At 50.0% G+C, this 115,779-nt stretch overlaps 5 protein-coding genes and 1 non-coding gene across 14 annotated transcripts; all 6 read left to right on the top strand.

Annotated features, from left to right (window-relative positions):
- The first annotated feature begins 6,374 nt into the window (after positions 1-6,374).
- On the top strand, positions 6,375-74,353 carry PHACTR4 (phosphatase and actin regulator 4). Of its 5 annotated transcripts, XM_086765035.1 has the most exons (15): positions 30,514-30,548; positions 32,289-32,359; positions 32,674-32,774; positions 58,906-59,082; positions 59,508-59,588; positions 62,753-62,905; positions 63,036-63,395; positions 66,836-67,418; positions 68,117-68,340; positions 68,815-68,965; positions 69,587-69,642; positions 70,508-70,569; positions 71,396-71,533; positions 72,220-72,296; positions 72,892-74,353. In XM_086765035.1, the coding sequence occupies exons 3-15, from the start codon at positions 32,684-32,686 to the stop codon at positions 72,905-72,907; spliced, it is 2,169 nt and encodes a 722-aa protein (XP_086621161.1). In that variant the 5' UTR covers positions 30,514-30,548; positions 32,289-32,359; positions 32,674-32,683; the 3' UTR covers positions 72,908-74,353. The 5 variants fall into 5 exon arrangements, with proteins under 5 accessions (XP_086621166.1, XP_086621164.1, XP_086621161.1 ...); XM_086765038.1 differs by lacking the exons at positions 32,289-32,359; positions 32,674-32,774 and adding an exon at positions 6,377-6,419 and having other exon boundaries at positions 30,502-30,548; XM_086765040.1 differs by lacking the exons at positions 30,514-30,548; positions 32,289-32,359; positions 32,674-32,774 and adding an exon at positions 6,375-6,419.
- A 334-nt stretch (positions 74,354-74,687) lies between these two features.
- Positions 74,688-83,806, top strand: RCC1 (regulator of chromosome condensation 1). 4 transcript variants are annotated; one of them, XM_086764869.1, is made up of 12 exons: positions 74,688-74,916; positions 75,316-75,361; positions 76,022-76,068; positions 79,571-79,655; positions 79,756-79,943; positions 80,220-80,399; positions 80,485-80,581; positions 81,181-81,303; positions 81,512-81,667; positions 82,021-82,140; positions 82,578-82,730; positions 83,314-83,806. In XM_086764869.1, exons 4-12 carry the CDS (start codon positions 79,583-79,585, stop codon positions 83,487-83,489), a joined length of 1,266 nt encoding a protein of 421 aa, XP_086620995.1. In that variant the 5' UTR covers positions 74,688-74,916; positions 75,316-75,361; positions 76,022-76,068; positions 79,571-79,582; the 3' UTR covers positions 83,490-83,806. The 4 variants fall into 4 exon arrangements, 3 of the variants coding, with proteins under 3 accessions (XP_086620995.1, XP_086620994.1, XP_086620996.1); XM_086764868.1 differs by having other exon boundaries at positions 76,013-76,068; XM_086764870.1 differs by lacking the exons at positions 74,688-74,916; positions 75,316-75,361; positions 76,022-76,068 and adding an exon at positions 78,078-78,244.
- LOC147598089 (small nucleolar RNA SNORA73 family) lies at positions 74,981-75,185 on the top strand. The gene has a single exon (XR_015260949.1). It is a non-coding gene; the product is annotated as a small nucleolar RNA SNORA73 family (small nucleolar RNA).
- A 146-nt stretch (positions 83,807-83,952) lies between the features above and the next one.
- Positions 83,953-93,285, top strand: GJA9 (gap junction protein alpha 9). Its single transcript, XM_086764867.1, has 3 exons — positions 83,953-84,560; positions 86,784-88,708; positions 89,381-93,285. The coding sequence occupies exon 3, from the start codon at positions 89,936-89,938 to the stop codon at positions 91,487-91,489; it is 1,554 nt and encodes a 517-aa protein (XP_086620993.1). The 5' UTR covers positions 83,953-84,560; positions 86,784-88,708; positions 89,381-89,935; the 3' UTR covers positions 91,490-93,285.
- A 912-nt stretch (positions 93,286-94,197) lies between these two features.
- On the top strand, positions 94,198-99,679 carry MYCBP (MYC binding protein). 2 transcript variants are annotated; one of them, XM_086764956.1, is made up of 6 exons: positions 94,198-94,340; positions 94,572-94,644; positions 96,395-96,443; positions 97,094-97,223; positions 97,955-98,142; positions 99,581-99,679. In XM_086764956.1, exons 1-6 carry the CDS (start codon positions 94,326-94,328, stop codon positions 99,648-99,650), a joined length of 525 nt encoding a protein of 174 aa, XP_086621082.1. In that variant the 5' UTR covers positions 94,198-94,325; the 3' UTR covers positions 99,651-99,679. The 2 variants fall into 2 exon arrangements, with proteins under 2 accessions (XP_086621082.1, XP_086621083.1); XM_086764957.1 differs by lacking the exon at positions 97,955-98,142 and having other exon boundaries at positions 94,201-94,340.
- A 1,578-nt stretch (positions 99,680-101,257) lies between these two features.
- Positions 101,258-114,801, top strand: RRAGC (Ras related GTP binding C). The gene is made up of 7 exons (XM_010126922.2): positions 101,258-101,515; positions 106,910-107,113; positions 107,790-107,989; positions 108,833-108,947; positions 110,343-110,485; positions 111,528-111,676; positions 112,725-114,801. The coding sequence occupies exons 1-7, from the start codon at positions 101,258-101,260 to the stop codon at positions 112,874-112,876; spliced, it is 1,221 nt and encodes a 406-aa protein (XP_010125224.2). The 3' UTR covers positions 112,877-114,801.
- The last annotated feature ends 978 nt before the right edge of the window (positions 114,802-115,779 follow it).

Here is a 115,779-nt window from a genome sequence, read left to right as displayed (position 1 = left end):
CCAAAATGTTTTGTTCGAATGGAAGAAATCCTCCGAAGAAATCCTCCGAGGAAAGGCGCCGCTCCTGGTCACAAAGCCGCGCTGGGAGGGGCTGAGCTTTTTAAAAAAAAAAAAGAAAGAAAGAAAAAAAAAAAACCCCTTATTTGCTGCAGTTTCACCCTATTGCATCTGGAAAAGTCAGCCCCAGCAGCTGGCGGGGTCACTGCTCGGCATCCCTGCTCCCTCTCGCTTCTCCCAGAAATACGGAAGAAGCAGGATGAGGCCGAGTCCGGGGGGGTCCCTGGGCACCCAGGGAGCAGCGATGCCACCCCAGCACCCAGAGCAGGCTGGCGCCGAGACCCCCGTGCCCGCGGGGACGCGTCAGCAATTGCCGCTGCGCAATTTTAAAATAAATAGATACGGACACAGCTCCTTGCGTTGCTCATCCCACAGCAAGGAAGGGAAAACATCTTTTTCTTTTTCCTTTTTTTTTAAATTTTTTTTAAATTTCTTTCTATTGTTTCTGCCGGGCCCCCTGCAAGAAGACGTGGGGTGACCCGGCGGGGGTGGGACGGCTGCTCCCTGCCCCTCGCTCACCCCATTTTTCACCGCTCCTCTGCCCCTCTCCTCCCTGTCCAGCCCCCCAGGAGTGGGTGGGTGGGTGGGTGGGTGGGTGTTCCATCCTCGTGGTAAAGCAGAGAAAAGGGTGCTCGTGGACCCCGGGGGCTGCCTGGGACCCAGCAGCTCCCCCCCCCCAGCCTCCAGCATCGCTGGGGCAGCTGCAAAGCACAAAGGCTCTCAAAAGCGTTATTTTTATCCCTTTTTCTCTTTTTTTTTTTCCCTCCCCTACGCTCTGATACACCCTCAGCCTTAGCAGCAAGCCTGGAGTTGCGCCCCAAATTTTCCTCCCTGGTTGTCGCAGATTTATTTGAAATCCACGAGGGATTTACCACGGGCACCGAGCACCTCCCGCGCTTCCCCACCGCCACCGAGGACACCCGGGAGGGACCGGTCCCCTGCTTTATTATTTCTTTTTCCCCCCATTTTTCTCCTACAGCATCATCCTCAAGGATGGGCCTCCCTTACCCCGTCGCCTGGGTCACGGTACCGGTTTAACCCCTTTCCTTTTTCCAGCCGGGCACAGTTACCAACCGACAAATTCCTCACCCTGCGTTGAACCGAGGCCTGCAATTTCGATCCGTGCTTTATAATTTCTCCGGCCTGGGGGCAGGTGTGTTAATAACCTCCCTGCCTGCAGCTCATCGTCACCATCCCAATGTACGCACGGGGGTTTTTTTTGCACTTCTTGCCCTCAATTTAAAAAGTTTAACGTGTTAGCGGTGGTTAAAAATGCAGCAGGGGATGCATTCGGGCGGGAAGGGGATGAATTCAGGCTGGAAGTGGAGAAATTTGGGCTGGAAATGGATGAATTTGGGCCAGAAGTCAATAAATTCAGGCTGGAAGGGGATGGACTTGGGCTGGAAGGGGATAAATTCAGGCTGGAAGTGGATAAATTTGGGCTGGATGTGGATAAATTCAGACTGGAAGGGGATAAATTTGGGCTGGATGTGGATAAATTCAGACTGGAAGGGGATAAATTCAGGCTGGAAGTGGATAAATTTGGGCTGGATGTGGATAAATTCAGACTGGAAGGAGATAAATTTGGGCTGGATGTGGATAAATTCAGACTGGAAGGGGATAAACTTGGGCTGGAAGGGGATAAATTCAGACTGGAAGTGGATTAATTTGGGCTGGAAATGGATGAATTCAGGCTGGACATGGATAAATTCAGACTGGAAATGGATGAATTCAGGCTGGACATGGATAAATTCAGACTGGAAGGGGATAAATTTGGGCTGGATGTGGATAAATTCAGACTGGAAGTGGATAAATTCAGGCTGGAAATGGATGACTTCAGGCTGGAAGGGGATAAATTTGGGCTGGATGTGGATAAATTCAGACTGGAAGTGGATAAATTCAGGCTGGAAATGGATGAATTCAGACTGGAAGTGGATAAATTCAGACTGTAAGGGGATAAATTTGGGCTGGAAGGGGATAAATTCAGACTGGAAGTGGATAAATTCAGACTGGAAGGGGATAAACTTGGGCTGGAAGGGGATAAATTCAGACTGGAAATGGATTAATTTGGGCTGGAAATGGATGAATTCAGGCTGGACATGGATAAATTCAGACTGGAAATGGATGAATTCAGACTGGACGGGGATAAATTCAGACTGGAAATGGATGAATTCAGACTGGACGTGGATAAATTCAGACTGGAAATGGATGAATTCAGGCTGGACGTGGATAAATTCAGACTGGAAATGGATGAATTCAGACTGGACGTGGATAAATTCAGGCTGGAAATGGATTAATTCAGACTGGAAATGGATGAATTCAGACTGGACGTGGATAAATTCAGGCTGGAAATGTATGAATTCAGGCTGGATGTGGATAAATTCAGACTGGAAATGGATGAATTCAGGCTGGAAATGGATGAATTCAGGCTGGACATGGATAAATTCAGGCTGGAAATGGATTAATTCAGACTGGAAATGGATGAATTCAGACTGGACATGGATAAATTCAGACTGGAAATGGATGAATTCAGACTGGACATGGATAAATTCAGGCTGGAAATGGATTAATTCAGACTGGAAATGGATGAATTCAGACTGGACATGGATAAATTCAGACTGGAAATGGATGAATTCAGACTGGACATGGATAAATTCAGGCTGGAAATGGATTAATTCAGACTGGAAATGGATGAATTCAGGCTGGACATGGATAAATTCAGACTGGAAGGGGATAAATTTGGGCTGGAAGGGGATAAATTCAGACTGGAAGGGGATGAATTCAGGCTGGAGACAAAGCGGCTTCTCAAGGGTGAGGAGGACGTGGAGGCTCGGCTAAGGCCGGGGTGGGATCACGCAATTCCCAGCAGTGAGGAGCCGCCGCCGTCATCGCCCCAAACCGCGACGGAGCCGAGCCCCGCAGCCCCAGTGCTCCCAGCCCCTTTCCAGCGCTGGGCCGCGGGTGAGTGTTTCACGGGGCGCTGGGCGGGAGGGCAGGGACCGGGCCCCGCTCGCTGCCTTAGCTCATGGGAACAGAATGTGTCCTGGCCGCCGAGCCCAAAATATCCCCTGGCACCATCTGCGCCCGACACCGGCCCCCCTCGCTCGTGTCACCCGCGCCGTGCCTGCGGCCGGGTCGCTGCTGTCGGGACGGACGCCGTCACTGGGGGACACGCGTGGCCTCGCAGATTCGGGATGCCGAGCGCCGTTTTTACAGCCGGGTTTTTACCCAGAAATGCGGCTTCGCACCGAGGTGGGCACCTTTGGGTGCCCGGGGTGCCAGCAGCCATGGTGCCGGTGTCCGTCCACAACCCCTCCAAAATCCGCCCCATCCGTGCGGGGCAGGGCGGGGGCGGACGAGAAGGCAGGCCTCTGCGCCTTTGCGGCAGGCGATAAACCGCTGGCTTCGGATTTTGGGGGGACGGTTCGGCTGTCGCCGGGAAGCCGGCTCGCTGTCCTCGCTGGGGAAAAGTCGGGTTTATTCCGGCGTAAATCCCAGCCGGCTGCTGGAGCCTTGCAGTCCTGGAAAAGCAGGAGGGATGGCAGCCGTAATTCATCGTGTGTGTGTTCCCCCTCGAATCCCTCATGTGTCCCCCCCCCAATTCATGGTGTGTCCCCTCCCGATTCCTGATGTGTGTCCCCCCCAATTCATGGTGTGTCCCCCCCAATTCCTGATGTGTGCCCCCCAATTCCTAACGTGTGTCGCCTCAATTCATTATGTGCGTCCCCAGTGTGCCCCGCAATGTGTGTTCCCCCTGAAATTCCTGGTGCCCCCCCAATTCCTAATGAGTGTGTCCCCCGCAATTTATCATGTGTCCCTCCCTCAATTCCTCAATTCCTGATGCATCCTCCCAGTTCCTGATGTGTGTGTGTGTCCCAGTTCCTGACGTGTGTGTGCCCCCCCCCAATTCACACTGAGCCCCCAGCTGCTGTCACCCCCCTGCCCCGGGCTCTGCGGTGCCATCCCGCAAAGCGCTGCCCGTGCCCCAGAGGGGAGCAAGCGGCTCCCCGGGCTGGGGGGACCCTGCCGGGACCGGGGGGGTCGGGGGAGACGGGGTCGCTGCCCCCGCCGCTCCGGATGCTCCACCCGCGGCTGCGGCTTTGCTGGACCGGCAGCGCCGCTCGCTGGGGACCGGCAGCAGCGGCGAACCCGCCCCACGGGGAACCCGCCCCACGGCGAACCTGACTGCAGCCCCACGGGGAACCCGCCCCATGGCGAACCCGCCCCATGGCCAACCCGCCCCACGGCGAACCCTCCCCACGGCGAACCTGACTGCAACCCCACGGGGAACCCGCCCCACGGGGAACCCGCCCCACGGGGAACCCGCCCCACGGCGAACCTGGCTGCAGCCCCACGGGGAACCCGCCCCACGGGGAACCCGCCCCACGGGGAACCTGGCTGCAGCCCCACGGGGAACCTGCCCCATGGGGAACCCGCCCCACGGCGAACCCGCCCCACGGGGAACCTGGCTGCAGCCCCAAAGGGAAGCTGCCCCACGGGGAAGCTGCCCCATGGCGAACCTGCCCCACGGGGAACCTGCCCCATGGCCAACCTGGCTGCAGCCCCATGGCCAACCTGCCCCACGGGGAACCTGGCTGCTGCCCCACTGCGAACCTGCCCCACGGCGAATCTGACTGCAGCCCCACTGCAAACTTTCCCCACATCCCCGCAGCCCCACGGCCGGCCCCGCTCTCAGCCCTCCCCGCGGCCCTGCCGCCAGCCCCACTGCCGCTCCTGCCCTGGCTGCCGCCTGCTCCGCCGGGAAAGGCCTCGCTCCTCCCGATTTCTTGCCGAACGGCTGGTCCGCAGGACGGCGGCGGATGAGGGCTCACCCCAGGGAACAGAAAATAGGACTTGCACTTTCCCTGGAATTTTTTTCCCTGGCATTTTTTCCGTCACGCACGGGATTTGGAGCATCCTCCCTCCCAAGCAGGGGCCGGTTGCCCCCCAGCGAGGCCCGCGGCGCACGGCGCTCGGCGGGAGCAAAGCCTTCTCCTCTCCCCGTTTTCCCAGCGCTCCGTGGGAACGGTGGAGCTCCGGGATCCAGGAGCTTTCCCGGGGTGGGGGGGTTGTGCCCTGACCCCCCCCACCCCCCCAGCAGGACGGCTTCTCCCGCAGCGAAAAATCCCGTTTCCCGTCAGACGTACGGCGCGACGGCTGTTCCCGCGGGGGGGACATTCGGGGAGAGGCCACCCGAAACGGGGGAGCGGGGTGCTGCCGGCGTCCCGCGGCGGCCAGGAGTACGAGGAATGGAATCGGCGTCGCCGGCGCTGGAAAAGCGCCCGGGAGCGGGCGTCCACAGCGGGCGCCTTGGAATCGCAGGATGGTTTGGGTGGGAAGGGGCCCGGCCGCCCAGTCCGGCCCCACCGGGACGCCGGGGTTTCAGGGGCGAGCTTCCCCTCGCCGGGGAGCGAAGGGCGAAATCCGGGCGAGGCGGGGAAGGCCGTCGCAGGTTTCTACGGGGAAACCCCATCCCTGTTCCCGGGATGGCGAATTCGACGCTGGCCGAGGCCGGGACGGGAGTTTTGGGGCGATTTTGCAACGATTTGGGGACGGCGGCCGGGCGAGGGGGGCCAACCCCAGGAGGGGTCGGAACGGGAACACGGATTGCTCAAGGCCTCTCCCTTCCGCAGGGCGCCCCCCCCGCCCCCTTGTCACCCCAAATCCATCTGCAGTGACCCCCCTCCAGACCCCAGCTGACCCCAAATCCCCACCCTGCAGCACCCCAGCGCCCTTTGGCCCCCAGACCCCTCAGCCCCGGCGGGGGGGGCTGGCTGTGGACCCCTAATCCTCCGAACCCCAAATCCTGCCTGTCCCCAAATGCCCCCCCCCGGGTTACCCCATCACCCCCTGGCCCCAAAGCCTCACCCCCCCCCCCAGTACCCCCCACCGCAAACCCCCACAACCCCCGTCACCCTTTGACCCCAATGCATCACCCTCCCCAGCCCCCAGCACCCCTTGCCCCAAACCCTCATGACCCCTGTCACCCCCTGACCCCAAAGCCTCACCCCACCCCTCCAGCCCCCTATCACCCCCCGCCCCAAATTCCCACGCCCTCCCTCACCCCAACCCCCCCCCCCGCCCCCATCTTCCCCGCCCCCAAATCCCCCCCCGCCCCGTTCCGCGGGAGGGGCGAGTCCTACGGTACGGGGCGTGGCCTACAGCGTGGGGGCGTGGCCTGCCCTATTGGGGCGCGGCCTGCTGCGAGGGGCGTGTCCTACGCCCGGAGGCGTGGCCTGGCACGAGGGGGCGTGCCCCCCCACACGGGCGGACTACAACTCCCGGCATCCTCCGCGCGTCCCCCCTCCCCAGGCTTCCGGCGGGGCCGGCCCGGGAGCGGCGGAGGGAGCCGGCGGCAGCGGGTGAGGGCGGGCGGCTCGGGGGGGGGGGATCCCAGTGAGGCGGGGGGGGGGCTGGGGCGGCGAGAGGGGCCTGTGTGGGGCGAGGGAACGCGGGGGGTCCCGTGGGCAGGACCCCCGCTGCTCCCCGGAGGCTGGGGCTGTGGGGCTGGCTCCCTGGGCCGGGCCGGCTGTGCGGGCCGGGGGCTCCTGCGGGGGCCGGCTCGGGGTTCCAGCTCGCCCCTGTGACCCCCGCGGCGGGGTGCGGGGCCTGGGCTGCGGCTGAGGGTCAGCCCTGGCTGTTCACCTGTGCCTCCCCCCCTCCCCGGAGCCCCCCCGAAGCACCCCCCCCCCGGTATTTCTTTGTTTGATCTCTCCTGTCTTCGTCTTGGCTGAAATCTGAAACGTCCCGGCTGTGCTTTCTGGTTTAATGGTTCTTTTCCCCCCCCTCTTTGCGCGCAGATGAATTATTTACCGGTGTTTGTCCAGGTGAAGGTGGGTGAGGGCTGGGTGCCCCTCTCTGGGGCTGAAAATACGGAAAAAATCACAAAAAAGACGGGTGCGATGGGAGAAGGTGCTTAACCGAGGCTGAAATGAAGTGAAAAGCTCCTCTTCTCAAACGTTAGGACGTTTAAACTTTCCTTCCACCAGCCTAGAAAGAGAAACGGGAATGCTTGTGACCGCTCCTCTAATGCGTAGCAAAACCTTAACTTGTGTAGGAGTGAATTTTAAACTTGAAACTCGGTTTTTAAAAATCCGAACCACCGGCGAGCGCTGTGCAGAGTCAGGTTTGCTGGCCGTGGAAGGGGAACGATGGAGTTTTCCGTCGTGCGTTCTCGGCGGGCGAAGGATCGGTTCGGCTGCGTTCCCTTGACGTGCCGGTGTTGCAGACGTCGCACAGGAGCGTAATTAAATTCCTCTGCCTGCTATGGCTTCGGTAGAAATGCCTGTTGCTCTTCAAACACGCTATTTAATCCAAATTACTTGTGAGAGTAGACAAGACCTAAGACTGTAACTTTACATCGTTTAAATTCCTTCTCTAATGAGAGTGTGAAAAAGGGGGAAGTAAAGCCAAAACGAGGCCACTTATGGGGGCACCCGGTGGGCACACAGTTTTGCCAGTTGACGTTAATACCTTGGACGGTGACGGTAACGAACCCCTTTTCCCATTCGGAGTAGGTTTAAACTTGTTCTTCCCAGCGCTGCTGGCAGTGACCGTGCTGATCTGGCCTAAATTAGCGCGGTTTCAAGTGTGGCAGCTTGTACTTTTCGCAGGACAGGCGTTGTTATCAGATAACGTCTCAAAGGGTGGTTTTCTAAGGAATGTTTCCTTTCTGGACTACCAAGAAATAGCTGGATGAGCCGCATCCGAGGCACAGAGCATCCTCCAGCCCTGGAAGACAGGGAGGGGGAGTCCCCTTGGGAGTATGGGGCAGCACAGGGAGGCTGCCGCGAACAAGGGGAATGCGATCGCGACCTTGCTTTCGTGCCGCCGGGTCAGTAATCTGTGATTATACAGCCTTCTGCTTCATTCAATCACTGGTTAATTTGATTTCCAGTTTAATTTGATGACAGTTTTGAGAGCCAAATCGCTTGTATTTAAACAAATGGCTTCTATTTTGATCAAATTTCATTGTGTTTGGCGTGTGTTGGGGCATTATATGTATTAAAAATCGCTGACACGGTAGTTTCTGCAGGTCTGTCAGTCGGTGATGAATATTCAGTTGCGAGCTGTACAAAACCTGTGTCTGGCCGGCAGCGGGAGAAGGGGGGCTTCGAGCAAAACCCACTCAAGGGTGGAAATCACGCTGATACTAGTTTTGTGGTCGCTGCTCTAAGTGGTGCCATGCACGAAGCAAGCTGCGGATATCCTTGAGGTCGTCTGGCTCACCTCAGAACACGCTTATTTTTCCGGCAAAACCAGAACTTTGGGCTACAGGGTGTGCAAGGAGACTGGTACGGCTGTTGGTGGGCAAAGATGTCATCTTGTTCCTGCTTCCATTAAAGGTGGGAGTGAAGCGTGTGTGGTGAAGAGATGCTCCATGGCATTCAGAATTGCTTCCCTAATTTTGGTTAGTTGAGCTTTTCTGCATACAAGTGCCGTGTGGGTTTCTAGTGAGCGTGAGAGCTTTTTTTTTTTTTTTTTTCTTCCCTGATGGGTTTGGAGCCTGTGGAAAACGAATGGATGCGCGACTGCGGCAGCATTAGGCCTGGGCTTTGTGTCGAGGGGAAGAAAAAAGCCCTTTCAGAGATCTATTTTTATCATTTAATTAGTAGCTCTTGTGACTTGTCAGTGCTGCGGTGATAACTATTTCCAGTTCTTTTCCGCGCAGTGGGGTCACGCGTTAGTCAGGCAGAGAACGCGCCAGCCCGCCGTCGTACCCGTGGCGGGGGGTTTTAACTCCTTCCGAGCTGTGCCCCCAGGTCCAAGGACGGATTGCAGGTGAGGAGTCAGTCTTCAAAGTGCTTTCCAAATGGTGACTGTCCTTAATTTTTCTCTGCCCTGGAGGACTTTCTGTATCTTGTAAAAAACAAAAAAAAAAACCAAACAAACAACAAAAAAAAACCAACAAGGGTGCGGAGGTTGGTGTGGTTCGGTGATGGGTGAGCGGCAGTCTGGGGATCGCAGGTAAAAGACCGCAGATTGCCCGATTCTGGCTCTTACCTGCTGGTTTTAAATGACTCGGGTCGATCTTTCGGGGTTGGACAAGAGTGACCATGCGAAACCTCTAGCGATGACTAATTTCGCGTGGGTATTTATGCTCCTTGCAAACGAGGAATGGCCGTTTTCCTGACTTCTAAATGACGAAGCCCTTAAGCTGTAGATCCTGTTCTTGTGTCGCTGGTTCTGTTGCTTGCGGTGTCGCCTTGTTTTGGATGACCAGCCGTGCTGAGATAGGGAGGCGAGAGGCAGCTTTGGTCCCCAGCCGCAGCCTGCTTGTCCCACTGTTGGAATTTCTTTGTTTACTGATGACTACGCTCTTTCCACCTTGCACCGGGGAAGGGATGGGGGAGGGAGTTCTAATTATCTCCAGAGAGGCTTTTAACGCTATTAGTCAAAGGAACAGGCTTCATCTTGTAACTGAATGAATTGTGTGAAATCACACGAAGCACCCGTGGCAAAGATAGGAAAATTGAGAGCAGTCCAAATGATTTCTCTTTGCTGAATCCTGGAAATAGATTCCCCCCCACCGCCGCCCCCAAGCCGTTGGCTAGCAGCAGCAATCAGAGAAAGCGGGGGAAATGGGCAAACAGATTGTTAACTTTATTCTTTTCTGTTTGTGCTGCTGGCAGGCTGATTACAAAACACGGTTCAGAATTGCTTACCTGCCAGCTGCACGGCGGAGTTCAGAAGTCGTGATGGGCAGTGCGTTATCGTCAACTAATTAACCGTGTCTGCTGAATGTCATGGGGCAAAACAAGGTGCATACTGATGAGGTGGGTTTGTGCGAGGCTGGCACTTCTCTCGCTGCTGCACTGAGCTCCCAGTCTCCTCTAACCTCTTTTGAAACAGATTTGGTAAAGATCATTCGACTTTGGTAATGGGTAACGGCACTTGAACGAGAGGATTTGAACCTTTTCACTTTGCCGGCTCCAGAAAACGTCTGCTGCAGGTAGGAACCTCTGTGCAGACAAGTCAGGTGCTGGCAGCCCCGTTTTCCACAAAAGTGAACCCCTTAATTAGAGATGTGTTGCCGGAGATTTAGTTCCCTAAAATCAATCCCCACCATTGATTTTAAGCTGGAGGCAGCCCCTTTTGTGGGCTTGTGTCGTTGCCTTATGCTTGTCTACGGGAGGTGAATCGCTCTGAACGTGCCTACTTTTCTCCCCGTAAGACAGCTGGGTTTTAAGGGTGCAAGCAAGAAAAATTTGGCCCGAGTCCTGCTGAGAAACCTTGATTTGTAAACGCGGATCAAAGTCTGAGAGGCACTGTCCTGTTGGGTGTCTGCACAGTGTTTAGCGCCGGGGCTCGCCCGGTGCTCTGGGTGTTACAAAGAGCGTGGTGTGGAGGGTGTCTTGGCAAAAAAAAAAAAAAGGTCACTGCTAGACACGGCCTTCAGGTAGGAGGTTTGGAGCACCAGCCCCGCGTCTCAGTGGGTTCGCTCACGGAGGTGAAGTTTGCAGAGGTGCTTGTGGATGGGGGAAAAGCCAAAGGTCATCTCCTTCAGAGGGTTTGAGGTTTGGACAAAGCCTGTCACCGTCTGAGCCAATTTTAAGGGGACTTTGGCATTTGCTGTACTCGCATGCCTTTGTGAAGGTTGTGTTCTCTTCTCTAATTCTTCTCTCCCGCTTAAAGTCGCATCAGTAATTTTTGTGTCATGGACTGAATTTGCTGCTGCGGGCCTGGGGTAATCGGCTGTTGCGGCAGCGCCCGCTGGAAGCGTGGTTTCTGTCGATATTATCTCTGCCTCGGGAAAAGCTCCTCTGCAGAGGCATAAAAGTGCTGCTGGTGGGATGTGATTGATTACGCTCATCTCCAGAGCTGCTGAAAAGTTTTCGCAGGTTTGGCGTACTCTTCAAGATCTGCAGGAAGCAGGTTTGCGGGCACAGCTACCACCAGCAAGCCTTCGTGTCCCAGTGCAGAAGAGACATCAGCAAGTTTACGCAGGATTGGAAAAAGAGTGAAGAGGGTTTGGACCCGTCTTTGGCTGAACAGGCTGCCTCGGTTTCTCCGGAAATGCCTTTTTTCCTTTTCTCTCTTTTTTTTTTTTTTTAAAAAAAAAGCTGCTCTGCTGTGATATCGACAGTGGAAATTGGGATGGACCCGCAGCATTTTGGTTACGGACCCGTTCTCCTGCGTGGAGCGACCTTGTGCTGCCTAGGTTATCTTTATCAGCTAGAACCTAGAAGGAGGAGGATAATAATTACTGAAATAAGTGACAGGCTGCCTGATTTGTGCTGGCAGGGCTAGCCTTTTATTGTTGGGGATATTAAGTCTAGCCTGTCTGTTGTAAACCAGGTGTACTTTACTGCTAGGTGGAAATGGCAGAAGTAGGAAAAGGGCTGTTAAGTCCATTAGGGTTTGTTCCCCTGTGAAGGATGTTTGTGTGATGCCAAAGAGAGAACCAATAATTAGAAGCAAAGTCTTTTTCACATGCATTTTTGGATTAGTAGCAGGTGAGAAGTGGCTTGTTCCCTTGTAGGGTCACTGAAGCTTCATTTACCTTGTGCTGAGAGGGAAATTAGTGCTTGTATCCTGCTCCTGACTTGTATCCTGTTCCTCCTGGCTGCGGATCAGGGCCAGAGGTGAGCAAGGTCGTGGAATTTTTCATCTTGTACTTCCAAATCAATTTTTAACATACAGTCCCACAGTTATCGACGGGGGGGAAAAAAAACCTGAGCTTGCCGGCGTGTTTCAACACGATTTCTCTTGGCTCAGCTGCGCCTTTTCAGAGTAATATCAACCTTGGGGTGGAATTGTCAAATGAGTGCTGTCAGGCTCTCTTGGCTTGTGCTGCTTTACAGCAGTTTTGAAATTAGCTGTGGCTTTAGGCCACCTGGCTTTTCTCCCACCCGTTCAGCACAGAGTGAAAACCGTTAACAGGGGGCCAGCACTGGCAGAGCGGGGAGACTTCAGGAAAATAGGTACCTGCTAACTCAACCTGACGCCTAGCGCTGTGAGAAGTCGTTTTTGCTGTTGTTATTGTTCTGTTTCACTTGTCTTATAAATTCAGGGTTTTTTTTTTTCTGAATATGAAGATGCAGGGAGGGACATCCCTGGAAGACTTTGCTCGTGCATGGGCTGATACTGAGTTCAAGCTGGCTTCTTCTGTACCTCGCCCAGCAAGGCTGTTATTTGGGAGCATTAAGAAAGTATCCAGCTTCTCTGGGAGGGGCTGGTGGGCTACGCAGAATGCATCTGGTGGAAAGAAATCGGGGAATTTTCCTGAGTCATGTGTTGAGAAGGCTTTCTGAGGTGTCTGGGACATGTGGTACGTGCAGCCTGGTCACTGGCACGAGGCGTGCAGAAACCTGTGTGGACACATTGGGCTTGGAAAGTGGAACGAGAGAGTCCTGTGAGGCTGCTGCATCTCCAAAATCAATTTGAGGCTAGTGATGACATTAATCAGTGCTGTTTCTCATCTGCTGTTAGCTTCCAACGAAGCCTTCAATCTATTCTAATGACTGGGTTCTACCTATCAACTAGACGGAGGACGGGGAAGATGGGGATGCGTGGCTGGGCAGGAGGCCTGATTCAGCTCCCAGCCGCGTTGCTGCCATGCTGTTTGATGTCAGGCAAGTCATTTTTTTTTTTTTTTCCCCTGTACCTGTTTCATCCTCCTGTCTGCCCTCTCTAAGATGACGCGTGCTTCGCGAGGGCCTCGTCATGCTGGCGCTCACAGCTAGAGGGACGTATTAACGCACCTCAGCCTTAAGGGCCGTAATTAGCAGCCGGGTTATACTGGTCCGGGTCCATCCTACGTGTCGTACGGTGTGTAGCCGGGACCTTCAGTAAACAGGAGATGAAGAACAGGAGGAAGCGTTTGTCTGAGTAGCAGGTATGTGTTGGGTAAATCGGGCGATGCGATGGGGATTGCGGCCATGCTCTGGTTGAATCAGCAGCGTTCAAGTGGCTCCTTCTTAATTTGCACCGTGTCCTATATTTTGTTGAACGTGTATTTGAAGTTTTAGCTCTGCGTTTTTTAATTGGACTGTTTTCCAGGTTTCACACTGGACTTTTCTGCCTGTGGGTCTTGTTTTCTCCATTAAGTTCCTTTGCAGGGGAGGATTTTCCAGAGCTTTCCTAGTGTAATAGGAACAAGTTTGCCTTGATTCTTCAGTAAATTACTCTGTTCTTGGAAAGTGGTATTTATAAAGGTGCTGTGCCGTGTTTCAGTGCGGAAAGGGAGGCGGGGGGAGAAATTAGCAGAAATCTTTTCTCCTTTGATATGAAATTGTACAGGTGATGCTCTTGCGTGGAGAGAGCAGCAGTCCTTGCATAAACACTGGATATATTAACATTTCTAACTAGTAAATTTATGGATAATCTCTTCTTTTGGAGGATTTGTTCTGATTTGAGAGCATTAGTCTCTGGGAAAATTAAACCTCTTTTAAATCCACTTTCTTCAGACTCTAGACTGGGGAACTGCTGGTAAGCCCTGCCATCTTCCTCCAGCTTTGCTGCGGGCTTGATGAGAAACGCCGTGCGGAGAGCTGCGGCTGGTCCAGAGGCATCTGGGGGTTGGTTTTAGGTGCTTTTAGCCAGTTGTGTCAAAATGGGTTTGGAAACTGTCCGCTCCGTGCCTTTAAACATGCATGTGCAGCTTTGAGCGCTGCCGAAACAAAAAAAAGGTAAGCCACTAAACCAAACAATCCAAAAGGTAAAGAGTAAATGTTTGTGGGGGCTGTGGAGTGTCTGAAAGCTGCTTGTTGGCACCGTGCTGCCATTTTGGGATGTCTTCGGTGGCCGAAACGTCGTTCTGCCTGCTAGCGCTGGGCACTGCCGTGATTGCCGAGGTGCACCTTGGTTTCAGGTCGCTGATTCACGGCCCTGTGTGTTTAATCACGGGTTTCTATAGCGGTTAAATCTTTAACAAGAGGGTGGAGTTCACTTTCAGGTTGCTGTGAGTATGACGGCCGATTCATTAATGCGTTCTGCTGACCAGAGTCACTTTTAGAGGGGACTAATGCTGAAGGATGTTCTGCGCTTGTGGTGCGTGTCATGAGTGCTGAAACCACTCTAGCTTTTTTACAAAGCAGCGTGAGTTTTTTCTTCAGGTTTGTTTCTGCTGCGTGGCTGCATTGCGAAGTCAACGCAGGAGCAGGATTCCTTATGCTGGTGTGAGATGTTTGGCTGGCTCCCTTCCGATTATCAGCTGAGATAGCAGAACGACCCGATCGTATGCAGGGCGGATGATGATGTGTCCTCCTGCGCTCTCTACAAATCATTCCCTCGGGGTTTGACATTATCTGTTGGCTCATAAGTTATTGGGACATGCTTTACAACTGCAGTTTAGTCCTGTCTTGCTGAAAGCTCAAATTCTTGGGTATTTCCAAGGTGACTTTGCTGCAGGAAGCTATTCGAGCCTTCATTCTTTATGCTGGTAGCAAGGGGTTTGATTTGCATAATGAAGATAATGCGCTGGATAGCGTTTCTTTGTGTATTTAAAGCCACACGTCGTCTTACTTGTGCGTCCCGTAAAATTACGGTGCATTCCTGAACTCGGGCCACAGCGTTGATCCTGGAGAAGTGCGTCCGCTGAATGTGGGCAGTGCTTCTGGGATGGCCGACTGTGCTGCTGCTGAGTTGGGCTTCAACAAAGCCTCGTCTGAAGTTGGTGTCAGTGGTTGTTCTCGGGAAAGCGTGGTGGCTCGTACTGTCGTTTGCCTGCATCGGTCATCCACTGTGTTCGTCTGCGCAAGCCCTTTTGAGCATGAGCGCTTTAAAAATAAACAAAGCTTTCTCATCCAAAATTCTGGTTCTGATACGCCGTGTGACTTGCTTGTGGCAACGAGGGCGGTTGAAACAGGAATCTGCTGGGAATGGATTTGTGTCTGCGTTAAACAGAAGGGGAGTTTGTCCATTGCCAACAGCCTGTCAGGAGAGGGGCTGGCTAACAATCGTGTTTAACGTGCGGTGTGAGGGAGTGCACCACCAGCAGACTGGCTTTTGCGTGTTTCCCCAAGACGCATCACATCTGGGGTTCAGATACAGCCGGTAACGCAGTTGGGAACGGGGCGCAGGAGGAGCTGGGGCGGTGCCTGTCGGCGTGCGGCTCGGCCCCGTCGCTGATGTTAGTGTCACCCTCCACGGTGACCGGCTCCTGTGTTACTGCAGGTGTCCCTCCCGTGCCTGTCCCTTGCGGTCAGAGATCAGAGAAGCTTTGCCTGGTACACAGAGACTTTGCAGGTGAAGTGGAAGCCCTGGATTATTTGCCTTTTCTGGAACAGCACTGAAGGCTGAAACAGTTTGTTCCTTGCTTTCTGACTGCAGTAGTTGGGACTTGAGATCTTCTTAAACCTGCGTTGGTGGAGCTTTCTCGCAGTTACAGGCTTGAGTCTTAAATCCGATGTCCTCACGGTCTCTGTCTTCAAAAAGAATTACTTGCTAGCGAGCTGTGGTTTCGATGGCTGATGCTAACCCAGCTGAGCTGCCTGGCAGTTGCTGTTTGACCAGGTTTGAAGTAGCCATTGTGGGGCGAAATGTTTGCTGTTTTTTAGCAGAGTGCTTGTCAAATAGTTTCATTCAGTGCACTCAGCTCTTTCACAGATGGGCTGGAATTTTGTGAGCCTGGGCAACCACAGCAATTGTTTTGCAAGGTGAGATGCTTCTGTTTTGACGGGCGGGAGAAATAATAACGTTGTGTGATTCGTAAGAGTGGTCAGTCTTTGTTTTTGGATTGGCGAACTTCTTTTTTTTTTTTTTAAGGCTTTTTAGGATTTGTCTTCAAAGAAATCTGAGTTGCAAGCCAAAAGTGAACAGAAACAGTTCCTGAGCAGAGCTGGTAGGATGGGTCCTGTGGATGGAGCTCTCGGAATGCTTGAGGGGCCAGAAGAATCGGTGCTTAGGCCGCGTCAGCCACGCAGCACCACGCTCACAAATCCTTCCCCTTGTGCTCGGGGTGCGGAGGAGGAGGGTGGCATGGGCGCTGTGGGTGGATGAGGGCTTCTCGAGGGGCCTGGGAGCTGCAGCCTGGCATGGCTTCAGGTCTGCTGGGGCATGGTGAACCACGCCGGGAATCGGCGCTGTCGATAGCCGCTGCTTCAGATGGAGCTGTGCTGCCGATGGCCAGGTCTGCTACGCAGGGGAGAAGGGAAGGAGATTTCCATCTCTGTTTGCATTGCAAAGCACTACAAGAACAGCTTCTCACACTGATTTTCTGTCTTGGCAGAGGCGGTGGCGAGTATCTGAGTAACCGGCAGTCTCTGGTGGCCAGGCGTTCCATTTGCATAGCGCAGCCCCGTTCCTACCGGGAATCCAGGTCTAGCCTAAAAACCAGCGGACCTGAGGGATTACGATGTTGGGGGCAGATCCTGCGGGAGCGAGCAAGGCAGAAGATGGGCTCCCGTGTCAAGGTTTTATTGCCTGCTCTCAAGGCTATGGCTTCCTTTGCAGAGGGGTTATTTCCTTCCTGTAACATGGTATTGAATGGGAGGAGAAAGTGAAAATCCGTAGTTGTGGTGATGACTGACATCTTAAATTTAGTCACGCTAATCTGGGGACATCTGGGACAGGTAATATCTGCTAGATTGCAGGACTCGACGTGCCGGGTGAGAGACCTGGTCCCCAGAAGTCAGAGAGAGCACGTGTGTGTTTTAGCAGATTGCCAGTTTAATTGGCCTGCGTGTGAGTCTGAGCTGTTTTTGTGGCCGGAGGATTGCTGATTTATGTTGTGATCCCTTAACAAAACAAGTTCTTGTGGAGGCAGAGCCTGCCATTAGGCTTTGTGTCGCGGGCCGCTGCAGCACAAAGGCTTTCCTGGAAGCGGAGCGGGCTTTCTGTGCCCTGCCTGCCTGTCCATCTGTCCATGCTTGCTGAGGGAGAGCTGGAATTTGGGAATGCTTTTAATTGTGCAGGGGAGCAGGTGGCTTTCCATTGCAGGGGTTTACAATGCCTTGTTTATTCCTGTTGTTTCAAGAAGATGGGAGAAATGAGGGGTGGAACTGGTTGAACTGGAATTTCTGGGTCATGCCCGGCCTGGGGTTATGAACAGCAAGGTTCTGCTCATTTCAAAACCCCAGGCTGGCAAATCCCGGTGCGCTGGGATCTGTTGGCATTTCAGGTCTTTGCTCCTCAGTGGATAGAGGAGTTTGATAATAGTTTTATAGCAGAAAGCTCAAATAATTTTATCAATAGGAGTCAACAAGTCCTGTTTTGTCACAAAATGAGATTCTCTGAGGGTGTCTAGCACAGATCCTCGCGGCTTGGTGATCCACCTGGCTCAAGCAGCCTGGGGAGATCAGGATGGCACCTTTCCTTCGGCGTTTGCTGGGGAAAAAGGAATGGAGGAGCGGGCAGGATCTGGTGATTCATGCCAGATCTTTCAAGCCTGTTTGCAGTGCTGGCAAGTCCGGCTCGATGCCTTCCTAACCCAGCCTCATCCCTTCTCTGTGACAGCAAACTGCTCTCCAGCGCGAGACCCCTGTTTTGGGTTGCAGCTGTGTGAACACCCAAAACCCCTCTAGCTGCTGAAGAAGAGGTCCTCTGTGTTCGCTCCCTTGCTGTACACTCAAACAACTGTTGGTGGGCCGTGTGACAAACAAATTGAGGAACTGAATTGGATTAAAACCAGCTGCTTCTGCACCGGGCCGGTTTTGACTGAGGTCAGCTGCTCGACGAGATTCCCACTGCCACAGGCAGAGCCGCTCCGTGCGCTGCCAGGCGCCCGTGAAACGCCGGCTGTCGCTGCCTTCTGCGCCGGAGGTGTTTTGGGGTTCGGGTGCAGTTGCTCCGCTCTGTGTTTGGTGGTTGTGTGCCCTGCATGCCCTCACCTGGGGCTGGCCACTGAATTGCTTCCTCGAGGAAGCTTTCAGGGTCAGTTGTGTCTCCGGTTTTGTTTTCAGTTCAACCTAAGCCGAAAGAGCCGTGACGCTGCAGGCGTGGAAGAGCTATGCTGAGCTTTACAGGGTTTGTTACTGTTCCTCAGGCATGTTAATTTTTGTGGGAAGCCTGTTCTTTCCTTTGGCTCACACAGATGAATGCTTTATGCTGACAAAAAGCTTATTTTATCCCAAGTGCACTGCCATGTTCTGTTTTAGCAAGACGTGGGGGAAATCAGGGTGCTTTGGTTCTTTTTGTGGTGCGATCTCCTTGCTGCAAATACAGGCGTGGGGCATGGAGACCTCGTTAGTTTGTGCTATGGTAAAAGCTACTCAAACTTGGCTCTGCAGCAGGATAGTTAATCCCCAGACCCAACCCAAGACGGAAAGGATGGGGAGGCAGTTGGAGAAACCGGTCACTTCATTCCCTTTGGCTGCTGAAACCGTGATGGAGGTAGGAAAGTGTTAGGGTTGAGTGATCCGAGCTTGTCCCCGCCGCAGAGCCGCTCTGGCTCGGTCCATGGGCTGCCTCTCCCCGGAGCTCCCTCACCCATCTGGGAGGGACAGGAGAGGTTGCAGAGAAGGGGCAGTTACAGGCTCCAGCAAATAAATTTGCAGCAAAGCAAACTGACTGATAGTTGGCAGAGCTCCCGCGGCTTTCTGCGTGCTCGTTCCTCGCTGTTGGGATGCGAGAGCACGAACCTGTCAGCTGAAGTCCCCATGAAAGCTGCTGTAGGTTTGTGTTTGACGGGGTGTGGGCGTTTCGCAGCTCGCTGTATTCTGGGGTAGCTGTTCATTGCTGTTAGGCAGCTGTTGTGTGTTAAACAGTGGGGTTTGTGGACACCTCTGTGAATTGAAGTGTTCCTCGGATGAAGTCATTTGGGAAATCTCCGTTTATAGGCAAACCCCAAAGCTGGCTGACAGGTACCCTCTGTGGCCTTCGAATGAATTACATCATCTGTCCACCTTTGACTTACGTCAGAGGGGAAGGAATCCCTACCAATTCTGAAGATTGCTGTAAGCATCATTAATTTTCAGAGTGAAGCTAGGTCAGATTGCATCAAGCTTCAGTGCCTTTTTACAACAAACCAGCTATTCCTCAACACCTTTTCACTGCGGAGCTGAGTTCCCCTTTAATAAACCTGTTGCCGTAGGTCAGTGCCATCTGCACAAACGCTTCCTTTGGCCGTCTGACTACGAGGTGTCCTCCTGGAACAGCTCGGCTTGAGAAGTGATGGTGTGCTGGGCGTTACACGCAGCGATGCGATCCCTCCGCGCAGGGACCGAGCCGCTTATCTCGCGTGGCAGATAAGATGTAGAGTCTTCTATGAGAACTGAACCGAGCTGTGTTTCACGTGAGTGATGTCAGCTTCCATTTAAAGCGAGTTAAGTTTTCCAGCTGTGGGTAAGGATACCATCCTGACATGACTTCAGCACATTTCTACGTTTCCAGAAGTGCTGTCTGCTTATACCCGTGGCTGCCTGATACGCATGCAGATTTCTAACTCCTGGGGCTTACTCAGAGCTACCTGTGAAGTCTTAAAAGCATTGCAAAGTGCTTTTTGTTTATTTCCAGTTTATACGGCTCAGGATGGATATAGGCCCTGCTAGTGTTAACATTTTTTTTTTCTTAATATGCCTTTTCCATATTACATTTTTTAAGTGATCCCTTTCTCCTTCAATTTCACTCCTTTTGATTTATTTTCTTGCTCTGATACAGTTAAGTCCTCTCCCAGAACCCTTGTTTAAAATTTGCTGGGAGGGCCGGTGTAGGCGGAGGGAACGGAGGGCACTTTTGTAACCATTCCTCATGCCGGCACCTATGGAAAGCTCTTGTTTGCTGAGCAAAGCAGCCATTTCTGGCTTGCTGATAGCTGGGCCTGGGAGCGTGGGGGGGTCAGGGAGCGTGTTAGCGAACCTGCTCTGATGGCCAAGGGCGCAGCAGTTGAACAGAACAGAAAGGCTGAGCCTGGTGCGGAGGAGAGGTCAGCAGAAAGTCACAGCTTACAAAGCTGCTCGTTTCTACAGGATTTTTTTCCTTATTGGATTTTAATTCTCTTCTGAACCTCCTAGCAGGCTCTTTCTGGTGTTGGACTTCTAATCACCTTGCGAGGTGCATGTAATTCTCGCTTAGCTCTTGGATGGATTTACTCAAGGTGATGCAGAGTCAAGTGATCTGACAAACCTCCCAGGTGCGCTGGTTCCCGAGGCCGGGCTCTGAGCTGCGGAACGTCCCCCGATGCACGTCTCGTGTGTGGGACCCTCCGCCACTGAACCGGGCGCTCACCGCGCCAGGTATGCGGAGCAGGGAGCTGGCTCCCCTGGGGTTACTGTTAATACACCCCACCTGAAGGCATTTCCTCAGCTGGCAGCTTCTGTGCCTTGGAAATGTGTTTGAGACACTTGATGCTTTGTCCTTCCACGTCCTAGCTGTTCACTGATCTGCCGGGTTGCTGGTGAAACGGATTCCTCTGGTTTAATTCTGCAGGGTTGGTAGCAGAGCAGTTTTCACTGCGTTGACTTTCTCCGAATGGATCAACTTGCTCAGCTGCAGGGTGTGATGTGAGGTTTGCTTATTCAGTCGGGTGTTATTTTAGCCATTGTTATGGTAGAAGGTCCTTTTGCGGCTGAAAAGAAGCTGGGATAGTTTGCTGAGCTCTTAATGCAGCTAAATGTGTTGCCTGGAAATGGTCATCTCTAAACTGAGAGAGGCATGAGAGGAGAGCAGGCTTAAACATCCCCGTTCCTGGCAGAGTTTCGGATCACCGCTGCCTCTTTTTTAAGACTATCCTCCCTGAAGTTTGGGAAATTGTATCCATCTGAAACCCCCAGCAGGCCTGACAGAAGAATGGCCATGTGTGAGTTGGCGATGGTATCGCTCCCTGTCCCTCTGGAAGAGGGAGGAGTGAAATTGAGATTAAGAGTCAGCTTAGGACACGCTAGGTCGGATTGCTGTAGTAAGCACAATCCTCATGCAAACACTGTTGCTGCTTCATAAACTTTGTGCACAGCAATAAGAACTAAATTTTTTTTTTTAAGGAAATGTTCTTGTTCGGAAACTTTATAGACTTTTTTTTTTTCCCCCACAGTGGGATGCCATGCTGCCTGTACTTGAGCTATAAAGGGTTTGCCAGACCAGCAATGGGAATTAATTTCTCTATTTTCCTAGTTATGGCTGGGGCACCTTTTTCTTAAAGCTGGAGCTGCGGAACGCAAGAAGAATAAACTGCCTGGGGAGGATTTTTTTTAAGGAAATTTGCTCTCTTAATCAAAAGTAATTAGGGATTACTGTAGTGAGACTGTGAAGGAGAAAATAAGGCTACAACTGAATTACAAACTCCACCTGAACTGCTGTTTGGTAAAATCTGAATCAAAAGGTGAAATTTAAGGCTCCTGTAGGCGCAGTGACATGATTCCCGAGTGTCCGTTCAGAAGAGATTTAATTTGAAATAGCCGAGCTGTGCCCAGTTAATGAGTGACTCAGACTCCAGACACCTAACAGCACAGGTTTCCCACATCTCGCCTTTTTCCAGGCGAGAACCCTGCCTTGTCTTTCAGTACGGAATTGGATTAGGGGTGCCCGTTTCACGTACTGGGTGAAAGCGCAGAGTTTAATCAGACCGCGCGTACCCTGTGGTTTGTTTTATCTCGGGAAGTGCTCGGGTGCGAGGTGCCTTGCAAAAGACTCGTATGGCAGGACTGCAAACTCAGCGTCTGCCTCAGCTGGAGTTCAGGTGAGCTTTCCCACAAATTCATGTCAGTGCTTTGACATTGCCTCGGCTCATTCCCATAGCTTCTTAAAAAGAAGCAAAAAGCACCACTTTGCAGGCTGGCTTTGCAGTGGCTGGGACGAAGAGCGGCCTCATTTGGGTGAGGAAATGGTGGTTGCAAATGAAATCGTCGAGCGAGTCATAATTACAGGGGCATTACCGCAGCATTGCAGCCTGCACCCAGCTGCTCTGTTTTCATTGAAAGTTTGACGAAAATGGAAACCACAAAACTAAGGCAAAGGTGGTTTGTATTTTACCCCAGAAGCCAGAAGTAAGTAATCCTATTATTACGCGTGTTCTAACGCGATGCAGGCGCAGATGATATATAGCCCACGTGATACGTGCAACCCACCGCCCTCAACTGCACGCCTTACTGGTAGCTGGAGGAGGGAGGTTTTTGTTGCTGATACATCCAGACAAGCCCACTCTTATCCTTCATGGCAACTGTAAGCTGAGTTCACGTTTTCGGTAGCGTTAGGTTAAAATGGATTTTGTTCGACAGATGTGGTTTTTCTTGGGAGGTCCTGTTGGGTTGTCAGAGCAGCTCTTGCTGCTTCAGAAGCCAGAGGCTTCCTCGGGAGCGGGGCAGCCTTTTTGGTGAATCAGTGCTGTCTGCTGTGCCGAGACCACTGAACATGGTGATTATCCTCATTGGTGTCCGTACGAATTCAAAATGGCTGGAAAATAATTGTTAAAATTGGGGGAACAAATGTAACTTCCTATGTACGGTTGAGCGCAAGTTGGCGGGTGCATTTATTTCTAGTGTGAAGTTGCTGTCGTGAGTCTGCTTGCTTTGCGGTGTCAGATCTTGGCCCCGGACAAGCTGTCCCGTGCTTTCGGGCTGCTGCAGTTTCTTCACCCTGGAGTCAGTAAACCTCTCCTTTTTAACCGTGTCCGTGGTTCTGTATGGATAGAGTTGGAGGATTCTTGAGTAAATTGAAATTCCCTGTGAGGTGTGGTACAGGAACAAACTGTTGTAGGAGCAGGTATGTACTGATCGCAAAGGAATTTTAATTTCTGACAAGGCCTATTGTGCTGAAATCGGTTGTGCAGAAAGACACGATGGAAACCTGCCAGTTCCAGGGCTGAAACAAGCGTGGTGCTGCTGGGGCCGGCGTGCCGCAGGAGCTGCGAGCTGGCCTGTCGTTGCTTTTGGAAGGGAGACCTCCCGCAGTCCTGTGTCTGCCGTGTTTTCTGCCTCGAGAAAAGCTGGGGGTTCGGTGTTTTTGTGGCAATGCAACAAGTTGGAAAAGATCTGGGTGAAAATGAATCCTTTCATCGGTGGCCTGTGTGTAGGGTCGCTGGATCTTAGATGCTCAATGTTTAATATGTTGTGTGTTGGTTTATAGCCTTTAGGAAAAATAAAGGCATCTCAAGACTTTCTGTTCTTAATATTCACAGATCTGAGGAACAGGAACCACACTCCTGAATGCTTTCCCTTCACACTAGTGTAGCCCTCTCTGAAAGGTGAAGTAGACTCCAGGCATTTCCCGGTCTCCTCTGTGCTTCCTATTACCACGCTCATCAATTTATACAGAGCTTGCTCTGGTGTAGAGCCTGGGCTGCGGTCTAGGCTTGCAGAGGCTCAGCTGGTATTTTTGTAGCTGGCTAGGGCTGCTCTAGTGCTGCGGGGGCTCGAGTTATCCCTGGTATGGGACTCAGTTTGTCATCTCATGCATTTTGGAAAGAGGGAGAAGTAGAAAGTAGAGCTTAGATTTTGGGCAAATGAGCTCTGCACTTCAAATATTCATTGTTTTTTTTTTTTTTGCTTGCAGTGTGCTGAAGCAAGTGCTGGTGGAGCTGGTTCATTTTCTTAAGTCCCACTGTGAAAATGAGTTGGGTACTTGGATAACTGGGATCCTCTGTGGAAACTGCTCTACAAATACCTCAGCTCTTGTCCTTCTCTCCTTTTGCTGTGCCTGGACTTTTCTGGGTTGTAGCAAAATGCGTGAACGGCATTCTTCAGTATAAGAATTTATGAGCAGTCACGTTTTGAGGGTTTGTATATGTGTGAAGATTAAGTAGCGTGTTTTGGTCTTGTGTGGATATCTAGAACATCTTTAACATCCTGGTTTTAATTAAATCAATCGGTCTTTTGGCTTTTTTAAAATTTCAACCCTGAGTTGCTTTTAGGTCTTGTCTCTGATGTCTGCAAACGGGCTATTTTGTTCATACTCTGTTATAATTAAATGTCCATCTTCCTCTATTGAGATTTCTGCAGCAGAACTGATTTGCAGCTGTGGTGGGGAGTTTGGAGTGTTGTGGTTCAAGTGTTAGGTGTTGAGCCTTCTTGCTGAGCCAAGCTGAAATCTTGTCTTTTAAAACTTTTCCAAGCTGAAAGCTGCGTTGCTGAATGTTGGGCAGACAGCTGATGGAACGGAGCTTTGAGAGGATGGGGCACTGAACACCAGCTGTACGCAGACGTGTGGTAACCCGCAGGTGATGAGTACATCTGTCAGGCCTTCTAGGGAAAAACTTCCGCATCTACTCAACAACAGAGGCAAATCTGAAGTTTTACAGTCTAGCTATCAGGCAGGAATCCCGCGGGTAAATAGTGTCTTGTTCTTGGGGACTTAGGGCTTCCATCTTTTGGGAGGTCGATCAAGGAATAGCTGTGCCTTACTACCTCCCTTTGGGTGCTCGTAGTCCTGTGTCAGCTTCTGTGAGAATAAGAACCAGAGCATCTGTCCTCTGCACAGATTGGCCGTCCTGTTTTAATTTTACTCTCTGCTTTTATCGGGAAGATAATTTTGGTAGAGGCAAGCCCTTCAGCTGCTTCAAGGACAGTGAGTAGGGAAGTTGGTTTGCTGTATTCATACTGCAGGGTTGTGTTGTTTTGTGGGTTTTTTTTTATTATTTTTTTTATTTTCCCTTTCATACATCCACACCTCCAGCATTGTTGATCAGCTGCCAAAAGGTCTGGAGGCGAATTGTAAGTATTTACTGTACTGATAGCTAAATAGAAATAGCGTTTGTCACTGGGAGGTGCCGGAGAAGTTGTGCTGTGTTCGTCTCCTTGCCATGGTTTCCCGTAGGCTGCTGGTTTGCTGTTTAAGGTTTGGCAAACATGGCTCACTCAGTGAACTGAAACACCTGGGAGAGGCTATGGTGGCTTTTTGAGGCTTTGTGTGATCTGTTTCAAGTAGAAATATGTAAAAAAAAAAAAATAAATTGCTGTGTTTGGTGTGATAGCTGAGTAAGGTGTCCAGGTCCTGCTCTGGGAGTCCTTCAGAAGGCAGCAGCTTCTAGGAAATCGAGTATGCAAGTTTTTGTTTTGGTTTTGAATTGCTTTACAAAAGAAGTTAATCCCCTCAAAGAGGGGGAAGCTGAGGCACAGAGAGACAAAGGGCCTTGTCTGGGGTCCGACGTGCTGGTCGGTAGCAGAGCTGCGAATGAAGGTGGGTCTGGAGTCCCGCTGCGATGTTCTGCGTGGCGTGTCGACGCGTATTTTTAAGGTTTACTTTGCACAAGTGATTAAAAAACACCCGCCCACCACTTCTTGCACCACAGAGGATGCAGCTCTCTTCCCTTTCCTCCTCCTCTCTGGTAATGTTATATTACTGTGCCACCCACAGGCAGCTGCCATGCTGCTGAAAAATATTTGCTGTTTGCATGGGGAGCCGGTTGTCGAATGTTAAATCTGTAACAAAAAGCCGCTGGTTTCATTTCCTGTAATATCTACTGTACTTAGATTTCTAGTATTCCATTTAAATTGTGTTTATAGTCATTAGACTGTTTTCTGGTTTTTCCACTGTTTCCCACTCCTTCCACAAAACCCTTTCCTTGTGCTAAACAGCTGCTCGAAGCGATTGCTTTCCAACAAGTGAAGAAACGCAAGCCGTGTCCCAGCCCGAAGCGTTGGAATCCTTGTGGAGAGAGAGAAACCGCAGGGCTGTTGGTTATCCGTGCACCCCATCCATCGACGTGTTGCCAGATCAGGCTGTGAGAACAACTTGGTTTAATCTGTGTCATTTTACTGGGGAGAGAATATTCTGATTTGCCTCCGGGATGCACAGGAGTTGACCTCTCCATCGCTCTGTGCGTGATTAGCACAGGACAAACTGGGTCAGCAGAGGCTGCTGGGAGGATTTTGAAACCAGTATACCCATTTGTAGCAAATGATGTCCAAACCATGGAACTGAAGGACGTGAGCAAACCGAGATTTCTAGGTGGAGTTGATTTGTTATTAGATGAAGTCAGAAAAACAGACCAACTTTTTGGCGTCCGCTGACCTGAAGCTTGTGCATCTCTCCCTTCCCCTCTGTACTGCTCGGTCCAACAAGAGGTTAACTTCGCCTTTACGCCTTCTCTTGTAATTTATAGTAGTGCACTTGGCATGGTTGATGGGTTTAGGGTTTTTAAGAATTTCCCTTGTGTTATTCAAACTCTCATCTGTGCACCCGTGCCGTAAGCTGCCCCTTGGGAGAACTGTTCTGTCCTGTTGAGTTATTCTGCTTTGTAGAACAGAATTTTAATATTGTTTACCATGCTCTTAATCTTACGGCTGGCAGATAAATTGAGTCACTTTAGCCCTTCCCCTGGGGACTTCATGCACAGCATACCCGTAGCATTAGGTGGAGTTATCAGCTTTGCAAAAATCCGTTCATCTGTCTTCCCGGAATGAGTAATTGATTGGTGAGAGGAAAAAAAAGTTGATTATTATTATTTTTTTTTTAATTGCATTTATAAAAAGGAATGGACAATCAGCTCTGGTGAGCCATGAGAAGCTTTTGCTGTGGGTCTAGCCTTTCAGAAACATCTGTGGCTGGGTTTGATGCACTGAGAAGAGTCCTTCTGATGGCTTGGTTCAACCAGTGGAGTAAAATTTGGCAAAGCAGAGGTGAAGGCTCAGAACCTCCCTGGATAAGCTGTGTGATGAAGAGCAGGCTGCTCAGCGCCTGGCCTTGGTCTCTCAGCAAGCCTTATTCTTGTTGTCCACTTTTTCTTGTTACAGTGGTGAGCTTTTGCGGGCAGGAGCAGTCCCTCAAAGGCTCGTCTGCTCCAGCGGGGACCTGCTCGGGATTTGACCTTCTGGGTGCTGCTGTAGTAATATTTGTCATTTGTAGTAATATAAATGGGATAAAGCAAAGGACTGAACTAGCCTAGTGAATTATAGTATTATATTTGTTTATTGGCTGTTGCTAGCACCATATGAGGTCAAAATAAAATATCTTCTGGGAGATTGCGGAGTGAGTTTGGTTTCATTTCATGGGTATGTCCTTGAGTGTAAGGGTCTGTGTTAATGCAGGACCTCATTCCTCGGGCTGCGGGGCGTTTGTTAACACTTCCCTCTCCCCCCACCTGACGAGTATAGTTCAAGACTGTTATAAGAACATCCTTTCTGCCCCTCATATGCCTTTTTTTTTTTTTTTTTTTTTTTTTTTTTTCTCCAAGACAGCCTCCGGTTTTGTCTCTCATTACAGTAAAAGCCCTGTAGTAGCTGCCCAGCTGCTGTCACGTCCCTCTCTGGAATGGTGATTTAGAGCTGAGCCAGCATGGAAACTGGCTTTCCACGCCTCAGGCAAGCCTGTTAGCAGGCGCTACGGAGAGGTAATGTGCCACTTCTGTTGGGAAGAGTTGTCAGTTTTCTTGTTTAGTTGGGAAAAACAACCAACATTGGCTTGGTTTTTAGCTGGACTTTTGGAAACATGCCTTAGTCTTTGGAAGGAAGCTGTTTGGAGTTACTGGAGGAGATGCGCAGCCCTAGATCAGAAGGGCTGTGAGGATGGAGCGGTACAGCTAATGAGCTTCGCTGGGGAGGAAGCTGAAGGCGTAATGTTCCAGAGGTCTGGGTGAGGGCTGCTGAAAATGAGACCATGAGTGGGTAAGCTGGTAATCAGTAAAGCTTATAGCTGAACTATGTGGATTGCCTGAGGCTGGAAAAAAAAACAGTGGCACCTTCGTGTTCAGCTTTGCAGCGAGTTAGGGTTGGAGCTGGGGCTGTCACAGTCCTGTCCTTCCCAACCCACTGTGTGCTCCTCTGAAAGTGCTCAGTCTGCATCTGGGTCAGCTTTCTGGCTGCTCCGCAGGCGGCTGGAGCAGTGCTGGTGCGAGGAAGGGGTGGGAAGGCGCGGGAGGAGATCCAGAGTCTGGACTTTGGTCCGTTTGTGTTGCTGCAGGGCCGCACCCTCAGGAGGATGCAACGGGGCTGAGCACGTGGGCGGAGCTGGGAGAGATGAAATTCCCTGCTTCGGCAGAGAGCGTGTTGAGATTGAAGAAACGGGGTAGGAAACAGCGTACAAAATACTACAGCACGGCTGCGGAGCAGTCATTTTCTATTGTGTGTGGATTAGCTGCCTAGCTGGAAAAAAGCCATCACCTTGCTGCTGAGAGTTCAGAGACGGGTCAACGGAACAAGAATATATTCTTAGATTGGTCGAATAGCTGGGGAAAAAAAAAACCAAAGTGTTTGAACTAACAAGTCAGACAAAGGCTGTGCTTCTGCTTGCTGCGGTGCTGAGCAGCAGGACTGCGAAGCGGTGTGTCCTGGAGTGGCGGCTCTCCCATGGCAGAGGAATTTCACACAACTGTCAGGCTCAGGGAATGCCTGAGCACTTTGAGGACATGAATATTCAGAGGAGTTGGAGCATGTGTCACACTAAAGGAAATGCAAAATCCAAATTTTCTCAGGCTTACGTACCTGGGAAGTGTCTGACAGTGGATAAAAGTAATTTTCTGTTCTTCAGGGCAGGTTATCTCAAACTGTCCGTTGCAGAATACAGCTTCCCAATTAGCCAGTCCTAGTTAGCGCTGGCGGCAGCATCTGCACGACTTAATCCATTGCTTCAGTGAGATAGTGCCTGTTCTCAGTGCGGGCAGGGGCGTGCGCTTCTGCTTTGACAGCAATGCTGGGAGTCCTGACTTTGCTCCCGCTTGCTCTCACCTGGCATCACTTTTTCTCCTCTAATGTGCTTTCAATTCTTGTTCTATTAACAATCCAACGATGGTGGATTTAGTGTTTTCCTCAGAAGGATCCCTACCCGTGCAGGCTGAGGTGCTCCCAGCTGTGCCGTCAGGCGATGACAGATGTCCTTGGTGCATAAAGCGTGCGCCCAGCAGCGAGGGGCTGCCGGGATTAAATATTGAAGGCACAAATGTGCCCCTTGCAATATGCAGAGCTCAGCACAGCCTGTGCAGGAACGCCCTTGAAAGGCAAATTAAACCCAGCTCCCGGTGGCTCTTGGGGAGTGGGAGGGTTGCTGTCATCTATGCTGAGGTTCCGGTTGGTTTTGAGGTGTCTGCTTTTGTTTCTCTTCTGCTTTCCCTTCCCAAAAGGGCTTAGTGAAAGAGCAGGCAGGGACACCTCACCTGCAAGCGCCCTGCATGGTAGAGTTGCTACTCACTGCGGGTTTGGGTTTGTGTGAAGATGCTGACTTGATAATGGTACTCGTAGAAATCATTATGGGTCTTCTGCCTTCAGCGGGGAGCGTTCGTGCTAGTTTTGGCAAACGGTGTCCTCGATACAGCCTTTAGAACAGGCTCATCAAGTGGGCGTACCACGTTGCACATCCAAAGTGCACGTGAAATTTAGTTGTGTTTTAAGCGTTAATGGAGTCAGCTGGAGGGGTTCTGAGGGCGTTTCCCAAGTAACCTCCTGTAATCTGCCTCCGAAATAAAGACCATCTGATATTCTTGGGCAACTGACTCGCTGCCCAGAAATCCACACGGGTAGCGCTTCTCTTTGCAAAGCTGTTTAAATGCTGCGATTGCTGACGACGTGTTGAGAGTTTGATGGCTTTGTCAAGGTGTTCTCCCCATCTAAGAACGCTGCTGCACTGCTGTTCTAGCTGCAACAGAGGGAAGTAGCCCGGAGCGTGGTTGTCTGATCGAAAGAAGTGTTTCACCCACGTGGTTTGGTGAAGCAAAGCTTAGAAACCCTGCTGGCGAAGGCTCGTTCGGGCACGCTTGCAGCGATGGTGTGCTAGGGTTGTCTCCTCTGACACCGCAGCCCTGCAATGCTCCGATGCTGCCGTGCGAGCTGAGCGCGTGCTGTAAACTCGGAGCGTTATCAGAGGGAGATGATCCATCTGATCCGGTGTTGCGTTACAGCCAGCAAACTGCACTTTGCTGAGGGCTGGGGTGATGAGCTGTCCTCGACTTGGGGATGAAGGGTTAGGCTGAAGTGGGCTACCCGTAAAAGCTAGCTTTGACTTCTCAGGACTGGACACAAGCGTACTCTGTAGCTGTTTCCCAGTCACCCCATGCTGTGCCTGTTGACATTTCCCATTGTGGTTGTCTTAGTTTGAACTGCAAACTCTTTGGGACAGCAGCTCTCTTTTTCTAAAATGCTGAGTGTGTTTTTACCGTGCTACGTAATGTATTGGAATCAAGATGTCCCCTGATTTCCCCAAACTTAGTTCCTCTTGCGCCTCATTTTGGAGAAAAGCTAGGTTTGCTGCTAAAATCCTAGTTCCTCCTTTTTGTCTCTTTTCCCCAGTATGTTCAAAATTGTCTTGATGTTATGACATCTAAAACACTTCCCGTGCGCGTGCTATTCCACCTTTGCTAGACAAGCATTAGCCGTTCCCTTTTCCCGCAGGCATGTGCCCTCTTGAAGAGGCAGGCGTGGGATGATTTCCCTGGGAACAAACATTTGATGCTTTGTAATCACTACACGTTAATTACTATTCCCTTTTCTTTCCAACACAGTGTGTGTGTGTGTGATTAAGGGTTAGTGATATCTTCAGAAGGGTGAAGGTGCCACACGCTCTCGTTCCTGGCTTGCTGGGGCAGGATTTCTGCTCTAGGTTCCCTCCGCGCTGGTTATGTGTAGACAGAGAAGTGAAACTAAACCTGAGCTTTGGTCACACTTGGAATTTTAATTTGTGTGTTGATTTTGTTTCCTGTTTTTGTAGGAATTGCTCAGAAAGCTAGTGTGCAAGAGGAATGGAAGAGAACACTGGTGAGTACGCTCTTAGCTATCTTACCACAGGCTGTGGACATGTTCTTTCCTCCTTGGTTAAGCATCATAAAGAACAGGATCACCTTTGTGTCTTCCGACGTAGAAGGCGATTAGAAAATCAGCTAGTCTGGCAAGTGCATCAGTTGCAACTGTACTGCACTAACGGCGTGGGCCAGATTAGAGCTGTGTTGTATGTCTGGAAGATCTTTTTTGAAATCTCCCATCTGTGAAACCCAGAATACGACTCTATTGGCTATCCTGAGCTCTTGGAAACAAGTAACGTCCCCTTTCTTACTAGGGAGGAGGCTAGAAGCGTTGAGCTGCTATGGGATTTGCACGTGGCAGGCCATAAAGAAAGATCAGCTCATGGTAGCTCCTGGTAGCTCCTGGCTTCTCTTTCTCTGTTTCTTTAGGTGCTCTGTCTTGCAGAACATACAGGATTTTTTTTTTTATTCAACAAAATCTGGTTCTAAAGCTCTTGCTTTAGACACTGTGTGCTGCTTGCCCTGAGGCAAGCAAATTCTATCACTGTGAGGTTTCACTGATGCAAGGATATGGTTGCAACTGTAACTCATGGATTTTTGGCTCAGAGATTGCCTTGAATAGCTTTTCGAGCCATTTGCCTAAAATGGCTACGGAAGTCATGAGTTAAATGGCCATTTTCCCCTCACCATTGAAATGAGATTTGCATGAAAGCTCTTGCCTGCACGGCGGGAAGGCAGTCTCCATTGACCTTCTGTCTTGTAGACCATGATGTTGCAGTTGGTGACTTCTAGCTCATAGTGGAGGGCAACTCTATGACCATAAATATTATTTCTGGGTTCTTCCTACGCAGCTAGGCGATGCCATCCTTAAAACTTGAGAATCGATGTCCTTGTCAGCAGTGCGGTGTGCTTGGCGTGGCAGATGTACCAGGCCAGTGTTCGACTTCACGCAAAGCTGGTCTGTTGGAGCCCCGTGGCCTGGTTGGAACGGCTACGAGCCAAGCGTACCTGCCTACCAACATGTCACGCCTAGAATCCTGGTGGCAAGAGTTGCTGCTGTGCCCTCTAATTGTTAGCCTGTAAGGTGCACATATAATTTGTGGTGATTGCTTTCCCTTATGATTTGCTCACGGCCAACGAATCCCAAATGATGACTTTTGAAGGGGGAGGATGAGCAGAGCGAGTGTGGCGCTGGCAGCTGAGGTCGAAGCAAGGGCTGTGGAGATGACAGCTCCCCACTCAACCCCAGGACAAAGCTCAGACAGCAGCAGGGTGAGATTTTCCATCTCTGCAGCCTGCATTAATGGGATGGCTTTGAGCAACACTGTGAGCTCTGCTTATTCACCAGGACTCGGCCTCTGCTGGGACTGCCAGCAGCGTTCACGTCACACAGCTTTTTGTCCCTTTTGAGGTGCAATTGAACTCCATTTTTTGGGTAGGTCAGTGAGCCGTGGGGTTGGAGCCTGTTGAAGTTACCGAGAGCTTTGATTCCTGATTTGAGAAGCACCGGTGGCCTGGGATGTGAAAGGCCTTATGTTCTTTTTGCATTTTGACAACTTAAGTAAAATTACTTCTCCTTTCCCTCTGAAGATGGAGTGTCTGTACTTGATCTTTGCATGCATGGACACCCACGCAACTGGTTGTGAAGCTTGACGTGTTGCCTTCTTAGTGCTGGGAGCTAAGAGCCCCATATTAAAGGCAGAATAAGCAGATGGGTCTTTTATTATTATTTCCTTAAAATTACTTTGCTTTTAAGGACGCTCATTCTCCAAGTGCTGCTAAGCTCAGGACTCCTGGGTTGTTCCTGGCACTGAGACTGGAGATGAGGTAAGGCGGAGCTGCGTGCAGGAGCCGGGCTGAAGTCGATGCCCTTTGTTCCCTCAAAGCCTGGTGCTTTTTGATGTATTGCTGTCCTTAACTGGTTGTATATTAACTGCATTCACAATGCTGCATGGCTGGCTTTTTTTTTAACTGCATTGGCGCGTGTTCAGAGTCGGTGTGCTTCGAATGGCCACTGGGACTGCGCAGTGAAGCAGAAATCCTTTTTAGCTGTCAGGCTTCACTAGCCATGGGTGGGTGGGGGAGCCCTCCTTGGCTGGCTGCCCTGGCTAATTAAAAATGAAATTTGCTGTTGTCTTCAGATTTTAATTCATGCTGATCCCTGAAGACGAGTGGAAGCACGGTCTCCAGGCAGCTGCAGTGAAGTTTCAGAGCTTTTCTATACACAGTTATTTTAGAACAGGTATGCAACTTCACATTTGCTCTCAACCCTACCCGGGGTTGGTTTTTAAGTGTAGAGAAGAATATACAGAAACTTCTTGCAAGCCTTGGGACGCATCCCTTAGCAAGTGACTCTAAGGAACCACCTGTCAGTTATCTGCAGTAATTTGGACGTGCATGTGTTGGAGGTAGGACAGAATCAGATGGCTTTATTTTTCACTCTAGTGCTGGACTCCAGCAAAACCAAACTACTTTGCTTATAAGCTGTGCCTGTGGGACTGGCGTTGGCCAAACGAATGCGTAAACTGCTCAAGTCGCAGCAACTTCTGTAGCTCGTCAGCCTGAGCTGCTGTCCACGCTGGAGATGGAAGAAGTTTTGAAGTGGTGGGAACCTGCGAGGTTCTGTGTAGGAGCTGAGAGGTGGTGGCAGGGATGGATCGTGCTTTGGTGTGAGAGGCCGAGGCACAGCCACGCGTAACCTGTGCTGGAGGGAGAGTGCTGCCCCTGAGTCGTCAGCGGAGCAGTGAGGCGAGCGGGAGGATGGAGGTTAGTGAGAGGAATAAATGAGTTCTAAATATACACACGTTCCCGGGCTGAGTTTCCCTGCTTTCCAAGGTCCCGCCTGTACAAGTGATCTGTTGAAGGGAAATGTCACTGGAATACCTTTCCCCTCTTCAGATCCTTCCTGTCCTGTGGGTGAAGGATCACACTTTATTTTTGGAGCCTATTTCCACTGTTCCATCTACTGCCCACGCTGTTGCTGCCCCAGACCTCCTCCCAAAGACCACTCACTTGTCATAGCATGATATGAGCTAGGCTTGGACCTTTTTCTTAGTCAAGGAATTGTTGTCTTATCTAGCATTTCATCTGCCTGGAAGTCTGTGAGATCTTACAAAGCAAAATGTTGAAGAAATGGGAGCTTTGTGCTTGGCAGGGCAGCTCTCGCCTTGTGCCTGTGGTTCCTTGAAAGCTCTGCTGTTGGATTGGCCTCACGTGGAAGCAGGCCTGCAGTTGTCTGAGTTAATCATTCCTGAGTAGCTGTGGAGGGAGCACGAGAGCCTTTCTTCACAGGATGTGTTTGCACTTGGGTCCTTTGACCTCCTGTACGTGAGTGCTCTGTTTACAGTTTCTGCTTCTCGCTACATGCTTCCTCTGCAGGTATTGGGATGTGAACGTTCAGCAGCTTCCCTAAAAGGTCTGGGGAATTACTGCAGTAGCCTTTGCGCACACACAGTCTCTTACCCAAACCTGCTTTTTTAGAATAGCACTTGAAATACTAAGTTTATGGAGGCTTTAAGAATCTTCTGCAGTTATTTCTTTATTCAGGGCTGACTTTCATCCCTTTTGACTTTCATCCCCTGTATCTCCTGCTGTGCTACTTTTTTCCAATTCTTTTCCTACTAAAAATAGGGAATATTCTTTGAGTCCTTAACCTTTGTGCAAACAAAGAAGTAATTTGTTTTAGCATCTATGCTGACTTCTGGGCTACATGCCTCATAAGGAAACCAGTGTGATATGAATCTACTGCTTTTGGAGCCTTAGGCTCCAAATATAGTCTGAGTAGAGGAAACAGCTAGAAATGTGAGTACTTGCTTCTTATGCCACCAGCATACTTGTTCATACTTGATGCATGGCTGGCTACCCGATTCCCGTTTTTTTAATCTTTAAAAATGAGAGCAATGCCTTCAGAGGCTGAGGTTCAAGACCATGATGGAAATGAGGGCACGATCATCACGTGTGCATAGGTAACAGGATTTTTAGATCACTTCTTGTTCAGAGCGTGTCTGTAGAAACAACACTGTTTAGTATACATCCGTTGCCCAAAACTTCCTAGCAGCTCTGCTGTCTGATGCGAAGTTTGAGATCAGAAAGACATAGCAAGCTGTTCCAGGGCTCGATGGTCTGAGCAGGTTCTGCCTTGCTGCCTTTTAAAAGACTAACGCTCAGAAGGGAGACGGGCGCAATGGTAAAGGTGCGGTGAGCATGACCTGTCCCAGAGACGCTTTAATCACTGGCTTCCATCAGCCAGTAGCAACCTTGGGATCTGAAAATAATGCTTTGTTTTCATGTGGCTGATGCATGGAATGTGCATGGGATCCCTCTTGTTCTCTGCCAGGACCTCCCATTGCTGCTCTTTACCAAGGCCCACCAAGCCTGGCATCTCCTCCGGCTAGGCACTGCGTACAAGTAGAAGAGATGCGTACAAGACTACAGATGTACAAAGTCTGGTAGGAGAAAAAACCTGCTCAGGAAAACCAGTTTTCTGCTGCAAAGGTGTCTGCCAAGTGACTTTCTTGTCACTATTGCTTTGTTTATGAAGCCTTTTGTGTTTAGCAGCAGTGAAAGCTGAGGGAGCGGCTGCTAGGATGTAAAATGTTTGGCTTGCAGGTTGTTCGTTTGAACCTAAGGAGAGAGATCCTGAGTATGAGTTTCCACCTTGTGCCTCTGGAGTGGGTCGGCGGCAGAGACAAGGACTGTGCAGGGACCACAGCTGGCGGATGGAGCTGCCTCCACCTGCACCTCCCTCTGACGGTGACTGCCACAGGGTGTCAGGGTTGAGGAGGAAATATGTGCTGCTCTCAACATCTTCTGTTCCTCACAAACCTAACGAGGCTTTAGATGTCTAGGACAGTCATCCTGGTACTTTGGGTACTGCTTTGAAAAGGGAAGGGCCCAAGCAGGGGCAGGAAGGGAGCAAGTGAGGTGGAGGGCACTTTCTTTTATTCTTTGCGTTTGCTGAAGAACTTAGATGAAAGGTCAGCCTCTGATTCAGGGGTTCTTCAGCTTGCTGCCGGGACGGGCTGGGTGGGAATCCCCTTTTGATGACTCAGTTTCAACTGGAAATCAGCTGCTTTGAGGCTGCTGCCAGGACAGGCATTTCACCATTCAGCAGCATTTAGGGAAAACTTGTCAGATATGCACTTCTGTATTGAACTGAAGTGTTTTGACGGCGTGGTTCTTAGTTTAAACTAGCGTGCTGGAGATGGCATTTGTTGTTTCCTGGTTTTGATCTGCAGAGTCAAACATAGAGCCTTGCAGTGTTAAGAGCGCTTCACTATCACACGGCTCTGAAGTCTGCCAGAGAAGAACGGTTAATGGTAACTAGCAAGTGGAAATCTCTTTATAATGTCTGTTCCAGAACAAAAGAACAGGTTTTTCTTCCAGGAAGACACAGAAGCTGCGAGTCCCTTAGGAGTTCCTGTATATTATGTTTATAGCAATGTAGCTGCTTTGTGCCGTACAAAGGAAAGATCCGCAGTGGTCAAAGTGCCTGAGATTAAACATTTAATTACAGTTGAAGTATGCTAATTCGCGAGCGTGCAGAAACGCGAAATCCTACTGTTCCTTAGTCAGATTTACCAGAGAGCCAAGCTGATCTCAGAGGAGACCGTTTGACTTTTAAACAAGGTGCAGGACAGAACGCTTGCTTACCTGTGTGAAAGCATTACTCTAAATGAGGCAAGTGCTCTCGGCAGGTTAGCAAAATACTTCAGGACATTATCCTGACAGCTTTTTGTTCTTAAATTTGTGATGAATGTTCTTGTTCTTAGTGTAATTAACGTTCTGGGTGCTGTCAGGGTGCTTGGGGCAGTTAGTGGGATGCTAGTGCTGCTGTTCTGCCCGCTGTCTTTGCAAGTGATGCAGATCAGCTGTCCATCTACTAGTTGGTGTGGCGTTTAAGAAAATAAATATCCAATAATTCCCTCGCGAACAAGCCCCTTATGATTTGAGTAGGTGTCTGAACTCTTGCTGCCTTTCCCTCCTGATCTGCAAGCCAAGTGTTTTACAGAGATTATTTGCTGACCTGCCAGAGACCTTGTAATTCTGTGGGTCCCCATTTCAAGTGACTTTTAAAGCTGTTGTAGCAAATGGCCGTGCGGTTTCTACAGATAGCTCTGCCCAGAGGAAAGTGGAGGTTAATTTTGCTGGTTTTGTGGTTTAGTGGCTAAGCTGTGGATGTGCTGGGAATGAGATGTTTTGGCTTCCAGGCTGGCTGGAGCAAGATAGTAGCAAAGGCTGATGTTGAGTGAGAAGTGTTGTATCTGCTGAAGTGCTTCGTGATTGAATTGAACAATCTTATTCCTTGTACTAAGAGATAAGACCTTGTAGGACATGTAATCAATCCTCTGGGTAATTCAGGCCGACTCACTCTCAAATAGTGAGTGTGGAGTTATTGTGGTTCAGTAAGTAGGGCACGAAGCAGAAGGGTCAGATTCTAAGAGTTTCTAGTTTTCACTTTAAACTTGTTGGACCTTAAATTCACCTTGCTCTCTGGAACATTGCTGCCTGTAAATTCTGTCAAAGGATTTCAGTAGCTGATTTTATTGTGGCTGGGGGTAAAGAGGAGCCTGCCTGGAACCAGTGGTAAGTGGGTTTAGCATAAATGAAGTGATTTTTGTTATTACTGTTTTTCTTAGTTCACACAGCAGCAATGTGTCCGGGCTGAATGGCAAACCTGGCTTTTTAAAAACAAAATGTTGAATGTTCTCATTGAAGTTGCTGCCCCTGCAAGCTGTAAATAGCGTTAGCTGAGCCGCCGGCTGAACAAAGCTGCCCCTCAGGCCCGGGGCTGCCAGGCTGGCGCTGGGCTGCAGTCCGGTTGCTGACACTTGTGTGTTGTCACTTTTGACGTCACCGCTTTTTATCCATTTCTTTCTCATTTGTCTTGAAAAGGAGCCCGGCTCTGATTCCTGAAGGTGTCTTTTGTCTCCTAAAACACTTGAGTGCAGCAAGAAAACAGATCTGGTGTGGCTTTTTTACAGGTTGGACTGATCCAGCTGCGATGGGCCGAGCGATAACCACAGCTTGGTTAGGAAGAGTATTGCTCTTCAACCCAGCCGGGTTTTGCCTTGCTTAGATTTTAAGATTTCTGAAGGACTTATCAACTTGGGTATGATAAATTTGTATTCCGGTGTACACTAAAAATAATATTTATAGGCGTTACTAAATTCCACTTACAGATCTGTGTAGCTTGTTGGTACTCGAGCTGTTCTGTTTCTGAGCAGAGCTTTGCAGACACAGGATCTGCCATGGGTCCCGGTGCCTGTTAGAGCTGGTCTGAGGGCTGCGTAAGACAAAGCTTTGTGTGTCGGCGTAACTCAGCTGTGCCATTTGCTTGCAACGTCTCAGTCCTTTGGCCGGTATCTTCCATTTTTGCCTGGAAAGCTGCTTTCATCTCAGGAGCACGAGGTGTCACTGCTGCTAACCCGGGAGGTCGCAGAGCGGTTGCTGGAGAGATCTGGAGGTGGAAATAGAAACAAATTGTGCTCAAGTCGGCCAGAATTGGTGCGGAGAACTGTGTCTGAGACAGCACTTCGCCTGTGAGACTTCTCTGGTGGGAGAGGCACGGAAACTGGAAGAGGGTGGGTTTAGATTGGATGTAAGGATGAAATTATTTATTGTGAGGGTGCCCCAGGCCAGGTTCCAGGCCTTGAGCGGCCTGGTCTGGTGGCAGGTGTCCCTGCCCGGGGCAGGGGGTGGAACTCGATGATTTTTAAGGCCCCTTCCACCCCAAACCGTTCTGTGACTCTGTGCTGGCTGCAGGGCAGGCCAATTCCTCTCCTTGCCTGGTTTGGGGGGGGTGGGGGGGTGTGGGGGGGCGCTGCGGCCGCCAGGGGGCGGGCGGCACCGGGCCGGGCGCGGGGGCTCGGCGGGGAGCGGGGAGCGGCCTGCCACGGCTTCACCCCCGGGCGCTGCCTGCCCGCCGCCCCTGCCAGTCCGCTTCCCTGTAAAAGCTGCGTTTCTGTAAAGCACCACCCCCCCCCCCCCCCCCCCCCCGGCAAGAGCAGGGCCTGGGGTTCCCCCTCCTTTTTGGGGGGGAGGAGAAGGAAACTGAGCCATGAAGGTGCGGCCGAGGAGTGGGCTTTGACGGGCGGTGAGCCAGCAGGTTAGGGGCAAAATAATAAGGTTGGCCTAATTGGTGTGGGGCAGCCAAACAGCAGCCTCCCCCTGCGCTGGAAAAGCAGCGATTTAATAACTTTCCGTGCTCCGTAGAAGAATCCCGTAGGAAAACACAGCCCGGCTCCTGTGGCTCTCCCAAGCTCTCTCCTGCGGGCTAGGAAACGGCTCTGTGTGCTGTTTGCTTTGCGTGTTTTCCCTTTGCTTCCCCAGCACGGCTGCAGTGAGGCAGTGTTTCCAAGGCTAGGCGAGCAGCGAGTCATGGCTTGGCAAGGAAAGTAGCTCCTGGAGGCTCGGCGGTGATCCTTGCTGGATGGATCATAGAATCGTAGAATCATTACGGTTGGAAAAGACCTCTAAGATCATCAAGTCCAACTGTCAACCCAACACCACCACGCCTACTAAACCGTGTCCTGCAGTGCCACATCTACACGTTTTTTGAACACCTGCAGAGATGGCGACTCCACCACTTCCCTGGACAGCCGGTTGCAGTGCCTGACCACTCTGTCAGTACAGAAGTGTTTCCTAATATCCACTCTAAACCTCCTCTGACACAACTTGAGACCATTTCCTCTTGTCCTATCACTGGTTATTTGGGAGAAGACCAACACCCACCTCCCTACAACCAGGTAGTTGTAGAGAGCAATGAGGTCTCCCCTCAGCCTCCTCTTCTCCAGACTGAACAACCCCAGTTCCCTCAGCCGCTCCTCGTAAGACTTGTTCTCCAGACCCCTCACCAGCTTCGTTGCCCTTCTCTGGATGCCCTCCAGCACCTCAACGTCCTTCTTGTGCTGAGGGGCCCAAAACTGCACACAGCATTCGAGGGGCGGCCTCACCAGTGCCAAGTCCAGCGGCACAGTCACTGCCCTACTGCTGGCCACGCTGCTCCTGACACAAGCCAGGATGCTGTTGGCCACCTTGGCCACCTGGGCACATGGCTGGTAGCTCTGTTCTCGAAGGTAGATCAACACTCTCTCCCCTCCGAGTTAGGCAGATGTCTGAGGCTGACCCTGGATCACTGAGAGGAGTAAGACTTTGTGATGATTTTTCTTGACATTCAACCAAAATGTTGAAAAAGCTGCTTCCCCCTAACCCAGCCCTTTGATCCTAACATCAAATCTTGGAGATGTTAGTAGTGATTAGGAAAGTAAACATCGTCCCTTCCTGGAGGGAAGGCAGAAGTTTGTTCTACTCAAGCATTGTGCGTTGCAGGGGTTAAGTTACATTTTGCTTTGAGGAGGAAAGGAAAAAAAATCTCTCAAAGTAATTAACTTAAGATGCTGACGCTAATGAAAGGGCTTTCAAAGCTGGGGCTGGTGGGAGGGTTGATGGGAATCCCCTGTTGAATCAGTGACATTAGGGCCGTAGGAGCCATTCTGCAATTATGAGGCTGAAGTCATGTTGAACATGAAGTTAATCCTGTTATCTCTCAAATATTGAGCAAACTGCTTGCTCTGGATAACTCTATAATGGGATTATACCAGTCAGTCTGACACCCTCGACGCTCCCTCTCTGTTCAGGGCTTTTTCTTATTTTCCTCCTAAATTATTGATCAGCCTTCCTAGAGTTAATTTTGGGAGGTGGTGTCTGGGGCACTGTTTTCCAATGGTGCTGGTTTATTATTTTTTTACAAATTAGTGAGGCAATGAGCACCCTGTTGCCTTACGAAGCCATTCACAGCAAAGATCCCTTGAGCCCATCCCTAAATAAATGTTTAGGAAAAGAACTGAAGAACAAGGACAAGCATAAAAGGAGACTTCCCTTCGTCATGCCTTCCTGGCATCAAGAATCTGCAGTTTAGTGAGTTCCTGTGCCGGAGACCGTTCCCAGACCATCGTATTTGCAGAGTATAATCAGTTCTGGTTTGAAAGCCTAATTTTGCATCCCTGATAGCCTGTAGCAATTGTTCTAAACAAAAGTAAGTGGTGGGGTTTTTAAAAGGATTATCTTGTTTGTTTTTAAGCAGTCTGATAAATTGCGAGGTAACCAATGTCAGGGAAACACAAGAACCAAAATGATCGTGTAAGGAGGAGAGAAAAAAGCCCTAATGCATGTTCAGTCACTGGCCAGTGTTCATTATAGGTGGGATTGCTTTCCTGTTGGGCCCGTAGACCTCCGCGTTTTAGCGGCCTGACTTTGATGCAGGGTTTGTCATGAGCTGGAACAATGCCTTTGTCCCTGCCAGGTCAAGTTATGTCCCTGGTTGCAGCAGGGCAAAACGTAGCGATTGACGGTTCTGCAGTTCTGGACAGAAATCAGACTACCGCGTGTCGTGCGCGAGGTGAAGACCCTGGTGAGAATTAGAGTTTGAGCTTCAAAGTCAGGGAAAAGACTTTTTTCTCTACACTGTAGCCAGAGGCTCAATTAACAATAAAACAGACCTCTTTATTTCAGCGTCACTAGAGTAAAGAAGTGATTTCTACATCACCCACTAAATGAGCAGATGTTTTTGTGCCAAACCAGAAATTTCCATAAATATGGGAAAGTTCCATTAAAGGGTCAGCCAGCTTCTAGTTTCCAAGCTTTGATTATTATTTTTTTTTTTTTTTAAGGCTGGTCTGAATCTTATTAAGAACTGCAGATTTTTTGCGAGTTTTTTTTGTTTGTTTGTTTTGTTGTTGTTTCTTTTTTTTTTTTTTTTTTTCTTTTCCTACTCCCTTGATGAAGGTGAGAATTGCTTTGGGAGCTCCCTTGCAACAGAAATGGGCTTCAGTGCTGCTAATGCCTCGTGCGCCCAGGCCGCCTGAAAGGAGGCGGCGAGAAGACAGGGGCTGGTGTAGCCAAGGGTTTTGGACCAGCTGGGGTTCCGATTTAAGTGCCCAGGGGCCAGCTAGCTCTGCTGTTGATAAGGTAATGGATTTATGAATGTAATTTCAGGGACCTTGAAGGAAGCCCTGGATCGCATTCTTACAGCAAGGGACCTAGCGCTTTCTGCAGGCTTTTTTAGATGTGAATCCAGCACAAGAACACCCCCCGTATTTCAAACCTAAAGTGCATGGAGAAATGGTTTAATGGTTACATTTACACTCTCTAAATTTCATGCACCAAGTCAAATGCTTGCTCTAATGTATCCTTGCTGTAACTCCTACTCGAAGAGTACACTTACTGGAGCCATGGTTTTCAACTCCACATTTGTGCACCTTTGAACATCATCTAGTAGGAGGCACGGATCCCTGTGAAGTTAGTTAATCCAAATCTCCCTGGTTTTCTCAGTGGCTTTTCTTTGGACCCCTTAGAGATAGTTCTTGCTTAGTCTTCCTGCAAGCTGAAAACCCTTGAGCTTGCGTTTTGGTGCTGCTCAGCCTTGCACGCTGTGGATCTTGAGGCGAGAACTCTTTGGTGGTGAGTTTGTACTGCTGCTTCCCTGTAAGATCTTTCTCCCTCATCAGCGGCATTGCCCTCTTTGGGTGCTGGGCAACCCCGCAGAGCCATGGGATGCAGCGTGGGGTTCTGCGGCTGCCTCGTCTCTGCCATGTGATTCTTTGATGCCAGCCCCTCTCTCAAGGTGTTTACCGTCGGTGTGAGGCTCCGAAGGCTGCCCTGTGCAGGAGCAGGGTGACTCGCGCTGCTCGGTCTAGCCCACTGACTTGGGGGCTATCTGCATTGCGAGTGGAGGTGGGATTGCAGCTCACACAAGCCTTCCTGGGTTGGCTGTAAGCTTCTTAGCTTCCATCCTTGAAATAGTCGTGTGCTGTAACTCTTACGCTGCAAAATTCGTCTGAGAAGGTGAGTAAATATTTGAGTAGCTCGCCCTTGCAGAGCTAACGGCTGTTACAAGCATGTGGCTGTTGGCATTCGAGCTGGCTCCTTCAGAGCCAGTCCTGATGGACTGCAGTGGTCGTGCTGGGCTGCAGTCAAACCTCTTACTGGCAGAAACCGTCCTGTTTCAATCTAACCACATTTCCTCTCGGCAGCGGTGCTCAGGGACTGTCTGCAGTCCCAGATACAACCACGCCAAGTGTGAGTGGACAGGAGTGTCATTTGGTATCTCAGACACGGGCTTGGTATGGTGCTCCTTGCTCCTGAACAAGGATGCTGCTGGCACTCTACAAATGCAGGAGCAAGGGAATGATGTGAACTGAGGGTTCTGGGAATGTGTGAAGGGTCACATCTGCAAGAGGGGGAGCAACTGTGGGAGAGAAATCTTCTTACAAGGTTACGATTAGCTGTACCTCCTGAACTGTTGGTGTTATCTCATCTCTTGACATTTCCTTTAATTATATGGAATGGCCTTGACGCTGTAAACAATTGCCGTGGCATTGTCTCTGCAGCTTGTGTGAGTCAATGCGATGCGTAAACAGCGTTTGGTTTGGGGGACCTGTTCCGTGTGCATCTTGGGGCCCGTTCCATGTACGTCTTGGGACGCAAGCTACCTGTTTGCAACTGTCCCGTCTGCTTTTCGTTCCTTGTTCTGGGGCGGCTCTTAGCACTTGTGTTTTCTTTTCGCAAGAGCAGAAAACGGGAGCATCAGGGCAGGGGCTGGGATGTCAAGAGGAGCCTGAGGAGGTCAGGTAGAGCGCTCACGTTTTGCTTCCAGCTCCTTTGGGCCTCCATCATTCTCTCCCCGGCGAGCCAGTTCAGAAGGGGTGAGGAAGGGGGATGATTCACAGCACAGAACCAAGCGTTGCTTTAATCACGCCAGCAGCAATCTTTTGCTCGGCGTGTTTCAATCTGGAGACACCTGGGTGGTTGAGCAATAGGAAATATTTGGAGGGTTGACGTTCACTCGCTGTCTTGCTGATGGCTCTCGGCTGGGTGTGACCCATGGTCTGGATGTGCCACCGTTTAGGGTGGTCCACGGTAGATCTGTGGAGCGTATTTGGCTAGATGAACTTCCTAAGTGTTATCTCGTTCCTTAAATAGAGAATAAAGCTTGTATCAACATGAATCACAAAGTTGATAAACTGGAATGGTTCCTCTTGGAGCTGTCTTCTGGTATTGGGCAAATATTTATCCGCATTGTTTCAAAAGGCAGATTTGTGCAATCGACGGAGGTCAAACCTGTAATTACCTGTTAGCTTCACTATGGTAGAAGTGGCTTGTAAAAACACAGTACGCTGGAGAGGAAGCTTTTAAATCCAATGTTTGTGTGTAAATCTAAAGTTGTGGTTAAAAACTTCAAATTTTATGAAAGTTTTCACTTTCACAGGTGCAAAAAGGTTTTTTTTTCTTACTGAATTTAAGTCCCTTAAGCCAAATCTATCTGCCGTTTCTTTTAATTTCTGAAATGTGGCAGGGAATTTGGGTTTCTCTTCCAAAAGTATCTGCTCGAGATGATCAGAAGCTGGGACTGTGTGCCAAACTCGCCTTGCATTTTAATAAGGAGTTTCTAGCCTAGTCAATAATTAAAGCAGAGCAGGTGCGGTGGGGAAGTTGGGTATTCCCCAAAATCGAAACCAAGGCGCTTTTGTAAGTCTCCCCGGGCAGAGCCAAGTGAGTGAAGGATGGTAGGATGCCCCGGCACTGGCAGGCCTCGTGCAGTAATTTGGAAAAAACGGAATGTCAGACTGAGGAGCTCTGGGTGTTGAAGGACGATTTCGCTTTTTGGTGCGGTGTGCCTGCAAGGAGCCCTTTGGGGTGGCAGAGGAAATACTAAAATGTTTTGCTGCGGTTTCATCTTCGGGTATGAAGAGCAAGTGCACTTGCAGAGATTTTTATGAAATGTTAAAAAGGGGAAACGAGACTTTTACAGAGAGATCTTGCTGCCTTTCTTTTCAGCTGGCATGTGGGCAGAGAGGCTTTCGGCTTAAGAGATAGTTTGTCATCTTGAAGCATTAGGGGTGTAGGAAGGGAAATTTGGGATCATGAGTCTTTTAATGATTCGGAGCAGGGATGCTAGCCTGTGGACCTTGACCTATGCATTGCAGATGAGCTTCTAGAGTTAAACACCGTGCTACCTCCGAGGGTTAATTTCAATTTAATCTTATTTTAGAGGTTTAATATTTACTACTATTCTTGCTGTTAATTTGCAGTCTCCACTGTAGTGCTTGACAAAGCTTGTCCCATCCGTTTTATAGGTGGCGTGGATGGACTTCTCTTTTTGCCAAAGGACTCTGTTATTTTTGAATAACGTCCGTATAAGGCTGTGAAGCCTTGTTTGAGTTAGGTTTGTCCAGTCACGCAGTTAACACAGAGGGTGTGACTGTCCAGCACGTCTGTACCTCAGCTGCTCGCTCAGGAAGAGCACTGCATGCTTCTGCCGTGCCAGTCCTAAAAGCACCTGCTGGGTAGTGGTTTGGAAGGAGAGGAAGAGGAATATATTCTTTTATTTGTGCTGAAGCTCTGTTAGTTTTGTCATTTTTTTTTCTCTAGTGTTTTGCACTGGGAAGCCTTAGGCGATGCCAGTTTATAGGTTCTTCTCTGAGTATCTTCGTTTTTGCTGTGGGAGAGGGTTAAAGGAGAGTTAAGCGAAATGCTAGACCTGTTTCTTCCCTAAACAATGGAATAATTAATGTAATTTTCTTCTCCCATGTTCTTGCTTAATGTGTTCCTAATAATGTAGCTGGAAGTGGCAGATGGGTATCCTGCCTCCGCGTGTTTCGCTGTTGGGAATATGCTCATGCTTTGCTGATGCCTGATGCTTTGCTGGAATGTGCCCTGTATCTGTGCTTCCTTTGGCTTCTGACCAGTGTTTCTTTTAATGCTGCTTCAAGGTGCTCCAAAAAGGAGTTTGTCAGCTTTGGAGGTTCCCTTGCCTCAAGATGGCATAGCCATGAATCACCGCGGCGGTCGAGTTAGCCAAGATGTGACCGAATCTTTAATTTTGTCAGGATGACATTCCTTAGTATTCCCTCACTAGTAAACAAGAAAATATTTAGCGTGTGGTGCAATTACAGTGAATGGTGAGGAGGCACTGAAGATGTTTTCAGTGCTGCCCGAAGTGTTCTCTCACAGAAAGCTGCACTTCCTCCGCTGGAAAACAAGGCTGGGGGATATTTTGGCCTTAAGCTGTTCTTGGCCCCAAGACCTGCTACGCCATTTTCGTTAGCCTGGTCCTTGTGAGAATTAAGCGATTCCTTGTGCTCCAGCCACCCGCTGCGATCAGAAGGCTTTCCAGGAGCATGTCCTCAGCTTTAGTTTCCCTTCGTCGATGTGAGGCTGAATGTGCAATGCCCTTTCTCCAGCGGTGCTCCATCGTGGTCAACATCTGGGCTGCTGTAGGACATGGGTTGCTCACCTTCCCCACTACCAGCGCACATGTGGTGGTACCAAGACAGTCCCTGGTGTGCTGGATACACTGCCTTTGGCTTTCTGAGATCGAGCAGCCGCTGTTGTTGACTAACTGGTGGGGACAAGGGGACTGGAATGCTGTGGGAAATAGGAGTTTCCCTCTTGGAAATGTCACAGGAAGCATGGAGGAAATCACGTGGTGTAGGAGCGGTTACCTCACTTTTCTCTCTCATCCGAACCAGCGCCCTTTCATCAAAGTATACAGAACCTACACAATGCCATGCCAGCTGGCTTATAAATAAACCATTTTCCATTTCCACGCCGGGCTTGGGGCTGGCTTTTTAATACCGTGTGAGGAGAGAGGAAGAGCGTCACGTTGTGTCGGCTTGTGACCTTTCAGATGGACTGCCCGGCTTCCTACCCGCTTGCTTCCCCTTGGTCTGCTGTTGTAGTTAATAATTCTTCCACATGCTCGGTTTCAGAGTACAGCCCAGAATCGCCCGGCTTTGTAGGCAACCCGAGCCGTTGTGTATATGTAATAGAATTTTTCATATTCTCCTCGGTCTGCCAAAGCTGCTGAGGGTTGCTAGCAAACAGACTGTGGTGAAACTCATCCGGAGTCATGGTGCTGCCACTTTTCCTTCTCCCTGCCAGTTCTCCTGGTGAAATGGTGCCGTGGGCCTGTGTTAGTGTTTCAGATGGGTGCATCTCGAGCAAGGAAAGAGCCTTCCACATCCTGTAGCTACTGTTGACTCTCTTGCTGGTGGGCTCTGAAGGAAAACGCCCAGTTTCACTGGTTTTAAATAGCCAGCTCCGTCTGCACGGATGGGATAATGCAAGAGTCCTTTTTAATGTTCCTGTGGCTGAATCATGGAACATCAATGTCTGAGTCACCACAGATGAATGTGGTGCTTCACGTTGGTGTGAACGGAGATGTGAACAACAGTGTCTTTATTAGAGGAGCTAATATTTGTGCTCATTGTGGGTTTCATTAGATTTTAAAGTGAAACAATCCCAAAGAGTTCATTTTACAATGGACATAAACAGGCTGTTGACATGTGAATGCCAGGTCTTTAATGGGACGCTGGTCTGGACGGAGAGGAAATGAAACTTCAGAGGAAAGCGATGTACCCCGTTTCTTGGATGTTTACTGCCCATAGCTGGTTGTCATCTTATTTTGTTTCAGCCGTCTGCCTCTCCTGTAAAATTTTGGTGTAACTGGGATTTATTAGTTACTACATTTTTAGAAGAAAATGTTGAAGGGACCAGCAGCCGTGTCCCTTTCCTGTGGAAAGCTCTTTGCTATCCCGAGCTCTTCCTTCTCATCGAGGTCTGCACCTGTCCCGGAGGAGGAAGGGCTTTGCTTTGGTTTCTTTTGGTTGCTGATGGCCCTTCTGCATTATTATGGGGATTCTGAGCCTTTGTTACTTGTCCTTGCTTGAAATGTGGATTTCCCTTTGTCCTAGATGTCCGGTTGGATGGGGGCTGAGGTTTTGTCTCTGCTGTTGGTAGAGCCGAAGCAGCATTACTAGATGGGGTGCGAAACCCCAAATGTTGGTCCTCTCTGCTCTTTGTGGGCTGCTGGCAGGGAGCAGGGGCAGGTCGCTTTGTCCCGTATTTTTCTCCAGCTGTGGAACAAAGCACTACGGCTGCAACTTAAGAGCACGGTAAGTATGGCTGCTCTTGTGCTCTGTCCTTGGGCTGGAGTTAAGACAAACTTTTTTTTTTGTTGCGCTCTGTCTGCTGGTGCAGAATTTGCACCTTTTTTTCCAGAGATGGAAGCGGAGGATGGACTGGTGGGTTTTTCTGGCCAGGAGTCCACCTTGAAAATAATGATGCTGGTGTTACTTTTCGTTTGGATTCCTGCTGTTCTTTGTGTTTTGTCAGCCCTCTTCTGGCGGGGTTTTTGTTCTTTCTACCCCAAAGGGCAGGGAGTGGTGGCCGATACTCCTAAAGGATGTTTGAAGTCCAAAGCCAGTTGCCATTTGCAATGCAGGTTTGTATCTCTGCTCCTTGAGCACCGCAGCCTTGAGTTTCAGAAAGAAATATTAATGCTTCTGGGACAAACTTCATTTCAGTGCCTTGGCCAAATAGCCTTGTTACTCTCTTCGTGATGGCTGGTAAGGCCTGATCAATGACACAGAAACGTGAAAGGGCTTTATTGCACGATGGTGTTTTCACAGCCTAGTGAGTTACTGTGCAGCTCTGGCGCCTGCGTAACTGCCGGGCATGCGCTTAGGCTGCAGCCGCTGTGAATTAATACGCATTCGTTTAAATCCTTCATTGAAATGTAAGCTGATGTTTCATGTTTTACTAATGTCGAAATCGGGGGTGAGGTATACGATGGTGCTGCTGTGCTTTAACAACCTGCTGTGTGTCATCTGGTCTGCAGCAGAGCTTTGTGCGCTCTTAATTCACAGCAAGTGCAATACAAAATGCGGTGGATTTAACGGCCTTGGAAGTCAGGCAAGCCTAGATGCAGCGTTTAGCGTTCTGCAGCGTTCCTAGATGCAGGGATATTTTTTGCAGACCTCCTTCCAAGCTGGCCAGCTGATTTACAGACTTGGAGAAGTCTTCCAGCCTCTATCTCCGAACTTTGTGAGTCTCTGCCAGATGGCAGCGTATTTACATGGCTTTAAAATGGCTTTTTCTTTGTTTCAAAGCAAAGAGTCTTCAATGAGGTGGAGCACGCCTGTGAATCAGTACGTTAATTGCCCACAATGAAAATCAAAAGTACTTGGAAGGCTGGCTGCTGTGGCTGACCAGCCAGAAACGCGAGCTCCTCTTCCCAGCACAGAGATGTCTGGTGGTGGGAGGCTGAGAAGCGCGAGGATTTCGGGAAGGAACGTCCATGTGTTCGCCGCGAGGGAGGAGAGTGCCATTTGCTCCTCCACCCGCACGCGTCTGCTGATCTGTCTGTTCCTCCACCTGCTCCGGCCGCCGGGCTCTTGCTGTCTGCGGGGGCAGAGGCCGTCCGCTCGGCGGGCTGAGGACCAGCGGGGTGCTGGTGTAGGTGGAGAAGGTGCGGAGGGGCCTTGCTTCCTCCCCTGTTTTTACAGCTGTGCTTCACAGGGGAGGAGTGGATTTTGCAAGCTGTCCGATGGCATGTCTAGGATGTTAGTGGAGGAACCAAGAGCATCGACATATTCCAGGTGTGTTTGTGGCTTAGGTGGAGTTCTGTTAGGTTTCAAAATTACCCCTGTCCCTTCTCTGGAGCGTGTTGGCTACAAAACTGCCTCCCACCGCGCCGCGCGGTTGTGAATGGCGATCTCTGTGGCTGCGAAGCGGGCGTTCGCTTTGGGTGTCTGTTCTGACTGATGTGCGGCCTTGATTGCTCCCAGCTGCACCAGCGCAAACTGACAATCTTGCATTTTGTTGTTTCCCGGAACAGAAGATTTTTACTGTTGGGACTGCTGCAGTAGCGAGCTTGTCCTGAACTCTTCCCGGCAGCCTGAGTGACACTCAGCGATACTGAAGTGCTGTGGCTGCTGGCCTGACCACGACAGGGACCTCAGGGGCCGCAGCACATCTGGGGGTGTTGAAATGCGCTTTTTCCTGCAGCGGTGAGAACGAACCTGGGTGTGTCGGATGGGCTCGGGTTCCTGATCCGTCGCTGGTGTGATCCTGCAGCTATATGTTCTTGAAAATTATTTTTCCTTTTCCCCTGAGTGAAGATTAAGCTTCTGGATGTTTAAAGGTTTTCCCACTCCTCTGTGGTGTGGTGTACAGGGGCTGGAACGGATCTGTAGGTTCACTGAAGTCCTAACGCAGATTTTGATGGTAAAATTAAAGAATCCGAGTGGACCTATTTAAACTCTGGAGATCTTTTGTTATTGTGATGCAAATGTTGAGGGGCATACTTGTTACCTTAACCATCAGGATGTGACACATGAAATAAAAAATAAACTCTTACTTCCCTTGTAAATTTAAATTTTCCTTAGGTAAATTTAAATTAAATAAGAAGATACGCTCCCTGCTCCTCCTGCTCCCATACTCCTCCCTGCTCCTGGTAACTTTAGCAGAGAGAAATTGCTATGAAATTGTATTTTTATTGTGTCTGACTAGATGCATATCAGCTCAGGAGCTCTTTTTGAAATTCTCTTGACTCGCAGGGTAGTGCAGCTCCTACAATGGTTAGAGCACCACGCTTTCTCATTCATCACCGCCTTTTGCAGGCTCAGGTACGCTGTTACCTCTTTGATCCCATTTGGGAGGTGAAACCGCTCCGCGCATTGGCGTGCGTGGTTTCTCCAAGCCCTTCCTTGAGCAAAACACCCTGGTCTCCCTCTCCCGGCTCCCAGCTTTTTCTCTTTTTCTCTCTAAACTTGATGCGAGGAAGGAGCGAGGGGTGTTGATGATTTGGATTATGCAGCTAAGTGGCTGGAGCGTGGCTGGCTGTCTCCTCCCCTTCCTGAGCTTCGGTCCCAGCCAGCTCGGCTCTGGAATGACAGGCATTCCTGCCTGTGAAGGGAGCTGGCACGGACGCCTATTTGTGAGAATCAAGTGCCTGACCATGGGGTCTGGGGAGAACACGACCTGCGCTGGACCATCACACACCCGTGCCGTTGCCTGAGAGTTGACAGCCGCTTCGCGTGCCAAGCTCTTTCCCAGTCCAAAGTGTGGATTTACAATTTTAAAGGACTAAAGTGCTCTCTCAGGGTAGACTTTTTTTCTCTCTCCTCCTCCCGCCTCCTCCCGGAGAGCTGCTTAGAAAAGAATCTAATGGGGCAGCCGCACTTCTCCAGACCGGTAAATCCAGCTGCTTTTGGTGAGTAATGGAGGGCAAGGGAGACGGAGGAAACTTTTGGGGCTGCGGCGGGGCAGGTTTTCAGGTGAAATGGAGGAGTCGGGAGGAGTGGAATGTAGGACTTGTGTAGCCTGTGCCCAGCTTGGGAGCTGGGAAGAGAAACCGGAGAAATAACTCAATTTCCTTCCTTTCTCTTACGCATGTCACATGCAATCGCTGTGCAACATGTTCTGCTGATCTTCGGGCGGGCTCTGAGCTGCCGTTTTTAGGCGTAGCCTCTGCCTTGCGCGGCCAGGTTCAGGAACACCGGCTTTGCAAAGTGCTTGGACAGCCGTAAAATCCACCTGAGCAGGGTAGGAGCCAGCCCTGACGGTCTGCCCGGATCAGAGCTGCCCAGAGCTGCCTCCTTGGATGTGATGACACCCAGCTTTCTGGGGCAGCTGTAGGAGTTTTTGGGGCAGAAGGGGCTTGGCAGTCACCTTCCTGCTTGTTTTCCCTCTCTGCTCTGCGAGGTGTCCGAGTACCTGGCAGGCTGTAGCAAACACAACGTTGCTTTAAGTCCTGGAAGCAGCAATGCTGCGTAGGTCAGCGTTATTTCCAGGTCTCTGTCTTAGGTGCTGTCCCCAGCGCTGGGACAGCCGTGCGCTGACTGTGCGAGGAGAATTTACGCACCGCGCTGCTCCCTTTTATCTCACACCGGCTTGCTGTCAGCTGTCTGGGCTGAGCTGCTTACTCTCACTCATCTGTAAAGTGGAATTATCTGATTTTTAGAGAGACGCTTGACACTTGCACGTAGTCTGAGATACAGATTATTTATTTCATTCCTTCACTTTTATAACTTTGAACCCACCCGGTATTTTTAGGGCTCGGATTAAACCAGTGATTCTCTCTTCCCCACCCCCAGTTCACTCCAGCTAGCCTTCTTCAAGAGCTGCTAAAAATAAGTGGTGCTGAGAGAGGGGAAGGGAGAAGTAAAACTTCAGTCATCTTTGTACTGTCGATGGAGATGAACAACATCTTCTCCGTGAATTTACGCACCGTTAGAAGCTGCCCTGTGCAGCCTTGGGCTCAGGCACCAGAGATGGTGGCAGTTTTCAGGGGAGTGGGCTCACTTGGTGGAATGACATTGTCCTTTGCCGGAGACTGGAAGCCAGCAGACCTGGTGTTTCCGCAAATGGTCATTTGCTATCTGAAGTCTTTTTTATCATGGCACAGCTTGCATAGTTCCTACTGAATAAATTGTGAACGTGAAGAGATGATTCTTGTCTTAACTTTGTCAGGACGCTGGTCTTGTGAAGGCTGTGGTGATTAGAAACCTAAAAAAGCCCGGGAAGCCGAGGGCTGGGACTGTTTGAGGCTGTTTTGTGACCACAGTCTTTTATTGCTTTAAGGTCAGGATTCACATCTTCCCTGGACCATTCAGGAAACGCACGTGAAGCTTTCAAAGCTGTTATAGGAAGCTAAAAACATTTACCTAATGTGCTTTTTTGATACTTTAACCTTAACAGCATTTCCCTCCAAAGACTCTCTGTTTGCTTTTTGAGTTGTAGCTGTTTGCTTGAAAGCTTTTTGGATTCTTACGGCACAACAAAGCCGAAGAGGAGGGAGCGGAGTTATTCTCCAGCCTGTACATCACCACTGTTTTGGCAACGGGAGGGCTCGTTGCGGTCCCGCAGCGTGAGGCAGTGAGGATCCTGCGCAGGCTCGGGGTGGCGAGGCGGTCGGTCCGGGCTGGGCTGCGAAACACGCTGCTGAAGGTACAGAGTGTATAGGTGTGTAATGAGCAGCCCCGTTCTCAGCAGAAGTTCCTGATGTGCCTTCTGGGCTTGTGTGACAGTAGAACTCCAGGTGCACGTGTGACTTCAGGAAACAGAGGCGATTAAGCAAAAGCGTTCAGAGTTGCTGCGTGGCACCAAAGTGCCTAATTTGTCCGAATGCTTTTTAGCTCTCAGCTACGCGTTTACGCTGTCTTTTCTGGCAGCGTTGTCTCGCTGCTGCGGTTCTATCTGTCTGCGGGCCTCGAGGCTATGACTGTGAGACAGAAACGCCCGGTGAGCTCCTTGTGAGCAGAAGCTGCTGGGATTTGTGGGAATCCTGTCGTTACTGCAACTCCACGGTAAGAGGTGGATCGGGTTCTGGGTGAACTGTGCTTTGCAGGTGGAAGGAATCTGGCTCAAGCTCATGATTTCCATGCTGTGCAAGTCCTGTTACCAAGCAAAATACTGGTGCTTTCTTTCTTCCTTTGCGAAGATATCTCTTAGTGAGTGTAGAATTTAACAGATCTGAACATCTCTGGAAAGGACCGGGGTGAAGAGCCTGTTGGCAGTGGCGAGATGCATCTTTTGGAGCTGAAGTCCGCTCCACCAGCTCTTGGATGCCGGCAGAGATGTTTCAGGGAGAAAAGCAGCATGTTCTCAGGCTTCTGACAACTTTGGTCTGCAGTCCTGTCCTGGGGCTCACTGACCCTTCATCCGTAAAGGAGCGTGCCATTTTCTTCATGGACACTGGCAATCAGTGATTTCCCTCCCAGGCATATGGCAATATAGTATGAATTGTCCGAGTATGAATTGTCAGAGTCTTCAGTCTTGCTTTGTTAGGATCTCTAATTTGGATCTTGAAGTGATTTTTAGCTTACGTAATGACGTGCCAGTTAAAAACAAAATTTCTCTGTAGCCATGCTGGCTTTTGGTGGTGTATGGCTCGAGTTAAAATGGTGTAAAAATTCACTGGGACTAATTCTGCAATGACCCTACGCTAGATGCAGCTTGGGTTTAATTTTTTTTTCAGTAATGTGCATGAGAGCTGCCACTCTCATGTACTGTTGCAAGTATCTTCCCTATGAGAGGTGATCCTTAATGAAGGAAATGAGATTTTGGGTTTTTTATTCATGTTGGTACCTGAAGTTTCTGCTGTGCTTTTTGCCTAGGCTGTAGCGCATTGCTGTACAAAAGGTTATTTGGGGCTCCATCCCCGAGTGAGCTATATTTGCTCACGTCATGGCTTTTCCTTAGACCGCCGTGTGCCCATTAAACCGTTACATTTATACGCTGGTATTTCCTAAAGGTCAGCTAGATAGCTGCTTGCTGTTGTGAGCGTCCCGTGTGCGTGGCAATGGGGTGAACGCGCGTGGTATTTTTAATTGACCCCGCGGATCCTGGCTCTGCCGGTTTGACCCGTTGAGAGTGGTGGTAGGAGTGAAAGCTTCATCATCTTGAGTAGGAATGGCTGCCCCAAGCCCGGCGAAAGCTTTGGGAGCAGATGACATGTGCAGCGCCGCAGTCACTCGCTGAGTGTGTGACGAGCTTAGCGACCAACTGTGCGCCTCCAGCTTCTTCCACTGAAATGGTTTCTCTTCTCTGGAAAAAAAAACAACAAACAAACAACATTAGAGCGGCAGCTCAGCGCCACCCATGTTCTTGCACAACAGTTGGCACCTAACACAAGGTGCAGCGGGAGAAGAGCTTTTTCCCGCCTGTGTTTTAACGGCAAGGCTGGAGCGTGAGTGTGTGTAGCAGTCTGCAGGGGAGGGCTGGAAGGACCAGCTGGCCAGGCGTACTGATGGAGAGCTGCATCCCTGGCTGCCTGGCACTGCTGGTGCTTTCTGCCTTCTTGTGTCTCCAGGCTGTGCCAGTTTTGTGACGTTTCCCTAGACTATTTCATTCTAAACATTTTGGGTTAACACAAATCTGCTGTTTAAACAGCTCAAATTCACCTGCTTGTTTTGATGGAACAGGATCAGGGCACGTGAAGTGTTTCGGAGAGAAGATCTGAAATGGCAGCTCTGGGAGAGAAGCTGGGGGGCACGGCTCCCTCTGCGGAGCAGCTGGGTCCCGGTGCTGTGTGTGAGGTGTGGCAGGTTGAGTGCTCCAGGACATCTTCTCGAGGAGAAGAGCCCCACGCCTTGCCTGGGGCAGTGTGCAGAAGTTGCAGTAGATGTTTTATGCTGGAGTTTTTCTTGACCGGGGCAGTGCGTTAGGCATGGCGTGCTGGTGTCCGGGCAGGCTCTGTGGGACTCTCCCTGCTTCAGGGTCACTTTTCCGAAGGGGATACTTCATGTAATTCTTGCGGAAAGGTTAAACAAGGTCGTGCTTTGGCACGGTGGCACAACAGAGACCTGCTTATTGGTAAGCTCTTGACCTTCTAATGAGGACTCTGCTGGGTTCACGTAGACCTGCATTACCTCATCTAACCTTTTTCATGAATTTGAAATGGGTTTTCCAGCCTGGACCACTGGTGAGGTGAAGGTGGGGCTGGTGTCTTGGACACAGACTTGTCATGCTTTGGTGCTGAGCAAGGGCCAGGTCAGGCGAGGACATCGGCTTCCTGACCCTTCTCACCCTTCCCTTAAAGTCCAGTTCCTCTCTTTTTTGCCCCGTTTCTCTCCCCGAGCGTTGCGCTGTGGCTCCTTAGCAGTTTCCCAGTGCGTGACTAGGATAAGGAGGGGCTTCTGCCTCGCATTGCAAAGTGGCTTAGAGACCCTCCTGTGCCTTGTAGAGCAGAGCAGGGAGAGGCACAGAGAATCCACCTTGCCGAGGCGGATTCCCTTCACAGGGAAGGCAGCTTGGGCAGGAAATGTCCTCTCTGCACCATTTCATGGGAATTTGAGCTGGAAATGGGCTGTGAGTGGAAGGGAAGGCCCTTTCTGAGGGAGTATCAGCGCTATCTACCGTGAGCAATCGCTGAACAATGAGGTTATTTAAAACACAGATCAGTAAAGCACACCTACAGCTGCTGATCCACCCGCTAATTAGCAGTAAATGTAATTTGTAATTGCACCACAACAGACTGTTTGAAATGTCTGTGTCCATGTGGTAATTCCAGCTGGGAACAGGAAGAGTGCTGCGGAAGGGGCACTGCAAGCTCTCCGTGAGCTCTCTGCAGAACTGGACAGCATGAATCCCATTTTGAGCTGGGGAGAGAAATGGCTTTCGTGGCATCAGCGTTGCCCGGTGGGCTGTAGCGCTCGAGATGTTCACGCTGTAGTGATGTGTATCTGGCTTTATTCTGCACAGAGCAAAAGGGCTGGTGAAAATGATCTGGACTGTGGTTTTGTGCTATGGCGAGGTACGTGCCTGTTCCCTCTCTCGCGTGGCTGTTTTCAGACACGTAACTGATGATAAACCAGCAAACCCGAGCGTTTCCGCGTTGGACAGGACCTGATGCGCAGCACGAGCCTGCAAGCAGTTGACGGCGTGGCTGATGGAGTGGCGTGGCGGAGGAGCGAGAATGGAGTTACTCGATATGGGTGCTGGATGCCGTTGTGAAACCCAGCTTTTGGCTTTGGTGTTAACCTGCGTGATTGCAATTAATGGGATTCAGGCACCTGGTGAGAAACTCCGCCCTGAGATGGTATTTCATCTGACAGCCAGACCTGGGCTGCAGGAGCCGCTGAAAGAGGCGGTTCTGCCCGGAGTAAAACACGCACGTGGGCTTTCCCCCACCCTCCCTGCTTTTAGCTGCTCCTGCTTTGGGGGTATCGTGTGTCTCCCGCAGTTTCGGCTCATCCTTTCATGTCCACTCTTCCTCCCTGGCTGCTCGGGAGGCGACTGCGGCGGGGAAATGCTTGTCATGCTCCTTCTAATTGGAAATGGAGACATCACAGCTTGCCGAGGTCTCTGTTCATTAATCCACGGACCTGACGGTTGAGTTTTCTTTTAATAACTTATTTTGCTTAGTGCAGCGCTCTGACACCCTGAGCGGCAGCGAGCACATAAGTCACATTCCTCAGAGCAGTTCCGGGAAGGGATATATGCAAAGCGAACTCGGCGCGACTGCCTTCAGCGCTGTTACTGCTCCTTGGAGAGGTGAGGGAAATGCCTTCGTGTGGCACTTGGGGATCCAAATTCAGTCCACAGCTTGCGCCTGGCAAGCGGCCTTGCCTGCCTGGTAAACTTTGGGAACGCTCTATTGAACAAAGTGAATACTGCTTTTTAAAATTACCCGTACAACTCCGGGGTTAATGTTCTAGTCTCTGAAGAAAGTGCCTCTAAACATCCAGACAATTCCTCTTGGGTTTCTGGGAGCTTGAAATGCCACTTTTTTTTTGTCCAGTCTTCCAACCTCCCTCCCTCCCTCCCAGCAGAAAATCAGAGAATAGAGCCGCAGAAAATAGCAGATCGGTGCTGACATCCTGTATGTTACTTTCTACCCAATTTCTCTCCTGTTACGAAGCCAGATTTCTTTAAGAATCAGCTCAGATGCTGAACTGATCTTGCTCCTTCAAATAAATGTTGGCTGGCATCAGCTTTTCACTGGTTCTGAGTGAGCTTTCTGTTGGGGAGCTGATAAAAGAAAAAAAAAAAAACAACAAAACAACAAAAAAAACCCAACCAAGCAACAACCAAACAGAAAAACCTCATCAACACCACTGTGCGAAATCGGGAGTCCTGCGGGCAAAAGGAGAGAAACCTGTGTAGAGCTGGAAGGGTCATGCATTTTTAGGTGAAGTCTGAAATGGCCACAATTAGCTCAATTAGCTTTGGAAAGCTTTTTTTTGTTGTTGTTGTTTTTTGTCCTGCTGGTTAGCACAAGTGGCGTGCTCTTGCCACTCCAGCCTCTCGGTAAACCAATGTCTTGGGCTGGTTTTCCTGTTCCTCCATCATTTGGCTAAAGTCTGCGCTACTTGCGCGTGGTCTATGTCCCCCTGCTGAAATGCTCTCTGGTTTCCCTTGCGCTCTTAGCGTGGCCTCTGTTGCTCTTCTCTTCCCTGTTTTTCCGTGATCTTCCGTTTCATTTGCGCTCAGACCGAAAAATTGGAGTTCGCCTGTCCTGCAGTGTTGCACAGTGACAGCCGGCCCCCAGCCAGCCTGAGGCTGCTCGGGAGCATGCGGCTGCGCGTGCTTGACGCTTCCTGGGGTCTGGAATGTCATGCTGGGAAGCACTACGGGGTTCCAGGTAAAAGTCCATCAAAGCACTCATTTCTCCTGTTTGTTTGTTTTTTTTTTTTTTTTTTTTTTTTTTTTTGCCCTGTCCTGAATCTGCTCTTCCCTATGTTGGCAGGAATCTGCTTTTTCACATCTGTGTCTGTGTCCTTGGTGGATATCGGGAGGATATGGCAGATACGTTATTAGCCCTTTGTCCTATGTGCAAAATGGCTTTCCCCTGAAATTCTTTTCCCAATCTCTGAGCCTCAGGAGACGGGATTCTTGGCTGAACTTTCCGCGTGGCCTAGGGGCCACTGTGTTTTCTGCAGGCACATCATACAGGCTTGTCTGAAGTTGATTTTGTGATCCCGGAAGGCTTGCAAACTCCAGAACATTTGGCTTAGAGGCTCAAAAATAAGACGCGCAAGTGCAGTTCGTAACACGGCACCTCAGCCTGCGGCACGCGGCGTTTGGCAGGCCCGCGCTGTGGGACCGTAGGAAGTCTCAAGGCTCTGTTCTCGGTATTGCGTGGTTTCACCGTCCTGCGACGCAGCTTGGGCGCTCCTGGATTTGGCAGTGCTGAAGCCAAGTGATTCTTGGCTGGTGGTAAAGACCGCGAAACAGGCCACCAGCTGGCTTCGCTTAAATTGTGTGCATGCTGATTTTTATTTGTTTTGCAGGCATTGCTAGATTCTGCTGACCGTAAGCGTTCCCTTATGTTTCATCAAATACTCAGAAAACAGCAACACCAGACAAGTCAGAGTTGACAGTCACCAGCTTCGTGTTTCGTGCTGTGGTTCTACTTTGCAAGTTGTTTCTTTATGAGCTTTTTTGGTCGCAGCAAGTTGGGATTTTTTTTTTTTTTGCCTATCCCTTCCCACCTCTGTGTCCTTCTTGTGTTGTTCTCCAGAGACTCTGAGTACAGTAGGTGGAGCGCAGGCCTGCATTGTGTTGCTTTCCTGTGTCGTTGTTGCTCTTGGCCGGCGCTGCTGGCCTTATTTACAGAGGGGAAAAATCAGAGAGGCTAAGTTCTAGCACACAGAGCTGTTGTAATGGCTCCGGTAACTCCAGTGTGTGTAGACTGCAGCGTGTGAAAGTTGGCTCTGCAGTCTGGAAGGTGTTTGTGTTCACGTAATCGCTTGTGTCTAGAACCAACTGCTTCCAGCTGAAGATGTGAAACTGCAGTAAAGTGACTTCTGTTCCTTGGGCGAAGCTGTGACATGGCAAATTTAAGCTAATCCTTTTGTTAGGAAGCCTCTTACCGGTTACCCTTTGCGCTGTTAACATGGGAAGCCCCACTCTTGTCTCCCCAAGCTAACACGAAATGCTAGCGGGTTACGTGAAGGCGTGGGGTCTTGCTGCCTTCTTTGCATGAACGTGCGCCACTGTTTCCCGGTGCGCGAGGGGCAGGCTGGTGGGAGATGGCAGCTGTTATCTGCGGCGCAAAGGTAACTTCTTTATTCTTTTCCGCGCAGCGGAAGAGGTGGATCACCCCCCAACTGATACCGGCATGGGGGTAGACGTTTTGGAATCGGGTGACACCACACCTCCTACAAAGAGGAAAAGCAAGTTTTCAAGCTTTGGAAAGATCTTCAAACCCTGGAAGTGGAGGAAAAAGAAAAGCAGTGACAAATTTAAGGAGACTTCGGAAGGTAATCAGGGCTGGGTGGGAGCCACTTCCTCTGCTTGGGAAACCTGCTGTTAGCCATCTGGCTAGTGAGAAGGGCTTGCTGACACACGTAAGAACCAAAATGTGACTTTGGTGATGGGCTGGCACCTGCAATCTCTCCAGAAACACCTTGCCAAGGAGCAGTAGTTTCAGACAAACAAATTCCTTCCTTGCGAGGAAACTCCCTGAGCAGCTGTGGGGAAGAGGGCGGGTTTGCTCCACCATCACCAGTCTAGTGTGAAGCGCAGGCCTGAACGTGCAGTCCCTCCTCCCTCCTCTTAATCTGTGCAAAACCAGTGAAACTGAAGCCCTTTTATTTCCTCCAGAGGATCCCTTTTAAAAAAAGTATCTTCTTGAACTTCCAGCTTACCCTGTTTTCTGAGTGCTTTTTTTTCGATTTAATATCAGTTTTAGAACGAAAGATATCTATGCGAAAGCCAAGAGAGGAGCTGGTAAAAAGAGGGGTTCTGTTGGAAGACCCTGAGCAGGGTGAGTCTGCAAATGAACTTCTCCTCCTGTCTGTGTTCTGTGTAGCTGATCTTCCTCTGGCCAACCCTCACCCTTGCAGAACCTCACGTTCTTTTCTGGGATACAAACGCAAGGGCTCTTTGCTAACGTGGTTCCTGTCTGTCTCGCCCTTTTCAATGTGCTCTCACGTCAGACTTTTGCACCTGGCAAGGAAGGCAGCCTGTTCAGTTAGGAAGATGTTGCTAAGAAAGCGCAATGCCTGTCTTGGACATCTTCCTGTCTGCTGCCGGTGGGGAGGGAAGGGGTGTTCTCTGTCACTTCCTATCCTGTCCCTCTTGTACGTGTCCCGCTCCAGCCACCTTGTCTTGTCCTGCTAAGCTCTTCCGTCACACTTGTGCTCGCTGTCTCTGGCTTGTTCTGATCACGCTCCGGACTGCACTCTAACCGCTGCGGGAGAGCCGCTGACCTCAGAGCTCAGGTCTAAGGCCTTAGGCTTGGAAAAATAAACCAACTGATGACTTTCGAGCTGCCTGGAGAGGGGCATTTCCTCAAAGAGTTAGAGACGAGATGCTTCATGGTATGGTGTCATAGTTAGTCACAGCTAAGCTTATTGCAGCTTGCCCTGCTGTCAAAGAAGTCTTATCCCCTTTCCTATCATCCCTGATGTTTCTGAGTTGGGGGCCATCCTGCCAAAATAACTTTTCAGGCACATGAGTTCACCATCTAGTCACCTGTCTGTGTATTGGGTGATGTGGGTACAAGGGAGGGGGCAGGAACGTGTGGTGGGAGAGCAGCCCACCCGTCTGGGTGGCAGCATGGGCTTTGGCTTAACGCGATGTATAATTCCGTACTGCAGAGGCAGCCTTAACCTAATGCTAATTTCAGAGTTCTTCTCAGAAAGATGCAAAGTGGAAAAGCAGAGGTGAGAAAGTCATATTCAGAACAAACCACTGAAAGCAAAACTGAGAGGAAAAGTCTTGACGCAGTTGTTTGCAGCTACGTTGTAGTGAAAGCCATCCGCGACTACCTGAGGGCGCAGATGCTGGGCTGGAGGAAGAGTTCACTGGCATACAAAAGCGTGTGAGGTCACAGAATGAAACTGGAAGAGAGATCAAAGGCTTTGGGTAGCAAACTTCCAACTAGAGATGAGAGAGGAGATATCTCCCAAACTGTAAGAGCGTAGCAGAAGTGTGGGCTAAGAAATGGAATTATTTTCTGCTTTGAGTCATCTGATCTGGCTTAAGAAACAGAAGATGGCTGTAATCTGGACAAAGCGCAAAGCCAAGGTATGAGGGAGCAGTCGGTATTGTCAGGAGGGTTAGATTAGAAAGCGCGTTATCCTAATCCCTTCTGTGAGTTTAAGACACTTGGGCAGTCGTAACAGGGTGGTGGTAGGTTATTGTATTTGCTTGCAATTTTAAAACCTGCTCTTACAAGGTCAGTTAACTTTCTTAGGCGAGTTCTTAGGGGAAAAAATGCTGGAAACGCTTTGAGACGAGTGAACGAGGAGGTAGGGAAGAGGTGTAGTGGAGGGTTTTGAAGCCAGTGCGACTGGGAGAGGAGGCCCAGCTGCTCCCTGGGCTGGCGGTCAGCAGGTTGTGCTGGGCTCACGGTAAGGAAAGAAGATAGCGTTGGAGGGCCTTGACCTTGAAGGAGGTCACTGGAACTGAAGTCGGGAGTGAGGTGATGTGAGAAAAGGCCATCAGGAGCGTTCTGCGCGTGCTGCAGCTTCCTGCCAGAGAAGGGCATGCGAAGTTTGAATGGTAAGGAAAACTATATCATGCCGTTCCTGTCTCCCTTGCTGAAAACTTCAGCTAGCCAGAGGCAACTGCTGCTATAAAAAGCTCCAGCTCGTCTCTTGAGTTTCAGCCCTGGCTGGGGAGGAAACTCCTCCTTGTTGCTGTATGTCCTTGCGTTTCAGAGAAGGGCAGCTAAGGAAGTGAGGCAGCACGGTCTTCCCTCTCCTCTGAGGAACCAAGGCTATTTTTTGCAGAAAAGAAAGCCCGGGGAGCTTTTGGCTTCTTGGCATCTTTGCTTTCAGCTTCTGAATAACACCAGGAACACCAGGTTAGGGAAAGAGAGGTAGTACCTCGGTGGGAGAGGGTGAAGAGGGCAGTGGAATAAATCATCAAAAATCAGAACAACAGAGCATGCTGGGGTTGGACACCCAGGGAGCCCGTGGTGCCATACGCTGCAGTTCCTTGAGAGGCGGTAGACTGACAACGCTAAGGACTTTTAACCAAATCCGTGATGTATCTGTGCAAGTTTTCTTGAGTTGGAAAGCAGTCAAAATGGGCAGCGCCCCGTCAGAGTGGATGCTAAGTCTGATTTGGGGAATAATATTATCAAGAGTTTGTCCTGTCGGGGCAACCACTGAGGCAGAGAATGGTTGAGCCTTTCCTTGTTGTAACTAGGGCTTTAAGTGCTCTCAAAAGCATGGGCTGAAAAGAGGAGAAAAGAGGATTTTTAAATTTTTTTTCCAAAAAAGGTCTTGCTTCTGACTTTTGGGAAACTCGATGTATAAAAGCAGAAATAGTCAAGATGAACTACCTTTAGATTCTGGAGATGTATCATTATATCTGATTAAAACAAAGGTTAAAAAAAGTGAGGAAATATGCCTTGCTGTGAGATGTTTTGGGTAGAGCAGTGATTTTTGACCAAAATTCAGGGTAGAAATAGGAGAAAAATAGTGTGTTCCAACTAATTTTAAGACTTTATCCAAATCTGTTGTTGCATGTCCAGTAGATGACATGGCTAGCGTTGGAACTGGTATTGCAGCAGAGAATATTTGAATGTTCTGTGATGGTGGGTGGACAGAGAAGCTGCTGGGGGGGTTTAACTGCAATTGCAGCTTCCCTGGGTTATGGCTCAGCATTGGGCGTACGAGTCTTAAACGCAGGAGCATTGTTTCTAAAGAAGGTGGTAGATTAAGGGGCTGCTGAAGAAGAAAAACACTTGATAGGATACAGTGCTGTGCTGTTTTGCTTGTTGATAATGAAATCACGGGCTCTCAGCTTCAGCTAACTTCAGTTGCTGTGCTCACTTCTGCAGAGGGCAGGCTGAACACCAGCTGTTCCAGAAGCCAGAAGGTGGTGCGGATTGGTGGCAGCTCAGCCGTATTCTCATCTGTCTCATGCTTTCTGAGTGTTTTCTGTTTGCTTCTCTCCCCTCCCGTCCCCTTGCAGATGGTGATGAGCCAGACAAGCTGAACCCGCCCGCACTGAAGAATGGCCACACAGTCCCAATCGGTGGTAACCTAGCCAGCCAGGAGGAAGAGGCCACGAAGCCATCCAGCCTTAGGAAGCCTGTTCCAGCTGAGGAGCCAAAGAAAAGGCAAGGTAAGAAACCAGATGTGTGCAAAAATGGTTGCTTCAGATTCTCCCAGGACCAGTTTTGAATTCTCATGTGATTTTCCCACCCCTATCTGGGCCCCTCCAGTCTCTTAAACTGAGCTGTCTCAATTTGCAGGCTCCTCCAGCAGCCACTCTGGGCCTGAACTGGAACCACCTCAGGAGCCGTATGCTCCCAGACAGCCTCTGCTTCCTCCAAAACGACCTCCCTCCACTTCCCAGGAGGCAAATGAAGCGCAGGCGAAGGATCCAGCGCCTTCCAGCAGCACTGCAAAAACTGCACCCTCCACCGCAGCCCCTGTTGCGGCAAAGACAGTCAATTCCACAGCCGCCCCTTCCCCAGCCCCCAGGACTCTGCCCCCGGCTCTTGCCAGTGCCAACACTACTGCTCCCACGAGTACAACCAGCACAGCTCCTGCCAAACAGCCTCCCGTCCCTCCTCCCAAACCTGTCAACAGAAATAGCAACTCAGTAATAGGTAAGTGCCTCTGTAAGCTGGTTTTTGTACATTTTTGGGGATGTTCTGGAGCCCTTGCTCTGAGAGTCTCTTCCCCTCATAAGGGAAGACTTTTCGTGTGATGTAGCAAATGGCGTATCATGAATGTCTGACCGTCTCTGCTGAATGCAGTCCAGTTTGGGCTCAGGAGGTCTCCCAGGGCGCACGTGTGCTGAGAACAATGTAATGACAGGAGTCTTCTGCCGTAAGCTATCCAGTCTGTCAGATGTGCATGTTTCCAACAGCTACCTGCAGGAGGGAGTCCCTGCCTGCTTTTGGCTGGAGTCGGGGTGGTGCAAGGACAGGGGAAAGCATTTCTCTGTCAGCTGCAAGACAGCGTCTTTGGACGTTGATGCTTCACGGTTTCAGCTGGGAACAGCCAGGACTGGGGAATGGTGTTTGAGATTTTTTTTTTTTTCGTTTTGCGAGACTATGGTCAGTGAGAATTGATGCTTTCAGCTGGTCTTTGCAAAAAGCAAAACCAAAAAAATCCACATGACGCCAAACAATGTCTGTTATGGCTGTCATTGCTGGGCCATGTGTTTTGGACTTCGTGCGGAGAGGCCAGGAGCTGGCAGGGATAGCTCAGACCTCCCTGGATATATTCAAGCGCCTTCTCTAAGGTCTGTGGCCAGTGTGTTGCTGTATGAGTCTTGTCCTAAGTCTTGTCCCGTGGATAAGTCAGCTCAACTGTAATTTGAACTGAATCTTCCCACTTAAAGAAGTAAACGTCTGTCTCTAACTTCTCTGTGCAGATGATCTGGGGGGAGTTTCTTAAAGCTGAATGAGTCCCTGCTCTATGTAGGAATTTTAGAGGTCTTAAAGATGCATCACTGCTGGAGTAGATGAGACGACTTCCATCCAGTTGATGCCCAGCCTGTTCGTATTTCACAGACCAGCGGCTAGTCTTTGGCTTGGGTTAGCAGAGGCTGGTACAGGTCGGGAGGGAGGTTCCTGGGAAGATCAATCAGACAGCTCTGCGCTGTTATCACAGAAACTGGAGGTGTTACCCAGGTGTGGTTTGGGAGGCAGTGGTAGAAGCTCAGATTTGTGTGCAAGTTTACTGTCCAAAGTAGCCTGGGCTGCTGCTTTCAGTACAAACCCCATCTCTGTTCTGCTTGGGGCTTCTCCTTGCTCTAGCAGGTTTTGCAAGCGACCTTGATATGGTATTAAACACTCCTGTATGCCAGACCAGCTTGCTTAGTCTGACCGTGCCTGAGTACTCCATGAAATACTTTCTTGTTTTCTTTAAGCTGCTTGCACACATCGCAGATGGTATTTGAAATGCCCCAGCGCTAATTGCAGGAGGTACTTGTGGAGCAAAAAATGTGGCTGAAGACAGCAGTCTATCAAACACGCTCAGACCCAGCCTACGCCTCTCTCCAACAATACAGGGCTGGGCTCCACGCACCTGCGGCTGCAGGGACGTGGAGGGAAAGAGAGGAGAGCAGCCAGCCCCTCTTTTGTCTCCTGGCTGAGAATGCAGATGCAGAGAGAGGCTTTGCAGCTCTCTGCAGGGCCGCGCGTCCGGCGTGATGGAGCTGTGGCTGCGGCATGTGTGCAGTCGTTGCTGTGCGAGCCTTATTTTGTTGCTGTGGATAAACGGCAGCAGTGGAATCGGCTTTGTGAGCTCTCCACGGGTCTTTGATGCATGCTCTGACTCGGGCACGCGTGTGCTTTTGTGCTGTTACAACCTGAGGCAGGGGAGGACTCTTAAAGTGCAGATTGCCCCTTTGTTCCCTCATGAAGGGAACGTTCGTTCTCTGAGCAGTTGTGGCGTCTGATGCAGTAGCTGAAAAGAAGGCTCAGGAAGCACTTTGGGGAGTGGGAATTTAATCGGCAGCAGCTTCAAAAACCAAACGGGGCAAATGGTGCTGTCCCGCTGGCCGGGAGCTTGGTGGCCGCCCTGCTGTTTGGTGCCACTGGCAGGTCTCAGGAGCCACAGTTCCTGTGCCTGTGCTGCAGGATCTGACCGCGGTGGCATGTCACAAGAGGCTGTGCCAGCCGGTGCACTGGGTTTACCGTGCTGAGGGCAGACGGGATGCTCAGGGGGATGCTTTGAGCAGCACACAGCCCTTTTCTGTCTCCTCTCCCTTCTGTCAGCTACTTGGTCCCTTTCAAAATCTGTCTGTCCTTACCCAAAGGTGACTCGAGCTTGGTCCTGCCAGGCTTCGAGCGCTTCTGAGGAGACACTGGAATCCCTCTGGGCTGAGGTTGATGGCAGCTGAGGGCACTCGGTGTTCTGCACAATCTGGCCCTTAATCTACAAGGGGAAAGTCTGAAAATGCTAAACATCCCAAAAATGCACCCACCTCTCTCCAGTTATGCAGCCTTATCTCGGTGACACGCTCCCCGCTTGCAGCACCCTCTCGTGGTGTCTGGTGCTGCGGATTCCTCCGCGCTCCGTCCCGGGGCCACCGCTGTGTGGCCATCGCCCGCTCCAGGTGAAACCTGCGGTACATCTGATCCTCTTCCAGCAGGTGGGCAAAACCTTTCCAAGCCCGAGAAGCCCTTGGTACCTGGATGTTAAAGGTGACAAACTCCTAAAAAAAGAGCCGTCTTTACCGGTGCAACTTCCTCCCTAGGAACCTGAGATTGCCCGCTGCGGGTGTTTTCCGTGATATGACCCGGTCTCCATTTCTCCCTCTCTCCCACACAGCAGACAAACTCTATGTAGAGTCAAGGCTCTTAAATATTTTTGGAAGTTTTGCTAGTTCTTTTCTAGCTGTGGAGAAACTTATATGGGGCTTAGGGAGCAGAGTGCAGAGGGAGCAGAGCAGAACCTCATCCTCAAGCAGGCAGGCGCTGCTGGCAGCGAGGTGTCCTTGGGCTGGGTCTGGCAGATGAAGGGAAAGGGGGAGAGCACATTGCTGCTTGCAGTTCTGACTTTTGCGTTCGAGTGAAACTTCCCAAACAGTTTTGGTTTTTGGTTTTTTTGGGGGTTTTTTTTTTGGTTTTTTTTTAATGTGCAAGGGAGCCATTAACACAACTGGAGTCTGAGGTGTCCTGGATGGCTCGGATTCCTTTGCAAACCGATCCTGTAAATATAGCCGTAAAGCGCCCTACATACCTGCATTCCTTGGCTGAGGCAGTGTGCTGCTCTGGGGGAGCTCCATCTGCTGTCACTTGAGGGCTGGTGCTGTTTCTCTCTCTCCAAAGCAGCAGGATGCACAGACCTCTCCCAGCCTGCTTGTTTCTGGCTGCTCTCCCAAGTCTTACCTTTGCTGCAGGAAGCACAAACTGGAGGCTTGCAACCTGGTTATTCCTGGCGCTGTGTTCTAGCACAAAAGCGGCTGAAACTGCTTGATCCAAGCCCCTGAGGACTTTGCTATGCTTATTCCACACTGCTGAAGGGTATTTGGATAATGCAGTATTAAATAATGTGGCTTTTGTGTTTTTTGTTTTTGCTTTTAAATTTTCAGCTGAACTTTCTCAAGCAATGAACAGTGGTACAGGCTTGTCCAAGCCTTCCCCTCCTCTCCCACCGAAGAGAGGCCTCCTGCCTAACAACACGTCAGAGGCAGCTGTCAGTTCCAAGCCCCTGAGCGACAGGACAGCGACAGCTAACCGCCCCGCACCGATACCGACGCACATGACCTCTGCTTACCCACCGCCCTCGCCTTCGCCGCCGCTGCCCACGCACATACCCCCTGAGCCTCCACGCATGCCCTTGCCTGCCTCCGCCCCTGCCTTGGACCCTCCGCGCTGCCTGGACCTGCCCAAAGAGACTCCTCTTCCTCCTCCTGAAGACTTCAGGTCCCTGGAAGTGTCAAAAAGGGCGGCAGAGCAAGGGTTCGTCGAACCTCACGTGCTGCCTCGCCTGCCCCAAATCCCACTGCACATCCGTATCCAGCAGGCTCTGGCCAGTCCTCTGCCCGTCACCCCGCCTGCCGAGGGGTCGCACAGGGCTCACTCGCTGCTCTTTGAGAACGATGGCTTTGGAGAGGACAACGGCACCCTCGGGAGGACGAGGTCCCTGCCTGTCACCATCGAGATGCTGAAAGTGTGAGTACCTCCTGTGCGTGTGTGCGGTAAACGCCTCGCAGTGGTGTGGGTCACGCTGCGCGCTGACACGCTGATGTCGCACTCCCTGCTCCTGCGAGGCTGTGATGGTGAGGAGGGACGTGGGCAGGGCTGGTTTCTTTGCTGGTTTTTGCAACAGCCTAGAAACCATTTTGCCTGTTGGCTGAAGCTGTGTTTCAGCCTCTTAGGGGGCCAGTGCATCTTCCCTGTGAAATTAACCCTGGTTCTGGGATTCTGTTGCTCAAAGGGAAATGAGTTCCAGACTACAAACACAGGCTGATGCCAGGAATCCAGGCCTGGCCTGTCTGTAACTGCACCCAGACAAAACAAGGTCCTGGATTTCATCCATTTGTGGCCTTCCTTAGCCTTTAATTCTGCAAACCAGAAGTGGGAAGAGGACTGTCTTGTAAAGTAAGAGTTGAGCCTGCAAGTCCCAAAGTAGAGGGGTGAGAGGGTTCTGTAAAGAACCTGCCTCTGGCATTTCCTCTGCCACAGCTCCCCGTGCTTTGGGGAGAGGGGACGGTACAGGATCGCGGGGCGGTGCTTGCATCTTTGGTTCCTGGGCTACCCGCAGACCTGCCTCCTCTGGGCTGAGGAGAGCGAATAAGGTGTTGATCTCAGGGGCGTTGCCCAGCCCCTGTGGCAAGTGTTAAGAGATGTAATAGTGTGCTTCTCGTTAGTCCAGACGATGAGGAAGAGGAAGAAGATGACCAGGAAGAGGAGCGGAGTTCGTGCCCTCGTGTGTGTATTGGAGATGTGCCATCTGTCACAGTCATCCCCAAACTGGTATCCCAGGTCCTGCCGGAGGAGCAGGAAGGAGATGAAGGGATGAGCGACTCTGACTCGGAAGGGCCCATCCTGTACAAAGATGATGAGGATGAGGAAGAAGATGAAAGCCATAACAGTAAGGCTTTGACATTGCAGCTGGTTTGTTTTTTAGTTTGTTTTTTTTTTTTTCTCTCCTTGGCTGAACTTGTGCCTGGCTGTATTGAGCTCTGGATCACAGAGCTAGTTCACGCAGTGCTTCAGAGCAGCTGGTTCTCGGTCCATGATGTACCACGTCCTCTTTCTCACTTTTTCAAAGGCTCTACAGCCGAGCCTGTATGCTCATCTGCTGAGATGCACCCCCTCCAGTTGCAGATGGTTCATGCAACAGCTTTTGCTGTCCCAGCCCTTGAGGTGGGATGGCATTAGGTGAGCATGTGGACATCACGCAGAAATGCTGGCTGTTGCTGGAGGGACTAGCTCTGGAGCTGCAATGCAGAGCTTGGAAAGCAAACTGTGGGGGAGAGCACAGCTGCCAGGAGCACATGGCTCATATCACTGTGCTTAGGCACTGCCGTCTTCAGTCGCATCCCGTTACTCTTCCTCCCCACAGGCACGCTGGCGAACAAGGTGAAGAGGAAAGACACGCTGGCTATAAAGCTGGGGAACGCAACCGCGCCGCAGGAGGAGAAGATTGTCTTCCCTCGGAAGAGCAAGGAAGAGTGGAACGAAATCCGGCACCAGATTGGGACGACGCTGATCAGGTATGAAGGATGGAGCAGGGCGTTAACGTTTGAGCCGTTGGCGCAGCGCGTGAGAGGTGGAGTTGGACAAAGCTGTTGCTGGAACATGATGGGTGCTTGGGCCCTGCTGCTGGATCAGGGCCGGGAGGCTCAGTGTTGCTTTTCCCCCTCGGTTTTAAAAGTTGGAAGTTGCTCCTGGAGTTGAACAATATCCCCTGACAGGCCCCTGTTTCCAGATGTTAAATGGACTGCGAGGGGAAAATCTCAAGGGCTACAGAAACGTTACTGACGTGAAGTATGGATGGCGTATAAAGGTGTGGACAGATGCAGGCTGAGTGCTGATGCACTAGTTAGGTGGTGGATTAAGCTGAGGCTGCTGATAGTCCAGGCTCTGCCATCTCCTCCAGTTCACTGGGAAGTTCCCTCTGAGCTTTTGAGAGGCTGCAGCGCTTTCCTAACCTGTGCCTGGGGGTGAATAGCCGTCTGAGCAGAGGAGAGCACAAAACAGGGCAGCAGTGGTCTCCACTGGTGAATGAGGGGTGTCGGGGAGGCTTCCCAGTGCACAGAAACCAAGCAGTTGTATTCTTCGTCCCCGACTGCTGAATGACCAGATGAAACATCACTTGTCACATTTTTCTTTAGGCGACTGAGTCAGAGACCAACAGCAGAAGAACTGGAGCAGAGGAACATACTTCAGCGTGAGTAGTGCTTCTCTAGATCCTAAGTAATAAAAGAAGATTGCCTTTAACATCTTGGTCCAGAGGGACCTGGAAGCTGCTTGACACGTGCTGATGGAGGACTGTGCTGTGGTTATATCACTGTAGTAAAACAGTTGCAGTAATTTTTCCCGGTGTTACCATCAGAAACCAGCTGTGGATAAGATCAGACCTTACCGGTGATACCAAGCAGTGCAGTTGAAAGCATCATGTTTTAGAAAGGCTGCCTGACACCTCAGGGGAAAGTACGTGAACTGGTTAAGGCTCTGATGTTACACAGCAAGGACTGCTAAAGGTGTTTTGGTTTGGGCTGGACTTTTACCTGTGGTGCAGACGTTACAGCATTATATTGCACGATCCGAAAAGCAGCAGTTCATTGCTCAGTCCGTGGTGTTTCTCTTGGCGATACTTTGCTCTGCAAAAATTTTAAATAAACATCTTGAGGAAAGGGAAATTTCAGTTCAGGAAGTTTCCATTTTAAATATTTATCTGTGCTGTTATTGTCTTTAAACTGTTAGTGTAATAGCTGTGGGGAGGAGCCGTCTGCAGAGTGGTCTGGGTGTATTTTGAGGACGTGGCCGTTAATCTTTAACGTACGTGGGGCTGGAGAGAATGACTCGCTGGTGCTGTGCGAAGGGCCACGCTGGCACTGCCAGCCAGGGGGTGCTCGGTGAGTGGGGGGATTGAGCAGGCGCTCCCTGCCCGTAATAACTGCAGACACGCCACGATGGCTTTCAGATACATAGATCATCTGATACAGCTCGATACGCTCCTTTGTTCCAGTCCAGAAAGCACTTTTCAAAGCCTGTGATGCTTACAGGAAAAATTTATTTTTTTCCCTTGGCAGCGAAAAATGAAGCTGACCGTCAAGCTGAGAAGCGAGAGATCAAACGCAGGCTGACCAGAAAGGTACTGCTGGCCTCCGTGCCGCGATCGCCATCTGGCAGAGCTGTCGGGGAGGGCGGCGGCTGTGAGCGCAGCGTGGGCACCTTGCTGTGGGTGAAGTCACGGGGCTATTGCGTAACTGTCCCCAGCGCCCTCTGACTGCAGTGACTTTGGAACGCGGACGGTCACCAACGGTGAGCCGTTGGCGCTGCGGCCGTGTTTGTCAGTGATGGATCTGCGCTGGCACCAAGCGTAACGAGCTAGATGAGAACTAAATTTGGCACCTGGCACTTGAAAAGCTTGCTGGTGCCGGCCTGGTTGTTTTAACACAGCACTTCAGTGGCCGAGGCTCCCGCACCAGGCTCCCCAAAACCTGTTTCTAAAGCACCGGCAGCGTGGGAGAAGCTGAGCAGAGCAACAGCTGCTTTTAGCTGTTACGGCCAAGTTACTGGTGGTTGTTACTCGTGGCTGGGGAAAAAACTTCCCAAGGGCCTGTGGATATGAAATGTGAGTGTCGGCATTGCTGAAGCGGGGAACGGGCTTGCTTGGGTTAGGAGTGTCACGCCGGGCTCACCCTTGGCAAGGGCTGTTCCCAAACCCCTCCGTCTTCCTTCTCCTTGGCAGTGCGGCCTTGGTTCTGCCCTAGCCCGGCCTCGCGATCTGAGGTAAATCCTTGGTACGGGGGTTTGCCTGTTCCCTCGCGGGCTGTGTCATGAGCAGGACTTACTATGATCTGTGTATTATTATTCCCAGTGAGGGGACTGGTTTTTGTTTTGCGTGGGGTGCTTAATCCTGAACTGCTTTGTGAACAAGGCACAAACTACCTTTCTTTATTCTTGCTTTTGTTCAGCTTAGTCAAAGGCCTACAGTGGCAGAGCTGCAGGCCAGGAAAATCCTGAGGTTTAACGAATACGTGGAAGTAACAGATGCTCAAGACTACGACCGGCGAGCGGATAAGCCGTGGACAAAGCTAACGCCAGCTGACAAGGTAATAGGAAGTATCCTGTCCCTGGGTGTGGGAGGGGAGCTAAATTGGGGTGCCTTATGCAAAAGGGTGTCTGCCAAGAAGATTTGCTCCGTTCCTTTTGCTTCACCACTGCGTCTTTCCTTCTGCCACCCCGCCAAGCACCACCCATGTCCCTTCACCCAGCCCTGCTTCCTGTCCCCTCTGTGATGACGTGGAGCCTGAGTGGACACTGTCTGCACGCCAGCGTAGCCTCTGCCTCAGCTTCTGAGCGACAGAAGAGGATGCAAGGTGCAGGGCGTTGGTCAGAGGAGTGCTGTTCCTTGCAGGCTGGGGCAGGCTGAGGCAAGAAGCCGGCAGGAAAGCAATCTGTTCTTGTCTTCCCTGACTGCTCGTGGGGACTGCCCAGCCCTCTGTGTGGAGGCAGATTAAACTCGGCCTAGTGTGAACGGACAGCGAAAGCTGGGCTGGCTGCTGCTGTCTGAGCTCCTTCCTTTACCAGAGATTCTGAGGCACTCAGCCCTGCGTGTCACAACTGCTCTTGCTCTTCCCTTCACCACTGGAAGGTGGTGCAGACCAGCCCTGAGCAGAGGTGTTGGAGGTACAGCACTTCCTTGCCATGTCTGAGCTCACTTGAGATGGGAGAGACGGTAATAATCTAGATCTGTGTCTTAGCAGGAAATAAGAAAGGTTCCTCCCTCTTTGTGCAGGCTGCCATCCGGAAGGAGCTGAATGAGTTTAAGAGCTGTGAAATGGAAGTCCACGAGGACAGCAAGCAGTTCACGAGGTGAGTGAGAACGTGTTGTCAGCGCAGAGTTCCAGTCTTGTTGGGAGAGCTGTGCTGCAAGGGCAGTACTGAGAGGCAAAACGTTAAAACCGTAGAAAAATTACCTGTGCTGTAGCTGGAGATTTGATGTCCCTTTCTGCCCCTGTGGTGGTGAGTGACTGGAGGAGTAGCAGACATGATTTAGGCTGTTCTTCCCTAAACCGGTGCTTCGATCCTGGACACTCAAAACTGGTTTGAGATATATCTGAAACGAGTGTGACTTTGCAGCTGGAGTGTGCTTTTCTGGGGCTAGAGACGTGCAGCAGAAGCCACAGCCACAAAACACCGTGGTGGTTACGTCACAGATAATATCTGAGCTAACCTGTGGATCGTGGCCCAGGTGATTCTCTGCCCCCCAGCAGTTGCTCTGTGTGGCTGAGTGTTTGCGAAGCACAAGAGCTTTCTAAGGCAGAGGTTATTTGATGATAACAGCTTCACTGAGGGCTGAGAGTTCAGAAATAATTCATTTCACTCTTTCTGACCATCTGTAGTGCCTCAGTAGCTATTTAACCTAGCTCCAAGGGTGACGTTTGCATTTTTTTCACTTGGCTTTTAGGTACCATCGACCATAATCTTCCAAGAAGGGAGCAAGAGACCTGAGAGGACTGGAAGTTCTCTGCGTCCCTCTCCTGGGCAATACAGCAAGGGTGGAACCTTGGCTCTTCCAAGATTTGCCTTCAAAACATATCCAGAAAAGGGCTTTCAGCCAGGGAAGAGGAATCCTGTCTGAACGTAGCATTTCACTGGAACAAACACGTCTCGAGTGCCATCAGGCTGGAACTGAACACTATACCTCGCGCGGCTCAGCAATACGCCTCTGCTCCGGCGCCAGCAGCCCTGCCAGGAGACCGTGCACATGTGAATGAACGGTTTGTTCTCCAGCTCCCTTTCTCAGCCCGGACAGGCCCAGTTCTCAGCTGTACATACTCCTTTTGGGGATGCAAGTCCTTCGTTTCCTCCTCCTTACCAAGAGGAGAGGGGGGAGAAAAAAAAAAAAAAGGCAGCTCTGGTGTTGGAAAGCTGAGGAATGGAGAGTGGATGTGCTCGGAAGCACGTGTGTATATTAGCTGTGTACAGAGAACCCTGAGCAGATGCTGACCCGGCAGACAACTGACATGTGACTCGTGATTTTTTTTTTTTTGGTTTTGCTTATGTCTCTGTCGTGTCCTTAATGTCCTGAATCACTACTGACCAACGGTTTGTTGTCCTGGAAGGGAATTGTATAGATGTTAACATATGCTGCATCTTTTTGTAAAAAAAAAAAAAAAGAAAAAAAAAGAAAAAAAAAAGAAAAACACAAATGTATAAAACATTCCCTTCCCACTCTCTTACACTTGCTGTGATGTTAACAGACCTTGTTTTGAGATATCTAGGCTTGTTTAACAAATTACAGAACCAGGAAATGACTGTTGCCTTTTAAAAACTTTTTAATTTGGAGAAGCTGTGAGAGTAGTCAGTTCTTTTTATTGTGGCTTCCTCTAGGATGTTTTTTACTCTCCCAGATCAGGGTGAAACTTGCCTTTTCTCATTTTTACAGCTCAACCTACTGGAAACTTGATAATTTAACTGTCTCGGTGGAAGAGAGGGGAAGAAGAGGTTTAAAAAGTGACCTTAAAAAGATAATTTTCTCTTCTGAGAATGATATCATATTGGTTCTTCCTACGTGTGGGGTTTTTAAAAAAACAATATCTGGTCTATCATGCACAAAGCTGATGTGTGAGATGCCACTTCTGGTGAAGAAGGGAGCGATGGCAGGCTGAGCAGGAGGTGGGGATGGAGAGGACTTGCCTTGCTCACAAACCTGTGTCTGCCGTGTTGCTCGGGGAGGCCCTGTGCCTCCGCGCTGTGCCAACGCCCGGGCTGCCCTCGCCGTGATGGCAGAGGGGAGGCGTCTTCCCTCACAGCTTCCCCCTGTACAGTACGCCTGTAGGCTAAATCATTGCGTTGTATATCAGTCTCCTCAGCAACAGATTTTAATTATTGAATAAAAGTATTTTAGGATTTTTTTTAAAAAAAAACTGCCTCTGTGGTCGTGTGTTAAAGGGGGAGGTTCCGACTCAGGCCCGCCCCAGCAGACGCTGGCGATGCGTGGCTCCCGCTGTAGGTAACGCCTCACGGGGCCGCTGCGGGGAGCCCCGCCATGGCCGCCCCTCACCGGCGGCGGGCGCTTTTCCCGCCTTGCCACCGCGCGTGCGCCAACGGTCGCCTAATCCAGCGTGCATGGGCTGGTTGCCCGCTCCACCCCCTGCTCGGCGCGCATGCGCCTTCTAGCCCCGCCCCCTCCCGCTCTATAAATACCGCGACGCGGGGGCCCCCGGCCTCTTTCTCCGCGAGCAGCAGCGACGGTTGCAGGTAGGTCCGGTCCCGGCGCTGCGGCCTTTCCTTTCTTCCTTTTCCCTACGGCCGTGAGGGGCCACGCTGCCCTCGGCCACCCGTAGGGACACCGCGTCCCGGTTCCCCTGCTGATAAGAGGCCGTGAGCCGCCTTCGCTGGGCGCTGCTGAGGAGCCGCCCCTCACCCTCTTCTCTTCCCTCAGGCTGCGCTGACTCCTGCCCCGGCCTCGTCCGGCTCCCTGCCCGACGTGAGTATCGTGGGGTGAGGCCGATGCCTGGTTTTAGGGGTGAAAAGTGCCTTAAATGGTCGACCCAACGTGGATATCCGGAGAAGTCGCTCTCTCTCGGCTCTGTCCGTGTGGCGCAGGGGAGCGTAGGCCTTCGGGCCCGTGACGTACGGTCCCTTTCCACGACGTTGGAGAACAAGCCGGGCCTCGAGTCTGCAGCCTGCATATTCCTACCGCTTCTCCGAGCCCTCGGGCAGTGACGGAGGAGACAAACCATGCAGGAAACAGCTCTGCCATTCGGAATGGCGTCGGGGGGCGGGGGGGAGAGGAGGACACGTGCCAGCCTGCACGGCTGGGGGGAAGAGAAAAAAGGAGAAACTCTTGAGCGAGTACTTAATACTTTTTCTTTATTATTTCCAGTTCTAAATTGGAAAAGTTTGAGGTGATTGGAGCACGGATTGGGAAGGTGAGTAGTGTTGAACTGAAAATGTCACGTTGTTGGCTGTGCGTAGTTACACGGTTCTCTTGGTAGTTTGTGCTTTAAATAAGCTTGAGCTATTTGTAAGTGGCTTACGGAAACTGAACTGGATCGGCTTAAAGAAATACAATACCGATGCGGGATTTATAGGCATTATTTAACAGCAAAAGCTTAACTTAGGCAGTCCTGAGATTTCGTTAGACTTCGGATGGATGGGGGAGAGGGGCGGACTGCTGAATGTTGTTAAAGGAGGGGAGGAACCAACCTCTGTTAGGTGGGGGTGAGTGATCCTTGATTAGCTTTGGGGCCTTACTTGTGCAATGTGGGAAATGGGGAAAGTGCAGAAACAAACTTGGTGCAAAGTCACAAAGACCCTGCCTTAGACCTCTGTAATCACCCATTCTTCCATGTTAATTGGTCCCAGAGTGGACTTTTAACCTTCTGTGAAGAAGACTCATTAACGTGGGTGGTGGAGCACTGGGATGATACTGGGGGGAAGGCACGTGGTAGGCACATGGTCACACTTGCTTAGGGCTGGGAATGTGTGGTTGGATTTTACCTGATCCTCATGTGGCTCGTGGGTTGTGTGCTGTTTGCCATGTAGTAAGCTTTCTTAATTGTACTTTTTTTTTTTTTAAGTTGTTGCAGACAGTGGTGACTGATTTCCGAAGAATCTACTTGTCTAGTTGGAGCTGGTGAGTATATTCAGAGTAGCAGCCCCATTAATAAGTAGAGATGATGGCTAACGTTCGGTTCATGCGGTATGTGTAATCAAAATGTAGCTGCAGAGATCAGGTAGAGCCACGGGGCTGTGGGGAATTTGGCCTGCACACACCTGAAAGGCACCACAAAGTCAAGGGTGGGAGCCCAGGGTGTAAGAAAAGCCACGTGCTCTCGATGTGGATTCAGACTGGCCTGCAGACCAACCGCCCCACCCATCAGCGGGGCGCCCTTGGTGCCAGCTGCTGGGGAAGATGGGATGTGGCTCAGTGTTCCAGGGGAAATGTAGTACTGGAGGGGCGCTTGTAGGATGCGGGCAAGAGCAGCGATTTGTGTTAACCTGAAACAAGGCCCTAAAGGAGTGATTGACTGCAAGTGTGTATTTAGCTGTGGTAGAAAACCAAATAAACTTGAATTTTCTGCTTGGTGTATGTTTCTTTGTGGGTGATTGCTTGGTGAGTCCTGCAAAATGAAAGAAATCCTGGACGCTCCCGTTGGTGCCTCTCAACTTGGTGTCAGCAGTGGGATTCCTGTGCGATAATGGCGTGTCCTCTCTGGAGTGTGGTGGTGAAGGGTGCAGTAACCCACTTGAAACCCATCTTGATAGCCGTTTGGGCTGGATTGGGAGCAGGTGATACATGCTTAGTGTAGTTTTGGGTATCTTGTTGCAGATCAACCTTTATGTCAGCCATTAAGGGCCAACCACAGAACCGGTGACTTAATATGTACCCCAGGTCTGTGGCTGTGGGGGAGCGAGTCCACTCCTGCAAGAGGAGAGCGGTGCTGGGGGGTGGCTTCTGTGGAGGTTGTGCCTAAGGGGTTAAAACACAAAACGGGTTAATGAGTTACCTGCTGCCACCCTCCAGCAGGTGGCTGGGTGTCTTGCCTTTGCCCCACTTGAAATCCCAAGGGAAAGGGTCAGGCAGTGGATGCCTGGAACCGGTGAACAGGCTGGGGTTAGGCCTCTTGATGGGCTTTCTGATTGCCCGGGCGCCTTGGGAAGGGAATCTCTACACAAGAGTACGGCTGTCCTGTTAGCCAAGTGTATAATTGGGAACTGGGAGTCCAGTTGTAAGGATGAATCTGATGACAATTGAGGCAGTTCTCAAATAAAATCATGGAATGGTTTGGGTGGGAAGGGACCTTCAAAGCCCACCCAGCCCAACCCCCCTGCCAGGAGCAGGGACATCTCCCACCAGATCAGGTTGCTCAGAGCCCCGGCCAACCTGGCCTGGAACGTTTCCAGGGATGGGGCATCCACCGCCTCTCTGGGCAACCTGGGCCAGGGTTCCACCACCCTCAGTGTAAGAATTTTTTTCCTACTATCTAATCTAAATTTACCTGCTTTTAAAAACCATTACCCCTTGTCCTGTCACACCAGGCCCTGCTGAACAGTCTCTCCCCACCTTTCCTGCAGCCCCCTTTAGGCACTGGGAGCTGCTCTCAGGTCTCCCCGGAGCCTCCTCTTCTCCAGGCTGAACAGCCCCAGCTCTCTCAGCCTGGCCTCACAGCAGAGCTGCTCCAGCTCTCTGATCCTAGAACCTTGTTTGGGACATTTGGCCCAAACTGCCAAAAATACTTCAGATTGGTAGGTCTAATGGTTGAGTACTGGCCACAGGTGGGAAGCCTGCTGCCCAACGTTTGACCCCTTTACCCTTCTGAACAGTCTGATGGGGTCAGGCGTGATTAATGAAACCCGCTTGCTCTTCAAAACCCTGTGGTCAGTGCTGTTTCTGCCAGCATCGCCGTGGTTCAGGGCACGTGAGGTGGTGGCCCCGTTGCTCTGACGCTCAGCTCTGTGGCACCGACGTCTGTAAGAGTCCTCCACCCCCACGGGCAGGAACCTCTACTAAAGCCTTTTTACCTTGTAGACAAGGTGCTTTCCATCCCCTGGTAGCAAAGTCGGTGACTTTTCACCAACTCGTGCAGTTATTTCCACAATTTGGCATTCCTGAGCTGGAGAAAGCCGTCACGGGCATCTCTGCTACGCTTCAAACGGTTCAAAACGCCGCCGTAGAGCCTTTCAGAAATTCAGTCTGAAATCGCCCCGCTGTCGGAGCCGACAGACTTCAGGCTGCCTGCTAGCGGCACGAGGAGTTACTGACTGTTCCTTCTGCAGCAACCGCTGCCAACAGGCGGAGTAGGACGTGGGTAAGTTGGTGTTTTCCATCGCGTGGCTCAAGAACAGCCGCTGTTAGGTGGTGCCTTGCTTGTGGTCCTGCCTACCAGACCTGGGCGTGCGGGCCTGCTGGATTTTGTTGATATTCTTTGTCACGCTTCGTTATCCTCATCCAGTTAGTCTCTTCTGTTAAATACGTTAAACCTCTTAATTTTTTTTATAGCTGCCTCATATTTCGTAGCAGCCTTCCGGTACCTCGAGGCCTACAAGAAAACTGGGGAGGGACTTTTGACAAGGGTGCATAGCGATAAGAGAATGGCTTTAAACTGGGAGAGCGAGGGTTGAGGTTGGGTGTGAGGGTGAACGGATTTACGGGGAGGGCGCTGAGCGCCGGAGCGGGCTGGCCCGGAGAAGCTGCGAGTGCCTCAGGCCGGGTTCCAGGCCTTGAGCGGCCTGGTCTGGTGGAAGGTGTCCCCGCCCGGGAGCTGGATGATTTTTAACGTCTCTTCCGTAGCGGCCGGGGGTCCCCTCGCCCTGGGCGCTGCCCGCGCGGGGCTCCGCCGCGGCGGAGGGGTAGGCCCCGGCCAGGCGGCGGGACCGCCGGCCGCCAGAGGGCGCTGTTCCCCGCCCAGAGGCGCGGGCTGTTCGCCCTTCGCCTCCCGCGCATGCGCGCTGAGGCAGCGCGGCGGCGGGCCGGCCGGCGGCGGAGCGGAGGTGGGAGCGCGGCGGGGTCCCGGGGACGGCGGGCGGGGACGCGGGGGAGAGGTGACGGAGGGGGTGTCCCGCCGAACCCCGGCCCGCCCTCGGTGCGTCCGGCCACCGCGGCGAGGGGAAAGGCCGGAGGGGAAAGGCTGGGCCGCGCCGCGGGCCTGTGCGGCCCCACGTGGGGCGGGGGAGGGGCGGCGCGGGGAATTCAAACGGCGGGGACGGGGGGGGGGGCACGGTGAGCCCGGCCCACGCGGCTCGTGGGGTCGCGGGTCGGTCCGTGGGAGCGGGGGGAGCTCGCGGGGTGCTCCTGCCCCTGGCTTCCCCCCGCGGGGCCGTGTTCCCGCGTGGGGTGCGGGGTACGGGGGCCTCAGCGCTGGGGGGGCGGCCGGAGCCCTCCCCCGCGTGCTGCCTTTCCCCGGGCTGCCCTGACCGAAAGGGTGCGGGGGGCTCGCGTCCGCGTGAGAATGTGGAAAACACGCGAGAAAAACCCTTCGTTTCCCCACGGCGGGAGCGGAGTAATCAGTGCTTAAATCCTGAGTCCGTCTCTGGGGGAGATCTGAGGTGATTTTAAGGCAGGAGGGGGGGAGAAAAGAACCTCAAACGACTGGCAGCGCCGTGGTGACGCTCTAACAGAGCGCCTTTGTGTTTAGATCCGAGGCGCTATGCCAGGGAAACGCACTGCGAAGAAGAGCCCAGTGCCAGAGGACGAGTCTCCTGGCAGGAAGAAGATTAAAGGTATGGAAAAATCCCTGGGAGCTTTCCCTCCCTGTTCCCAGCAGCCAGCTGTTCCCTTCCCCCCCAAAAACGTTCTATATGTTATTTTGCTACCCCGCAGTCTGCCACCCGTCCCACCGCACGCAGCCCGGCCTGGTGCTGACGCTGGGGCAGGGGGATGTCGGCCAGCTGGGCCTGGGGGAGGACGTGATGGAGAGGAAGAAACCGGCCCTGGTGCCGCTGCCGGAGCTGATCGTGCAGGCAGAAGCCGGAGGGATGCACACGGTGTGCCTCAGCCAGACCGGAAAAGTGAGTGCAGCGTGGAGGGGGCAGCACCCATGGGTGGGGAGGCTGAGACTCACCGCAAGCCCTGGGACTTGTGCTGGAGCAGGGGATTTGAATCGGACCCTGCTCTGCCCAGGTGCGCAGCTCACTCCAGCTCCGGAGTGGTCTCCCTGCTGTGGACCACAAAACTTTAGGGGGTCAAAGGGATAATTCAGCTTGTTGGGTCTCTGTCCCCTGCCTTCATGCTCAGCCTGTTGCTGTTCTGGGTCCCCTCCTGACCGTCTCGCTCTCTGTCTGCAGATCTACACCTTTGGCTGCAACGATGAAGGCGCCCTCGGGCGCGACACCTCGGCAGAAGGATCGGAGACCACGCCGGGGCTGGTGGAGCTGCAGGAAAAGGTGGTGCAGGTCTCTGCGGGGGACAGTCACACAGCTGCGCTGACGGACGACGGCAGGGTTTTTGTCTGGGGCTCTTTCCGGGTACGTTGAATTTTTGGACGCTGGGATCTCTGGTGGAGGTTGCTGCTTCTGTGACTCACGTCCCCGCGTCTGTGTCTCCACCCAGGATAACAACGGGGTGATCGGCTTGCTGGAGCCCATGAAGACGAGCTCCGTTCCTGTGCTGCTCCAGCTCAGCGCACCCGTCGTTAAAATTGTCTCAGGTGAGCAAGGTCCTGAGGTGCGCGCGGGTCAGGCAGGCGCACGAGACTGTCGCAACCCTCGGGAGCAGGTGAAGGTCCAGAAGGTCCCTGTCCTTTTCCTCCCTCTTGGCAGCTCTGAGCCAGGTCCAAGGGTGTGCTTGCTCTCCTCTGGCTCCTGAGAGAACAGGCCTCGTGTCTCTCCTGGCCCCGACGATACTGTTAATACTCGACGTCAAATGCCTTACAAGAGGGCCCAAACTGCCAGCCCACGCGGTCAAAGCGCTCGCCCTCTTCTAGACTTGGGGAGGCTGAGCAGAGCCGAGCAGCCAGGGAACTTGTCCAGGGCCCAAGTGAGGATGGGGGAACCAGTGCTCTTAAACCTTCCCAGAGAAACTTCTTTTAGAGTTTCAGCTGGGGAACCGGGGTCAGGATGAGGGAGATCCTGTGGTTTTAAGTTGTGCCAGAAGCTGATGCCAAGGTATCTGGTGCAGTAAACCCCACTGAGTTCTAGAAAGCTGGGTTTGCGTGTGGGATCTCAGCTCCTGGGTCTTGCTGCGTTCCTGGAGGATCTGGAGTGTGACTCCTGCTTCACTCCTCTCCCCTCCTCCGTCTCCTCCCAGGGAATGACCACTTAGTGATGCTGACGGTGGACGGTGACCTCTTCACATGCGGCTGCGGCGAGCAGGGCCAGCTGGGGAGAGTGCCGGCGCTCTTTGCCAACCGAGGAGGAAGGAAAGGACTGCGTGAGTTGTGTTGGTGCTCGGAGTGCGCGGTGCTGCTTCGGCCTCAGCTCTGCGCTTTGCAGAAGAGCAAAGAGGCCCAGTCTCTTCCCCTGCTGCTTGGGGGCTTGTGTGTGAATCGGTTGTTTGGACTGAGTGAGCTGGACCTAAGGGGGAATGAAAAGGGTGTAAATAATTATTCCTCATACGACGCCTTGTCTCCTGCCCCCAGAGCGCCTGCTGATCCCCCAGCGCGTCCCTGTCAGAGGCAAAGGCAACAGAGGCAAAATGCGCTTCCAGGACGCCTTTTGCGGGGCTTACTTCACCTTCGCCATCACACAGGAGGGACACATCTATGGATTCGGCCTCTCCAACTACCACCAGCTGGGTGAGCCTCCCTTACGTCCCTCCAGATCTCCTGCCTGCTTTGGTTTGGCCGCGCACTCCCCGCTCCTGCAGCCCTGCCCTGGCGGGGGAGCGCTGCTGGTGCCCCGGATCCTGGACACCAAGCACCCACCAGACACACTGGAACTGGAAACTGGGGTGGAGGGTCACCCTGCATAGCTCTGGCTTTATGTCCCAGCCCCTGAGGTCGGTGGGTTTGAGCAGAAATTGGATTTTTGGGGCTCAGTTGGGCTGTGTTAGTCTCTGGTGGGGTGGATGGCTCAGTGCCAGCGCCTGGCCTGGGCTGTCTGTGCCCGCGGACCTGATCTGCCTGGGTTTGTGCGTCCCACCCCGCAGGGACCCAGGGCACCGAGCCCTGCTTCTCCCCGCAGAACCTGACGTGCTTCAAGAACTCCACCAAGTCCTGGGTCGGATTCTCCGGCGGGCAGCACCACACGGTGTGCGTCGACTCGGAGGGTGAGCGCCAGCGTGACGGGCCGGTGGGAGTCGCACAGGGCGGGGTGGAGGGGAACCCCCACAGCCTTCGTCCTGGCTGGGGGGAGGTGTTGGCGTGAGGGTGACGTGCTGGAGCCCTCCAAGTCCTCAGCGTTTAAGGCAACAAGGGTGGCGTGAATTTGCAGCAAAGGACAGGGAGGATGCCAGGAACCTGGCGTCACTTGTGAACTCTGCTCTTGCAGGCTCAGCAGTCTGTCCAGGCACACACCCTCCTTGTTCATTCTGGGGAGCTCAAGGGTCTTCATCCCACCTGACACCTCCTGGGTGGGATCTAGGGTGTGGTAAGGAGGAGCGGTGCTCCTCCAGGCGTCGGATTTGGGGGAGAGGGTCCGGCTATGGCTTGCTGCGGGCTTCTGCCCTCCTCATGTCGCCTCTCCTGCGCGTCTGTTGTGCTCCAGGTAAAGCCTACAGCCTGGGAAGGGCAGAGTACGGCCGGCTGGGCCTCGGGGCCGGGGCGGAGGAGAAGAGCACGCCCACCGTCATCCCGGAGCTCCCCAGCATCTCTTCTGTCGCGTGCGGCGCATCGGTCGGCTACGCCGTCAGCAGTGACGGTGAGTGCCGGGGGCCTCCCTGACCCTGGGAACGCTGCCCCGTGTACCCTCCCCACCCCTCGTCCGTCTGTCCTGGCCCCCTGGATCCGGCCGGCCCCACGCAGCTGCGTCGCGCGTCCTGGCACCGACGCAGCCCCTGCCGAGCACCCAGCCTGGGGGCAGCTGGGCAGCAGCTGCTCAAATATTTCTGTGGGCCCTTGGCAGCAAGGTTCGTAACAGGGTGTTGACCAGGAGGGGGTCGTTGGCCTGCGGGTCCTTTCTCCGCACCCTGAAGTCCGCTGCTGCGAGACCTCTGTGCTCTGGTGCTGCGCGCGCTTGCGCACAACGTCTGCAGCCCGGGGCTGCGGGAAGGAGGGTTTGTAGCCGGCTGATGGATTTGGTTTGCTCCCCGGGGGCGAAACGCTGCCTTGGCTGCGGTTTTAGTCGCCACGCACTGCTCTCTTCCCCGTGTCTGCGTCTCTGGCGGCCGTCGCTCATCCCCCTGCCCGGGCGCGAGGTCCCCTTGGCTTTGGCTGCTGGGTTCCCCCTCCCACCCCATCGCGCGGCCACCTTGAAGTGAAAACTTGCGTCGCCTCCGTTGCAGGACGAGCGTTTGCCTGGGGCATGGGCACCAACTACCAGCTGGGCACAGGGGAGGAGGACGATGTCTGGAGCCCCGTGGAGATGACGGGCAAGCAGCTGGAAAACCGCACGGTCCTGGCCGTGTCCAGCGGCGGGCAACACACGGTGCTGCTGGTCAAGGACAAGGAGCAGAGTTGATGAAGCGACGCCGCGCAGCCGAACCCAGTGGGATCCCGGGGCCTGCACACACCCCTCCGCCTTCCGGCCGGGGCGGGCCACTGGTTTCCAGCTCTGTTCTCCCGCCGACGGTGATGGGGAGAGCGGGAGGCTCCCGGAGCCGGGCCCCGGCAGCGTCTGTGTGGCTGGAGCAGGGCTTTTCAGGGACGCTCACGATTTCTCCCTGCAAGCGTGTGTCTGTCTTCCCGTGGTGCCTGGTGCTCTGTCAGCTCCCCCAGGTTGGCTTGGTCCTAAACTGGTCTCAGTGCTGTGGCTGGATGGGTTTTCCACTTCTTGGAGTTTTTGGTTCTGGTTTGGTTTTTTTTTTTTTTGTAATATTTCCTGACCCAGCAAAACTGAGGGCCTTGTTCTTCGCTACACCAAAGGGTTTGGGCATCGGGCTTTGAGATCCCCGTGTTCCCCCAGTCTTTGGGCGCTCCCCCCATCCCCTTAACCCGGACGTCTTTTCCCTCTCCAACTGGGATTTGTCTGCTGCCACCCACCAGAGCCCTGGGGGCTCGCTCCGGGTGAGATCCCAGCCCGGCAGACAGGCTCCTGGGGAGCTCTCTCCTCTCGCACCCAACGCTTGCGGCTGCGGTGGGGAGATGCTGGGAGCCGGCGAGGGGGAGCGCTGCTGGATGATGCCAGGCTGCTGGAAGAGGGGGGCTCCTGCCTTCCCCCTCCGCTGAGCCAAAATCCGCCGGGCAGCGAGGCCGGGAGCAGGCTGCCTTGCTCCGTCCTGCCTGGAGCGGCCGCTTCCAGCGCTGCTTTTGCCATCCCAGCCGCTCTTGCTCCTTTCCATCGCCGTTGGAAACCCCCAAAAATCCATCCCGCGGGTGGGGACTTCGTTATTTTAATGTTCTCCCTTCCCTTTGCTGGGGAAGGAGCTTCATTTGCTGTTAGGGCCTTGCTGAGAAGACAGAACCAAAACCCAGCTGTGCGCTGAACCGCTCAGAACAACGGGACTCCCTGCTCCCAGTCGCCTCCGCTCGATCCAACTGGTCTTGCTCCCTGCGCCTGGCCTGCCTCTTCTCTTTCCGTGCTGTCTTCCAGGTACCTGGCCGAGAAGGGGGTCTGGAAGGTTAAATTTTATCTGTTAAGTTACAGCAATAGGGGGAATCGGGGGTGTGTGCGGGGCGGGGGGGGGCTGGGAGTTGTACAGTGGCGCAGAATAGGTTGAATTTTTTTAAAAAGAAAATGTAAAGTATTTTGGTTGATTAATTGAGGAAGAGAGGAAAAAAAAACTGTAATCTTTTAACATTTGGAATAAACTGAGTTTTGATAAACCTTAGGTTTTCCCGTGGTTTGGAGGGGTGAGCAGCCCCCCCGTGGCCGCGGGCCCGCTCTGGGCTGACGTCTGAGGACGGCAGGGCTGCTCGTGTCCCGTCCCGCCGCCTCTCCAGCAGCCCCGCCGCGCTCCTGTCCCCGCGCTGCCACGGCGCCCGCGCTGCCGCCTGAGCTTTGGCTTCTGCGCCGAGGCAGCGCCGGTGCGGGGAGCCCGGGGACGGACCGAGGGCACCCTGGCCTCCTGCCGCCCCTGGACAAGGGACCGCTGTGGCCACCACGGCGTGGGACCGGTCCCCTGTGGCCACGGTGCTTGGGAACAGGTTGAGTTTGGTGCCCGCTTTGTAAGGGTGCGGGGCCACCCGTGGGTGCTGCTGTGGGCCCAGCCTTGTCCGGTGCCGTGCATGGGTGTCGTAGTTCAGCCCCGATCGGGACCAGACCGCGCAGTCCCTCTCACTCCCCGCACCCTCCGAGAGAACAGGGGCAGATGATGTAAGGAAAGGCTCGAGGTGTGAGATAAGGACAGGGAGAGATTCTTAAAGTTACCGTTACGGGCAAAACAGACTCAACCTGGGGAAAACTATTTGTTTGTTACTAAAACCAGCAGGAGAATGAGACAGGGAACAAGATATCTTCCCCCCACCCCTCCCTCTTCCCAGGCTTAACATTATCTCTACCTCCTTCCCCCCCCGAGCGGCACAGGGGGGAAGAGGGAATGGGGGTTACAGTCAGTTCATCACACGTCGCTTTACGCCACTGTGTCATCGTCAGGGGAAGAACTCCTCACATTCCTCCCCTGCTCCAGCGTGGGGTCCCTCCCACGGGCCACAGTCCTTTGTGAAACTGCTCCGGCGTGGGTCATCTCTTCCACGGGGTGCAGTCCCTCTAGAACAGCTGTCCCAGCGGGGCCTCCACGGGCCACAGCCTCCTTCAGGCCTCCACCTGCTCCGGCGTGGGGTCCTCCCCGGGCTGTGGGGGGATCTCTGCCCCTCCGTGGGCCTCCATGGGCTGCAGGGGCACAGCCGGCCTCTCCATGGGCTGTGGGGGGACCTCTGCTCCACCATGGCCATCACCACGGGCTGCAGGGGAATTCTGGCCAGGAGCCGCATTGCTGCTCCCCCTCCTTCTGCACTGCCCTTGGCGTCTGCAGCCGTTCCTCTCACAGAAATCCTTCACAACGGGCAGGCAGACGCCTCTCAGGGTCTCTTCGCATCTCATCTCCTCTCTGCTTCTCTCAGCCGGGCCGGGCCGAGTTGGGCCCAGTCGGCTGCCCGGCGGGAGGCCAGAGGGTGAGGCCTGCCAGGCCCACAAGGCTCGCGCCTCCCCCTCTCTGCCCCTGCTCAGCTCCTTCACATCTTCTCTTCTTTTTTTTTTTTCCATTTTCCCCTTCTTAAACACATTATTGCAGAGGCGTTATCACAGAACATTCTGCTACCAATTGGCTCAGCCCTCACCAGCGGTGGATCCGCCCTAGGCCCGGCCGAGTCCACTGGACAAAGGGGAAACAACTTCTATCAGGTTCTTACAGAAGCTGCCACCATAGCCCCCCCTCACTAAACAAAACCAGAACAGGGGCCTGCACGAAAGACCAGGAAGAAACTCTTCAGCAGGGCCTGTTGTGACAGGACGAGGGGTAATGGTTTCAAAATAGAGGGGGGCAGATTTAGATTGGATATTAGGAAAAAAATTTTTATCATGAGGGTGGTGTCACACTGTCCCAGGTTGCCCAGAGAGGCGGTGGATGCCCCATCCCTGGAAACGTTCCAGGCCAGGTTGGCCAGGGTTCTGAGCAACCTGATCTGGTTGGAGATGTCCCTGCTCCTGGCAGGGGGGTTGGACTGGGTGGGCTTTGAAGGTCCCTTCCAACCCAAACCATTCCATGATTCTATGAACTTGTGCAGGGAAAAGGGAAGTCCCAGGTGGAAATACGGCATGCTATCTAAGCTTAAAAGTAGCTGATTAGAGACAAAAACCCCACTTTAAACCTTTTAGATAAATGCCAGGCATCTTCAGAAATTCTGCTCGTGAAAGCGAAAACACAAATCTGACCCTCCTGATTTGCAGTTACATCAGCCATCAAACGTGAATCCGTAAGCCAGCACAGAAAACGGACGAAGGCGAAGACTGCGTGCCTTGGTCTTTATACAGCCTTCTCTGCTCTGCCTTCAAACGCAGTCCCGCTGGATTTGGCAGCCCTAAGGACGATACTGAGTGGTATGGTTGTCTGTATTTCTCATTATTGCAGCGTATAATTTCTTATCCAAACTTCGCTACCGAAAGGAAACCACGGGAGTGAGTCCGCGTTACCCTGACAGCCTGCAGGACACATCGCTGCTGTTTGTGCCTCGAGTTATCCAGCTGGCCGTTGTGGGTCAGACAAACACAGCAGAGAATAAAAATCAATTGTACATGTAAAGTGCACGCTATTGATTAGTAGGAATTAAAAAGTCTGGGTCTTCAGAGAGTATTTCCACGACTGAATGATTTCTGTGGTGTTTGACCCTGAGCTAAGAAAACATAACGCAGTCGTTAAAGTCTGGGGGATGTTTCGCGACAAACCCGGCGCCGATGAAAAGCCAGCGAGGTAGGCCTGGAAGGAAAATGAGTTTTCTCTCCTTACATCACTGAGTATTTCGCTACTAAACACTGAACGTTGGTATGACAGCTTGTGAAAAGAGTCCCATCCACAAAATGTCTGGACTAAGGCAAGAGCAGCATCGGTGCAGTAAAATTGGCACTCAATTTCATTTTCCCTCCCAACTTGTCAAGCTGTCACTTGACTGAAACGCCGTTTGAAATGAGGTAATGCATCCCGGAACGTTACGTGCCGCTCGTCACACGTTTATCTTTTACAGAACACGTAGATCCCCAGCCTCCGTGGGTCAGGCTCACCGAACACTTGGGGCTTTCAGACAAAGCTTCAGCGTCTTTGCAGGAGGTGGGGATGGGCGGGGGGTGGTCCGTGGACCACTTCCACTCCAATGGACTTTGAATTTTTCTCACCAATAGCAGAAAAATGTTTAGAAACCTCCCTTAAGTACTCGATAGAAGAGACGTATGTTTGGAAATCTGCTTTGTATACTTAATAGAACTGGCCAGCTGTAGACTGACAGCTTGCCAAAATGATCAAAGACTTCCAGGCAAGCTGTCATTTAACTATGAAATCGGACGTGACCTATTGACTGATCCTCAGCACCAAAATTAAAAGATAATGATTAGCTTTTTAGAGTTCTCAGCACAGCAAGTGTATTTATGCTGTGCAGGACACTTGGACCAGCAATACGCTTTTGTAGGGCGCTGAAGAGAATGATCTGAAAGAGCATTATGGTGCTAGACACCTTAACTCATGCTGATCCTGGCAGCGGAGCGCAGTGTTAGCCGTTCCAGGAGACAGACTGTCCGCAGAAAGGTACAGGGACAGAATTCGGGAGGACTCGCCTTCCTCGCGTCTGTGTAGGCAAGCCGAGCGTTTGCTGCTACTGAGATACGGAAACTAAAGCTTAGTCTGGAAGTTTTCTTTTATTCTGTTTGTCTGAGGCTGAGATCGTTCTTAAAACGTGGAAGGTGCTGGAGAGGCAAAAGGGAAGCTACTCTGAAGGAAGTCAGAGCTGTGGGTTTTTTAATTTTTAGCTTTTTTAATGAAAATCTTTCACCAGTCCTAGTTAAACTCTGCTTGGAGTGGTAGCAGAGTGAATAACAGATTGATTTTCTCCTGCCTCCATCCCTAGCAGATATAAATTCAATGTGCAAAGCCTGCACTCCCTCACTTGCTCCTGTAGCAAAACAAACTGCTCGTAATGTGGCATTTCCTCTGCTCGTCATGTGAACTTCGCTCGCGCAGATGGACGATGGCAGGAGCGCTTACCTTTTTATCAGACGCCGCAGATCTTTAATTTTAAACGTTTCTCTAAAGAAAGGTATGCTTTATTTTTAATTTGCCATTTATTTTTAACGTTTATCTTAAAAAAATGTCTAACTGCCTATTTGTATACTGATTTGCAAGAGTATCTTCACGTTTTGTAGGCTGTCTTAACAGAAATGTTCCTCTATCGTCACCGGTATTCCAGTCATAGACTGCAGCTTTCATTTGATTTCTTAACCGTGTTTCACAGGGTGAAAATGAATCCTATTTGAACAGGAAACACTGCGTTAAACCACCTTTATCCTTAAAAAAAAAAAATCAGATTATTCTGGTTTTTGCATAACTAAATTCTATTTAGTTGTACTGTACGCACAACGCAAAGGTGAATCTACAGACATACGGGTTCTCCCCACACATAAAAAGAAGAAGATTTCTGTTAGTGTCTACAAAAACATAAAAACTGAAAAGGAATTTAAAATCTTGTTCACAACGTAGTGTCCTGTAGCGGAGAAAGAAACAAATGTAAGAAATAAAGGCGGGACGTGCAGTGGCACACGTGTATTATCACTTATCCGTACTCAGATGACAATCATTTAGGAAAATGCTGGTAGAGAATTTTTGCATAAATTGTTTGGGTTGGTTTGTTTTTTTTTTTTTTTTCACAGAATTAGAGACGAGGACAGCAATGCTTAACACCTAGGCACTCTCTTCTGTATTTCAAATGCAGGTACCATTCACCAGAGGAAACTGGCCCGATTAGAGTGGATCTGTCTATTTATTGTTGACATCCACAAACAAAAAGCAATTGTCCGCACTAAATTACGCACTCAAACACACCGGCTAATTTAACAATGCAATTTCAGTGAGATGTTTTATTTGAGTTCCTTGGTATAACCAAGTTTCGCTGCGAAGCGGTGAGGGGATACAACTGTAACCTCAGCTGTGACGTGAGGCTCGGAACATCCGAAAAGGAGGACTGGGAAATATTCCTCTCCCTTCCTAAGTGTTCTTAATATAAAGATACTGCTCTCAGCAGAGGATGGTTCAAACAAATAGCACAATGCTGTTAAAATCCTCCCACTTCTCTATCTCGTAGATGAGCGAGAATAATTCCCGATTATCAATGAGCAGTGCATCACGTTGCCATGGTTACCATGTGAGATACGATGGTTTTTCCCAGGGTCCTTTTTTTCACAACGTGTTAAGGAAGGACCGCAGCTTTTACAATGTTTGACAGTTTTTTTTCTCTTGTACATTTTAGCGCTAAGATGGCAGAATAACCATGGGAGACTGGAATTTCCTTGGAGGCATTTTAGAGGAGGTCCACATTCATTCAACGATTATTGGAAAGATTTGGCTAACGATCCTCTTCATCTTTCGAATGCTTGTCCTCGGAGTGGCAACTGAGGACGTCTGGAATGATGAACAATCAGAATTTATATGCAATACTGAGCAACCTGGTTGCAGAAATGTGTGCTATGATGAGGCTTTTCCCATTTCTCTCATAAGATACTGGGTGTTGCAAGTTATATTTGTGTCTTCCCCTTCCTTGGTGTACATGGGTCATGCCTTATACAGACTCAGAGCCTTGGAGAAAGAGAGGCAAAAAAAGAAAGCTCAGGTAAGAGTGGAACTGGAAAGCACCGAATTAGAAATGACCGAAAATCGGAAAAGGCTGGAGAGAGAACTCCGACAGCTGGATCAAAGAAAGCTGAACAAAGCACCCCTGAGAGGCTCTTTGCTCTGCACTTACGTGATACATATTTTCACGAGATCTGCAGTGGAAGTTGGTTTTATGGTTGGGCAGTATCTTCTTTACGGCTTTCATCTAGATCCCCTTTACAAATGTCAGAGAGATCCGTGTCCAAACATAGTTGACTGCTTTGTATCTCGACCAACGGAAAAGACGGTGTTCATATTATTCATGCAATCGATAGCGACCGTATCATTGCTTTTAAACATCCTAGAAATTATCCACCTAGGATTCCGAAAGATTAAAATGGGGCTCTGCAGGCAGAATAAAAACAAGGATGACCCTTTCAATCTCTACGTAAACAAATCTAAGAAATACTCTGTGATACCGCACTCTTCTCTGGGAATATCCACCACCCCTCAAAAAACCCTTCCTTCCGCACTTAGCGGTTATACCTTTTTAATGGAACAGCAAAACGACACTGCTGCCTACCCGGTGCTCAATTCTCCTCTCGTGTTTCAGTCTGTGCAAAACAACCGTACCGAAAGCAGCAGCAATCACGCCCATCGCAATCAGGAAAGTAAATCGCCAAAAAAGAGAGCAGCTACAAACGCTTTAGACAATCAGGCTCAAAACACTGGCACGAATAACAGGGAAGGCTTGCCTGGCGAGCTTGGGACTGAAGCTCAAAAAGAAGCTGAGAAGAAACTTCTCCTTGTTGGTACTCAGAATGCAGATCTAGCTGCGAGCACGTGCTTGAGAGGCTTTGCGGAAATGCCCTCTGAAACTTCACTGCAACCCGACGCAACTTTTCCCGTTCCTGGTTTCAGAAGACGGGATGGAATCGGTTCGTCTTGGAACTGCTCGGCAACGGCTGAGCGTGCAGGAGCTTCAGCGCATTATCTCCCGAAGAGCAGCAACAGAAGACAAAGCAGTTTCAGTGCGAAGAAAGCCCAACCTCCTTACGATGCTGACAGAAAAAGTCCTAGCCGACCAGACACTCCTGACTCCACAGCGGACGTGAGCTCGGGATCGAAACAGAGTAGAAACTGCGACAGCCCTAAGCTCCTCTCTCCGTCTCGGCGAGTGTCCCTGTCCAGTAACGCCAGCAGCAGGCGTGCCCCCACTGACCTTCAAATATAGCGTGAGTTCCCTCGTGAAGCGCGCCGGTCGGTGCTGGGATCAGTACTGAACGTGGCACCTGTGTGTGTAATAGCAGCAAAATTGTTCCGGCTTCATCCAGCTGTTGCACGGCGATAGAAAAGCTGTGCAGCCTTTTGAATCTTAGCTAGGTAACTTGTAAAGCTCTCTGCTTTCTTTCCAGTGAAAGGGTGGTTTAGAGCTCAGCCTCTAAGCTTCTGCTCTACCCTTCCAGCTAGAAAGGAAACACTCATCATGTAAGTCCAGGAAAAGTCAGGCACAAAATCTCAGCTAACGCTATTTACATTGAATAAAAGTAGAAGACAAAACTTACAGTCTAACAATGTACTTTAGGAAGACCACTAAATTAATTGGGCTAAAGATGGCACCGGTACTCTCGGGAGAAATTAATTATGGGTAAATGTGTTTCTGCTTAGGCTCTCTGAGAATTCACACAGACGTTTGATGGCTCTCTGAAAGCAGGATGTCAAACGTATTTCCCTGTTTGAGCTGTGTGAAATGCAAAAGGAACAGAACGTTTGGTGTGTGTCAGTAATTCTGGGACTCCACAGTGCCCTTTTTTTTTTTCAGTGTATCATCGCGACTTCCTCAGCAGAAAAATCAGCGAATCTCTTATGGTAGGCTGTCACCATTAAATACACTGTTACACTGCCAAGGGTCATGAATTACAAATGAGTTGTGAGCTTCAACTGCGGGATTTTGCCGAACGCTAACAAGCTAGCAATCACCACTATTATTTAATCAGCAAACAAGTTACTGAAATTTATTAATCAGAAATTTTGGATTTCGCAAACCAGAAGGCTCACTATGGTAAAAAAAAAAAAAAAAAAAAAAAGGGTATACCTTTCTATTTTCAGCTACAATGTCAAAAAACATATAAAAGGTTTATCAAACTGTAAAACTACTCATCTTCTGGATGCAACGGGGTCCGTCTGTCCCTCAAATTGTAACAAACTTTAAAATAAAAAAATACTAAAAACTGTTTAGAAGGAGCATTTCCGCTGATGCTTTTTATGGGGGTAGCAAAACAAACAAAGGACATTCACCCACGAGATGCTGCAGTCCGAACAGCGTACGGCAGGTTCCAGAAAACATCTTGACGTGACAAGGGAGGAAAAGATGAACAAAATACGATGTCACGTTCGTAACCGAGACTTCCACGAATTAAACACATTTACTTGAGTCGCGCAGCTCTGGCGGGCTGTGAATTCCTGGACAGGAGGTCGCACCTGGGACGCGTTCGCCTATACGTGGGGTTTTCTACTGGTGGATTTGATTTACTGAACGTGTACCGGAAAAATAATTAGCGAGACGTGGCATCACGATGGCACGGCATCATTAATTTCTTAACGCGCATTACCATGACGCTTACAAGCCAGCCACGTTCCAGAAGGCTGAAGGCTGTACAATATTAGGAAAAAAAGGAGCCAGAAAACCTAAAAGGCGCTTCGGCAGCAGCAGCATTAATTTGGCCCTGTCCTCGTAAGAAATAGGCATTCATGCTATTGAGCTATTCACCGCGCATTTCCCTCCAGCAGCTCTCCGTCTCGCCTCTCGCACCGCCGTGTGCGCGCAGCAGCGCAGTCCCACGCGGTTCTGCCCGCGCCGTGAAACGGAACGTTCAGTGACGCGCAGCGACGTACAGAGCGTGATTTAGCTGAGTTCATGCTGCTAGTGTGGCTTTAACGCTTGCGTTTCTTGCTGTGAAGTTTCTGCGGGCCATCACCGCGCTAATGCATGCTGTGCGCTTATTGTCTAATAAAAAGTCCCGTAATTAACGCACTCGGCTCCCGTTGGCTAAATGTCAGGAAATCAGCACGTAGGTGCTCACATTCGGGCTACGACGTTTGCATTTCCGTTGGTTCAAGACAGGATACAAAATAATTTGGTTTTCCGCTGCCGAGGGAGGATTTTTATTCACTTTTCGAGCGTGAGCAGGGGTCAAACGCTATTCACCGCAGCACCTCGCCAACAGAAAAGCCCAACTTAACTCCAGTGAGAGCTGAAGACAGTGCAGAGGAGCGCGCGGAGGCGTGAAAAGACCCCGCCACCGCAGCTGCAAGGTTACTCGGTTGGTTGTTTTTTAAGTTTTCGTTATAAAAGCTTTTGTTTTTGTTAGCGGTCAGCAGCCGCCACGGCGTTTCACAAACATAAACCGGCGCAGCCGCAGCCGCTCGCTCCCGCGGGCCGAGGCCCAGCCAAGGCCTTTCCCTCCGAGGCGGAGGTGTCGCGGCCGAAGGGCGCCCCGCGGGTGCGGGACCCCGCGGGTGCGGGACCCCGCGGCCGCCGCCTCGTCCCCCGGCCGCGCCCGGGCCCATTCGGGGCCCCTCTCGAGGCGGCGCGCGGCTCGCGCGGCCCCGCACACGACCGGGCGCGCTCGGCCTGCTCGTGCCGCGGCAGCGCGCGCTGTCACCACGGAGCCCCGGGGGTCGCCCGCCTCGGTGCTCCCCCCCCCCCCCCACCCCCCCCCACCCCCGGCGGCGCGGCACCGGCCGGCAGCGGGGAGCCCCGCAGCACTTCCCAGCCTGGCCAGGAGTGCGGGGCAGAGCGGGACAGCGGCCACGCGCCTGGGGGAGCGCGCGCGGCGCCGGGCTTGGCGAGGAGCGAGGAGGGAGGAGAGGGGCCGCGCGGAGCCCCGCAACGGAACGAGCGCGGCAGCGCGCCGCCGCCGCCGCCGCCGCCCCCGCGCCAGACGCGCGCCCCCGCAGGCCGAGGGCGTGGCCGCCGCCCCGTCGCCACGGTGACCGCTGGGAAGCCGTCGCGCCGAACAAGAGCAGGGCGCAGGCGCGGGGCCGCGTGCAGGCGCGGTGAGGGGCCGATGGCGCATTACAAGGTAGGGGGCGGGGGGGGGGGCGAGCCGGCGGCGGTGCGGGGTTGGCGCGGTTCGCCGTGCGGTCTGCGCGGAGGGGCAGGCCGCGGGCTGGCGGCGGCTCGGCCCTTCGTGCCGCCCCTGCGGCGGAGCGGGCGGCCGGCCCAGTCCAGCGAGCCGCCCCCGTAGCTGCGGCGGGGGGACCGGGGGGGCCGCCGCCGCCGCCGATCTGACCGTGTGGGCGTCCTCCCTCAGGCCGCGGACTCCAAGCGGGAGCAGTTCCGCCGGTACCTGGAGAAGTCGGGGGTGCTGGACACGCTCACCAAGGGTAAGCCTCCGGCCCGCGTCGTGCCGCCCGAGGGGCCCGCGGGCGGCTGTTCGGGCGCTTTTCCGGGCGGGGACCGGAGCCGGAGCCGTTCCCCTCGGGGCGTCCCGCTCCCGTGGCCGCCCCTCGGGCTGCCTCGGCGCTCCCCGCCGGCTCCCTCCGGCCTCGGCGAGCCGTCCTTCTTTCCCGGCAGCGTGCGGGGCGGCCGGCAGCGGAACTCGCCCGGAAAACTTGGTGCGGGAATCGAAAGCGGGTCCGAGCGGGGCAGCGAGGCCGTGCGCGCTGCGGGAGGGGAGGGGAGGGGGCCGGCGCGGACCCGTGTGAACCGCGGTGCGTTAGCTCCGTCCTGGCCGTTCGCGGGTCCGTTGCGCGCGAGGCGGTCGTTAGAGGCGCGGGGGGAGCAGGGAGGGGCGGGGGGTGCCGCTTCCCCTGGGAGCCGTTGGAGATCCCTCTTACTCGGCCGAAGTGCTTTTCTCTGCGCTCGCTTTTGGAAGCGGCTGAGTTTTCTGGGGGCCGTTGTTCTGCCGGAGCTCTCCAGAGACAGTAAATGCTTGAGGCAAAAAAGTCTGTAAAAAGACCCGTTCTCGGGTAGAGCTCGGCGCTTCTCCCGAAGCTAATGAACCCACAAGTTTTGCGAGAGTGGCGATCCGGAGCAGAACGGGGCCAGGGGTGATGTTAAACTTGATGCACGCCTTGGCTTTCTGTATGGCTTAGCATCTTTTAAATCCTTATGATGTCTTTTGGAGAGCCTTCCAACAGTACGTGGGGAAAACTTGCTAATGCTCCCGCTTGAAAAATGCTCTGGTTAAAGAGGGAGCAGCAGATCGAGGACGTCAAGCAAATAGGTGCCACGCTAAGGCTCTCGGCCTGGTGCGTGCGTACCGTTTGGTTTCTTTCTATTGCAGTAGTAAGTATCCTACGGGATGGCAAAACAAAGTCTCCCAAGCAGCGTGGCATGCTAATTTTATTTTTAACCTAGGTGTTTAGCTTAAAACCAGCCCAGCAGTGCGGTTTGGACATCTGAATCTGGGAGAAGGGCATCGAAGTATTTATAAAAGCAGACTTCTACAGCCGTGGGTGTGCCCTTGTGAGGAGGGGGGAGTGGTTGTGTTTGGGAACTTTCTGGGTATTCATGTGACAGAGTTCTCCAGCTATGCAGTTGGTGTGTGTACGGCTGGTTTTGTTGAAGCTGTCAAGGTGCTGCTGCTCGTGCCTGATCCTCTGACGCTCGGTTGGTCACTAGAGCCCCCATCTGTAAAGGTATCGGTGTCGCCTGCTGTGATGGTAGCCATTTAGTTTTGTAGCTGTAGGTGTTCAGTGGAGGTTCGCTTCTATGCTGAAAGTTACAGAAGTGCTGATGTTACCCCGTCATACGAAGATTTAGCTTAAGTGGAAGTAATGGTTTATAAAGGGAGAATCTCAAAATACTTAGAATTTAAATTTTGCCATTGAAAGCAAATACTGGGGCTGCGTGTGGAATATGTAAAAAATTGTCCAGGCTGTTTTGTGTTCTGTGCTGGAATAGCCAAAGACTGTGCTCAGGCAATCGACAAAACTTCTGTCCAGCTGCTTCCGGGTGTCTCTGTTCCCTCCTGTTCAGCAGACCTGTTCTTTATGCCACAGCATATGGGTGAAAATCCTTTTCAACAGAAAAATGTGCGTGCAACTTGTATGCCTTTTGACTGTTGGTACATGTTTTGAAAACTTGAGTTGCATGAGCTTCCTGCGATTGTTGAATATTTTCTATTTGCAGTGTTGGTAGCCTTATATGAAGAGCCAGAGAAACCAAATAGTGCACTGGAGTATCCTTTTTCTCCTCCGTGAATTGTTCATAGAGACTTGACGTGAAACAACAGTACTGCTTCTGACTCGTAGGTGAACTGGAGAGGCTTGTTTAGAAGACTTAAATTGAGAACGTGGCCTTTGTGGATGCGTTTTAGCTAATAATTGCTTTCTTACAAGCTAACAGCAAGTCTGACTGGATGCAAGAGTACGCTGGCAATTACGAAGTTAAGTTGTAGGTCATTAAAGAATGTCATGGACCTGCAGCATTAGATTTGAGCGCTTACAGTATCTGTGGCTTCTGAAGTTGGCTTCCTCACACTTGCTTTTTGTTTTAATAATACAAGAAGTGGGGGGGGGATAACATCTCTTGTTTCTTACTGTTTTTAAGCAGCCTCTCTTTTTGGCTTTGAGAATTTGTCCTGTGTGTACTGATATCTTGTTTTTTTTTTTTTTTTTTTTTTTTTTCCCCAAGGAATATACCCATGAACTTGAAAAGCTTTCTTATTTTTGTAGCTTTACCCTGTAGGATGAAAAGCACTGTAGTAATCTTAAGTGGGTTAATGCAATTTCGGTCACATGTATTGCAGCACTAACTTCATCATAAGTATTAAAACTAAAATGTGGAGATGCAAACTAACTGAAAAAACACTTAACGTCCAAATATCAGCTTTCTGAAGCATCATCTGGGAGCTTCAGCTCCTGAGAATCCAGAAGTAGAGGCACTTCGCTTGGAAGTGGCAGAGATGAAAGAAAAATATGAAGCTGTGTTGGAAGAAAATAAAAAACTGAAAACCAAGGTAAAAGTTTACTTAGTGTTCCTCGGTAGTTCCCTATCACATGACAAGACAAATACTTTAACACTTAGCATACAGCTAATTTTCTTCCATTAGAGTAACTGATAAACGTTGTTGCGTTGTTTAGTTTTGTGGCTGAGGAATACGGATAGAATTCATCATATTAAAGATTATTATTATTATTTTTTTTTGATGGGACACTTCTTACATTCTGTAACATAGGATAGTATTGCTAAACTAGGGGATTTATTTATTTAATGAAAGTATATGTTGTTGAGGCTAATCCCATGTCTTCAATCAGTCCTATCTGGATGTATTTAGCTTGTCTGACATTATGTAGCCCGTGCTTCCACAAGGGTTTTAAAAAAGAAAAAAGCTAACGTATGTATTAAAGGCTTTCAAAAGGCAAACTGAAGGAGGAGCATTATATATTAGCTTGTGCAACCTGGCACAGACCTGCACGTGGCAGGATGTTACCAGTGGAGGCACTCATATCCGTGTGGAACACTAATTTGCACTTATCAGTTAAAACAACCCTGGTATTCCTCTGCCTGCAACAACAGTGGATCCGAGGTGCTGGCTAGGCAGAGCCGTTCTTTAATGGGTGTACAGGCTGTCCGAAACAGCGCTGGGACGCGAACAGCTTCCCCTTACCAGGGGGCACTGACTGTAAACCTGACAACACTGAAGAAGGAAACCTTTGACATCCTCGTACGCTTTTGTGCCGCTACAAGGTTCCGTGCGTTTGTTGGAAGAGGATGGCTGCTGTTAAATGTGAACAACCCTATGGGCTCTTTCCTGGGAGACAATCACCCCACCATAGTTCTGGGAGAAGGAATTCTTGGGCGTTACCCCTTTGTATTTCTCATCCGGAGTGCCTTCTTGCTGTCCTAGTAATTCTCCTCCTTCTCTGTTACCCACTGTGAGTCCTTACAGCTACATTTGTTATTTCTTACTAGGAAATATGGCAAAGAGCAGAATTTTAGGGGGAGTAGCAATAGACCAGCAGTTCACTCGGCGTAGCCGACTTAAAAATGCAACCGATAGTAAGTAGACGCATGAAAGCAGAGTAACCTGGGTCTTTTGTTTAAAGAAGTCAAAACTTGTTCCAGGAAAGTAAGCCTTTCCATAATCATGTGCCTATTTGTGCTTTCAGCTTCTTCAGCTTTCAAATTATAACTCTTGCTTTACGTGTTTTCCAGTATTAATGTTTTTATTTTTTCCCTTTCGTTCCCCTACTGTCTTCTGTCCATCCTTCTGACATACTGTACAAGTTCACGTGGACAGAATGCAGGGAGAACACTACTGGCTAGCACGTTTTTTTTTTTTTTAGCAGTCCTCTAGCATAAAAGACATACCTTTAACTGCGCATTTATTGGAAGCTTGATTCATGTCCAAATAGGTGGTGTTCTTCTGTTGCATTCATCTGGGAAGATCTCTTCTTTTCCTTACATTTATTGGTCAGAATGTCAGGTATTTGGGTGGGACTGAGGGGCAAGAAGTCAACAGTTAGGTCCTTTGTGGAAAAGAAAACTGACTTTGGATTGTGTACTGGCCATCTTTTGTGGTAAAATCGACAAGAATGACAAAATGCTATTGTAGTGGTTCTTGTTAGCGGCATAGTGATAGCTGTAATTTAGTGTTGCTACGAGAAACACATGTGTATCTTATTTTTAAATGTATTTTGTTTATTTTTAAGTTACTCTGCAATTTGCAGGAGAGGGGAAGAATCTTAATTGAGAAAAATGGACAGGCAAATTTTGGAGACTCGGTGCTAATGCTTGAACTGTTTTTGAAGCTTGAGCTTATCTTTAATGTGACTGAGGTCCAGTAAACACCTTTGTGTTTCTTTGGGAATAACTTTACAAGTAAAGGTCGTACCTTAGTGCATAGTTGCCTAGGCTGTACTCTCCAGAAAGCACGATGAAAGCTGGACCGATGACAGGAAACGTTAGTTTGGGTACTGTTGCTAAAAGAACGACTGTTTCATTTAATTGTATTTCAGTGAAGTCAAGGCTTGTAAAGCACTGGTCATTATCAGTTGCTATTTGAGATGGAAAGTACTTTATGCAACCTAGAACAAGAAAAAGGGAAAAATCAAAGGCTATATGCTTGAAAGTGCATTTGAAAAGCCTGCTAGTTATAGCTGCGTGATAATACAACGTGACAAATCGCTGTTTTGAGAGAAGGGTTACTTTGTTGCCCGACTTGAAAATGGACTTGCATAAATATCAGTGATGGATTAAAATGCACAAAGTAAATGGAAGACATGCAGGCAAAGCGTTTTCCTACATTTCTTAATGTAGAAAAGTATCTCTGAAGTGTTGCAGCTAACTGAATTCCTCTCTTTAAATCCACAGCTGGCTCAATATGAACCACCTGAAGACGAGAAGCATGGTGAATAACAGTAGTTTCTCCTTTATGCTTTGACTTTAATAAAGGGCTTCCTGAGAAATGCAGTCTTTTTTTTTTTTTTTTTTTTTTTTTTTTTGGAGGGGGGGGAAGGTGAACTCTGAGTGTCTACTTTGTTACCTTCTTTTAAAGAAAGCTGTTCACTCACCATACTGCATTTTTTCTATTTCTGTGCAGCTGCAGCAGCAGCTCACGAGCTGAAGTATCCTGGCTTAAACTGGAGTGTAATTAGGTTAAGTGATGTTCATAGCGCAGTGTTGGAGATGCGGTACCTGCTGAGCTTAGACTCTTTCATTGGCATGAGGTGTCCGTATTTCCGTGCAGTTCATGTCTCTGATCCTGTTTCACAAACCAGGCCTTGGAGAGCTGATCCAGATCCTGCCTGGACAGTTCTGACCAGAACACAATATCCTTACTTGTAATGGATGTCCTGCAAAATCAGAGTGGTGACTGTAAGAGTACAATGCAGAGTTTTCTGCTTTCTGATTCGTCTCGTGAGGAAAAGAAAACCTAGGCAGGGCAGAAAACCCAAGGGGGGGCGGGATGTGGGGCTTGTGTGACCTGTGATTTCTAATTTCGCCTCCGTCTTCTAAGGCCCCTATTTCCCTGAATTGGGTTCATAGTTCTTCTGAAATGCAAAGTTGTCCTTTGCAAAAATAAATTAAAAAAAAAATTAATGAGCCCCATTTGTCTCCTATCCTAAAACTAGGTACTTTAAAGGCATAAATGAAAGTGGGAGGCCGGTGCAGCAGCTGTCTGTATGAGGTCTGCCGGCTGTTAGTTTAACGCCTTTGGTTCAGGGCTGAGCTTCGCAGCGCGTCTCAGGTGCGGTAGGACGGATCGGAACTTTTGCTAAAGGCAATGTACGAACAGAAACCGAGGACTGGTTGCTTACCTTACAACTCTACCTATTATTGATCTAAAGAGACCAGGAGAGAGCGAAGTGAAGGTGAAAGTGCTGTCTGAAGTCTTTTTAAAACAACGACAAAAAAACCCCCGTCCTGAACGAACAAACAAAAAACCCTGGGAAAAAAACCCAAACAGAAAGAAATACCCCGCTCTCTGCTACGAAGGCGAGAAGAAAGCTCGCTTGTGAGCTGGAAGATAAACCCAGCATTAAGGTGCGGCCTGTGGAAACAGGGAGGGTAACGCTGCGCGCTCTGCGTCACCCGGCTGAGCAGGTGCTGCGGGCGAGGGGAGGGAGGAGGGCGGGAGTAAAGGCACAGCAGGCGGGGCTGAGGGCGCCCCGGGGCCCGGACCGCTGGGCCGACAGGGACCGGCCCGCAGAGGGGGTGCGGGGCCGCTCTCCGCGGCGGGGCCCGGGGACGTCGCGTACCGGCTCCCGCGGCGCGCGGCCAGCCCCGCCCCGCCCCACCCGCGCGCCCGGGCCGCTGCTCGCCCCGCCCCGCCCCGCCCCGCCCCGCCTGCTCACGTGCGGCGGGCGCCGTCAGGTGACTCGGGGTCGTCTGACCGGAGCCATCCTACCTCGCTGCCTTCCTCAGCCAATCGGCGCCGCGGAGCTCGGTGCCAGCCAATCCGGGGAAGGCTGTGCGGCGTCGGGTTGGGTTGGACGAGCAGGCGGAGGCCCTGGGTCGGGCGCTGGAGGGCGGCAGGCTCGGGCGGACATGGCGCTGCAGTTCGGCGGGGCGGGCGCGGCGGAGGAGCCGGCGTTGGTGGGGGGTAGCTTCGGGACTGCGGACTCGTTCCCTAAGGACTTCGGCTACGGGGAGGAGGAGGAGGAGGCGGAGCTGGAGGGAGGCCCAGGGCCCGGCGGGCCCGGCGGCGGCGCGGGCGGGCCCGGCGGCGGCGCGGGCGGGGCGGACTCCAAGCCGCGGATCCTGCTTATGGGGCTGCGGCGCAGCGGGAAGTCCTCCATCCAGAAGGTGAGGGGCAGCCGGCGGCTCCCCTCCGGCGCCGAGCTCTTGTCTCCTTTCCGTGCGCTCTTTGGGCGATTTCTGCTTCTTAACGTGGCGAAGTTGGAGCGAAGGGAGGCTCCTGCTTAAAGGCACTTACTGCCCAGAACGGACTGCGATCGCCTGCCCTAGACAGGCGGGGTGTATTGCACAGCTTGTAGCCTTCCTGGTTCTTCGCTTTAACGCTTCAGAAATAAAAAGTGAAGATAGTGGTGTGAAGCTCACCGTGAAGCGTTTCCTTAGGGATGTGAAAGCGCCGTGAGCAGCGCAGGTGCGCGGTGTTTAGCTAGCGCTTCTGGTCGGAAGAAGTCTTGAGCTGTTGTTCTGCCTTTTGGTCCTTTGAAAGAGACTTCTGCTTTTGTATGAGCAGAAAGGCAGCCTCTGGTTTCCTTTAGTACGCTAGAGCGAGCAAACGAGAGTTGCTGATTGAGGAGGAAATAATACAGTTTTGGTGCCGTAGGGTTGTTGGTAGCTGTGAAGTCACTAGTGTTTTTTAATAAAAATAAGACAAAATTGTCTATTTTCATTTGCCACATAGATCAAGAGAAGTGTAGTGCTCAGAATGATCTTTGTTCCTCACTGCAAGTCCTGTATTTGCAGTCCCTATTACGACGTTTTTAGGTGGTATTTTTATGGGAAGGCATTACTAGTGAGATGCTTGGTTCTCAAGCTCCAGACTTAGGGGCCTCAAACTTCCTTCAAAAGAAAGTGTGCAGTCCTTCAGAGATTTCTGTAAAGGGCTTTGTGCAGAGACGCCTTCTCTGGACATTGCAGTATAGCAGGTATGAATCTGCTCCGTTTAGCCCTCCGAGGCAGACTGCGTGGCAGTCCGTAGAGGTACCAGACCAGTGAGTTCTGAACTGTAGCCTGAAGACTCCTGTCTTTTGCTTGTAGGCAAGGTTTGCAAAAGGCTCTGTATCTGTTAGTGAGAAATTTTTTCCATTGTGCAGTTCTGAAATACAGTGGCAGACTGGGCTGTCGTTGCTTTTCAGTCTTCCCGGTTATTCCCTGTTTAGGCCTGATGCCCCCACTGTATGTGCAAACGACTGGAAGTCCTTTTTCCAAGTCTTCAGTCGTGTGAACGGCACTCATTGCAGACTCTCATTAGAGATCTTACTGTATTATCCACAGTTGAAAAAAGTGAACCCTAAAAGCTAGAGAGAAGCAGTAACTCCGAATTGCAGCTAGATTTTAAAACTTTACAAATGACTTTATAGATGTAGCTTTTGGACTTTTTTTTTTTTTTTTCCCTATGACCGAGGTTGGTAGCATCGGTTCTCTGAGGACCCATTCAAGTAGTTGTACAGGAGAGGAACAGTGTGATGCTGAGTATGCAATAAGAAGACAAAGAACTTATCTTTTGCTATTCGGTTGTCGATCTGGCTTAGGAATTAGAAGCTGTGGTTCTGTTACCTGGGAGCTCGTTGTACTGCTGTCTGAGTGAACTAACTGTGACAGTCTGAAACACTCTTGGAGTATCAAGAAGTTTCTCCTCCATAGCATCCCTGCTTTTAGACCCGTCCAAAAATGGTCATAACCAGACCCAGCCCTTCTGTCCCAGCACTCGTTGATCACCTTGCCAGAGAGCAGGGGTATACATGACAAACATTGTATCAGGAAAAGTATTGGCTTTGTGTGAATCTAGAAATTATTAAACCATTCCAGCCTTCTACTGAGAGCAAATATTAACAGGAGGCCTCTCACAAAAGGAAAAAACAATGATGCTGGTGAGGAGGTCTTTTTTTTTTGTTCGGACAATTGGATTTTCCGTACTGGTTCAGTAGCGAATGTTCAGTAGCAAGTTGAGGATAGATGATTTTGGGAATGTGATGATTGCTTCAGTTTATAAAACACTTTTTTTTTTTGCAAACCTGTAACTTGCATAACTGGACTTACTGTACTGTCCTTACACAATAGGAACCTGGAAAGAGTTCAAACAGATTACCTGATTTGAGGTTTTTTGAGTGTGTGGGCCTTGGGGTTTTGTGTTCTTTTGGGTTTTTTTTTTTTTGGTCATAGTCACCAGACTTGCTGCTTTGCCTTCATAAGATTAGCATAAATTTATTTTTGGGGAAGGAATTTGTGTTTGTGGTAGAAACTAAAGCAGCGGCTTGTTTGGAGCTGCTGTAAACCCTTCAGTTATACCCTTTTTTTTTTTTTTTTTTGAATTGAATTGGGGGAGTAGGGAGTCAGAACCTGCTGTCATGCTTCTGTAGCAAATTCTAATACTTAGAAGATCTTACAGCAAGATGTAATGTAGTGCTCCTAACAACTAGTGAATTTCTTCAAAACCTGTCTGTCTTGTCTTCCTTTCACTGTACTTACCCTCTTCCTTTGTCACCCCAGCCCCTCAAGTCTCTCCTCTGTAAAAAAAGACAGCTGCTACTTCTGAGACCATCTCATTCATTATAGCAGCTTAAGAAATGCAGACAAATAAAGCAAAGATTCTGTAAAGTATGAAAATGACAAAGTGGTTGTACGTCCTAACTGCTGTTCTGGTTGGGAATACTTTGGAAGTTGCTTTTCATTGTTACCTGTGAAGCAGCTGTTTGCTTCCAGTTAGTGGATTCTCAACACAGTCTTGCAATACCGTACCTTTTCTCTCTCTTTCCAGGGACCTCCTTCCATCTGCCCGTGCAAATTCCTTTCTGGACATCAGGGCAATAGAAATAGTCTAATATTACCTCAAGATAAAAAAAAAGGGGTTTACTATGACTGGAAAAAAAAAATGGAGTTTGAAAACCCATTCTGCATTTGGACTTATAGGTAAAGCCGCCTGTGCAGAATGATCCTGTGCCGCAGTGAGGAGACTGGTTGTTGCCCGCTTTGGCTGTACAGACTTCGTTCAGGCCTGCTTCGTGGTGCCCTGGGACAACTCCCAGTGAAGGCTTCTTCCCTTTGGGTTGCTTGCACCATGAAGAGTCTTAGGAAATTTCTGGCTCTGGTTGTTGTTTCCCTTCTGAGGAAAAGGATGTAGACTTCTCAGATGTAAACCAGTTATTCGTGTTTGCAGACAAAGTGTCGAAAAAAAGGGAAACCATCCTAGATTTGTTACTTTCTCAGCAACTTGCAATTCCTGCATTAGATAGTCTTCTTGCAGTTTATAGGTGTTGCTACAATGTACCTGGTGAGGTGGCTCGCGGTGGCAGGTTACATGTGATCGTAAGCTCTGGTAGTAGGGATGTTGTAGAATGCTTGTCACGTCATGCACGGGATTATTGTTTAGTGGTCTGGTTGGTATGGATAAGGCCAGCATTTCAACTGGAAGTGAAATTGTGAATATGTCTGTTTTCTGATTTAAAAACACAAACAAAAAAACACCCAACCCAACACACACGTGCTTCCCTGGGGAGTCCATTCAAAATTTAAGGCAGAGGAAATGAACCTGTTGGACAAATTCAGCTCGCGAATCCAAGGAAGGGTAACTACTTGAAAACTGAGACAGAAATAGTGAGTTAAAAAAACACTCCGAAACAAACAAAGAAAACAGCAGTCCAAAAACATGGAGACGGTTCAGAAATACTGCATCAGGAGTGCGGCTTAACAGCTTAATTAAAAAATAAAACCAAGTGCTGCTGTAGAGAAGATATTGTAGAGAAAAGGTTGACATGCCAGGAAATTTTAAAAAATCCTGAAAGCTCAGAGATTGCGGCATGTCAGATGTGAATGGGAAATTCAGAGGGATTAAAAAAAAAAATCTGAAAGAGTGTACTGCTAAGAGTGTTCAAGCTGGCAGTGAAAAGTTCTTAAAATTTTAAAAGCAGGAAGTCGATGAGACTGTTGGATGTTGAAGGTGTAAAAGGAACACTTGGGAATGATAAAAGCCATAGCGAGGAAACTCAGGAGATTCTTAGAATTTTACTAGCTTTGTCTGCTCTGCCTGCATATGCCTTATCAAAATTGCTTGGCTTCACAGTTAGCTGTGTGCTTCCAAACAGATGCTTCCACAGCCTTTTTGTGTGTTTCACTGAAGCTGTGTAAACCGAGTAAGGGTGGAGGTAGATGCTAGGTGATAGAAATGAATTTTATCAAAACTATGTCCTAGTTTCCGTGTTAGTGTAAAACCCAGATGTTTTGGTGTAAAAAACCCACCAATCTGATGAAATGCACTGCTTTGGGAAGGAGGAGAAGGGGGGATGATGGCATTGCTTCTCAGAGACTCATCTGCTTTAAACTGGATTCCCTAATTCTGTCCTGCTCCCCGTGGGAGACGCTGAGCTCCAAAGAAGGAACATTGATTTCAGAATGCTTTAAAACTGTGCCGCAAATCCTGAGGAATTTCTACTCCTTGCAATATAGCCACTATGCATCTAGAACTGTTCTTACTTTTCCATACAAACGCCCTGTTGTTTAAAACCTCATTTAGATCCTGGCTTCCTCAAATGTTTGCCTTGAGGAACTGAATTCTTTTCCCTTGGTCTTAAAAATCTAGGCTGATGTACTACTTGGAACCTCACTAAACAATCCATTAACTATGCTGGGTGTGGAGCCTGTCTTGCAGTTTTTCTGACGGATTGTTGCGCTAGATCTCTTTAATGGATGACTTTTGTAACTGTGAAACATTAAAAAAAAATTACCAAGTGTTATATAGGAAACATCTTTCTTTTTGCACTCCTAGCATTCGACCACCTTACGTTTGTAGGAACTTCTGTGAGATATGGTTGAGTTGCTTTAGCACAGTGTTCGCTGTTGAAACAGACTGGTTTTGCTACAGGCTGCTTTGCTGTGGAGTAACGTGCTAATTCTGTTTGATCAGGGAAGGGCTAAAATCCCAGGGAGGCTTTTTGAGAACTAGCAGTGAGTATGTTTTTCATCACTGCAGCTAGCATGAAAGCGTTCATCATTTCTTTAGGGTACTTGAAAGGAGAGGGTCAGCAAACATAATTCAGTTGGTAATAGTCAGCAAACTACCTAGCTGTTCGAGTCTCTAAAATGGAGATGCTATTTTTGTACGCTTTTATTGTAGTTTAGTAACAGTCTGATGGCAGACTAAAAGCAAAGTTTCCTTCAGGAATTTCTAAGTTCTTAAAAGTTTACACAGTGGGTTTATACCAGATCTGAATTGGCTAATATAGCAGAATTTGAAAATACTGTGTTAGACTTGCAAGGAAGAAAAAGTAACTGGGATCTAGTTAGGAAGTAGTGTTATTTAGACTTGTGAAAATGTTTAACTGTATTCAGTTGCTTGGTTCTGGTTGAGGGTAGGTTATTTCCTTAGCTGATGCAGGAAGCTGTCTCATTTACCAAAAGGAAACTGTACACTTTAGAATGGACAAATCTATTTGTAAGATTCAAGTCGCAGAACTTTTACCAATCTCTTCTAATAAGGTAAAGTCAAGACTATTATTTGTGTTCTTTTAACAGGTGGTGTTTCACAAAATGTCTCCCAACGAGACTCTGTTCTTGGAAAGTACCAACAAGATCTACAAAGATGATATTTCCAACAGTTCATTTGTGAATTTCCAAATATGGGATTTTCCTGGACAGATGGACTTTTTTGATCCGACATTTGATTATGAGATGATCTTCAGAGGAACAGGTGCTCTAATATATGTTATTGATGCCCAGGTAAATACAAATCACTAAGAATCACAGAGAAGTTTTCTTTTTGCTTTGTGTGCAAGAGGAATGATCAAGAAGCTAATAATTTATATTTTTAGACAAGTTCGTAAAACATCTGAGCGCTGGCAGACCTAACTTTTGGTGTGTGGTTTTTAGTTTTATGAAGTGCCTGGAACATACGCTCCCAGTGCAGAGAGTGGAAAGGGGCGAGTACTCTGAACTTACCTTTTCTACAATAACCTGCTGTGCTAGATGGTCTGAATTATCCCTTCTCTCTGCTGTTGGCTACTGTGGAGTTCATTTAATAACAGCACACTTCTGACCTCAGTTCAAGTGCTGGTACTACTGAGTATCTAGTAGCTTCTAATGAACTTAGGAGCTGCACTGTGGGAGATTACCTGGTTATTAGAACCATCTCGGAGATCACTGCCACGACAAAGTGTAACCTGCCTTTTGCTCTGAAGCCTAGTTTTGGGTTGCTTGTACAGCTAATGTAACTTAATTTACATAACAGAATCTATGCTACTTGGATTTCTGACATTCCAAGGTATTCTCTTCTCCCATACTTCTGTTTAGTTACAGAAGTGAAGTAAAGTTCTTGCACTGAAGTATTTTGTCCTTGTGCAGAATGGAATAGTTATCGGAGGTAAAACCATTCACTCCTGCCAAAACTGATTTACAGGATGACTACATGGAAGCTTTAACAAGACTCCACATTACAGTTTCAAAAGCCTACAAGGTCAACCCAGAAATGAACTTTGAAGTTTTTATTCATAAAGTCGATGGTTTGTCGGATGACCATAAAATAGAAACTCAGAGGGATATTCATCAGAGGGCTAACGATGACCTTACGGATGCAGGGCTTGAAAAACTTCACCTTAGGTGAGTTAACGATTCTGGCGTATATGATTGTACTGTTGCTGATGTGCACACAGACTAACGGCTTCTGGATGTAGACTGGAGCAAGGCCTTGTTAATACTGCACAAACTCTTGTTATAAAATACACTGCTGAATTTATGGCCGAGCCTCAGCTGTTAGGCTGACTAAAATAAGGCAGGCTACTGTGTCAGATTCCAATCAACAGATTTATTCATAAACTTACTGATAATTCAAGGTCCTTTTGCATGCCTTTCATCCAGCATAACAGGCCGAATTTGTACACGTTGCCTAGAGGGGCAGGAGAAGGAGAGAGGAAGCTGCCTGCCCCCTCTAGTCCTGGCTAGCGCTGACTTTTCAGTGTGGTTGGTTTTCAAAGCTTAGTCTCTTAATTGATATTTGGCTTGCTTTTTAAGGTGTCTTCTACTGACACCTTTAAGTCGAGCTACCTTTTTTTTTCTGGTTTTACTGCTGTTTTGATTCTTGTTGAGCCTTTAAGTATTGCCAGTATCTCTCAGTGTTAGTGTGAACAGAGTGGAAGGCCAGGAATAGGACTTGAAGAAATCTAGTTGAATGTTTAACACCTTTGTGATGAGCAATCCACAGGCTAAGTGTGTCGTGAAAGCATATTCAAATTCTTCTTTCTGTTCTTCGGTCTCCTGGGGATGAGGGAAGTCTGTTTCATGTTTACTTCAGTCGCTCAGAAATCAGGTTTTTTTTTTTGTGCAGTGGCCAGGTATATTTGTGCTGAATGTTAGAAAACATAGCTTTACCATTTCTATTGCAATTCTGAAATACTCTTGAATCTTTGTTCTTTTTTCTTCCTTTTCCCTCTCTCCTCATCTCAGCTTTTATTTGACCAGTATCTATGACCATTCAATATTTGAAGCCTTCAGTAAAGTGGTACAGAAGCTCATTCCGCAGTTGCCAACGCTGGAAAATCTACTAAATATCTTTATATCAGTAAGTGTTAATCTAACAGAACTTTGAGTGAAATACATGTAATGGTAAAGCAAGTCCTTCTGCTAAGGAATGCTGGCTAGATCTGCCCTGACAGAGCATAGTTTGGCTGGTTGTAACTGTTCATACAGAAATTTTCTGCCAGCATGATACACTGATCAGCCTGCTAAGGCACTTAGGAGTCCAGTGTAGCTATACTGGCAAGAGAATTTTTCATAAAATGAACTTGGCTTGAACTAAACTGTCTATTTCATGTGGCCTGTGAGACTTTTGCCCTTATTCTTTTAGTGTTTCTTACAGAATTTGTGACATAGAAATGTGCTGCTGTGTACTTCAAATCAAATAAGGTATCACTCTAGAGACAAGGCTGAAGTAGCTTGCCTCATTTAAGTTATGTCTGTGAGGCTGTTGCAGGCATGTGGAGAACGTGGAAGAAAACAGTTGCGATCGAGAGGAACTGTGCAGGTCGGATGTGTCAGCCCAAGCTACTGTGTAATGCTCGTTTCCTGTGTTGGCAGAGGACTGTCTGTAATAACCTGTCCCAGTGGATAAAGGGCACGTTAATGCTCCCCCTGCTCAGTGCCATGATACGGTGCGTGGCCCTGATGCCAGAAGCGTTGTCTGGATGTTCTCAGGACGCTGTCTTGGGTATTCAGACTAGCCAGGAAGAAGTAATAAGGAATGCTTCTGGTGCATAAATAGAAATTAAGCTTTGCCACAAATCCATAGTGTATATGTGATAACTTGCTTAACAGCAGAAGGCTTCTGAACTTAGTATGGGCACGCGCGCTTTGCCAAAGGGCTTGGTTACAAATGGGATAGTACAATTGGCTTGGCGCTTTCCATAACCCGTAACGTGATACTCATGGAGTCATAAGTTTAGAAAGCTGAGTTGATTTGCTCTGCATGTTAAACTACACGGCAACTGCCTCACACAGAACTGAACTGCCAAGATACCACAAGTGTAAAATTTAAGTGTCAGCATACTACTATGAAGTAACTCGTCTCTGATCCTGGTCAGTCAGGTAGATGTGAATGTGTGGCTCTTCTGGAGTTAACAGAACCACAGAAGAGCAAAATTGCTGAATTTGGGTTTTGGAAGCATAGTAAAATGTAGCCTTAAGTATGATCTGGTAAATAATTAACTAAAAAGAATTCTAACCCAATCCTAAGCTTTATTTTTGTCAACTCTAAGGGGATGTTGATGTGTTCTGTGGCAACAAAGGTACTGTATTTATAAACTATATGCTCTAAATCTTGATTCTGTCTTAAGGCTCTAAATTGGTTATGTTTAAACAGTTTCCTGCTATCGAGAATGTGAAAGCGTATGAATTCTACTTGAGATTTTAAAAATGCAGTTATTTTAAAAATTGATCCAAATTCTTTCTCTTTCTGAAGAATTCAGGCATTGAAAAAGCTTTTCTCTTCGATGTAGTCAGCAAAATCTACATCGCAACAGACAGTTCCCCTGTGGACATGCAATCATATGAGTTGTGCTGTGACATGATTGATGTAGTGATAGATGTTTCCTGTATATATGGGTAAGTGATGAATGCTCTTAGGAAAAAAGTCCTTAAAACTTGTAGTATCGATTGCAAACTGTGCAAGCGGTGCTCTGTCATCCAGCAAGGTGCTGTCGGTCCACCAAGAGCACGTTGGTTCTGTCAGTGACTAGTGAAGCCAAATGATCTGGCAGCTGGATCGAGCGTTTATACGCAGCTTGTTTCCCTCCACTCATGGCCTTAGCCAGCCATCTGACATTTGTACAAGTCTTTAATGGAAAATACGAATACTGCTGTGTCTCGTTTGGCACGGTGGGTGCGAGTATGTTAACACCTGCAAAGAACTGGGGTCGATAGCGTGCCGTAGCTCGTAAGCGTAACTTGCAGTCACATTGCTTTGAGACTCGCCGCTATTTGAACAGAACAGCTTTTGCGAGGTCAGCTCGGTTCTTGCCGACTTTCTCTGAGGGATGCGTATAGTGCTTGTTTCTCACAATTCATGGCTGAATTACACTGCACAATGGATTCTTGAAGTGGCTGTGGAGAAGCGGTAACTTATTTTAGAACTGTGATTGATGCCTGGAAAATACAGTGCTGCCAAGAAGTACCGCAGCATTTAGTAGTGTCTCTCCTGGTGGGTCGACCCGGGGTTGTGTAACTGTTTTGGGTTTTTTTGTTTTTTTTGTTTTTTTTTTCCAGGGGTGAGTGCTTCGAAATAGCTTGCAATACATCTTTTGCTTCTGCAGTAATTTAACTAACACTAATAACTTGCAGATAGAAAGCAGCATCCTAATCTTTTCTTGTAAATGCAGGCTGGTTTGATACCAAAAGAATGCATGCTGATAGCTTCCTCTTAGCTGCGCATCAAGGACAGATAGTAGCTAGTGAAGGCCTCTACTCTGTTTAGGTCTAGCTTTTCTGAGAAGCTTAGGATAGTATTAAGACCTGTATTGCAGGTTCTTCACTTGCACACCGTTCGGTATTATTCTTTTAACTGCATTTAACAGAAACTTGTCTTGAAGTGACATGTGCCTGCCTACTAGATTATGTCTTGGGTTAACTCTCTTTTTTTCTTTCTTAGGTTAAAGGAAGATGGTACTGGAAGTGCTTATGATAAAGAGTCAATGGCAATTATCAAGCTCAATAACACAACAGTTCTGTACTTAAAGGAAGTAACAAAGTTTTTGGCATTAGTTTGCATTCTTAGAGAAGAGAGTTTTGAGCGCAAAGGTAAGGGCTGCCCCTCGTTGAATGTCTTTTATCTGATATTTTTTATCAACTTCAAAATATTAATATGATTTTCCAAGTCACCTTGATTTTTGTGTAACTAAATTTGTTTTAATTTCTTCTGGGAGGAATTTTCTCCTTTCCTACAGATATGTATGGAGAGGTCTTATGAGGTTCTTGTGAATCACTGCTTTAATCGCTGTGCTCTTGCTGAAATGACTCATGTAGCTAGCGTGGCCTGTGTCACTGGCATCTGCTATCGTGGAACATACAGGATGCAGTAATGCTGCTTGTGTTCTGCTTGACAGCTGCTGTTTTCTGAATTGCCATATTCTCTATCACGGATTGCAGTGATGTAATTTTTTTTTTAACATATGACTGAAGAAATCAACAGTGGTAGGCTCATACGGTATGCGATGGGAACTTAGAACAAAGTGTTTAATACATCGCTGCTCTAACCAACAATATAGTTATTTGGACGTGTAGGAGATGAATAAATGGCCCTGCGTATGCTACGGGGTAGAAATGACAGCGTAGGCCCTAACTTCAAAGTATTTCACTTAAATGGTTCAGCACTTACCTTGGCATTTTAAAGAGAAAAAGCAGATGTATTCTTTTAATAACTGTGCTGTATTTGTTTAATAACTGTGCTGTATTTGATCTGAAAGTTTTTCTCACCCCAGTTAGGATATATGTCGATGACAAAGTGCAAGATAACATTCAAGTGATGGGCGTGCTGTACTAGCATGTTTTTGGGGGGTAGAGTCTTGTGTTGTCCCCTCAACTGCTGTTTAGTTATGCCTTCCAAATAAGTATCCTTTTTTTTTTTTTTTTTTTTTTTCTTCTCCCTAAAAACTGAGACAGTCTAAATAAATACCGGCATCAGTAAAACTTGGCTAAATCTTCTGAATCCAAATTCGTACTAAAACAAGTCACAAAATAGCTGTTGGTTAAATGAAACATTTTATATTTATTTTGAAGCTTTGTCGATTATGGAAATGTGCCAAGCTGAGCACGGTTTTTCCTCTCCCCTCCCTTTCCTTCTTGACAGGTCTGATAGACTACAATTTTCATTGCTTCCGCAAAGCCATTCATGAAGTCTTTGAAGTAGGTGTGGCCTCCCACAGAATCTGCAACCATCAATCAAGCGCCTCAAATATGAAAGCAGTGACTCACAATGGCACACCTAGGAACGCAGTCTAGAGGCAAACTAAAGACCTTGGATAGACTTGCCAGCTCTTCACTCCAAAGTTTTGTGGAACAAGAGAAGAGTAGTCTGAAAGCCTGAAGTATGTTTCACGGGAGAAGAGTGGCGCTAACTGTGGAACAGCAGCTTGTAACGCATGTTGGACAACTGAAGCTACTGTAAAAATACTTTGAGGCCAGTGGAGTTAGAAATGCCAGTCTGAAACCGGCTTTACTGCAAGCGCAGTGGCTCTTCAGTTTGGAGTCCCGTTTTAACAGTCTGTCTCTGACTGATTGCCCGGTCAAAACTTACAAATGATTGGGTTGAGTTTCGTGTGGAACACTGAACAGTCACTTACTCAGCTTTTTTTTTTTTTTATAATTAACCTGTAGAATATCCACTTTTGCTTAACTTTACCCTTGTGTCATGCAACAAAAAAAAAAAAAAAGGGGGGACAAAAAAAGGAGGGGAAAAAAAAAAAAGGTGGTACTCAGGCTTTTTGTTTGGTGAGGCTGGTCTTACAAATCATTCCATAAAGTAGTTCTTGCTCTCGACAGTGTGCTCAGAGTATTCTCGTGAAGTCTGTACTCGTTAAGTGGATTCAAGGTAGAGCTCTGTTCTAGTGATTCTGTGTTCGCTTGGAGAGCTGACCTGGAGCTTCATTTTAAGAGATCGTGATACTTTGCTTTCAGACCATGCTTCTTGGTATGCTCCCTTTGATGGAAGCGAAGTATTAAAACCAGAAATAAACTACTTGCTCTCTTTTGCGAAAACATGGATGTCATAAATCTGTGTGATTAATCCTATTCCCAAAACAACTGCATGGCTAACTAAACTGAAATGTCTGCCATCTGTTGGAATAAAGCAGCCACTTTCAGCTACTCCCAAGCAAAGAAATGACAAACTTACAGACTTTTAGTGGTGGATCTCTCTCTACCCTCTGACAGATAATCAAGACAGTTCCTAGGAAAATGTCTGAGGGTGTTATCCTTGCATGGCAATTAAATATCAGTGTGCCACAACCTACTAATAATACTGGACGTTGAAAGCGCGTTGATTCTGTACTGTGGCAAACATCGTTTGTCGCCATGCAATCCGAATAGAATAGCGTTTTTCCTGATTTAGTGAATGCTGGCTTTCATACTATGGGAGGTATATCTGATTTTTTAAAACCTAATTTATTGGTATTACTACTGCAGGCGTCATACTGTACATCAGCTTTGCTACGCAGTAAGCTCAGCTACTGGCCTGTAAAGATCTTGCCTCTTTTCACCCGTCCCTATGTGTGTATAGGTGTTGCGAAGCCACTGGACCAACTGACTATACAAGTGCCACTATAAACGTTTCTGCAAGAAGATCTGTAACTGTAAGTGATCTCTGTATTTATGTGGTCAGAAATAACCACGGGATTGCTTCTGTGCTTCTAGAATGGATTTTCATTGAACTATGTAAAAATGAATATACATGCATTAACATTAGGGTGTATGCACATACTGCGTAAATGTTTCTCCTATGTTTTAAAGGTGTTGTATCATGCTGAATACATAAAGGATCTGCTACAAAAGTTACCACAGTCAGCAGGAGACTCGGGGAGTTCAAGTGCTCTAGTTCAATTCTCTTGATAGCAGTTGTACTTCTGAACCTAAGCTGAGCCCCTTGGTTGGGTTGGTTGTTTTTTTTTTTTTTTTTTGGTTTGTTGTTTTTTTTTTTAAGGAAGTGCTGCGGGCTTGTAAGATTGGGTTTGGTAGCTTGCAAACTCTATCACAATGTCCTAGTACTCAGAGTGAGAGGAGAAGTAATTGGCAAGATCACAGGAAGGAAGAAATCATTCCCATTTGTGCAGCAAGTTTTCCATGTTCTAAGTACATGTGTATGTTCCTCTCTTTGTCTTCACTCTCTACGTGATTTTGTGCTAATAAAATGAAAAAAGGTCAAACTGTAACACTGTTTCTGTTAGAGGGTGAGATGCTTCAACAAAAGTCTATGAAGGCCTATATGGTTAAGCAAATTTTTAAAAGCTGTGTTATCTTCACAGTATTTTTTAAAAAAGGTAAATATCACCTTCCCATGTGGGGCTTTAAAAACTGGTCAGCCTTAGCTTTCCTCTCTCTCAAGGAAGAGCTGACTCCAAACTGAACACGCAATTTTCAGAAGATTATTCTAGACTTTAAAGGCATATAAATGAGGAAGTGACTTGTTATCTTCTTTTGATTTATGGTGAGCCTTAGGCTGCTTTCTGAAATTCTGTCTTCTGATGTGCATGTTGTGGTGGTTTTTTGGTGGTGGTTTTTTTTTTTTTTCAGTATCGCTCTACTCTTTAATGATTGCATTTACTAAATGTTAATGGTAGCATCTCAAAACAGAATACTGATTATTTTTACTATTACCCAAACAATGTTAACTTTAAAAGCTAAATTTGTCTCTAGTAAGGGGCATGGTATTTCTTTAGTTTACTAAAAGTAGTCTTCACGTCCTTCCTAACATGAATAAATTCAAGTCAGATGCTGCTATTCAAGTAGAAGTGTTACTTAACCTGTTGCTCTTTCAGCAGGCAGTTTTTGGTTTCTGCTGTAATCTTTATGCTGCCAGAGACGGAGAGGCAAAGATAGGAATCATGCTTTCTGTTCTCCCTTGCGCAGGGACCCGTCTCCCCTTCCTGTGCTGGCCTGCTGCACGGAGACATCCTGTTAGAGATAAGGCGAGGCGGCATCACAGTCTCTCCAATAAAAGGACTGAAACTGTAAAGGAGAACATCAACTAGTGCTTCACCTTTCCGCGTTTTTTTTTCCTCTGAACCTCTAGCGGTACAGATCTCTGCAGTATTTTTTTTTTTTCTGTTGTAAACAACTGAGGATGTCTGCTTCTAAAGAGAAAAAAGGTGCAGAGGGCGGAGAGTTGGGGGGGGAAAAGACTACGGCAG

This window comes from Chlamydotis macqueenii, chromosome 22, assembly GCF_036417535.1.
Source record: "Chlamydotis macqueenii isolate bChlMac1 chromosome 22, bChlMac1.mat, whole genome shotgun sequence".
Taxonomy (NCBI): domain Eukaryota; kingdom Metazoa; phylum Chordata; class Aves; order Otidiformes; family Otididae; genus Chlamydotis; species Chlamydotis macqueenii.
Note: the sequence above shows the minus strand (reverse complement) of the source record. Positions and strands in the feature narration are given on the sequence as shown.

Bases quoted from the DNA above. Each gene is read 5' to 3' on its own strand.
- PHACTR4 (XM_086765035.1), top strand. From the start codon at position 32,684: ATGCTGATCCCTGAAGACGAGTGGAAGCACGGTCTCCAGGCAGCTGCA. The intron at 32,775-58,905 runs GTATGCAACTTC...TTTTCCGCGCAG, and splicing joins ACACAGTTATTTTAGAACAG to CGGAAGAGGTGGATCACCCC. The intron at 67,419-68,116 runs GTGAGTACCTCC...GCTTCTCGTTAG, and splicing joins ACCATCGAGATGCTGAAAGT to TCCAGACGATGAGGAAGAGG.
- RCC1 (XM_086764869.1), top strand. From the start codon at position 79,583: ATGCCAGGGAAACGCACTGCGAAGAAGAGCCCAGTGCCAGAGGACGAG. The intron at 82,141-82,577 runs GTGAGCGCCAGC...GTTGTGCTCCAG, and splicing joins GGTGTGCGTCGACTCGGAGG to GTAAAGCCTACAGCCTGGGA. The intron at 82,731-83,313 runs GTGAGTGCCGGG...CCTCCGTTGCAG, and splicing joins CTACGCCGTCAGCAGTGACG to GACGAGCGTTTGCCTGGGGC.
- GJA9 (XM_086764867.1), top strand. From the start codon at position 89,936: ATGGGAGACTGGAATTTCCTTGGAGGCATTTTAGAGGAGGTCCACATT.
- MYCBP (XM_086764956.1), top strand. The intron at 94,645-96,394 runs GTAAGCCTCCGG...TTCTATTTGCAG, and splicing joins GCTGGACACGCTCACCAAGG to TGTTGGTAGCCTTATATGAA. The intron at 97,224-97,954 runs GTAAAAGTTTAC...TGCCGCTACAAG, and splicing joins ATAAAAAACTGAAAACCAAG to GTTCCGTGCGTTTGTTGGAA.
- RRAGC (XM_010126922.2), top strand. From the start codon at position 101,258: ATGGCGCTGCAGTTCGGCGGGGCGGGCGCGGCGGAGGAGCCGGCGTTG. The intron at 101,516-106,909 runs GTGAGGGGCAGC...TTCTTTTAACAG, and splicing joins GGAAGTCCTCCATCCAGAAG to GTGGTGTTTCACAAAATGTC. The intron at 110,486-111,527 runs GTAAGTGATGAA...TTTCTTTCTTAG, and splicing joins GATGTTTCCTGTATATATGG to GTTAAAGGAAGATGGTACTG.